General features: G+C 40.0%; 7 protein-coding genes, 1 long non-coding RNA gene and 10 other non-coding genes across 21 annotated transcripts; 9 read left to right on the top strand and 9 right to left on the bottom strand.

The window, feature by feature from the left end:
* Positions 1–18605: 18605 nt before the first annotated feature.
* On the bottom strand, positions 18606–20504 carry LOC100485994 (olfactory receptor 5V1-like). The gene is made up of 2 exons (XM_002938494.1): positions 20469–20504; positions 18606–19553 (listed from the first exon to the last, which is right to left on the bottom strand). Exons 1-2 carry the CDS (start codon positions 20502–20504, stop codon positions 18606–18608), a joined length of 984 nt encoding a protein of 327 aa, XP_002938540.1.
* Positions 20505–37202: 16698 nt separating this feature from the next.
* LOC116412334 lies at positions 37203–39320 on the top strand. The gene is made up of 4 exons (XR_004223679.1): positions 37203–37557; positions 37842–37876; positions 38370–38439; positions 39230–39320. It is a non-coding gene; the product is annotated as an uncharacterized LOC116412334 (long non-coding RNA).
* A 9500-nt stretch (positions 39321–48820) lies between these two features.
* On the top strand, positions 48821–57929 carry LOC100486140 (olfactory receptor 8H1-like). Its single transcript, XM_002938495.4, has 3 exons — positions 48821–48942; positions 49117–49222; positions 56976–57929. The coding sequence occupies exons 1-3, from the start codon at positions 48821–48823 to the stop codon at positions 57927–57929; spliced, it is 1182 nt and encodes a 393-aa protein (XP_002938541.2).
* A 6819-nt stretch (positions 57930–64748) lies between these two features.
* LOC116412368 (olfactory receptor 5V1-like) lies at positions 64749–65486 on the top strand. The gene has a single exon (XM_031906520.1). It carries the CDS (start codon positions 64749–64751, stop codon positions 65478–65480), a length of 732 nt encoding a protein of 243 aa, XP_031762380.1. The 3' UTR covers positions 65481–65486.
* A 7457-nt stretch (positions 65487–72943) lies between these two features.
* LOC100485872 (olfactory receptor 5V1-like) lies at positions 72944–73879 on the top strand. Its single transcript, XM_031906519.1, has one exon. It carries the CDS (start codon positions 72944–72946, stop codon positions 73877–73879), a length of 936 nt encoding a protein of 311 aa, XP_031762379.1.
* A 4714-nt stretch (positions 73880–78593) lies between these two features.
* On the top strand, positions 78594–81094 carry LOC100486431 (olfactory receptor 5V1-like). The gene has a single exon (XM_031906728.1). The coding sequence runs from the start codon at positions 79967–79969 to the stop codon at positions 80900–80902; it is 936 nt and encodes a 311-aa protein (XP_031762588.1). The 5' UTR covers positions 78594–79966; the 3' UTR covers positions 80903–81094.
* A 2303-nt stretch (positions 81095–83397) lies between these two features.
* Positions 83398–105505, bottom strand: LOC100485124 (zinc finger protein 569). 3 transcript variants are annotated; one of them, XM_002938489.5, is made up of 11 exons: positions 105312–105505; positions 103408–103502; positions 101759–101898; positions 99747–99867; positions 98492–98605; positions 96828–96941; positions 94760–94867; positions 93237–93338; positions 92543–92659; positions 90293–90400; positions 83398–88750 (listed from the first exon to the last, which is right to left on the bottom strand). In XM_002938489.5, the coding sequence occupies exons 3-11, from the start codon at positions 101780–101782 to the stop codon at positions 87969–87971; spliced, it is 1590 nt and encodes a 529-aa protein (XP_002938535.1). In that variant the 5' UTR covers positions 101783–101898; positions 103408–103502; positions 105312–105505; the 3' UTR covers positions 83398–87968. The 3 variants fall into 3 exon arrangements, with proteins under 3 accessions (XP_002938535.1, XP_004916258.1, XP_012822838.1); XM_004916201.4 differs by lacking the exon at positions 105312–105505 and adding an exon at positions 104588–105300; XM_012967384.3 differs by lacking the exon at positions 103408–103502.
* A 2566-nt stretch (positions 105506–108071) lies between these two features.
* Positions 108072–108144, bottom strand: trnaf-gaa. Its single transcript has one exon. It is a non-coding gene; the product is annotated as a tRNA-Phe (tRNA).
* A 1093-nt stretch (positions 108145–109237) lies between these two features.
* trnal-cag lies at positions 109238–109320 on the bottom strand. The gene has a single exon. It is a non-coding gene; the product is annotated as a tRNA-Leu (tRNA).
* A 334-nt stretch (positions 109321–109654) lies between these two features.
* Positions 109655–109727, top strand: trnar-ccu. The gene has a single exon. It is a non-coding gene; the product is annotated as a tRNA-Arg (tRNA).
* A 1015-nt stretch (positions 109728–110742) lies between these two features.
* Positions 110743–110815, top strand: trnar-ccu. Its single transcript has one exon. It is a non-coding gene; the product is annotated as a tRNA-Arg (tRNA).
* A 2076-nt stretch (positions 110816–112891) lies between these two features.
* trnal-cag lies at positions 112892–112974 on the bottom strand. The gene has a single exon. It is a non-coding gene; the product is annotated as a tRNA-Leu (tRNA).
* A 297-nt stretch (positions 112975–113271) lies between these two features.
* Positions 113272–113344, bottom strand: trnaf-gaa. Its single transcript has one exon. It is a non-coding gene; the product is annotated as a tRNA-Phe (tRNA).
* Positions 113345–116282: 2938 nt separating this feature from the next.
* Positions 116283–116365, bottom strand: trnal-cag. The gene has a single exon. It is a non-coding gene; the product is annotated as a tRNA-Leu (tRNA).
* A 1053-nt stretch (positions 116366–117418) lies between these two features.
* Positions 117419–117491, bottom strand: trnaf-gaa. Its single transcript has one exon. It is a non-coding gene; the product is annotated as a tRNA-Phe (tRNA).
* A 2835-nt stretch (positions 117492–120326) lies between these two features.
* On the bottom strand, positions 120327–120399 carry trnaf-gaa. Its single transcript has one exon. It is a non-coding gene; the product is annotated as a tRNA-Phe (tRNA).
* A 1043-nt stretch (positions 120400–121442) lies between these two features.
* Positions 121443–121515, top strand: trnar-ccu. The gene has a single exon. It is a non-coding gene; the product is annotated as a tRNA-Arg (tRNA).
* A 12127-nt stretch (positions 121516–133642) lies between these two features.
* On the top strand, positions 133643–135163 carry LOC105947908 (olfactory receptor 1-like). Of its 2 annotated transcripts, XM_031905990.1 has the most exons (2): positions 133643–133651; positions 134102–135163. In XM_031905990.1, the coding sequence occupies exons 1-2, from the start codon at positions 133643–133645 to the stop codon at positions 135023–135025; spliced, it is 933 nt and encodes a 310-aa protein (XP_031761850.1). In that variant the 3' UTR covers positions 135026–135163. The 2 variants fall into 2 exon arrangements, with proteins under 2 accessions (XP_031761850.1, XP_012822836.2); XM_012967382.2 differs by lacking the exon at positions 133643–133651 and having other exon boundaries at positions 134096–135163.
* The last annotated feature ends 407 nt before the right edge of the window (positions 135164–135570 follow it).

Below are 135570 nucleotides of genomic sequence, written 5' to 3'. Positions count from 1 at the left end.
GTTACAATGGAGTCCATATGAGATGACCTATTGTAATTTGGAGGTTCTGAATAATTGGTTTCCAGACAACTGGTCCCAGACCTGTTTTTATAAATTGCTTTATAAATTCTCGCAGCACTGTACAATAAATAGGTGTATACATTAACCTTTCAGTTTCTGATTTTGCCCTGTTTAGTTCAAGAACTAAAACCATAGATATTTCTTAAAGCAATAGGCAAAAAGTATGCTCGGCATAAGCCCTATTGATAATGTTGGAAAGGGCCTCACCAATTGTGTTGATTTTAAGATTTTTTTTTTGTATGTCAGAGATGCAAACAGCCCAGTAAATTGTCCTTAGTGCACAAGCTCAGCACCAGTGACATCTGCTCCATATCTTTATAGACTGAGCCAGTGACAGCCAAACACACTTAGGGGCAGATTCATTATGCAGTGTAAAAACGGCAATAATGTTAAACGTGTTTTTCCAACAGTGAATTTTGTTTTACACAGCAAAATAAATAGGCCTGCCTATAGTGCCAAATGCCAGAAAATCCCCTGCCATAGAAAATACTGAGAAATGCCTCTGCTAAAACACATGTAGAGACAATTATCAGTAAATGATCAGCATTGTCTGTGTCAGTAGCCACAACAAGTAGCTGCTACTAGTAGCTCTGTGTGTCTTCACCCTAATTTCTTATATCGGTGCAGTCCCTTTGAATTTATTATCTGGTCGAGGGGTGGTTATGTTATATCCCTCGTCTGTGACTGACCAGTTCCATGCATACATATGGACATGAGTGGATTTTAACAATGGACAGCAGAAGGAAAACCATACTTAAAATGTTACTATTAAAAATGTTTACAAGAACAAGCTCCTAAATCATTAAAACCAGCATTTTTGGTGACATTCAGAGCTATGTTTGCCTTTTTAATCCTGTCTTGTGTGTGCTTTCTCTGTTTTTTTTTTTTTTTTCACAGAGTAGATACGTGTAACCTGCTGTGAAATAAATGTCTTGTTTTCCTAATGACTGAGAATCCATGTCTCATTTCGCTCTTTTTAGGTGCGTTGTATTCAGAATGGAATTGGTTGTTTATGGGTCACATGACCTTAACATTAAGCAGGGAAAACTGTGGGTAGCATGAATGACATGATATGGTGGCAAAGGGGCAGTGAATAGAGGATGAAAAGGGAGTAGAAGAGACACATGGATGTACAGGGTGAGACAGACATTTGATTGGGGATTATGTGAGTGAAAGAGACCCACTGAGCAAGAACATAGAGACTCTGAGTGAGAGTGATTCCATGCTACAGAGACCCACCCTCAAAGAGAGAGAATATCTTATGCAACAAGTGTTCTATCAGGGGAGAACAGGCAGCGGGAGATAAGGCAGTTACAAAAGCTTCTTAAAGAAACAATCCATAGAAACTTTGTAAGTAAATTATATACTGTATGCTTAGTTAAATAATCATATACAGTATTGTACAGGTATGGGATCCTAAGGGCTCTGGCCCGCGACAAATCTCCCTTGTCATGAGCGACTAATCTCCTCGAACTACCATCCCACCGGCGAAAATGTTAGTCGCCGGTGGTAAGGCACACCCTGTGCAGGCGATTTCGGCAAATCGCCTGCGCAGCGTGTGCAATCCCACCGGCGACTTACATTTTCGCCGGTGGGATGGTAGTTTGGGGAGATTAGTCGCCTGTGAGAAGGGAGATTTGTTGCGGACGACTAATCTCCCAGTGTGCCAGAGCAGTAAGGGTAAAGACACACAGAGCTACTTAGTAGCAGCTATTGTCACAGCTACTAAGGGTGAAGATACACAGAGCTACTTAGTAGCAGCTACTTGTAATGGCTACTAAACTCCAGAACATACCCTGCCGTAGACAATAATGAGAAAATCCTCTGCTAAAACACACGTAGACACAATTATCAATGATCAGCATTGTCTATTTCTGTAGCTGTGACACGTCCATATGTCTTCACCCTTAATCTAGAAGCCCATTATCCAGAAAGCTCAGAATTACAGGAAGCCCTTCTCTTTCTGATTTTAATCCGATATTTTACATTGTTTGCTCTTTCTTTCTCTGTAATAATAAAACAGAACCTTGTACTTGATCCCAACTAAGATATAATTACCCCTTATTGGAGGTAAAACAGTCCTATAGCATCGCTTATATTCCCAAAAGCCGCTCTTTATATTTTGGAATAATAATTTTGTTGTATTTAATAGATTTATTGTATTGTGCCACTGGCACTGGAAATCTAGGTAGGAAAGGTATGGAGGTACTCCAACCTTTAACAAAAAAAAAAATGCACGCAACTGTGATCTGACCATTGATCTTACCATTACTTGTCAACAAAGAAGGAAAAAAACACCTCCTGTCCTCAAATGTCTTTCAGACCATTAAAGCTTCGGGACTGTTAGATGCCTGTGGGCAAAACACTGTTTAGTAAAGTAGAGGAAAGTTATGTAAATACACAGAGCAGCTGCTCCAGTATAAACAGCCTAAAGCCTAATGTGACTGCTCATTGTTCTCCTGTCCTTCTGGAAACAAGTGAGATTTATTTGTAAAGAGACTTACACTTCACATTTTTCGCCAAACAGAAGGGAATCTCAGCAATAACAAGATTTAAAAGTATACGGGTGGCATCTATGTGATTGAGAAGGACCACCTAAGCTTGTGGCATGAGTTGTAAAGCTAGAAAGGTTTCACTAGTATTATTGGATTTTCCCAGTAGTAATAAAATAGTAGTAGTAAAATCATGTAGTCACAATACAGAATGAGCCCAGTCAGGGAATGGAATTTTTCACAAAAGCACAGCTGAAAAGAGCAACTTGAACCAAGTCTAGGCTAGGGCAAGAGTACACAAGAGTTTGGCCCATATTTGATGGCAGTTTCCTAGTCCTAATTAGGCTCATTTTCATCTGCAAGTGAATTGGGCAACTTACGGATGTCTCAGCAGAGTTGTGCTTGAAACCACTATAATTAAAAGTAGTTGCGTTAAAATGCACAATTTGCACTTCCGTATAGTTGTGCTCCGTGCTACTTAGGCCTTCCTGCCTTCTGTTCCTAATCAGGCTTTACTGCACATATTGATCCAGGGGTACCCTGGTACTACCACCACCTTCTGGCAGTAGCTCAAGGGTTCCCTCAGTGCCCTGTGTCAATAGGTGCAGCACACTTGCACCGAAAGAATGGGGCGCACACATCAATTGCATGCTGAACACAAATGACATCAGACACAATTATAATATACTCGCAACTGTGCCCAATTTGTGATGAATGGGGAAGCAAATATGGTTGGCACGGCACAATTGTGCCAAGAGAATCACCTGTTTGCGTCCAAAATGTAGCTGGAATTGTGGGGAAAAAAGGTGCATTGTAGGGAAAAAAACATGGCACTGGGTGTTGTACACTGCAACGAGATAATGTGGCCTTTAGTGTTTTTGTCCCATCTTCAAATAGTTTGCTCTAAAAAGCCCTAAGCTATGTAGCTGCATAGTTTATTAGTACAGTACATTAAAGACGACGTAAGGGTTCAATCACAAATGTTCGGGAACCCCCAGTGATTGGAATCACTCACCTGATACCTCCTGTTAGCAGAACAGGCCAGAGGTATCTGTGACCAAGCGATGCTCTTCTTCCTTTCTTCGTTCCAGCGCACGTGCAATATAATGGCTTTTTTGTTAAAGTTCAGCCTTCCACTCTCCTGCGCAGCTGGTACATAGAAAGAAGCAGAAAGAGGATTGCTCTGTACCCCGGGCTGGTGTATCAGGTAAGTGATAACAATCACTGGGGGCCTAACGTTTGGCACCCCCCAATGAATGCAACTGTCCCTCTTCATAAATATTTTTTTGGCTTTTTTAGATTCCCTTTAAGGTGTTGATAAAGTGAATATAATGTCATTGGTCTAAGCTCTCACCATCTGCTCTCTCTGTAAGGTATTTGCCAGACCAAGACTTGGTAGGCTGCCAAAATAAGAAAAAGTTGAACACTGAACTGGTTGTGCCTATGCCTTTCCTCTCCTGCTTTATGCAAATTGTTGATACCATTAGTAATCAGATCAATGTAATTCAAAGGAAGCAGGAGAGGGAAGGCATGCACAGTAACCAGTTCAGTTCCAACTTCCTGTTTGGACATAACGCAAGCTGGTGTTGGCAATCCTTTGCGAAGTGAGAGAGCAGAGGAGAGAGAGTTTTAGCAGCGCTGATCCTGGTTTTTAACTTCAAAATGAAGCATGCTTTCAGAGTTCAGAAATCCACAAGAAATAGTAAGACGAAGGCAAGATCTTTTGGTTATGAGGTATGTATTTATAGCAGATGCATGCATAACAGTCATAGGCCATAACAGCCAGTAAGAAACTCTCTGACTGCCCAAACAAAATGAAGAAAAAAAAGCTGAGGGAAGCAACGATAATATGATATTAGCTGCCTGTTCAGCAAAAGATTTGCCAGCATGCTGGGAACAATCACAGTGGTGTAACACATGTCTATAAATGCTAGATGCCCCATATGTACATAGGTGTATGTAAAGGTTAAAATCCAAATGTATGATGGGCACAATAATAGAATTTCCAAGCATGGTAAGAAGGTAGATAGCAAGAATGGGGAAGAATAACAGCAAAACTGTACTTGTGGGGAGCTGGTTCATTCTTGAAGCAGAAAATACTCTGCAGTCGATTCACTGTCACTGGCCATATTTACTTGTTTGTTTTGGTTTCCAGTCTGGAAAAAAAGGAGTAATATAAGTTACTACTCTTGTTCCCTAAATGCTGGCCTTGATGTGGCTCTTACATGAAGCTCTTTTTTTATTTATTAATGTTCCATTAATAAGAAAACATATTTATACCTTAAAAATAATATGGAGATGCTTCTATAATAGGAAACCCTCTCTTTCTCCCAGGAAGTCAAACCCATCAGTGTCACACAACGTATGACGTATGAGCCGCTAGCACAATCAGGGAAATACCACACGTTCCACAGGGGTTGTTTCACAGGGGTTTATTACAACCAAACGTAGATAAACAGGGAAAGGGCAATACGCATGGAAGGTCCACAAGTCCCAATCACATCAATCCTCCTACAGGGAGTCTTCAGGGCAACCCCCCTCTGCACAGTCTCCAGGGAACAAAGGCCGAGTCTCCCAGCCCAACCCCCAATACACAAAGGTGTCCCACCCAGACAGTCACAATTACCTGGGTAGCCTCCCCAGGCAGTTCCAATGGGAATAAACAAAGTTCCTTTTTGGGTAGTTCCACAGAAACACACTACCTTGGTTCCAGGGGCAAACAGTCCTTCCACAGGGGTTAGGGTAATCCAGTTGGAGGGAATCTTCCTGCCTGAGCTAGGATGGATCCCAAGGAACCTCAGGGGAGGGTGTCCTGCCGTAGCGAGGTTACACCCAGATCAACAAAAAGCTCCCTCTCCACCCACAACCTCTGGGTTTTCTACCCTGCTGCTGGTACCTCCCCTCTTTTCCACACCCCCTAGGATTGATTGGTTAGGAGGCTGACCCTGCTTCTGCTTAACCCAACCCTAGCAGCTCCAATTGGCAGGGTCCCCTGCAGCATCATTAGGGGAGGGGTTTAACCTAGGAAGGACATGCCCAGCTCCTCTGGAGGGGACTTCTGGGAGCTTCTTTGTTTAAAACCCTTTCGGCGGGAAAACAGAACAATGGGCTGCCACCATCTTGGCTAGATCATGCACTGGCTAAACATGGGGCCAGTATAAGGGTTTTTTGGTCACAATCAGTTTACATTGGTATCTGATAAATAACTTAAAAGTAAAATTCTTACTTACACCATGTTTACATGTGGTGTGCCTTCAGTTCATTTGATTCTGCTCCCACGTATATAACTGAATTTTCTCTGTACAGGTATAGGACCCATTATCCAGAATGCTCGGGACCAAGGGTATTCCGGATAAGGGGTCTTTCCGTAATTTGGATCTCAATACCTTAAGTCTACTAAAAAATCAATAAAACATTAATTAAACCCAATAGGATTGTTTTACATCCAATAAGGATTAATTATATCTTAGTTGGAATCAATTACAAGGTACTGCTTTATTTCTACATAGAAAAAGGAAATCCGTTATAAAATTCAGAATTATTTGATTAAAATGGAGTCTATGGGAGACGGGCATTCCGTAATTCGGAGCTTTCTGGATAACGGGTTTCCGGATAAGGGGTCCGATGTATAAATCTGAAGAGAGAACTGTATGTTGCTATAATAAATTCTATATTCTTAGCAGCACATCAACCATCTATAATTCCTATTTACAGATATTTTTCAGCCACAAAAACGCCTATTTTCCATGCCTACCAACAAAGATATATGTATGAACATTGTTTGTTTGCACTCCTTTAGGCAGACAAAAACCCTGACTTTAAGAAGCGTTTGCCTGAAGACTGTAAGAGATATAAACACTTCTGCCCATCGCTGTCATTTATAAACCCCTCATGCCCTGGTGGGTATGCAGACTAGTTTGTATGTATGCAGAATGTGTGCTTTTTTATATTAAGAACATGCATTACAAGGATAGTCTCTTTGGCAGGGTCTTGCTGCAGCCAGAGATGGAAGAAAAGAATGATGTGTTTCTTGATGGGTATTGAGTGTCCAACACTGGAAACCCAAGACACATACCCATATATATTCTTGACACTATGAAAATATAGGCAAGTGTTCTGCATTTCTACATGTCACAATGATTTAGGTGATTTCATTTCCAGATTTGAACATCTAAAATAGAAAGTAATGAGCTGCCAGTAGCTAGGATTACATCCATACATAGCTAAACAATTAATGGAACAGAATATTCCCTTTAGAGATTCTTTACTGAACACCATAGCATAATCCATGAGGGGAAGTTCAGAAAGTGATCTTTTACATGGATGTTCTTCACATGCAACTTTTCAGGCCCTATTTTAATTCACAGGGAGAGCACCAACTACAATTGTTGAGTTACGCTCCTGGATATCACATCTGTATCAGTAAGCACAGAGCGTTTCTTCATTGCCTGCCTTATACTATATTCAGATTCACCTGCCTGAAGGTAGTTCTATCACACATTTCCTAGGATTTACCAATGAGATCTTTTCCCTGGTCCCACTGGTACCTCAAAGCGGCTCTGACTGGAACTTTTCCTTTTGAGTTTCCTTTTTCTTGTCCTTTTAATTAATCCAGTAATCAAAGTTAATATAGACACTAAGCTATTGTTTCATGGGGTAAGAACTGGCCTTTATGTTCTATATTTAACAAGGAAGTAAGATAAGATATGTTGTACAAGGTCTTTTATAATCCTTCTCATGGTCACAGTCCTTTGTATGAAATGTAAATGAAATGAACAAATAAGAAGAAATAAAATAAAGATATAAAGCACAAGGGTATAATACATGACACTGTATTTCATGAATATTAACTTACTGCCTGCAGCTGTGACTTGGCAAACAGAGCTATGAAGGTATCTCACTGAATATCTTTAGGATCCGTAACAGAATATGATATAAAGAGAAATATAAGTGCATTGTCATTTTTATACTTGCTTTATTTGATGATTAAATTGCATGATCCCATAAGAATAACTCAAGGGACTTGAACAGATGCTTAATGTCTCTTAGGAATCCCCCTAGGCTTCTTTATGTGTTCTGGAAAGTTATTAAAATGCATCCCATGCCTGACACACTTGTGCCCCCTCTGTCCCCCTCTCTCTCTCACTATAATAGTATATACAAAGTACAGGTATGGGACGCTTATCCAGAATGCTCTGGACCTGGGGTTTTCCGGATAAGGGGTCTTTGGATAATTTGAATCTTCTACCTTAAGTCTGCTTAAAAAAATTAATTAAACCCAATAGGATTGTTTTGGCTCCAATAAGGATTAATTATATTTTCAGTACAAGGTACTGTTTTATTATTACAGAGAAAAAGGAAACCAATTTTAAAAATGTGAATTATTTGATTAAAATGGGAGATGGCCTTTCCGTAATTTGGAACTTTCTGGATAATGGGTTTCTGGATAAGGGGTCTGATACCTGTATCATGGTTAGCTTCTATACAGATATCTTTCTGAGAAGGTGCCTAATAAAAAATATTTATCCTTGTCTTTTCCAACAAAATCTTCTGCTAAAAAAAGTCCAAACGGATTATGTCTAAAAAATATTTATATGCATAATACAGGTATGGGACCTGTTATCCAAAATGCTTGGGACCTGGAATTTTTTGGATAAGAGGTCTTTCTGTAATTTGGATCTCCATACTTTAAGTCTGCAAAAAATCAATTAAGCATTAAATAAATTAAATTAGTTTGGATCAAGTACAAGGTACTGTTTTATTATTACAGGGAACATTTTGAATTATTTGATTTAAATGGAGGTGATGGGAGATGGCCTTCCTATAATTCTGAACTGAACAGGCTTCCAGATAACAGATCCCATACCTCTGTATGATAACTGGTGATGTTTATTGTTACTGATAATATCATATTCAGCTGTCTCAGACATATGACTCAATATTTATGCTACCAAAATTTTAGCAAAAAAATAAACAGCAAAAAAGGCAATAATAAACCTGCCCAAGGAATAAATATATTTATAAAACTGGTTTAAACACAGCACATTAATAAACACTACATTTTACCCAGCACGTCACAGTATAAAATCCAGCAAAGAGAAGCGAGAAGTGACTGTGAAGATCTTAGTAGGAATCTTGGTTAAAAATGTCACATCCGTAAACACAGAAACTAGCATAGCTAGTAGAATTGTGTGAGATTTCAAATATTTATATGTTCTTACACAATTTTAGAATTATACTGGCTTTATGATTAGTGCTCATAGTGGCCACAGGTTGGCTCAGTGGGGGAATTCTGGGGGAGGCGCTGGTAAGTGTGTGCAAATCACTCTCTATCACTGTGGGAGCCCTGACTGCATCCAACTATGGCTGCTTCTGGGGCAGAGTATCTGACATTCCAGTGTATCTTCTGCCCCAGTCTACTCACTTATGGACTTGAGTGGTGACTTATTATTACAGTGACTGCCACAGACACATTGGTAGAACACTAATGCAAATCAAATGCAATTGTCCTGAACATTCCACATGATGTCCAGTGTCCAGGGTGTCACTTTCAGCACTTGGATTCAAAGGTTTTGTTCTCTGAATTCTTTATACACTAATTTGTTAAGTCAGTTAAGGAAGGCCACTCTAAGAAACCTGGTGCTTCCACCACCTTTTCAGGTGCACTTTTTTCTTTTTGGATGCACAAAATTTGTAGCGGGTAGTGGGACAAACAGTGCTGAGCGCAAGTATAGATAAGTGTGTGCATATATCTGTGCATTCAGGTAATCATAGATCCCCCTTGCACATCCCCGTGTCCAACTTAAATATGCTCCGTACAAGCCTCGTCCATTGCACTCATGTTGAACAGACAGGTATACTGCCCATTTACCTGATCACTGCATTTAATTGTATGAAGAATATAACTTTTCAATGGAATGAAAAAATTCAAGTACTCTACAGCCAAAACTACTGTTCCAGTTTTGTGCCACTAAACATATTTTCTCATATACCATAGGGCTAACTTTCCCTATGGCTTGGAAATCCATAAGAGCTTGGCCTAATTTGCAGTTGGGAAGGGGAATTGTTTCCCTTTCCAGGGTAAAGTGTTCCCCCTTGTAGTTTTGGTGTTATTATTATTTTCTTAGTTTTTATAAAGGGGTGCACCTAATGTTCTTCCTCTTTGGTTTCCATTAGTTAAGGATGGTGAATATCTAATGTAGGGCTTGGGCAGCAAGGCCCCTGTAAAGAAAGGCCCTAAGGGAGATGAGCCCTTATAAATATTTATCTTATATTTATATAATATTATATAATATTTATATTTATCTTCTTATGTAGATAGTGATAAGTAAGCTCCTGTCATGGTACTTTAGAAGTGTACGGTACTGTAGACAGGACAGCTAGAAATAGCAGTTCTAAGTTCCAACATAGGAGTGATAGATTGAAGGTATCTCTCCCAGGTAATATTGCCTGTTAGTGTCACCATGGGGATCATAGTGGATAGGGAATCAGATTAGATCATTTCCCTGGAGGTTCCAGTGGATGTGATCCAGATCCACTAAAGGGTGTCACAAAGGTGAAGTGGGATCCTGCCTGTGTTCATTGTGTGATTTGCTATGTACATTGTTGTGACCACTTTACCTCAGCTCTATCAGGGGTACGACATGAGTATTTTATTTTGTGTGCTAAAAACATATTTGTTAATAGTTTAAGAGCTCTTAGACAGCAACTGAGAGGTATAGTTCTGCAACACCTCTCCCTTCCATCACACTGTATTGCGAGGGCCCAGATAAGACTGAGGGTCTAATGTAACGGTGCTGTATATCAGTTAAATGGGAGCTAGTCTTGGGTTAAAAAATAAGGGTTACGTTACTTATATTTCTTAAGGGTAAAAAAGAAGGTTTCCTTGTGTTAGTGTCACATACAGGACCCTCCATCTTATCGGAGGCTCAAAAGATGGCTTACATCTATATTGCCAATTAAATAAATGCTGGTAAATGTTGTTGATTTTAAAACAATTAATGATGGATGATGACCATCCGCTTTACCACTGGGCACTTATTGAGAATAACCCATAGCTCTAAGTAATTGTAGATTTCCTCTCCCTCTCGGATCATTAGAAGCATCATCCCAGAGAACAGAAAATCATTATATATTTGGCAAACTGTCCTTAACTAGATTTATACTGATTATGTTATTGATTTCTGATGCAGAATTCAAACCTATTAAATTGTGCACAATCGGCCATATCCCAGAGTTAAATTTGATGGATATCTTTCATATGCCATGCTTCCAAATGTTTCCACCCCAGTTGTGAGATATTGCTATAACACACTGATGAAAATCAGCATGGTTATTGTGGTGTCCCACAATGCAGGTATAGTATTAACTGTTAAATTATTTAGGAGGCATAATTAACAAAATTCAAATTTGTGTTTTTTTCTACAAACAAAACAACTCGAAATTTAAAAAAACTTGACTGCTTATTTAATGAAGAATGTATATATTAAAAAACGTGATCAAATTAAAATTGTAAAAATTGAATAAAATTATTACAGTTGTAGAATAACAATTTCGAAAAACTATAGTCTGGTCTGGTATCCCCTGTCTCCTGGGTCTGCTTCCTCTATAGTTACATACTTTACATAGGACCAGCATTAAAAGCTCTGTGGGGGCAGTTACTGGGTCACACCATTCTACCCATATGCTGGATTTTGGTAAAATGATCTCTTGTACAATAAAGCCATCAGTATTAATGTACACTTGTAGAATATAGAACAAGACATTACAGAACATATTTTTACAGAACCTGTAAAACCTGTAAAAAGGGGTGACAACAACAAAGGCATGTGGGCATATGGGGGGAGTGATTCTAGGGTTGCCACCTCTGCCAGCTTCAGAAACAAGAATTTTAGACGGAGCACTGGGAACGTTACTTCGTTTTTAAAATATCACTTTTATTAATAAAATTAAAAGCATAACAGTCCTATATAGCTCGCTTGACGCGTTTCGTGGCCTCGTGCCACTTCATCAGAAGCTTCCTTAGCAGGCAGGAAACGGGGTGATGTCACGGGGGGCATGAGGAGGCGGGGCCATGATGGTGCGGGATGGGGAGAAGGCGGGGCCATGACACATCGATCAGCAATTGATCGATTGCCAAGTCAATGTTACTGAGTCCTGCTCGGTTTTTCCTAATTTGGGAAACCGGGCAGGAGGTTTTGACCCAGGCAGCCCTTCCAAAAACCAGACTGTCCAGGTCAAAACCGGACAGGTGGTTCCCTTCTTAAAACTCTCTCCTTGTAAGTAGTTACAGTAAATGGGAAGTACTTTTCATACATCTAATAAATTAGGCCTCATTAAAATAAATAAATACAAAAGTGTTTGATTTACTAAGCAAGCCCCAAGCCAAAAGGTTATTTTATAATATAAAGCCACAATGCAGTACATGATGGGCTACTGGATGAGCTGTGTTAAATGGGAGTCTGAGGTGGGAACTGTTTTGCACAAGAAGTGGAAAGGAGCCGAGCTGGCCCCTGCAAAGCTGTCCCTACATATGGGAGTCTGTGGTGGAAACTCTTTTGAACAAGAAGTGGGAAGGAGCCTATTACCAATGTTCTTACATGTTGTACATGATACCACTATATGTTCTTTATTTGGCATAAATACAAATATATGTACAAGATCATTACTGAAAAGGGAAACCATATGCATATGTTATGGGCACATGTTGATTCTGTACAATATTGGACAGGGGTACTTGATGTACTAGATAATATAAATGAAGTATAAGAAACCATAATCTCTTAAACATTATATATTCTGGCCAACAGTTCTCTGAACCAGTAGCAGATTTTGTTCATACAAAAGGCCCTTTGGGTTGGCTAAAAGCAACATCAGCCATAACTGCCATAACTAGAAATATGTGCACTGTCCACACATCCAGACTGCACCTAGGTGGAGAAAGGTGATGACTAAAACACATGGTCTGGGATAATCTAATATATATATATATATATATCAAAAGGCCCAAAATTAAACCTTTTTGGCTTGACTTTCAACCCATGTAAAGTGAACGATGCAATACTTTTGATAAGTTTCCTTCTGTAATCTTTATTATATTACTTGTGGGTTAAAGTCAGGGGCTCTGCTTCCATGAGGCGAGATTAGAAACTCATATCAAGCGGCAGCGCCCTTGGAGTTACTGGTATGGCAAAAAGCTGCTCCTGGTAACTTCAAGAGCTGGAATTCTGATTTTTAGATTGGAGAGCAGCAAAAGTAATGCTGGTGAAGCAGCCCCCCCTTTGCCCCTTCTAATGCAAGAGGAAAGGTGAGGGGGTGGCACCCCAGGACCGCATTAGTGCAGCACTAGGTGCCAAAACACCCCTGGTAAAAGTCAAGGTTAGCCTATATAATTTTTTTAAAATATAAAGTGTGAGGTGAACTAAATGTATATAAATACCACACTTTGCTACCTAATTAACAAAACCTAAAATATGTTCTTTATTTATCTATAATCATTGCTAGAAAGTGCTGTTTGGCAGGGCTTACAAATGATATCAGCAGATCTATTTCTGGATATTGCTCCAACAGTTAATATTTTTTGCATCATTTATTTGTAATTAACCTCTGAGCAGCACCATTGTACAGTAATTATATTTAATTAATGAAATGTTTACATGAGACTGAATCCCAGCAGTCTGTGCTAACAAGGGAGCAAAAGTCAAGTGGAAAAAAAGTATGTCCTTGTTAAGAAAAATATATTTATCGTATTTATATTAATGAATCCCATGTGTTACACGGAGTAAACAACTCTAATAAGCAAAGTTACTGGTTCCTTGAACAAAATGAATTTGTACAATACACAGTGAAGTTTATGACCGGCTATGATTTTAGCCTTCACTGGCCAATCTAAAAATATTTTTTTTCACTGTTGATGAATGAATCATTCTGAAGTTTATAATCTTGCAGTTTCTCTAGATACACACATTAGGGATAGTGTCATACAGGTAAAAATAAATAATAATAAAGATAGCACTCTGAAGAAAAGCAGCATCAAGGGGAGCACAAGCCCCAATCAGGGCCACAAAGTGATATCTATGTCTTTGCTTTTAACATCATGGAATAGGCTCAATATAATGGATGAGGATAATACAGCATTATTTTTCCAGACTTCTCAAGTTAAAGGGGAACTGTCACCCACATATAAAAAGCTGTACAGGTATGGGATCCCTTATCCGGAAACCCATTATCCAGAAAGCTCCGAATTACGGAAAGCCCATCTCCCATTGACTCCATTTTAATCAAATAATTCAGAATTTTAAAACTGATTTCCTTTTTCTCTGTAGTAATAAAACAGAACCTTGTAATTGGTCCCAACTAAGATAAAAATAATCCTTATTGGATGCAAAACAATACTATTGGGTTTAATTAATGTTTTATTGATTTTTTAGTAGACTTAAGGTATGGAGATCCAAATTACGGAAAGACCCCTTATCCGGAATACCCTTGGTCCCGAGCATTCTGGATAAGGGGTCCTATACCTGTATAAAAAAAAGTCCTCTGCAAATTAAACTCTCTGTGATTAGAAATCTGAACTGTCAATCATATTTGCCTGCCCTGCTTCTATGCCTCAGACATATAGCCAGGGAAGGCATTAACTTTCACTTTTCATTCAGTACTTTGTAGATGTCATTGCATTGATGTATCATGTACACAGCATGGGCATCAGGTGCCAGATCGTGGAGCATAAACAAGAATTTGGGATGACACAAAGCTTGTCTTAATAACAGTGTCTACAAAATGGCAGCTGCCTGCTTGCTGTGATTGTGTACTTGCAAGACTGAGGGGAACAATATTTAAATAATTTATATTATCTATGTAAAGTTTATTTTGTTCAAGTAATATGATAAAAAGGATCTGGAATTATTTCATAAGATGACAGGTCCTCTTTAATATCCCAATTTTTATAGGATCAGGCCTTCCCTAGTTAATCTGACATTAATATTACTTTCACATTCTCACCTCTCCCCACTTTGGGGGGAATACTGCTGCTAGAAGAAAAAACATTACTGACCTTAGTTTTCTTTATTATGGAGCCTTTTAAACTAAATCTTTAACTTCCAAAGCCCTCTCCTCCACCCTGAGTCTTTTGTCTTGCTGCTCCCTACCTCTGGAGTCCCATGTTATTAGCCACTGCCCAAACCATTGTGAATGGCTGCAGTTATCACCTTCCTATTTGTGAGTTTCCCACTCACTTGGCCGTGTCACTGAACATATATATTCATTTAGTTCTTACACTGTCTGCAAGTCTTTTTTTTTCTTTTTGCTCTTTACCTCTGGAATCCCATCTTTGAGTTGCTTATCTTCTTCAAACACAAAAAAGCCCTAGGTCTTGAAGCACTCTTGTGTAATAGTAATATGTTATAAAAATGTAGAATATTATGCGTCAGATGTTTCAAGATCACATAAACAAAAACTCACATTTTATTTTTTTTGTTTTTACTGACTTGTACAGAAACTCATTGGCTTTTACTAGCCAAGTACAGGTATTTCTTGACAGTTTTTGGTAATTTTTATTTAATAAATCTCCAGTTTTTAAATCTATATTTGTGTTCCTGTTTTCTCTCTTTGTTTTTTTCCAAATTTCAAAGTATACTAGTAGCACTACATGTATACATACATGCACACATATAAAAACAGCACTGTATAATTTTCTCATTTTAAGTTACAGGACTTTACAGAACGGCAACAAAACCCACAACTATTCAATAACATGTAACATGTAACAGGCAAATAGCATCAAGGCATTACCATTTACATGAAGGGACTGAACTCCCCCTTATTCCAAAGCACAAGGCAGATTTGGAGGAACTCTGTAGTAGCAAATGCCCAGTTAAGGGATGAGAGGATGGGGAAATTGAACTCCCCCAGTTCTAAAGTACAAGGTGGCACTTCCCTACCGACCCTATTTTCACTTCAGATTGGCTATTAGAGTTCAAGACAACTTATTGTGAGACATTTTCCACTCCTCTTGTTCAGTAGGAGGTTTATTGGTGCTTAATTGACGCTGCAACAAAGGAAAAACAACACTGTTATAAGTAGTTTATTTACCCATTTAGGCCTATGTCACTCAAGGTGATTTTTCTGAATTTTGCTAATTTTTTCCCTTAATTCAATAGCCTCAAATCATCTATATATCTTTCCATTGGCTTCAATTAGAATAAAATGAAAGTGCCATCATCAAGTGCAAAAAAATACAAGGGATGTGCTGATTCCATAACCTTTGGATTCTGGCAAATACCAAATCATCCGCAAAAGATCTGGCTGAATATTGAACAAAATCCAAGCTCTACTTAATGTAAATGAACAGAATGCAAGAAGATCAAAATAAACATCTGTCATCTTCAGGGGATGACTTGGACTGTGTGTTAAAGCCTTGTGTTATCGATGTATTTGGATTTGATTCAACTGAACGCTGACGTGATTGCAGTGATTGCAGTGATTGGAGAAAATTGGAGAAAATTGCAGCAAAAGAAGCAAACTATCAAGTTTTTGAAACTCAAATTTTTTAAATTTAGCGGCCCACTTGGCGTGTTAGCAGGGGCTAAGCCCCACTTGCATTACACTCGTGCCAGTCAACTATTTTTTGCATCTCCCTCACACTCCATTTTAATGAAATTCAAATTTGTAAAGCATATATCCTTTTACTCTGTGATAATAAAATAGTACCTTGTACTTGATCCCAACTGAGATATAACATAACAATCCTATTCTGTTTAATGTTTAAATTATTTTTAGTAGTCTTAAGGTATGGAGATCCAAATGATGGAAAGACCTTTTATCTGGAAAACTCCAGGGCCTGAGAATTCTGGAAAACAGGTCCCATAACTGTGCAATATAGTTAGTCTGCCCGGTTAGGGCTTATATAATAAAGATGTATAGACCTTTTTATGGAAAATGTCTTTGCACCCCCTCGCCTTCTGTCACCAACATGTCTTATTTCATTGTGTCCATTGGCAAACTGAAATTAATTTGTGGGCACTTACATTTTGCAGTAAGGCCATAGATGTACAAATAACAGTTGTATAACAGTGGGGAGAACCCAGTTTTATGCTGTTTATCAGGCACAAATATCATCTTGGGGTCAGTTTTGGCCTCTTGGGTCACTGCTGATCTTTACAAACTGAAATTTCATCTGCTGACACAACTATATACCTTCTGCTGTTTTTGATGGGAAGGTAGTAGATTCTGCCTGCCACAGCGTATAAGAGTTGATGAGTAGATGAGAGTAGATGAAAATGAAAATATGACATATTGTTTCAAGGCAAAAGTTGAACTTTATGTTTTAAAGGACACGTAAACCCCCCACAAAAAAATGAATCACTTGGGATTCCCTTTCCTCCTCTAACCCACTCTGCCCCCTCCCTTAGGAACTGGCTTTGGCTTTTGGCTAATTGAGCATGCTCAGTTCTTCTAAACTTAGGTTATTAAACACACCCTCCAGCCTAACAGCAAATGAAGAGATGGTACTGCTGGTTTCCATAGAAGCTCTGCTCTAGCTGTGCACTCTGCTGGAGAAACATGTTTTTTTTCCTAACCTCCTCTCCTGAGCTCAGTTTAACCATTATAGTGCTCAGTCCAAGCAGGACTTATTATCAAAGTAAGTTCTGCCTGTGTAAGCTTGCATTCTTCATTCCATGACCTTTACAGGGCACATGTGCTGTTTGCAAATGTAAATGTCCCTGATGATGTCAGAGGGAAAATGGCTGCCAGATTAAAGCTACTATTTGTTTCAGAAAGACGTGATGGTGCTGGTGAACAGAAGGAATATATGCAGTACAAATGGTAGGAAAATGTAAGGGTTTACATGTAAGATTTGGAAAGTCAGACTATGGGGCCCATATCTCAAAATCCGAATTTCGGACATTTAAAAGTACGATAGCAAAAATTCAGATTAAATCTGATAATTTTAGATGTGCATTAAAAGCGCGGAAATTTTGCATCGTGGTCATATGAAAATATTGTGGTACAATCCAAAAGTTCCAAAATTTTCGTATCCGAACAATTGTAAACAGCGCAAAAAACTTTCTGACTTTGATTCTTCAGTGCATGATTTTGGAAGCCTCCCATAGGACTCAATGGCACTCTGCAGCTCCAACCCGGCCCAAGGAAAGTCTCCCATAGGGCTCAATGGCACTCTGCAGCTCCAACCTGGCCCAAGGAAAGTCTCCCATAGGGCTCAATGGCACTCTGCAGCTCCAACCCGGCCCAAGGAAAGTCTCCCATAGGGCCCAATGGCACTCTGCAGCTCCAACCCGGCCCAAGGAAAGTCTCCCATAGGAATCAATGGCACTCTGCAGCTCCAACCTGGCCCAAGGAAAGTCTCCCATAGGGCTCAATGGCACTCTGCAGCTCCAACCTGGCCCAAGGAAAGTCTCCCATAGGGCTCAATGGCACTCTGCAGCTCCAACCTGGCCCAAGGAAAGTCTCCCATAGGGCCCAATGGCACTCTGCAGCTCCAACCCGGCCCAAGGAAAGTCTCCCATAGGACTCAATGGCACTCTGCAGCTCCAACCCGGCCCAAGGAAAGTCTCCCATAGGGCTCAATGGCACTCTGCAGCTCCAACCTGGCCCAAGGAAAGTCTCCCATAGGGCTCAATGGCACTCTGCAGCTCCAACCTGGCCCAAGGAAAGTCTCCCATAGGGCTCAATGGCACTCTGCAGCTCCAACCTGGCCCAAGGAAAGTCTCCCATAGGGCTCAATGGCACTCTGCAGCTCCAACCTGGCCTAACGAAAGTCACGATACTGATGCTTGAATGAATCCGACACTTTCATACTCGTTGCGACAAATACGATTTTGTAGCACAAATTGTCACAAAGCAATGAAAAAGTTGCGGAAATTAACGAAAAAAATCGCAGAAAATACGCACAGTTCTAAAACTTAGAAAAAATACAAATTTTTCCCATTCGGACCCAATCATACTTTGATAAATTTGCCCCTTTGTGTTGGTTATTAAACAGAATTCATTGTTTAGTTTATTGATTTTATTTTTTGTGGGTTTGTATGTGAGATCTTAATAATACAAAGCTTTTCTAAATGTTTTCTTTAGGGCCCCTTTAACATCTTTATTCCTCAGGCAGTAGATGACAGGATTTAAAAGTGGAGTTGAGATGCTGTATAACAGGGAAAACATTCTCTCTAAGTGTAACGGGTAGCCAGAGGTAGGGCCTACGTAATTGAGGTTGGCTGTTCCATAGAACATTGTTACCACAATGAGGTGGGATGAGCATGTTGAGAAGGCTTTTTGCCTCCCTTCTGAAGACTTTATTTTCACGATGGTGGAGATGATATGTACATAGGAAATTACAATAAAAAGAAAAGGAGTGAACCCCAAGAAGACACTGACAACATACAATAATGTTTTACTGGTATTGGTGGAATTACAAGCAGCTTTTATAAGAGGGGGGATATCACAGATAAAATGGTCGATGCTCTGCTCAGCCTGGCAGAATGAGAGTATAGATGTCATGACTGTATGAAGTATAGCGTTTAGGAAACCACTGGCCCATGACGCAGCCGCTAGGCCTGCACAGAGCGTCCCACTCATTACTTTGGCATAATGTAGTGGGTTGCATATGGCAACAAATCGGTCATAGGCCATAACAGCCAAAAGAATACACTCTGCTCCCCCTAAAGAGACAAAGAAATACAGCTGCACAATACATTTGATGAAAGACACCCTTGTGTTCCCGGAAATGCAGTTTATCAGCATGAAGGGGAGCGAGACGGATGAGTAACAGATGTCGAGTAGTGAAAGATTGCTAAGAAAAAAATACATTGGGGTGTGAAGACTTGAACTAAAGCGAATGATACCAAAAATGCAGCAATTACCTATCAGAATGGTGAGGTAAATGCAAAGAAACAAGATGGCAACCAGAAGCCAGCCCTCTGAAAAATCAAGCAAGCGAAAATACTCAACTGTTGTACGGTTCTCATATTTAAATTCTTCAGAGACTGACATCTGAAATAAATCAAAAATGTTTCTTATGCCTTTGTGATGGATAGGAAACAGTTACAGCATAACAGTGATAAAAAGAACTCGGCTGTTGGTTTCTAAATGTTTTAAATAAATTCCCTGTAAAAAGATAAATAATATTTCTAAAATTGAGTGAATTTAGAAGCACCCCCCCCTAAATTTCACTGTTACAGTGTTTTGGGTCCCGCTAATAAGGACAGCCACACAGTCTGGAAACCCCCCTGCCTCAAAGGTTAAAATTAATGCAAATCTAGTGTACTTACTGTAAGCAAATAATTACAAAAATATTGATTTGGCTTATTTACCTACAATTTGCTCCAATTCAGTAAACCATAGCATGCAATCAACCAATGATATGCTTTGATCAGACTACAGTTAGGGAAGCAATGAAGGCAAATTTCTGATTGGGTGCTATGGGATAAGTCCCTTCTTTGGGCAGCAGTGCTTCTCGGTTTACCAGGAGCGGCAAAAAGCAGAAATACTGATTTTTACATCAGAATTTGTCTCTTTTAGTGTTATAGCACTATTGCATTTTCTGCACTAGCAATGTGCCCCCCCCCCTCAACCCACTGGGGGAAGGGCATTAGCTTTGCTGCCTCAGGGGGGGCACTTGGTGCTGAATCGGCCCTGTCTTCTGCAGCTTTGCTAGTGTTAGTGAATGAACCCCATTTTGTTTCTTTTATGTAGGACACAGATAGCGAATATCTGATGTATGCATCTACAAACAAATCCTTAGAAACAAAGTCTAGACAGTAAGATGGGGTGAAAAGTGTAAAAATGGGGTTTAAAAGCACAGAGACCTGCAGCCGGCCCCATGAATACAGCACAATGTTTTGTATCATTGACATGAGCAAGTTAGGGTGTGGTGGCAGATACAGGATCTAGCTCTTTAGCACTTACCTTTCGATTTGCCTTGTTTATAGGGATAACTAACATGTTCTATTGATATTGGATAGAACTGACCTTTCCTATTTCATCTTAAGTGATATCCATCGCTAAAGGTCACCAAGCGAGCGGATCTTCTCCTGATATCCCCACCTACAGGTTGGCGATATCGGGTGAATTTAGGCTAATTTGATCGAATTAGAACGCCAGTAAATGGCGCAGTCAGTTCGGGGACCGCATCAATGAGCCGATGTGGTCCACAATCCAACTACATTTTTTAACCTGCCCGATTTCAGGCCAGATGTCGGGCAGGCCCGTCGTTTGTGCCCCTACAGTCCGATGCAGTCCGGACACTCTATAGTTAAAAACAGATGTTAATAACCAGGTAAAGAACGACTTATTTCATACATAAGTGTCAGATGACACTGTATACAGTATAACACTTGGCAAACATAAAAATATTCTAAACATATGAATTTGTATATATTGACTGCAACTGACATGGGTTTTAGCACTATGGCACAACAACTGGGCTCTTTCAGATAAGTGAGAAGTAACACATGCACAACAAAATATTCATTTATTTTCTTAGCTTATTTAAAGGAACAGTAACTTAAAAAAATTAAAGTGTTTTAAAGTAATTAAAATATAATGTGCTGTTGCTCTGCAACAAACTGGTGTTTTTGCTACAGAAAAGCTACTATAAAAATAAGCTGCTGTGTAGCCGCGGGGGCAGCCATTGAAGCTGGAAAAAAGGAGAAAAGGCACAGGTTACATAGCAGATAACTAGTAGATAAGCCCCATATAATGGGGGTTTGTCTGTTATCTGCTAAGTAACCTGTGCCTTTTCTCCTTTGAATGGCTGCCCCCATGGCTACACAGCAGCTTACTTATATAAACTATAGTAGTCTTTCTGAGCAGGCCCGGATTTGTGGCGAGGCCACAAAGGCCCGGGCCTAGGGCGGCATAAACATAGGGGCGGCATGCCGCCCCGCCACACGCAAATTTTTAAAATTTTGCTCCCATACGGAGCAATGGGGACCTCTCCCCACTGCTCCGTATGGGAGTTTTAACTTTGGCGCATGCGCATGCGCGTTAGCGCGGCGGCAGGGAAGGAGGAGGTGGTTTGCGCATGCGCGCTCGCACGGCGGGTGGGGGCGCCGAATTGGGGCGGCCTCGGGGCGCGTCATTTAGAAATCCGGCGCTGTTTCTGAGGCAAACACACCAGTTGTACCAGTGCAGGGCAACAGTACATTATATTGTTATTACTTTAATACACTTTCATTTTTTGGTGTTACTGTCCCTTTAAGGTAAAGGATCTGTTATCCGGAAACCCATTATCCAGAAAGTTGTGAATTACAGAAAGGCCATCTTTCATAGACTCCATTATAAGCAAATAATTACCATTTTTTACTGATTTCCTTTTCCTCTGTAATAATAAAACAGTACCTTGTACTTGATCCCAACTAAGATAAAATGGATCCTTATTGGAGGCAAAACAATCCTATTGGGTTTGTTTCATGTTTAAATGATTTTTTAGCAGACTTAAGGTATGGAGATCCAAATTATGAAAAGATCCCTTATCCAGAAAGCCCCATTTAGTTCTACAGGTTGGGCAAATATTGACTCGAAAGTTTGGGACCTTGAATTTTATGCCCTAAACTGAAATGTTGTTGTATACTGGCTTAAGGGGGTAGTTAACTGTTAGTATGTTATAGAATGTACTATTTTTTAAAGTTTTTTAATGTTCCTTTTCTGCCTCTTTCCATCTTTCAAATGGAGGTCACTGACCCCAGCATCCCAAAAAACTACTCTGTGAGACTACAAATTCATTGTTATTGCTACTTGTTCTTACTTATCTTCCTGTTCAGCCCCTCTCCTATTCATATTCCAGTCCCTCATTTAATCCAGTGCCTGGTTGCTAGGGTCACTACTGAAATACCAAACTGGGGTGCTGCTAAACAAAAAGCCAGATAACTAAAAAAAAAACACACAAAAAATAAAAAATGAAGACTAATTGCAAATTGTATCAGAATATTAATTTCCACATAATACTATAAATTTATTTAAAAGTGAACTACCTCTTTAATACAGAACACACTGTTTGGCATTCATGGTAAATGTTTTTCTGGTCCTTACTACTAACTATTCTGCCAAATACATGACCAAGGACCCAGCTGTACTTTACATGGTGCCTGGGCCTAACTGGGCACATTGTGTGTGTGGGGCAGAATTCTGTTTTCGCATTGTGGAGTGGCCACATTTTGCAGTCAAAATCTCTCCCCTAGTATTAGTAACTATAAATATTATGGTTTGTGTTATGTGTGTTCAGTGTCGGACTGGAACCCCGGGGGCCCACCAGAAAACCTTAGGGCCCACTCTCCAAAATATTTTTCCTCCTTTCCTCACTCAAAATCTTTATTCTCCTATTATTTTTACTTACATGCCAGTATCTAGCCTTCCATCTATTTTTCCTCTTTGTTCCCATTGAGAAATAGGAAATGACCATGAAGCAGGCCAAATGGTCAGGAGCAGAAGGGCCCACTGGCACCTGGGCCCACCGGGAGTTTTCCTGGTATCCTGATAGGCCAGTCCGACACTGTGTGTGTTTTTCAAGTCTGTTACCATGACCCTCCTGGAAAGTCTTATGCTCTATTACAAAGGATTTATTATCTTATTATTATTATTTGTATTCTTTTGTTGCTAAACGTGCAACAAATGTGTATTGAAAAAACCCAAAACAAAACAGTTACAAATCCAGGCAATAAGAAATGGATGTGGAATCCAGTAATAACCAGCAGGAGGATGAGTAAATGCCAGACTCACGTAAAGAAACATGATCAGGTTTATTGACATTATTTAAAATCATAGCTCTTAAGCAGTCCTATTTCCTCGTAGAGAATTTTCTTTTTCTTAAAGTGCTCTTCTCCATATGCTGCATATACTTACCGGGAACATGACTTTCAGTGAAAACAAAATGTATGTTTTATGGAATTCCTCTAAACATAATCATTGGCTATGGAGAACTCAGGTATGAATGAATACTACTGGTTACTGCTAGGCTAGGAAAAATCAGAATTACATTCTAACAGACTAAACAGGCAACTTGCCTGCTCCTAAGGCCTATAGTAGGATTCCTGCTGAGATTCTGCACTATTTATCCCACTCGGAGGTGCCCCTGGGACATCCAGAGTGTTACTGTATAATTAATACAATAATTAGGCAATAAGCAGTAATAAGCACTTTTCCCCATGTGTATATCAAACACTCAATGTTAATAACCAATAAATGAAAACAAATCTCAATTAATAAATTCATCAGAATTGTTTTCCTTTCATCGGAATTATTAGCACACAAGAATCTAGTTAAATAAACAAACAATAGGCATGTGCCCAATTCACTGAATACCCTGATACCGGGCCTTACGTAACTATTCACCCCCTTGGATTATTCCATATTTTGCTGTTTTACATCCTGGAAATAAATGGATTCATTTTGTATTTGATTTACATATACACAGTTAACACTTTGAATGTACAAAATATGTTGTATATTAAAAAATGTTTTATATACAGTATTGTACAAAATACTGTATATATACATATATATGTAACCTGGTTATGGACTAAATGAGGCTCTGGAAAAGCTGGAGCTTAAACTAGAAAAGTTCAACAACCGCTGCTTTACATAAAGAGTGTCAGCCTACTACATTCATTTGATTTTAAAGTGCCGGGCAACTGAACATGACAATGTTTTGTTTGCACTTAATACAATTATTTTAATTTGATTTAGGATTCAGACAGGTCTGTTGTGAATTATAACGACGGGCAAAGGAAAAATCGGTCCGGGGATCCCATCGCTCGTTGATGCGGTCCCCAGACCGACTTTTACTATGCCCATCATTTTAACGATCAAATTATCCTGGATTCTCCCAATATCGCCCACCCGTAGATTTTCTAACCTGCACGATCGAGATCTGGTCGATTTCAGGCCAGATATCAGTCGGGCAGGCCCGTCGGTAGTGCCCATACATGGGCCGATTAGCTGCCGAATCGGTCTAAGGGACCGATATCAGCGGCTAGAATCGGCCCGTGTATGGGAACCTTTATTCAGGCAATTTCAAAAATAATCAATTCAAAGCATCCTAAGTTTAAAGGGGTGATTCACCATTAAGTTAACTTTTAGGATGTTATAGAATTCTTTGCAACTTTTCAATTGGTCTGAATATTGCTTTTATCTGTAAGCTTTCTATTCAGGCCTCTCCTATTCATCTCCCAGTCTCTCATTTACACCACTGCCTGGTTGTTATGGTAATTTGGACCCTAGCAACCAGAAACTGTTGATTTTTCATACTCCAGGAGCTTCTGAACAAAAACAAAAAATAATACAAAATTAAGACCAACTGCAAAATGTCTTAAAATGTAACTCTCTACACTCTAAAAGCTTGTTTTAAAGTGAACAACCCCTATGCACCTTTCCACTGATTATTCAAATGCCCTGTCAAGGGACCACTAATGGCAGTTTCTTTCTATCTCTCTATTTCTTGCAGAACCTGTTTGCAACGGAAAAGTCAGCACATAATTCAGACTAACATCTCTTTGTCTTTGGTCCTGACGAACTGATGTACAGGACACACTAAAATAAGATTGTATAAACCAGTGGTGGGCAAACTTATGAGCCAAACTGAGCCAAATATCCACAAAACAGCGATTGAAATTTCTTTTGAGAGCCAAATTTGTTGCAGACTGTCTCTGGCTCACTTGTTGATGAAACGAGTGAGCCTCCCCTGCACTGCGTATCCCACCCCCCACCTGCACCGCGTCTCCCGTAGCCCAAAGACCACCCCCTCCTGCTGATTTTTGCTACAGGCAATGAAAATGCGATCGCACTATACATGTGACCCACACCTGGAAGAGCCAAATTCAAGGGCCTAAAGAGCCGCAGTTTGCCCACCACTGGTATAAACCAAAGGGTTCAGAAAAATTTTGATTGACCTGTCTCTATTTTCTATTTCCCCTATTAAAGGGGAGGTTCACTTTTGAGTTAACTTTTGGTTTGTTATATAATGTCTAATTGTAAGCAATTGTTCAGTTGGCCTTCTTTTATTTCCTTTTTTTTATAGTTTTTAAATGATTTGCATTCTTTTTTTTCCCTCTTTCCAGCTTTCCATCTGGCCCCATTTAAAAAAACAAATGCTCTGTAAAACTACAAATTTGTTGTTTTGCTAATTTTCTTTAATCATCTTTCTATTCAGGTGCCCCCCCATTTATATTCCAGTGTATCATCCAAATCAATGCATAGTTGCTAGGGTAAATTGGACCCTAGCAACCAGATTGTTGAAATTGCAAATTGGAAAGCCTTTGAATAAAAAGCTAAATAACTCAAAAACCACAAATAATAAAAAATATAAATTGTCTGTTGTTGGCTCCTCCCACTTTGGGTCATCAATTTAGGGAGTGCAGCTGTAAGAGTGGCAGCTGTTTGAAAATCTTCCCTGTCAAAGTCATTTGGAAAATTGGGGTGTTCGGTGTGGCGCACACAAAAAAAGGGGGGGCGGGATCACTTAGAAAAGCACAAGCAACCTGCTCTGCTATAGGGCGAGTCTGGGTGTTGTACCCCTAAAACTGTAGGAGGAGTAGCGTTTAGAAAATGGGGGGTGCTATGAAGAAGAAGTGGAAGAATAAGCTGAGTTGGGTTGAAACAACATAATTAAAAATAACTGCAAAAGAACAATATTGTTTATAGAGAACTAGGCGCCACTGTATGCTGGGCCCTCTACTTTAGCAGGTCCCGCTGGGGGTGGCCATGCTGGGACATATACATGTGCACACTGAGCCTTGGGTCACTCCATATGTGCACGCGCTGCTGTAGTGCAGGCTTTATTAGCTCACACATGGGGGGGGGGGAACAGATATTCTGTGATTTTAAAAAGACATCCATCTGTTACCAATTCTATATGCTTGGCACACAGTCGGTTTGTTCAATAACAATAGTTGAGGTGACATGGACACGGATCTTTTAACCACCAGAGTTTGCCTTTGGGGCCAATCACCCCATGTTCCCTAGGCCTTACTGTGGCGTTACATGTGCTGACAAGCAGGCTAGAACAGTGCTATTGAACTTATTAGTTATATTCCCCAATGCATCTGTGGATCTGAACTTGAAAGCTGTGTTTCTTATTAAAGGGGATGTAAACCCAAACAAAAATTTTATTTTTGATGAAAGCAAATTAATTTCTAAGCAGCGTTTCAAAATACTGATATAAGATCTATTATGAGCAAACTGATTATTGAGAAAGTTCAATACATTATTTACAAATTGTCATTTTGAATGAATGATGCCAGCAGGCAGTGTATAGCAAGGGATAGACTGGTATTGCTTTCTGTACCAGTGACACAAACAGCTTGATGTGAAGATGTGCATATGCAATTCACTTAGGAAGAGGCTCACAGAGGCTGCAGGCTACTCCCACTCCCTGGCACTGAGAGAGTTTCTATGTGATGTAGATATAATTGTTATTGTTATCTCAGGGTGCAACTAATCCACTAAATATATTTGAGTAAAGATTTATAGCAAGAAACATATATTTATGGGGACAGAGGGAGTCGCCAAATAAGGGTTCCCTGTGTTATGAAGGTTTCTGTAGCATGTCTGGCATATTTGTAGATTGTAAGCTCTTTTGGGCAGGGCTCTCTTCCCCTTTTGTATCAGTTATTGATTGCTTTATATGTTACTCTGTATGTCCAATGTATGAAACCCACTTATTGTACAGCGCTGCAGAATATGTTGGCGCTTTATAAATAAATGTTAATAATAATAATAATTGTGGTACTGACATGAGGGTCACTTCCTGATTCCCAAGATGCAATAGTTTCTACTTAGAGAATAGTTTAAGGCCAACAGCCAAGCTGCTTTATCACTGCCAGAGTAATGAATAATTCCTGTTGATGCCCCCAACCATCTGCCCCCAATACCTAATTTGTATATACCATTTCACCTACTAAGGATAAAGCCTTCTTATTGTTGAGGCTCCCATCTCTACCCACTATTCAGGCTAAGGAAGGGACACCCTATAAGTTAAGGCCCCCTGGTTACACAGCCCTAGCAACAGCAACGAATTAAACCATGGCTGATGAATGAGGGAATCTTTCCAACACATATGGCAGCACAGTAATTCACTAATTCAATAGGCCACACATACAAAGCAATGCTCTGTGTACATAATAGGCTATGTATGAACTGCCCATCAAAGGGGAAATAAATGCCATATACAATGTATAAAACTCACTTATTGTACAGTGCTGCGGAATATGTTGGCGCTTTATAAATAAATATAATAATAATATACACCTTGCTTGAAAACAGAGTAAACTTCCCCTTTAAGTGCAGCACTTGTCATATGATGAGAGGTGACTTCACACCCAGGGATGTGGCAGTTGGTTCAGTCCGTTGGTTGGCATAGTGGTGAGAGGTAAGGATCAGTCTCATCTGATAGATTTGTTTTATTTTTGTTAAAAAAGAGGGGAAATGGTTGGGTGACCCCCCCCCCAGACTAGTGGATGTTGCTTGTCTCACTGATTTTAGTGAATTTGGAGACTTTTCCCCTAAAGTTGGCTTTGGAGATGCCTTTAATCTTAGCACTGGTTGGGAGACACAGACCCAAGATTGGACGTTATGCAGGGCTGCCAGCAAATAAACACTATTTTCACTCGGGCCCCCATAAAAATAAAACATTTGGGGACCCCTGTGCCACATGATAAAATATTTTAATTTTGTTTCCCCTACTAAGGATAAAACCTTATAGTTGAGGCTCCCATCTCTACCCACTATTCACGCTAAGGAAGGGACACCCTATAAGTTAAGGCCCCCTGGTTATACACCCTTAGCAACAGCAGTGACTAAAACCATGGCTGATGAATGAGGGGATCTTTCCAACACATATGGCAGCACAGTAACTGCACTGACTCAATAATCCACTCATACACAGCAATGCTCTGTGTACATAATAGGTTATGTATGTACTGCCCATCTAAGGTCAGATAAATGCCATATGCACCTTACTCATCAACAGGTTAAACTTAGCCTTTATGTGTAGCACTTGTCATTATTATTATTATTATTAACATTTATTGTCATGTGATGAGAGCTGACTTCACATCCAGGGATTTGGCAGTTGGTTTAGTCCGTTGGTTTGCATTGTGGTGAGAGGTAAGGATCAATCTCCTCTGATAGATTTGTTTTGCTAAAGAACCTTTATTTTTGTTAAAAAAAAGAGGGGAAATAGTTGGGTGACCCCCCCCCAGACTAGCGGATGTCGCTTGTGTCACTGATTTTAGTGAATTTGGAGTATTTCCCCCTAAAGTTGGCTTCACACCCAGGGATTTGGCAGTTGGTTTAGTCCGTTGGTTTGCATTGTGGTGAGAGGTAAGAATCCATCTCCTCTGATAGATTTGTTTTGCTAAAGAACCTTTATTTTTGTTAAAAAAAAGAGGGGAAATAGTTGGGTGACCCCCCCCCAGACTAGCGGATGTCGCTTGTGTCACTGATTTTAGTGAATTTGGAGTATTTCCCCCTAAAGTTGGCTTCACACCCAGGGATTTGGCAGTTGGTTTTAGTCCGTTGGTTTGCATTGTGGTGAGAGGTAAGAATCCATCTCCTCTGATAGATTTGTTTTGCTAAAGAACCTTTATTTTTGTTAAAAAAAAGAGGGGAAATAGTTGGGTGACCCCACCCCCAGACTAGTGGATGTTGCTTGTGTCACTGATTTTAGTGAATTTGGAGAATTTCCCCCTAAAGTTGGCTTTGGAGATGCCTTTAATCTTAGCACTGGTTGGGAGACACAGACCCAAGATGACGTTATGCAGGGCTGCAAGCAAATAAACACTTTTTTCACTCGGGCCCCCATAAAAATAAAACATTTGGGGACCCCGTGCCACATGATAAAATATTTTATTGTTACATAGTTACATAGTTACATAGTTACATAGGGTTGAAAAAAGACCTGTGTCCATCAAGTTCAACCCATCCAAGTAAACCCAGCACACCTAACCCACACCTACCAATCTATACACTCACATACATAAACTATAAATACAACCACTAGTACTAACTGTAGATATTAGTATCACAATAGCCTTGGATATTCTGATTGATCAAGAACTCATCCAGGCCCCTCTTAAAGGCATTAACAGAATCTGCCATTACCACATCACTAGGAAGGGCATTCCATAACCTCACTGCCCTCACCGTGAAAAACCACCTACGCTGCTTCAAATGGAAACTCCTTTCCTCTAATCTAAAGGGGTGGCCTCTGGTGCGTTGATTGTTTTTATGGGAAAAAAGAACATCCCCCAACTGCCTATAATCCCCTCTAATGTACTTGTACAGAGTAATCATGTCCCCTCACAAGCGCCTCTTTTCCAGAGAAAACAACCCCAACCTCGACAGTCTCACCTCATAGTTTAAATCTTCCATCCCCTTAACCAGTTTAGTTGCACGTCTCTGCACACTCTCCAGCTCATTAATATCCCTCTTAAGGACTGGAGCCCAAAACTGCACTGCATACTCAAGGTGAGGCCTTACCAGGGACCTATAAAGGGGCAAAATTATGTTCTCATCCCTTGAGTCAATGCCCTTTTTTATACAAGACAGCACTTTATTTGCTGTAGTAGCCACAGAATGACACTGCCTGGAATTAGACAACTTGTTATCAACAAAAACCCCTAGATCCTTCTCCATTAAGGATACCCCCAACACACTACCATTCAGTAGATAGTTTGCGTTTATATTATTTCTACCAAAGTGCATAACTTTGCACTTATCAAGTTTCAGTATTGTCAGATTAATTAGAGTTTTGCCCCTTTGCCCCTGGGTATCTGCCCTGCTCTTATGTTTAACTGAATAAATACCAATACTTTTTCATTGTACAGAATAACATTTATTAGCAAGTTGCCTGCACTTTACCTTAAAATTCCCTGGCTGTGGGGCAACAGGGAAAAATGGCAGGGGCATTATTGAATAAAATAATATTTAATTACCGCTCCTTAGTTACCCATTAATATATGGTACTTTGGCCATGTTGGCCCTTGAGCACTTACTGCCACATTGTTTGTGCTGCCAACCCCCTAATTAATCTCACTTTGGGTTTGGGCTGGTTATTTACCTCCCTGCCCTGCTTTAAATGATGTTTATGGCAGGGGGCATTTCTGAACACTGGGTAAAGCGCCACTGGGGCAGTAATCCATGGCAGCCATTCGAATGCTTGCGTTTTTTGGTTCTGTTGATAAATGAGTCCAACAGAAACGTTTTGCTTAGTTTAGTCACAGGGCCTGATTTAGTTCATGGTGATGCCCCCATAGATGACTAACTGCTGATTGGTTGCTACTGGCAACCGCACTTTTGTATTTAAGCACCTAAATTGGTAAATTAGCCCTTGCATCTATTTAATCTCCTAGGTAACCCCTGAATTATTGTTGTCGGTTTCTATTTTTATGTCAATTATTAAATTATTTTTATTTTGCCTACTTTTCGAGGTAAAAATAACATACCAACTGCTTGCTAGGGTCAGTAGCCCTGGCAACTGGAAACCAAGGCAATGGATGGGTAATATTGTGGCTTAGTATTCTTTAATGCTTAAATTCCTGTTTAAACCATCTTGTGTTTATACACCATTCTGACACAGAATGGCCTTGTTGCTATGGTCATGGAGCTTAGCAACCAGATATGAAATGTTGTTATTTATTACAAAGTAAAAACATTCAATTGAAATTATGGATTTGGTGTTTTCCTGATATAAGAAGTGTAATGTGTAACTGCAAATGTTACACATGGAGATCTAACAAATTAATGGACCTTTCCAAGTGTCATTACCCATAGCAACCAAACAGAAATTTACTATCATTATTATATTGGGTTGAAAAACCAAAGTGGGCGGGGCCAACAACAGCCAATCAAATTTCACACATTGACTTTAATTAGGTAAACAGCTTTGAGGGTACACTCACCAAACTTGAATCACATAGTCATGGGGTCAGCCTGAATGAAAATATGATGATTGTTGGATGCCCAAAAGTGGGCGGAGCTGTAAACAGCCAATCAGATGTTACCTATTGACTTTCAATGGGGAAATCCAACCTGCTGCCATTCTCACAGTGTTAATCACAGGGTCCCCAAACTTTTCACAGTTGGTCACTAGGTGACTGCAGTTTAGTTTTTAAAAGTGGGTGGAGCCACCAACAGCCAATCAGATTTTACCTATTGAATTTTATTGGTTTGATGCCAGGGTTCCCAAACTTTACACAGTCAGTCACTGGGTGACTACGTACACAAGGTTAGAAAAAGTGGGCGGGGCCACCAAAAGCCAATCACATTTCTTTGATTGTTTTTAGTGGGAAAATTTTAACTGCTGCCATTGTCACATGTTTAATGTCAGTGTCCCCAAACTTTGCACAGTTTATCACTAGGTGACTACACTCCAAGTTTAGAAAAGTGGGCGGGGCCAACAATAGCCGATCATATTTCACCTATAGACTACATACGTTTAAATTTAAACTGCGGCCATTCTTTAAATATTAATAATAAGGTCACCAAACTTTGCAGAGCTAGTCACCAGGTAACTGCGGTTAAAAAAGTGGGTGGGGCCACCAACAGCCAATCAGATTTTAACTATTGATTTTCAATGAGGAAATTCAACCTGCTGCCATTCTCACAGTAGTAACACCAGGGTCGCTAGGGGACTGCAATTTTAGGTTTTAAAATGTGGGTGGATCTGCCAACAGCCAATCATATTTTACCTATTGATTTTTTTTTTGTTTAAATTTAAAATGCTGTCATTCTCACACTATTTATGCCAGGGTTCCCAAACTTTGCACAGTCAGTCACTGGCTGACTTCATATTCCATAACCAACTCTCAACTTTTGCTGCAGATTTTATCCCACTCCCACGGGTACTATACACAGGTAATATACACAGGTACTATACACAGGTACTATACACAGGTAATATACACGGGTACTATACCCAGGTACTATACACAGGTAATATACACAGGTAATATACACGGGTACAATACACGGGTACTATACACAGGTAATATACACAGGTACTATACACAGGTAATATACACAGGTACTATACACAGGTAATATACACGGGTACTATACACGGGTACTATACACGGGTAATATACACGGGTAATATACACGGGTAATATACACGGGTACTATACACGGGTACTATACACGGGTAATATACACGGGTAATATACACGGGTACTATACACGGGTACTATACACGGGTAATATACACGGGTAATATACACGGGTACTATACACGGGTACTATACACGGGTACTATACACGGGTAATATACACGGGTACTATACACGGGTACTATACACGGGTAATATACACGGGTAATATACACGGGTACTATACACGGGTACTATACACAGCTACTATACACGGGTACTATACACGGGTACTATACACGGGTACTATACACGGGTAATATACACGGGTAATATACACGGGTACTATACACGGGTACTATACACGGGTACTATACACGGGTACTATACACAGCTACTATACACGGGTACTATACACGGGTACTATACACGGGTAATATACATGGGTACTATGCGCGGGTACTATACGCGGGTACTATACGCGGGTACTATACACGGGTACTATACGCGGGTACTATACGCGGGTACTATACGCGGGTACTATACGCGGGTACTATACACGGGTAATATACATGAGTAATATACACGGGTACTATACGCGGGTACTATACACAGGTAATATACACGGGTACTATACACGAGTAATATACGCGGGTACTATACGCGGGTACTATACGCGGGTACTATACACGGGTAATATACACGGGTACTATACACGGGTACTATACAGGGGTACTATACACGGGTACTATACACGGGTAATATACACGGGTAATATACATGAGTAATATACACAGGTACTATACGCGGGTACTATACACGGGTACTATACACGGGTACTATACACGGGTACTATACGCGGGTACTATACGCGGGTACTATACGCGGGTACTATTCACGGGTAATATACACGGGTAATATACACGGGTACTATACGCGGGTACTATACACAGGTAATATACACGGGTACTATACACGAGTACTATACGCGGGTACTATACGCGGGTACTATACACGGGTACTATACGCGGGTACTATACACGGGTACTATACACGGGTAATATACGCGGGTACTATACGCGGGTACTATACACGGGTACTATACGCGGCTACTATACACAGGTACTATACACGGGTACTATACACAGGTAATATACACAGGTACTATACACAGGTAATATACACAGGTACTATACACGGGTACTATACACAGGTACAATACACAGGTACTATACACAGGTAATATACACAGGTACTATACACAGGTACTATACACAGGTAATATACACAGGTACAATACACAGGTACTATACACAGGTACAATACACAGGTACTATACACAGGTACTATACACAGGTACTATACACAGGTACTATACACAGGTACAATACACAGGTACTATACACAGGTACTATACACAGGTAATATACACGGGTACAATACACGGGTACTATACGCAGGTACTATATGCAGGTACTATACACAGATAATATACACAGGTACTATACACAGGTACTATACACAGGTACAATACACAGGTACAATACACGGGTACTATACGCAGGTACTATACACAGGTAATATACACAGGTAATATACACAGGTACAATACACGGGTACTATACGCAGGTACTATACACAGGTACTATACACAGGTACTATACACGGGTACAATACACGGGTACTATACGCAGGTACTATACGCAGGTACTATACACAGGTACAATACACGGGTACTATACGCAGGTACTATACGCAGGTACTATACACAGGTAATATACACAGGTACTATACACAGGTAATATACACAGGTACTATACACAGGTAATATATACAGGTACAATACACAGGTACTATACACAGGTAATATACACGGGTACTATACGCAGGTAATATACACGGGTACTATACACGGGTACTATACAAGGGTACTATACACATGTACTATACACAGGTAATATACACAGGTACTATACACAGGTACTATACACAGGTACAATACACAGGTACTATACACAGGTAATATACACAGGTACCATACACAGGTACCATACACAGGTACTATACACAGGTAATATACACAGGTACTATACGCAGGTAATATACACGGGTACTATACACGGGTACTATACAAGGGTACTATACACATGTACTATACACAGGTAATATACACAGGTACTATACACAGGTACTATACACAGGTACTATACACAGGTACCATACACAGGTACTATACACAGGTACTATACACAGGTAATATACACAGGTACTATACACAGGTAATATACACAGGTACTATACACAGGTAATATACACAGGTACTATACACAGGTAATATACACAGGTACTATACACAGGTACTATACACAGGTAATATACGCAGGTACTATACACAGGTGATATACACAGGTACTATACACAGGTACTATACACAGGTAATATACACAGGTACTATACACAGGTACTATACACAGGTAATATACACAGGTACCATACACAGGTACTATACACAGGTAATATACGCAGGTACTATACACAGGTAATATACGCAGGTACTATACACAGGTAATATACGCAGGTACTATACACAGGTACTATACACAGGTAATATACGCAGGTACTATACACAGGTAATATACACAGGTACTATACACAGGTACTACACACAGGTAATATACACAGGTACTACACACAGGTACAATACACAGGTACTATACACAGGTACTATACACAGGTACTATACACAGGTAATACACACAGGTACTACACACAGGTACTATACACAGGTAATATACACAGGTACAATACACAGGTACTACACACAGGTACAATACACAGGTACTATACACAGGTACTATACACAGGTAATATACACAGGTACTATACACAGGTACTATACACAGGTACTATACACAGGTAATATACACAGGTACTACACACAGGTACTATACACAGGTACTATACACAGGTAATATACACAGGTACTACACACAGGTACTACACACAGGTACTATACACAGGTACTATACACAGGTACTATACACAGGTACTATACACAGGTAATATACACAGGTACTATACACAGGTACTATACACAGGTACTATACACAGGTACTATACACAGGTACTATACACAGGTAATATACACAGGTACTACACACAGGTACTATACACAGGTACTATACACAGGTACTATACACAGGTAATATACACAGGTACTATACACAGGTACTACACACAGGTACTACACACAGGTACTATACACAGGTAATATACACAGGTACTATACACAGGTAATATACACAGGTACTATACACAGGTACTATACACAGGTACTATACACAGGTACTATACACAGGTAATATACACAGGTACTATACACAGGTAATATACACAGGTACTACACACAGGTAATATACACAGGTACTATACACAGGTAATATACACAGGTACTACACACAGGTACTATACATAGGTACTATACACAGGTACTATACACAGGTAATATACACAGGTACTATACACAGGTACTATACACAGGTAATATACACAGGTACTATACACAGGTAATATACACAGGTATTATACACAGGTACAATACAGTTCTAAAGGCTGAATCACTAGTTAAAATTAAATTGTTTTTTGCCTGACCTGACATTTATAAAATCCCTATCCCCTACCCTGAATGATGGATGGTAAGTTAACTCTTTCCCTCTGAAAAAGCTCATTGTGCTTTTATATATTTGTTGTTTTTTTGCACTTACTATTTTGTCTTTTACTTTTGTCATTGTTTTGTTCATTTCTAGTTAGTTACAGTGGGGTCAAATATTGTGTATCAGTGCCAGTGTTAGAGTGCCAGGGCCTGAATATCTGCCATCAGTACCCACTGCTTCTAACTGTATATAATGTGCTGGTTTTGTAAATACAGACTGCGTCTCACTGTATATAATGTGCTGGTTTTGTAAATACAGACTGCGTCTCACTCTATATAATGTGCTGATTTTGTAAATACAGACTGCATCTCACTGCATATAATGTGCTGGTTTTGAATATACAGACTGCATCTCACTGTATATAATGTATACATACTATGTGGTTGCTAGGATAAATAAGACCCTAGCAACCAGATAGCTGCTGAAATACCAAATGGAGAGCTGCTGAACAAAAAGCTAAATAACTGAAAAACTATTAAAACTAAAAGAGGACCAATTGCAAATTGTCTCAATATTCTCCAATATTGTCTCAATGTCTCCATTATATTAAAAGTTAATTTAAAGGTGACCTACCCCTTTAAGTTAACTAATCCCAAGCACAAATGGATGGAAAACCCCTCACAGAAGTGCACATATGAATACTTTTACATCCTAAGCATTTTAGGGTAAAAAAGCTCTCCCACCCGCACTTTTGCCCAGTATCCCTGGGAGTCAGTGGGAACCACAAGAGGTAGTTGGGAGGTTCATTTTTTACACCAGCAGCGAATCCACTAAGTCTCACATTAGCTTTAGGTCAGTCTCTCTATGGCCCATCTTTAGCCTCCCCAAACAAAAAAGTCACCCTCCGCCTATGGCCTTCCTCTGTATTTTATAGGAAAAGTTTTGTGACAAATGCTGACTTTTTATCCTTTTTATTCTTTTATCCCATACAGTGTTGTGCGACCTTCAGAGCTATTTTTTCGTCAGTGCTTCAGTGCGATCTTTCTTCCACAGGATTTTTCTGGCTATTCCACAGTTCAGTTTTTTCCATTCTTTTCTGAACTAGTGTATTGAATAGCCAGCTTCGACTGAGGGAGAGACCCCCTTGGGGTACCCCGGCCTTGTGCCGGGCCCCTCGACTTCAGCCAGAAGCCAGAGTCATCTTAGGCTTCTGGTTCTGATCATCTGGACATCAGACTTCATCGGGACAGCAGATATCATCTGGTAATCTTGCAAATCCAGTTGTTACAGAAACCTGTTGCCCATTTTTAGGAGAATTGTCTTCTTTGGGGGTTGACAAATCTCTTCATGTGCTATTGCCCTTAGAGCAGTCTGCCCTAAATAAACTGGGGGTGCCACTTTGTTAGATCTCTTTCCTGGGCCTGCGCTCCTTTCTTCAATAATTACCCTGACCAGGGGAATGTACTGCAGGCAGCCATGTCACAGTAGTGAATCCTTCCCTATTGCTGTTAACATAAGGCTCATTTGTACACCTCTTTTGCCTTTAGGTTGCTGTAGCGCAAGGAAGATGCCGGCGCTTCGGGTAATGTATCTGTTTCTTTTCTAGTTCCAAAAAAAGAGAAACACACTCTCCTTTTTACACATGTAATGGAAAATATAGCCTCCTCTTATGCATCTCGCTGTCTGTTTGCACAACTCCTACTTCTGTGCCTGTTCCACAAATAGGTGGGGGCTGCCATACAGTTTGCCTTTGTGCAGCAATCCATTAAAGAACAAAGAAAGGCTAATTCACTTAGTGCTCAATGTTTTCCACTGTCGCCAGTTCTACTAACAAATTTGTACCCCCCCCCCCCAGTGAGCCTGGCTTTTTTCCTTAAAAGTCTGAAAAAACAACAGGCACCTAAAGCAAGCAGTATGGCAGTTCTCACTAATATTAAGAGAGGTGACAGATGGAGTGGGGGTGGCTAATGACAAACAAAATGCCATAACCCTTATGCCTGACATGCCGTCACTATTCTCCTTAAAGCCAGATGCGTTTCAAATTGTGTCACTAAAGCTCTTTCTTTCATTTACAGATGCTACTCCGTGCCCTGGAGGATTTCAGGGCAGAAAATACCAATTTTGAAGAAATTCTTTCCTATTACGGTAAAATCCTATATTAGTCATAAATTCTTTAAGTCATTGTGCTTGTCAGTAGGCCAACAGCTTTTCCCTGGGATTAGAAAGTGTCACTCCCAGCATTCCCATGTACATCAGCAGCTTTATTTTGCTTAAACTTGATTCACCCAAGCTACTATCTTGGTACCTGTACAAACTGGGTATGCATCAATGACTGTGCTGAATCCTTTGAGATGGGTGCATATGCAGTCCAAAAAGCCCTTGCCAGGGGCAAATAGATATAGCACTGCCTTTTTTTCTGCAGCAATTTGTTTCTGCTTTATGGTATCTGACTGCCCTTGTACCCAGCTTGGATCAGTTGAAGTGATACCTGGGAATAGGGGAAAAATGGGGTTGTAGCACTCTGTAGGGAAGTACCCTGGGCTTTGCTAGTTAGTCCTCCAGATGGGAGAAAATGATTTTGGTCTCTAGTGTATGGCTATAAAACTATCACCAGTGCTCTAGACTTTATTGGGGTTATGTAATATTTAATATTTACTGGTCACCTGCTTAAAAGCAAACATTTCATTGTTGGCTAATGGGTTACTGCACTTGGGCAAACTTAGCGGCTTTTATTACATATGGGGGTAAGTCTTCTGAAAGGTCCAGTACATGCTATTAAATGGGAAGTAGTCTATAAAACAAGACACTTTAGTCCAAAATATAAAAGATCGGAAAAATAACAACACTGGCCAAGGTTTCAGCATTAGGTGATTATATGTTAATTAATTTCCCTCCTTTAGCTCAGTGCTTAATAAAAATGTATTTTTCTCTGCAGAACTTTTTTACAGGCAGCAGTTTGGAAAGATGGAAGACCTGTAAGTAAAACAAAAATGCTCTTTTTATGTGTTCAGTATTGTTTGCCATTGCCCCAGGGAAAGTCCAAGGCCAATAAGGGTAGAAAATGGCATACCTTGAGGCCCATGCCCTTTGTGATTGGTCTGCAGGCTATGCTCTGTGCCTTGTGCCAGATTTAGAATCTGCTGCAAAGTAAGTAAAGGGCTCTCCTGCACCTTGTGGCACCTGAAGTTCTCTACTTTGTGTATCTTTGTGAAAGCTGGGGGTGTTCCAGGGGACAGTCACATACCCCCAACCACTTGCCCTCTCTAAATGTAGCACTGTCACATGCAGCCAGTGTCACATTCAGAGACAGGTGCAGTCCTTTGCACAAAATGGTGCCATGTGTGCAGTGCAAAAACCAGGTGCAAATCCTCTTACCCCATGCATGGTAAATGTGTACCCTTATGTTTCTACCTTTAGAATGGATAAACTTATTTTTCCTTTTATTAATTCTCGTTGGGATTTCTTTTTTAGAGAACATTTTCTTAGATCTTACGCCGCCAGCCACAAAACCATTCATAAGAAGAACATCGCCAACTACTTGACGATGATCCAGTATCAGGTAAGAAAGAAATCAAAAAATATATGTTTAAATAAATAGTGAATAAATGACATTAAATAGATCACAAACCCTTGTCCTTGCATGTTTCATAGCTGGATCTGGACTCCACATGGTGAGATGGCACAAGGCTAAGGCAATCCATATTGGACTGGTGTGTCTGGGGCCCACCAGGAATACCATCCCAGGGGCCTCCACCCAGATTGTAAAGTCCGCTAGGCTTGCCCGTACCCCCCCAGTACAGCACTGCATCACATTTCATTTGACATTAGGGGTGGAGCATTGTAACTGGGTCAGGCAGGGGCTAGTTCTGCGGGGCCTGCTGGGTTTTTTCCAAGTGTCCCATGGTCCAGTCCAACGCACATGTGCATCCTTTTCGATCACATACGGAGCACTGGGGACAGGATGTATGTGAGCAAATTTTACTTGCAGCTGGGCAGAATGCCACCCTAGGCACGGGCCTTTGTGGTATCACCACAATTCCGGTCCTGTGTACACGAGCCCCTAGGAGTCAGTCAGGGAGTCATAAATATAATGAGGATATAGAAAAACTACTTGCAGAACTTACTGTGGGATCCAGCCTTTCCCTTATAGGTCTGATCACAAGAGGAATAGCACCGATTCATAGATTCCATTCTCACACTGCTACTTTTTTTTATTTTACAGGAACATCTGAAAGTGCTGGAGAGGGCATATTTCCGCCTCTATAAAGTCCTGTATCTGTCTCCTGTAAGTATTATTATTGTTATAACAGAGAAATGTATTATTCACTGGGTGCATCTATCATTTTTGGGGGGTGGGCTTGTAAGGTCACCCACTAAGTGCCATTTTCACCAGCAACAAAACTCTTAAAAATGGTACAATGCAGTATGGGGTTATTAACTGACACTGCATAGACCTGTGTTACAAGGGACCCCATGGGTGCAGTAGTAACAATGGTACAAAGTATTGCTTCATATTGTGTCTCTTCTCCCACAGAATGTCCATGAAGGAAGAACAACCATTATGAGACAGTACTTCGAGTACAAAGCACTCCGTAGAGTAAGTTGATCATTGCTCACTGTCCCTCATGCTTTTTTGAATATTTATTGCCAAATTGCTATAGGATAAACTAAGGGGCTGATTTATTTCTTAAATGTCACTATAATGCTAGAATCGTTCTTACAAGAATCGAAAAAAACTCAACAAATTCGAATTTAAAAGGACATTTGTTTCCATGAATCCTCTTTATTTTTTCTAAACAGGATTTTTTTTGGAGCATTGGCACTCATTCATTGGAAAACAATAATGTGTTTAAGTTTCACTTGAAACCTGGTAACTTAAAGAGCCGAAATTCCAATTTTCAAATCAGAATTTCATCTCTTCTAGGGGCTGATTTACTTACCCACGAACGGGTCAAATGAACTTTTTACGCAACTTTCGTAATGGATACTCGCGTTTTTACGCAAAAATCGTATTGGATCCGAAAAATTCGTACAGAATCCGAAAAAATCGCAAAACATACGAAAAAGTCGCAAAATATTCGTTTTCAAGTCGGAACTTTTCCAATTCGGGTCGGATTCGTGGGTTAGTAAATCAGCCCCCTAGTGTAGAGAGTGCTATTGTTATAGCCCCCCCCTCGCCCCCTCTGATGTGAAAAACTAAATACAGGGGGAGCGAGAGGGTGGCATCAGCTTGGCCACCTCAAGGTGGCTAGGACCCCTATATACTAAACTAAGACTAAGGGGTATATTTATCATGCTGTGTAAAAAGTGGAGTGCAAAAATTACTGGTGATGTTGCTCATAAGTATTTTTTTCTCTTCCCTTTGCTCCTATCCTTGTTTCTTCCCCTGCACTCACAGACTGTAAGAAGAAATCTGAGGGGCATCCGGAAGAAGATATTGGAGAAGGAAAAGGAGTTAGAAGAAGTTGCTGGGTATGTTTTCAGCAAATGGCACTTTTCATTCCAGTTACTGACACACATGAGCAATGTTTTTTTAAAAAATGATGTCTTAAGTGGAGAGTATGCGCCTAAACACTCTTTAACACAATAAAAAGGACTTGGTTACAGGCCCCTCAAGAGATCTAGAAGGTTAATGGTTTGGGGAAATACAGGAACATAACCATCACATATATCTCACTTATTGCCCTGATCACAAAATATGCCTCCATGTGCCTGCATTAAAAACTATGGCACGCAGAGCGGATCGGATGTTGGCCTGAAATACGCAGTAGCGGACATTTTCCAGGCCAACCTCTGATTTGTTCCGCTCTGTGTGCCCACACTCTGGTGGTTGTCGTATGTGTTTAATGCGGGCACACGGAGGAGTGTAGGCAAGTGGATCTGCTTCTCTCAGCCTGGCCGCAAAATGCAGGGCTGAGAGAAGCCGATATATGCACCGTGTTCCTTTGTCCTAATACTTAGGTAAAGGCAATTGGGGTATATCATTCCTCCAGTTATAATAACTGTAGTTTAAACGCTTGGGAAATGAATAACAATACTAACTGATTTTAATATTTTTTTTTATGTTCAGGACCAGTAAACTTCAAGAAGAGCCTCTTGCCCCAGAGAAGAACAAAGGGCAGGAGCCTCCTGTTTCAAGGGAGGAGGAGGAAGTGCCGCCTGCCGAAGAAAATCAAACCCTGAGAAGACGGTTCCAGAGAATATGGGTAATATATTTATATTATTATATTTATGTTCCAGTTATTTAGACTGTGTTTCCAAGCAATTGGAGCAATAGAAAGGCAGCCATAGTGAGTATAAACCTCATACACTCTATGCCCCTTCAGCCTGCAGGCTGATAAGCCAGAGGCCAAAATTGCTTGGCGGGTCTATGGCCCCTTTAGGTTGCACTAGGGACTTAGATATCTCCTTTGAAAATGTTTTTTTCTACTGGCAACTAGACTGGCGCTGGTCATCAATATAAGAATTAAAGGTGCTATTTCAGTTAGCTGATATGTGGTAGGCATAGACTAAGCCTCTTATATCCTAAAAGCAAGCATTTATCTGTAATATTATTACATTATTATTTTTAGTTCAATAATCCCTTTTCTTCTTTTTTCAGATTTCCACCAGAAGATTCATGAGGCAGGCTTGCTGTCTCCATCCTCCCCCAGCTCCCTGATTCCCTTCAAAAGCACCCGGCCCTACAAAAGTACCCACCCACCCCTAAAAATCGCCCACCCGCCCCTACAAAATCGCCCACCCGCCCCTACAAAATCTCCCCTACAAAATCGCCCACCCGCCCCTACAAAAGTACCCACCCGCCCCTACAAAATCGTCCACACGCCCCTACAAAATCGCCCACCCACCCCTACAAAATCGCCCACCCGCCCCTACTAAATCGCCCACCAGCCCCTACAAAATCACCCACCAGCCCTTACAAAATCGCCCACCCGCCCCTACAAAATCGCCCAAGTGCCCACCTGCCCCTACAAAATCGCCCACCAGCCCCTACAAAATCGCCCACCCGCCCCTACAAAATCGCCCAACTGCCCACCTGCCCCTACAAAATTGCCCAACTGCCCCTACAAAATCGCCCAACTGCCCACCTGCCCCTACAAAATTGCCCACTAGCCCCTACAAAATCGTCCACCCGTCCCCCACCCCCCCTCCCCAATAAAATCACCCGCCCCCCCTCCCCAATAAAATCACCCGCCCGACCCTTCAAAATCGCCCGTTACCCCAGTCGTAAGCAGAGTACATGATCCAGGGTGTAAAAACCGACTGCCGTTTCTAAGAGTCAGGAAGGAATTTTTACCCTCAGTGCAGATTGGCCTGAGCATTGGGGTTTTTTTGCCTTTCTTTGGATCATCATCTGCATCCATGAAACCAGCTGTGGCCCCTGGGATCACTTTGGCTCCGTGCAGACCTAGCCAGAAGGTAACATCACACCCCTAGGGCAGGGCTAGGTCCATTTTTGCACAAAGAAGGGCAAGGAGAGGGAGCTGGTTCGTTACGCTTGGGTGCTTCCCAATTGCCCTGCTTTTGAGCCTGCAAGGTGTTTTAGGAGCCACAGCTTGTTTCAGGGAAAGCCCAACCACCTTTTGACTTATTAATAAATCCTGTTACCCAACAGATTTTCCCATAAACATGTCTCTGTGTTTTTGTGAATCACTATGGTAAATATTGAGGAGAGGGAAGGGGCTCCTATGCCTGATTCTACTAAGGTGACTGACCAATTGTGTGTTGGAGTAAGTAATACCTGTGGGGGCTGCTCAAAATGGGCTGGGCAGGGTGGGGTAAAAGTAAGTGATATTGCTGGTAGAGAGGTTTAGTTGAAGAACTGAATGGGTTAATATCTCTGCGGGGGGTTGCTAGAATTGTGCTGTGGAACTAAATTGGTTAATATTTACACAATGAGACTAATACATACAGGGAGGATATCCCACATACTATATTATTTTAAATACTCAACATTAATTGTTGAAGGATATTGCTTTGCTCCATAGACTGCATGGACTCTAAATGACAAGGGCCCTACTATGTTGGTGCATAAACAATGTGATAGGGGCCTTAGCTAAGAAGCTGCCCTGGGGCAGGGAATAATGTGAATAATTTATGTGTATATGAGTATATATGTATGGGTACTATATAAAGGCTAACAATAACAACAATAATATTAGTCATAGAAGTCCTTGGTTACTACTGATATCCTAAGAAAAAACAATACCCATGAACTTGCAAAGCATTCCTAATCAACTTTGCTTAGTGATGTCTTCAGTTCTAAACAGTGGTTAGTGATGTAGCTTGTGTTTCATGATATTATATGCCATTGTGTGCAGTTGGATTCCATGGCACCCACACCCATGGGCCAACCTGCCCACATAAGTTCTCAATGTATTTGCTGGGGGTGGCTGGGTAGATGTACAAAGGTTGCTACTGGGCCCCTCTCTGAACCCACCACTGATTAGACATGCCCACAGGGTTTCATGACCCCTATGTACAAGATCACATGGCAAAACATACAGTAGAGATAATTCTCTTCCTCAGATAATTATGCTCCATGCACAGGGAGACATGTAGAATGGGCACATACATTTTTCATGCATGTTTTTACATGAACCGACCAATAGAGAACTGTGCAAGTCTATTTTTGCAGACCCATTTCCAACCTGTAATGGATTCCCCCCAACACACACTGTGCGCAACACACCTCAATATTTGTATTGCCTTTATTTCATCCTCTGTGCAGTCTCTACTACCAATGTCTTAAATCCCTTATTATATTGATAATGAATGAGGGCAGAGGCTTTCTTGTCTTTGTTACTACTACCAAAGCTAATGTAACCTACCTCTTGGCACATCATGCATTTCTGTTTGATTTCTCATGCATATGTAGAAAGGAAAGGAGAAGGAAAGTCATTTTGGCATTTTACTGCCAATATATTCGCCACATTAGTACCACCTATAACACTATATTTATTCTGCAGAAAACTTTACCATTACTGAGTAAAGAGCCCTAGAAGCCTTCGCTGTTTGCAGCTGCCATCTTAGCTTGGTGTTCCTAGCTTCCTCTACCTGTACTATTAAGGTTCCTCTGTCTTCTTTTTCCACCTTTTCCTACTGTATTTGTTTACTTAATATGGTAAATGGATAAACAATTGGTTGCATTGTTGGTAGCTCCACCCACTTTTTCTAACCTTGAACCGCAGTTACCTGGTGCCTAACTCTACAAAGTTTGGGGACTCTGGTGCTATTACTGTGAGAATGGTAGCAGGTTGGATTTCCTCCACTGAAAGTCAAAAGGTAAAATTTAATTGGCTGTTTGCAGCTCCACCCACTTGTGGGCATCCAAAAAATATCATATTTTCATTCAGGCTGACCCCATGACTATGTGATTCAAGTGTAGTGAGTGTAGCCTCAAAGCTGTAAGATTGGCAGCAGTTCCAATTTCCCCATTAAAGTCAATTGGTAAAATTTGATTGGCAGTTGTTGGCTACTCACACTTTGGGTCATCCAGCAAATGTCACTGTTTCATTTGGGGTGACCCCCTAATTATGTTATTCAAGTTTGGGGGCTGTAGCTTCAAAGCTGTAAGAGTGGCAGCAGTTTGAAAACCTTCCCTGTCAAAGTCAATGGGAAAATTCAGGGGTTCGGAGCGGCGCCACAAAAAGACGGGGGTTCAGATCGCTTAGAAAAGCACAAGCAACCTGCTCCGCTATAGGGTGAAAAAGTGTGGAGTTTGGGTGTTGTACCCCTAAAACTGTAGGAGGAGTAGAGTTTAGAAAATGGGGGGCGCTATGAAGAAGAAGAGGAAAAAGTGGAAGAATAAGCTGAAGGGGAAGGACAGAAGGGCGGGTTTTGCAACCCAACATAATAAGTTAGTGAAAGTTCAACCTTTGATAAATATGCATTTAAAAATACCATAGAAATGAATGGAGAGTGGCGGAATTTGACTTAAGCAGACTGTGATGAGTTCGAACTTCACTTTTTGATAAATATACCTCTAGGATTGAAAGATAGACAGTCTGTTATCCTGACATGAAGTGAGTATTTCAGGGTAGAGGCGACTGTGTGCCAGGCAGGGAATTGAGAGAGTTAGGTGTGGGTAGCGGAGAATCTACGGGTGAAGCAAGGGCACGGTATGTGAGGGCACCGCTGAGAATTAGGGGGAAAGGTGGAGAGGGGGCCCCTGTACGGCTAATGGCACTCTGTCTGTGCGTTCCTACATGACTGGGGTCCTACAGGCTTCAGGGGAGGAACAGTGAGTGAGTGTGAGAAGTTGAGAGAGAGAATCTGCTGAAGCATTACTATGTAACTAAGCTGCCTTTAATCAAATGTGCTTTGCTCATTGCATCATTCTGTAATATGACTTTTTTTTTACGCTAATTCTCAAACAAATTCGCCAATGGCAAAATGTGAATTTTACAGGTACACATCTGTACCTGGTGAAAAATTTCTCTCATCACTAGCCCTCAGAACAAGATCAGTTACTGACAAGACTTTAGGAAAATGACCACAAATGACCATAAAAATAGTGCTCATTTGTCTGGGTCCAACTCAGCCCTCTGTGCTCACAGGCCCCTAGGAGTTGCAGGATCAGCTTCTCCTATTTCTATATCACTGATGTAAATCAGCCTTCAGTATGATCTTACATATTCTTTGTAGTTCTGCGTATTTCCTTTTGGTGCACCCTGGAGTATAGTTTAAATAATACCCTCCCACCGGTTCTAATAGAACCAAAGGAAACTGAGGAGGTTAAAATGCAGCATATACAAAACTAAATCAGACTTCCCCTTCCTGTTAGAGAGAGACACCATGGCCAGAGAGAGACACCATGGCCAGAGAGAGAGTAACAGCCGCCCGGGCCCTTTGTATGAGGGATATCTGCTCACAGGTACAGGCACTTTCAGTTTATCTGCATGCAAGCTCTGAAATATATTGGGAAAAATTTACCCCCTACTGTAAAATGTAAGCATCTTAGAAATCATTTGAATATAAATAGAGGGAGAATTTACTAGATATATATCCAAATGTCACAATAGTCCCATGGTTTTGTTTACTTAGCAATAAGGACGCCTCCTGTTGCGCTAGTAGAAGTGGAACCTGAAGCGCTAATAGAATATAAAAGGTAGGCTTATCTTTATCTTTTAAGCAGGAATATAACATTAGGCCCTGCACATAGAGTGGCTGCTGGAGGGTCCACAATTAAAAGAGGCCTCATTAGGGTCCATACGATTGTGCTGTAGGGACATCTAGATATACCACCGCTTTAAAGTACCACACAAAGCTCCTCATTCCTTATTTCACCAGAGCCTCTCATCATGTCGGAGAGGAATATTATTGGAGCCATGTTATGAGTTCATTTTACTACAGGAAGATGTCAAGGCCAATGGCACACAAAGTGTGGCGCAGGAAAAAAAGCCAAAAATCGACCCAGTTCCTTGGATAGAGTTAAATAGCAGTTGTCTAAAGATAATATCACAGTTTCTGCAGTTCCAGTGTCAGTCATCTTTCCACCACTAACAATTTTATTCCCATTGCAGCATCCCTTCAGTGGGGTAAGTGCACAAATAATGGAGGGGGCTGCCAGTGAATTTAGTGATCCCCTTCTTTTTTGTGTGTACTCAAAATAGTTTAGCCTTTAGTACCATTGTACATTTATAACTGTAGGACAGCTTTTTAGAACAAATAGAAAGTTAAAGATACTTTTGCTTCCATTGTGTTGTTAGGTTTAAAGGTGAACTAAAGCCTGGGCAATAACTGAGCCCCCCTACAGAGTCCTCCCATCCCCCTCCTGAACTGCACCACTGGGTGCAAGGAAGCCCTGTACTTGCCACTGACAATAAGCAGGTGCTTATTAATGTCTTATGTACCTATAAAGGTACATAAGGCGACTAATCTCCCCAATATACCATCCCATCAGATCACCGGTAGGATGGCATATGCGGCGCCGCAATTTCCCGAAATCGCAGAAGTTGCCTTGAGAGAGGCAAGGGACAAGGGAGATTTGTTGCAGGTGACTAATCTCACCGTGTGCCACAGCCCTAAAGGGCACCTATCACTGCCATACATTTTTTTTTTAAACTGCCAGAGCTGGGCTACCCAAACCAGAAGGGAGCCCCCAGTGAGGGCAGCCATGTTGAGGCAGATATGCACATAATGAGCGAGTGCCGTTATGCGCATGTGTGTGACGTAGGAGGGTGATTTACATTCATCACTCTTTCTAAACAAACTATTGCTTTCCCCAACTGGAGTGGTGCTCTAATAACCCACACCTCTGGTGGGGGAAACAATATAGGGGTGATAGGTGTCCTTTCAATTGATATCAGACAAATACAAAGGGAAACATGTATAATATAGGGGCCATGTTGTGGGTAAAAATAACCAATGTAAAAATCAGCAGTGGGTCATTTTCAATACATAGAATATTATAGTTACAGTAGCACACATACAGTATTCATGGAGGCATAGGTTACAGCCAGGGACTTCCTGAGCAACTAGGAGAATTAACCTCATGGGCCCCTACAGAAGAAACCACCTCAACATGATATTAATCCCCAGGCTGCTGGCACAGAAAATGCCACTTTATTCATTTGTGAAAGTACTGGAGCTATTCTCTGCTGTTCATGTAACCAGAACACCACCAAACTTTTCCAGGGACAGGAAGTAATGACAACGAGAGCCAATAGCACCAATTTTGAAAGTTGTTAAACACAGATGTTTTTTAACGTGGCAATTTAAAGGCTATATGTCCTTGTTAACATGATTTTTTTGTCATACAATGTAATATCTCTTTAATTGTAAAATAATTATTGTATATATTTTCTCTCTTTTCATTAGGTTGATTCTGATGGACCATTGGTTTGTAATGGAGAACTCTATGGAGTGGTCTCATGGGGACAGGGCTGTGCCGAACGCAATGCTCCAGGAGTGTACGCTAAAGTCTGTAAGTCCGACTCCTATAAGACCTTGAAGTGATTGTATCGTACCATGTATAACATGCAACGACTCATTTACTGCTAATGAATTACAGTTCCCAGAATCCACTGCCAATTATATCATATATTCTGTAATTTCAATATTATACTGTATAGGCAACAGCCAACAGTGATTTAATATGTTGTTCTATGTGATAAAAGTCCACAACCATGAATAAAACAACCAAAAGCATCAGTTCATAAGGCTTATTACCGTAATAATCAATTTATCAAATATTGGCATGTATTGCAATGTTGTGCAATATGGCTGAAAAAACACAGCTACAAAGTGGTATCCTGAGGGTAGACCACTGCTGAAGACAGCCAAAACAGAGGTCAGGTCGAGTTAGAATATAAAGTGGGTGCTTGTAGTTCACTTTTTTAAGGCTTTAAAAAAAAATACAGAAAATACAACCCTAAACCTGGATTTTATTCTTGTCCAATAAGTTATTCAGACTCCTAAAAGCATTAATGTTGGGTATAAGAAGAATAGAGTCTACCTTCAAATATTAGACTGATGTAGAAGTGGAAAGCATATGAAAATGAATTATATATATGATATCCTTAAAATCTATGTCTGATGAAGGGGTGTGTGCCCAAAATGCCACACTTAGAATATACACACAAGGTAATCCTGCTTGTACCAAGACCTGTTGTGCCAGTGATTTTCTTTAAAAGCCTTAAAATCTACACAAAAAATCATTCTCTGTAAGCTATAAAGCATAACATTATAAATGAATATATTTATGTTTGTAGAGAAAATATATCCTTATATTTGTGTAAGCTTTAGTGTAAATTAGATCCTGCTGTTTACCATAAACCACACCATATATCCCCCAGTATGAGACTGTGTGAGCCCTCGTTTGAATTGGAGACCAGGTTGTTTGTGACTATAACTCTCTAAAAAATGGGCGCAAGTGGTTCTTAAAGTTGAACAAGAATGGTTTATTTACATAGCCACATTGGAGTAATAACAGGTACAACGTATAGGTACTTAGTATCTCACAGGTCAGGCAATACTCACGACAATTGGTGACAATGAATCTCTCCCCGCAGGGCACAATGGGTTACCCCCAGCTTACAGGTTATACTCTCCCAGTGGAACTTTGGAGATCAACTATCTAGCCCTAGGTCTGTACACTGGTAACCCTACTCTGGGCAGCACTACACCTGGAATAATAATCCCTCTATAATCCTTGTCGGAGACAGAAGCTGCTCACTAGCTAGCACTAACTGTATGTCACACCTAGGGGCACATTTACTAATGCACGAATGCTTTGAATGCGTCCAAATGCGTTTTTTGGGAATTAAGCATTAAGTACATAGAGCATCAAACAGCCCTCCACTAAATAGTGACTGTCTATGGCATCTTACCCTAGCCCCTTTGGCATTTGCCAGAATCCACAGATTGCCAGTCTGGGCCTGGTTGGAGCCACCTTTGACTACAATTACAGCTTCAAGTGTCTTCCACTTTAAGATCTTCCAATTTTTGCCCAGTGTTCTAGCAAATATTTTTCAAGCAGTGTTAGTTGTCAGGGTCATTGCCCTGTTAGAAGGAGAACCTCTACCTTAGTCTTAGGTTTCTTGCAGACTGAAAAAGATTTCTTCTAGAGTTGCCCAATATTAGGTCCATCCTTGGTTCTAACCAGAGCAGTTGCCCAGTCCCTGCCAATGAAAAGCATCCCTACAGCATTTTAACAGTGACCCCTTCCCCCTTTCAGATCATCATTTGGTTACATTTTCTGTCTCACAATCTCTTCCCCCAGTGTCCTAATGCAGAAAACACGTGACATAGACCTCCCAGGTTTAGCTCACTATTTCAGGCCCAGTCTCTTCTTCTCTAGATTCTGATACCCTGGTTAATAAGTATAATCATTTACTATCCTCCACCGTTGACTCATTTGCACCCCTACATGCTAAGCGTACTCGTGCTCAAAACCCACGTCCCTGGCTGAATTAACAAACCAGATTCTCACGCTCCAGTACAAGGTCTGCAGAACGTATGTGGAGGAAATCCCATACACAATCAGACTTTATCCATATAAATTCCTGTTGGCCTGCCTCAACTCTGCCCTGTCAAAGGCCAAACAGGAGTACTACAGTACTCTTATAAACAATATCAAATCCAATCCATAACGGCTGTTTTCTATTTTCAGTTCCCTTCTGCATCCGTCATCAACAGAATCACTTAACCTTATGCACTCTCCTCAGGACTTTGCTGTTTTCTTTAAGAATAAAATAGGTTCTCACTTTCCCATTCGCAATCAGATTCCCTCCTCTACTAACACTAACCAGCTCCTCCACCCTAAGTCCCCTTCTGCATGCCTTAATACTTCCCATCCTGTAACAGCGTCCAAAGTCTCCTGGCTTCTCTTGTCATTCCCACTCACACCCTGCTCTCTTGACCCTCAAAAGCAAACAGTTTAATGGGTGTAGTTGTTTGCACCTGCTTCCCACATGGATTTATGCCAGGCTGCTCATTAAAGCAGAATGCCCCATGCTGGGTCACATGTTTGAACTATTTTTTTTGTTTGGCCTTTTCCCGATGAACTTAAAGTGTTGAACTGGACCTCCTAGGGTCCACAAGAGAACCTGATGTTCAGGGCCCATGCTAACAAAATATAATTGAAGACAGTGTTATAAGTGTTATATATGCCTATGGTGAGACTGAAAAATGATTACTTGTATTGTCATTGGCTGGGGCCCACTAGGTTCTAAATCCACTGGGTGATCCTCTAGTCAGTCAGTGACTGTCACGTTAGCACCATTATAGGTAACCACGTATGTGCCAAGAGGAAATACCAAGAAACAAAATTCAGTAGGTGACAGGCCACACAAACTCACAGAAAGGAACGGCCAAATACTGAAGTGTGTATTTTATAAAAATTGCATTTCCTCAATTGGCACACTAATTGCCATGATCATTATCATTACAAGGACTATTCATTGGCAGCGTAACAAGATTGATTTCCATAAGCTTTATACAATGTGTAAAGTCTCTGTCACTGGATGGAAACACATTCTCTGGAGTGATGAATTGTGCTTTACCATGACCAGGTCAAGACTGAGATTCAATATGACTGGCAATGGCATCTTAACTGCCATTGTAGCTATATTTATAAATATGCCCTGTGCCGGGGGTGGGCTGTAGTTGCATTACTGATGGATATTTGAATACTTTGTAGTAGAGATTACTTCCCTGTGGCAACAGTGCAACAGTTTGTGTGCTTACTAAAGTAAAATATATTTTATTTTCTTTAAAACATTGGTTTTACTGTTCCTTTAATACAGGAGTGCCTAAGAGGTAGATCAATGTCTACCAGTAGATCGCTTTAAAGTTTGTGGGGATGCCATCCCGTTACTTCTTTTTTTCCCCCAACATACTGGAGCGTGAGTGTGGATAGACTGCTATGTTAGCACTTGTATGATGTTATCTGGGCAATAAATGTGAATTTGGCACTGCATTTATATACTGCTATGTGTATTTGGGTATTACACATTAAGGGGCTGATTCACTAAAGGTCGATAATGCTTATCGCATGCTTTTTTGCGTTAAAAAGCACGCGATAAATAAGTACTGATTCATCAAAGTCATTTTGCATGCGTTAAAGACACATATTTCATGCGGAAAAAAACGCATCATCGCAAAGCGTTATTTATAATTCATTACGTTAATTAGTGAATAGAAATAGTACTAACGCATGATTCACAAACACATATAAAGTGTTAAACGCGCTAAATATTGCATTCGTCTGTGCGAATATTAACACCTGCTTGGGGCAGACAGTACTTAAAGAAAATTGTGGTTCGTGAGCTTTTGGCAACACAATAAGGACTTTGCAGTGGGATTTATTCAAGTCTGTGTTGGCCCTAGAGTGATGCAGCCTCCAGTTTGCAGGGAAGTGGGCATTTTCAGTACAGTAATTTTCAGAAAGTAACTGCTACCTGCGTAATAGTGTGCGCTAATATGGCGTGTGATTTTTCACACATGGCGGAAATTATCGTGCATATGTTAAAATATTGCGTAAAATCGGTCATCACGAGTTAAATAACACAAAGAACATTGCTTCTTAATTATGACACGTGTACTTTTAGTGAATCCAGCGTTAAGTCGCAAAAAATAATAATAACGCATGCTATAAATAGCACTCGTTTTATCGACCTTTAGTGAATCGGCCCCTAAAGGTGGTGATTTTCGAAAGATCGTTCCAATCCGCCACTAACGTTCAGGGCTGAAATGGCAGATATGGAGTTAGAAACAATAGGATTTCTACCTCCTTCTGCCGATTCAGCCCTGAAGACATATTTTGCTCAGACGCCTTCTATGGCGCCCGATCAAAATCTTTTAACCCGCCCAATTGGTGAGTCGACTGATATCAGCAGCCTCCTGCGATATCGGTCGCCTCGCCGACTTGCCATACACGCACCGAATATCGTATGAAACGAGGTTTTGTACAATATTATCGGTGCGTGTATGGCCAGCTTAAGGGTGATACTTGTGCCAAATGATAGACATCACTCTACTTTTATTAACATAGATCTCATGACGGAGGCCAGTTCTCCCTGCACTGAAAAGATAGAGTAGATCTCAATACAGACGTTCATTGTCTCCAGGGTGGATGAAGCAACTATCCCCAAGATCTTTAAGACGCTTTAAAAACAGCTTCACAAGCAAAAGTTGCCCAATTGTTTTTGCTGGCTACAAGCAGACACACAAGCTGAAAGGATTACAGAAAATCATTTTATTACTAATGAAAACTTCCATCACATTAATATTTATTCATACAATGTATTCATCAGAAAAAAGTCATCTTGTTTTATCTGTAACGCAAATATAAAGAGCTTCACCTTTAAGGATACTCTATTTTGTACATTGCATTACATAGTCAGTTAACCGGTGTGTTTCAGTTCTCTAAGAATATTGCTGCCAGTACTGGGACAGGTAAGGCTTAATACTCTACCTACAATTAATACAGTATTTGCAATATAATAACACATGCAATCCTATTGCATAACATTCATCAATGTTTTACATTTCCACACATACACATACATATAGAGACCAAGAGAATCAGATGGTCCTTACAATTCTAGATTTTTATATATTGCAGTGATGTTACCAGTGCTTTCTTTAGGACTGGACATTTTGGATTTTTTTTAGTTGATGATAATGATATGAAATGGAAAAAAAGAAAATATAAAATATAATAGATCTAAATAGTATTAGGGAAAACATGTTATTTATACCATTTTACTGTGTATGTACTTTTGACATAGTTTTGTGCTTTGCACTTGCTCTTACATTCACCAATAAGCCCTATAGAATAAGATTTATAGGGCACTGCGCATCAAAAATACACACCATAAATATTCCTTCATCAGTTCATAAGTTCCATGTGCTCTTATTAATCATATATCTATTAATAATCTAATATGATTTGTTGTTTGGAAAGCTCTGAAATAAGGCAATGTCACTTCCCACTGTGCCCCATTTAATAAAAATGTTTTTCATTTTTAGCTTTGTAGATTTTAGACAGGGCCTTTGTATTTAAATCTGTGTTGATGATACAACAACTGTATTGGGTTTTTATATGGTTTCAGTGGCCTTAAGGCATGGTGTCCTTATCCAGAACATGCTGAATCTTAAGAATTCCACATAATAAATTGGATAATTGTAACTTGATCTACAGTGCTATATCCAAGGCCTTGTACAGCTCACATGTACCAGTGCATCTGCAAAAACACATCGGCCACATCTGTTCTTCTGCTTATAGTTTTCTTTGTATTTCCTTTTCTCCCACTTTGCCTCCCTGATTCTTTACACTAATATTTCAGCAATTGAAGAGTCATAAGTGGATTTTCCTTAGGATGTTCTTTTTAATTCCTATTTAAAAGCACTAGTCATTGATTTATTGAATGCTATTGGCCCACTAGACAATGCCAAGTTTAGCCCATAGGCCCCATTATTAGTTTCTTTATTCTAATAGAAAATAAGATGCTTGGCTACATTGCAAATCACAATACTGTGAGTTTGTGCCAGCATGGTTTAATGTGTAACAGATCTTGCCAGACTAATTTAATTATTGCCTTTTATGAGGAGGTGAGTAGGAACTTTGACTCTGACTTGGCAGTGGATGTCATCTACTACAACTTTGCTAAAGCGTTTGATACAGTACCTCACAGAAGGTTAATGGTAAAATTATGGAATATTGGCCTAGAACATAATATTTGTAATTGCATAGAGAACTGGCTGAAGGATAGATTACAAAGAGTGGTGGTAAATGAAACAATTTATGATTGGACCAGTGTGGTTAGTGGAGTACCGCAGGGTATTTTTGTAGATAAGTTGTCTGATTCCAGGAGGTGTCAGTCTGTGTCTACTACAGCAAATAAATTACTGTATAAAAAGGGCACAAGCATAATTTTGCCATAAAAACATAACTTTTTATAGGTCTCTGTTAAGGCCTCACCTTGAATATATACAGTTTTGGCTCCAGTCCTTAAAAAGGATATGAATGAGCTGAAGAGAGAGTCCAAAGACGTGCAACTAAATTATGAAGGTAGACTGTTAAAGGGTAGTTCACCTTCAAATTAACTTTTAGTATTAAGAAAACAATGCAATGTTGAGACAATTTGCAAATTGTTTTTTTTATAATTTATATTTTTTGTGGTTTATCAGTTATTTAGCTTTTTGTTCAGCAGGTCTTCAGTTTAGAATTTCAGTTGCTATCTGGTTGCTAGGGTCTTGTTTACCTTAGTAACCAGGCAGTGGTTTGAATGAGGGACTACAATATGAACAGGAGAGGGGTCTGAATAGAAAGATTAGGAATAAAAAGTAACAATAATAATAAAATTGTGATTAATTAAAAAACTATAAAAAAAAAACAATAATGAAGACCAGTTGTTAGGAATAGGACATTCTATTACATATTAAAAGATAACTTGAACGTGAACTACCCCTTTATGGTTGGGGTTGTTTTCTCTGGAAAAAAAGGCGCTTGCTAGGAGACATGATAACTCTGTACAAGTACATTACACTTCAATATAGACAGATTGTGGGGGTTATTTCCCATACACAACCAATGCATTAGAGGCAATTGAAGCAGCGCTGGTGGTTTTTCATCGGGAGGGCTGTGAGGTTGGCGAATGGTGATGTTATGATTCTGTTAATGCCTATAAGAGGGGCTTGGAAGATTTCTTGAACAAGCTTAGTATCCAAGGCTACAATTAGTATAGATATTGGTGTATACAGTAGGTTGGTAAGAGAGTGTATATATGTGCACTGGGATTTATTTGGAGGGGTTTAATTTGATGGACTTTGGTCTTTTTTTATATGTACAGGGAGTCCTTTCCATTTACTGCTGAGTTGGCTCCTTAAATCAAAGTTCACTTACTTATAGGATGGTCCACCTTTAATTTAACTTTTAGTATGTTATAGAATGGACAATTCTTGGCAACTTTTCAATCGGTCTTGAGTTTTTATTTTGTATAGTTTTTCAATTATTTTCTTTCTTCTTCTGATACTTTCCAGTTTTGTTCTTTCTATTCAGACCCTCGGCTGTTCATATTCATTTCTCTTATTTATACCACTACCTGGTTGCTTGAGTAATTTGGACCCTAGCAGCCAGATAGCTGATTAAATTCCAGACTCAGAACTGCTGAACAAAAAGCTAAATAATTAATACAAAGATCTTTTTCTCCTGTTGAGATCTTTTTTCACAGGTCTCCTGTGCAGATGGGATGGCAATGAAAAATCAGACTTTTCTTGGTGATTTTATCCTCTTCGGATTCTCGGAGGATCATGTCTTGCTGTCTTTTCTCATGGCGGCGGTCTACACCATGATTCTGATGGGGAACGTTGCTATATTTAGTATTATCCACATTGACGGCAATCTTCAGGCCCCCATGTATTTTTTTCTTACCTACCTATCTATCCTAGATATTTGTTATTCCACTGTTACTCTCCCTTCTATGCTATTTAACTCCATCACAGGCAACAGAAGAATTTCCTTTCACAGGTGCTTCATACAGCTGTATTTTTTTGTCTCGTTTGGAGGGGCAGAGGGCCTTTTGCTTGCAGCCATGGCGTACGACAGATATGTGGCCATATGCAACCCCCTGCATTATCCCATCATCATGAACAGGAAGCTCTGCTTCCACCTTGTTGCTGGGTCATGGGTTTGTGGCTTTTTGAATTCTGTTCTTCACACTGTGATGACTTCACAACTTTATTTCTGTGAGATTAGGTACGTCAGCCATTTTTTCTGTGATGTACCTCCACTGCTAAAGGCATCTTGCACTGATACACACACAAGCAAAATTTTATTATACGTTGTCAATGTTTTTCTAGGAATGACTACCTTTGTATTTGTTATTATCTCTTACATACATATTATTTCCACTATTATAAAAATTCGCTCTGCTGCAGGAAGGAGGAAGGCTTTTTCCACATGCTCCTCCCACCTTATTGTTGTTACCATGTTTTATGTGTCAGGTAATTATAATTATATTGGCCCTACACCAGGAGACTCCTTTGACACTGAGCGACTGGCCTCTTTATTATATAGCATTCTAACGCCTTTACTCAATCCCTTTATATACTGCCTTAGAAATAAGGAGGTAAAGAGAGCTTTGTATAAAAAATTGTTACCTTATCAATTTTCAATAAAAATCTGATTTTCTCTTGGTGTTTATGCTCATCTATATACAGTTACCAATGTAGTACTCACCCCTAACACCATTTATATTTTCCTAGTTATACCTCTGTACAGTAAGGACTATTACTTACAGTATTAGACTTCATTCTCCTTTGCTGAGTGAGAGGGTGGATGATGGTTCTGATAATAATTAGCCCTAAACTACACTCTTTTAGCCCTTCCCTTAATTCAGATTTTTGCCCAATGTATTTTGTGCTGAAGCTAAGCTCTGCTACTCCTGCCAAAGACTGGGTGCTTGCCAGCAAAGCAAGTGAGAAATAAAAGTCCAGAACCAAAATCCCTCAAAATTTATAGTACTTTCAGATGAAATTGGTTAAAAGGGCATTGACTCAAGGGATGAGAACATATTTTTGCCTCTTTATAGGTCCCTGGTAAGCCTCACCTTGAGTATGCAGTGCAGTTTTGGGCTCCAGTCCTTAAGAAAGATATTAATGAGCTGGAGAGAGTGCAGAGACGTGCAACTAAACTGGTAACGGGGATGGAAGGGTTAAACTATGAGGTTAGACTGTCGAGGTTCGGGTTGTTTTCTATGGAAAAGAGGTGCTTGCGAGGGGACATGATTACTCTGTACAAGTACATTAGAGGGGATTATAGGCAGATGGGGGATGTTCTTTTTTCCCATAAAAACAATCAACGCACCAGAGGCCACCCCTTTAGATTAGAGGAAAGGAGCTTCCATTTGAAGCAGCGTAGGTGTTTTTTCACGGTGAGGGCAGTGAGGTTGTGGAACGCCCTTCCTAGTGATGTGGTAATGGCAGACTCTGTTAATGCCTTTAAGAGGGGCCTGGATGAGTTTTTGAACAAGCAGAATATCCAAGGCTATTGTGATACTAATATCTACAGTTAGTATTACTGGTTGTATATATAGTTTATGTATGTGAGTGTATAGATTGGTTAGTATAGGTTGTGTGCTGGGTTTACTCGGATGGGTTGAACTTGATGGACAATGGTCTTTTTTCAACCCTATGTAACTATGTAAGTCTGAAAGGTACTGTATGTCTGAGATTTACGTTAGTAAAGAACAATTGACAGGGGCAAATGGGGGCCTTTACTTGGAGATGCCAAGGAACCAATCCTGTGATTCTTTGCATAACCAAAGGAAATCGTTCAGTATTTTTTATAAAAGGGTAGTTTGATATAAAGTGTAGGCGGTGTATGTGCTCTGCTTCAAGGTTAATGCAATTAATGATTAGTATAGTCTTTTTCAGTAATATATGGTAGATGGTACTATTTGCAATAAACCCCCAGTCTAAGGTTTACTGAATATCGTTAAAAGAACAGCTTGAATGCAAAAGATCGTCAATAATTAAGGCAGTAGTGGTAAAATAAAGATTAAAAAGTAATTTATAAGGACAGAACAGCCTAACGCATTCCGTGCCTTATGGGGCACTTAATCATAGGCTAATGGTCACACGCCCATACAAACTATTTATAGGGGTGATGACAAATCAAAATGAGTCATACAGAAGACCAATCAAAAATGTGCTTACAATAAGTACAATAGAGTAAATAGGTAAAAAAAAAATCCTATAAAGACCTGTATAGAAAATACTAACTGTAATTATGGAGTATTGGGCTATTTTTAGTAGTGCATATATTAATCACAAATGCAGTTTAAAAAATGTTTATAAAGGAATTATTTCTATCCCAAAAAAGGAGGATTAAAATAGATATTATTGGGTCACAGTCCAACACTTTTTAAAATGCAGTTTTAAATCTACAAAGAATATTTTCATAGTGAGTCTGGGATAGGAATAGGTCAACCTACAGGAGGTCGTATCTCCTTATGTTTTGTCAGATCACACTGAAATTGGTTGTTAAGGAAAGAAACATGGCCAGCTTTATTTGAATTGAATGAATTTAGGTAATTCAGCACTTTTATAACCAATCACTGATCTCCTAGGTATTGATTTTACAATACCTCAGGCCCAGGATAGGGGGACGTACTTGGGGGACAGGTAAGGGTGTGCCTATGTGCCTGCCACCCATCATGAATATAGCATTGTGAATGTAGGTGCTACTATATTCAAAAGGGCAGCCACAGATCACTGTGTCCTGAGCCCAGAGACTTGCGGCAACTCAGCAGAAGGTATTGAACCTGGTTCTTTTGCACTTTTGCACACTGCCTCAGTAGCCATAAATGACCCCTTTAAAGTTCTACCTGCATTTGCTAATATAATTTAGATAATTTCTTTGTAATTTAGCATTAAATTTGATCACAAACTAGATGGATTTTTAAACAGATGTTAAATATATGAAGTTAGCCAGTGAATTGTAGATCTGTGCAACAATAGTTTTTTGCTCTTTTCTGTATACATCTATCAACAAATCTGTTGATAGATATATATCACAGATACTGTATATGCCAATATATGTTTTGTATTTCTCTTTTTTGGTTTTAGCAGGTTTAATTAGTGTATGCAACAAGCATTCCTTCCTAGAAGCTTTAATAAAAAATATATATTGGGGACAGACTCACCTCAGTGTATTAACTGTACTGATAACAATCACTTCTAAACTAAAGTTTTAGTTATAATTTGAATCCATTGAATAACTGCTACAAATAAGGCAGCCCATCATCTCGTTTGAATCTTTTGGCTGCAGTTATTCAGTTTCCTATTGCTGATGGTCATGGGGTAAGGAGAGCACAGCTAATCTAGACTCCTAGCCCAAAACTAGAAAGCAAAAAATCATAGGTGTAGTTGTTTGCACCTGTTTCCCACATGGACTTAAAGCAGGCTGCTAATTAAACTAGAATGTCCTGTGTATATGTTTTAAAGAATTATTCTTCCTGTTTGGCCTTCTCCTTCAGAACCTACTTGGATTGTTGGACTGAGCCTCCTCAATCCTCTGGGTCCATTCTCACAAAATATAAATGTAGACAGTGTTGTGGGAGTTATATAAGCCTGTGGTGGGAATAAGGAAGGGTTTGCTTGCAATTGTCCTTGGCTAGGGCCCACTAGGGTCAAAGTCTACTGGGAGATCCATTGAGACACAGACAGGCCAGCCTCAGCGTTACAGTAACTTTCAGAATGGCACCATCATAATCAGAAACATCTAGGAAGACTAATTCAGTAGGTGACAGGCCACAAAAACTCACAGAAAGGAACGGCCAAATACAGAAGCATGCATTTTATAAAAATGGCATTTCCTCAGTTGCCACACTAACTGCCACATTCCAAACGGTCTCTGAAAGCCATATCAGTACAAGAACTAATCATTACGAACTTAACAAGATGGATTTCCATGCACAAGTATATGAGCCTTGTGTAAGTAAGTAGCTGCCACTGGATGGAAACACATTCTCTGGAGTGATGAATCGTGCTTTACCATGATCAGATTTGGGCTGAGATTCAATATTGGCATTTGCATTTTAAGTACACATAGACCCAAACAACCTCACATAGGCCCAATAAATAGTGACCGTTTTGGGCATCTTATATCAGCTCATCTGGCATAATACACAGATATCCAGTCCAGACCTCACCATGATGGATGAGTATTGGTTGGTGGATGCCAGAAGAATGCTACCTGCCTGAGTGCATAATGTAGGATGTAAGGAATAGGAGGAATAATGATCTGTAGCACTTTTCATGGATTAGGCCAGGGCCTGGGTTCCATGAAACGCTGACCTTAACAATTGTGTGGTTCCTATTTGGTTGTAGGGCTAAATGCATAGATTGAATGCCTTCCTCTGTTTTCATACACAGTTTGTACAGGTGCACACTCCTTACCTAAGTACTTTAGATGTGGAACAGAACATGTGTTCGGCTGTTGCTTAACTGGTAGATACTTAAATACTTCATAGCAGAAATTACTTCCTTGTGACATGCTGTGGTATGGGTGTAAGTAGTGCAATAAACATGCTTCACATACAGATGAAGATACTAAAATGAAATGGTATCTATCTAAATATTCAGTTTTACTTTCAAAAGTTCTCACTGCACTGAATTGTATTGTATTGAATAGATCTAGATGTTCATTGTCTCCTGGGAAGGCAAAGCAACTATCCCCGAGGCTTTTAAGACACTTTAAATACACCTCCACAAGTTAACCATTTGTTCTAGTTGGCTACAAGCAAACACAAACTCAAGGATGGTACAAAATGATTTTTTTACTATTAGTAGAAAATCAAAACTTCCATCACATTCATATGTAATCATTCATTGTATTAATCAGAACAAAGTTATCTTGGTTTATCCCTAACAAATATGAAGAGAATCAACCTTGAAGGATAATCTGTTTGCTACATTCCATTCCATAGTCAGTCATTCTGTGTGTTTCTGTTCTCTAAGAATATTACTGGGAGTACTGGGACAGGTAAGCATTAATACTCTCTACCCCATATTCATACAGTATTTGCAGTTTTACATTTCTATACACCCCCACATACAGAGTTAGCTGGGCCTCACAAATACAGATTTGTATTTCAGCATTGCAGTTATGTTGCTAGTGCCAATGCTTTCTTTAAGACAAGTTGCCCAGGGGCAGGTATTCACATTACTTACATACAACACAGCCAATGATGGAAAAAGTTTTTTTCTTCTTCAGTCTTTAAAAGCAATATTTATTGTTCATCAATAAAACACAGCATTTGGCTGAATCATTAGAGACCCATTTATCAACATTATCATTTTTGTGGTTTTAGAGGTTTTTGAAACCACAAAAAAAGAATTTTCTCTAAAACCACAAGCAATCACAAACACCTGTGAAGCCAATTGTCCCAAACATTATGGTGCCCTGAAATAAGGGGGACTATGTTTAAAAAGTGTTGTCATCTCAAAATAGTGAGACAAAAAAGTATGCAAATAACTTTAAATTAAAGTCTGGAAAGTACACTTTAGTCACATCTGATTTGTTTGATTTTTTTACACGACATAAGATCAAGACCAAAGCGTGTTATATACCAGTGGGACAATACTTCTGCAATCAAGACCACAGGCTTAAGGGTATGAAGGTCTTAATTCTAAAAGGAAACTTTAAAACTGAATGAAAAATTAAGATCTATACATTCAAATGTATGGAGTTATTTAACACATTAGGAAAGAGCCTTAATTTGGTGTCAGGTTTCATGTCACACTATGTGACTTGACTGAATCTAGGACCCTGGACTAGGTACAACCCACCCTAATAAACAGTAGTTACTTTTATTACCTGCCCAAGTTATTTTTCTGCTCGTGAACACTTCTCTCTGATCTAACAGTATATATGTTGTGCCATTCCAGCTTTTATTTGTATTTGCCTGAAGAAGGGGCCTTAGAGCTCTGAACGTTTGCAATGTATTTTTATTGTTAGCCAATATAGGTATCATTTCTACAATACTTTTGTATTTGTGTTTTTTATTTATTATTTTTGCCCCTGGCTAACATGGTACCACAGTTTTTCTTTTGTGACGCCCTTCTGCCTTTGTCTATCCCCCCTTATCTGACACTTATGTGGACTGAGTTCAGTATAAGCCACTCAGGGTGCATGTTGCAAATGTTTAAATTAGGGTCCAGATCTATTTTTCTGGCCTACTCATTATTACTTTTCATATAAGACAATATAGGTGTGTGATATACATAGCAGTTAAATCACAGAAAGTATGTATGTATATCTTTATTTATAAAGCACTACTTATGTACGCAGCGCTGTACAGTAGAATACGTTACAACAGGTTGTTAAGATAATAGATAAATACAAAGTATAATAATAAATACAGATAAATACAGCAGCAATAAGTTAAGAGTCGAGGACACAAGAGGAAGGAGGTCCCTGCCCCGTAGAGCTTACAATCTATATGGGAGGGTAACTAACAGACACAAATAGGCAAATATAAGTGCTGTAGGTCACAGTGGGTGACACTACAATATAAGTGCCAGTTCCCAGATCAGGTGCTGGGCGAGTGCTCCAAAAGGTAGTCTTTAACCTTAGTTTTAAAAAGACTGGGGGAGGATTCTCTCCGGAGGAAATCAGGGAGGGCATTCCACATGTAGGGGGCAGCCAGGCAGAAAGGTTTAAGACGGGAAACCGCAGTAGTAGTGGGGGGCGCAACCAAACGATTGCTCTGCGAGGAACGAAGGAGTCGGCCGAGAACATATGGAGACACAAGGGACGAGATGTAGTGAGGAGCAGAGGAATGGAGGGCTTTAAAGGTTAGGAGAAGAAGTTTGTAAGATATTCTTTGTTTGATAGGAAGCCACGATATGGACTTTAGCAGGGGAAGGGCCTGAACTCTCCTGGATGAGAGGAGGAGAATTCTGGCAGCAGTGTTTAATATAGACTGTAGGGGGGAAAGATGGGAGTTAGGGAGGCTGGTTAATAGCAGGTTGCAGTAATCCAGTCGTGACAGGATGAGAGCATGCATGAGCAGCCTAGCTGTTACAGTAGAAAGAAAGGGACGGATTTTGGCAATATTGCGTAAGAAAAAGTGACAGGTTTTGACAGTGGAGTTAATGTGGTTAGAAAAGGAGAGACTGGAGTCAAAGATCACCCCCAAACAACGCGCCGAATCGACGGGGTTGATGAGGGTGCCATCAATAGAGATAGAAAAGGGGGGGGGGGTAGGACCAGGCTTTGGCGGAAAAATCATTAGTTCAGTTTTTGTTAGGTTGAGTTTGAGGTGGCGTTGGTTCATCCAGTTAGAGATGGCCAGGAGTGAACAAAGAAAAGAAAAGTGAACCAAACTACTGTTTTACCCTGAAGAATAGAACATTTTGTACATAATCTCTAACCATTGCTAGACTGTGCCCCTGCTTCCTCTTGAGATCTTTTTTCACAGGTCTCCTGTGCAGATGGGATGGCAATGAAAAATCAGACTTTTCTTGGTGATTTTATCCTCTTCGGATTCTCAGAGCACGGTGTCTTGCTGTCTTTTCTCATGGCGGTGGTTTACGCCATGATTCTGATGGGGAACGCTGCAATATTTAGTATTATCCACAATCTTCAGGCCCCCATGTATTTTTTCCTTAGTTACTTATCTATCCTAGATATTTGTTATTCAACTGTTACTCTCCCTTCTATGCTATTTAACTCCATCACAGGCAACAGAAGAATTTCCTTTCACAGGTGCTTCATACAGCTGTATTTTTTTGTCTCGTTTGGAGGGGCAGAGGGCCTTCTGCTTGCAGCCATGGCGTACGACAGATATGTGGCCATATGCAACCCCCTGCATTATCCCATCATCATGAACAGGAAACTCTGCTTCCACCTTGTTGCTGGGTCATGGGTTTGTGGCTTTTTGAATTCTGTTCTTCACACTGTGATGACTTCACACCTGTATTTCTGTGAAATTAGGTACGTCAGTCATTTTTTTTGCGATGTACCTCCACTGCTGAAGGCGTCTTGCACTGATACACACACAAGCCAGGTTTTATTATATGTTGTCAATGTTTTTCTAGGAATGACTCCATTTGTATTTATTATTATCTCTTACACACATATTATTTCCACTATTATAAAAATTCACTCTGCTGCAGGAAGGAGGAAGGCTTTTTCCACATGCTGTTACCATGTTCTATGTGACAGGTAATTATAATTATATTGGCCCTACACCAGGAGACTCCTTTGACATCGAACGATTGTCCTCTTTATTATATAGCATTCTAACTCCTTTATTTAACCCTATAATATACTGCTTTAGAAACAAGGTAGTAATAACGGCTTTGAAAAAAAAATTGATACCCAGGACTAACACCATCAAGGTGCTTGCTTGCCAGCAAATCAAGTAAGTGAGAACCTCTTCTGCCTACCCCTAGTCCACACTACCTTGTCATTGCCCCCTCCAGTTGTCATTACGCGGTGGGGGCAGGTGCAGGGGCGAGGTGGCCGACTGGGTTGCCTAGAGTACCCACCCCTGTCCAGAACCAAAATATATAGTAGTTCACACCTCAGATTCAGGCTGTAATCCCCCTGTATTGTTTAAACATGTAATCCCCGGTACTGTTCACACCTATGAATCTCTGCATTGTTCACCCACTGCATTGTTCACCTGTTCACACCTCAGACTGTAGGAGCAGTTCCAGCATTGTGTCACTGTATGTACTGCCTGTGCTATGTTGCCTGTGTGTATGGCACACACAGGCAGGGTAGGGCAGACAGAGTATGGCACACACAGGCAGCATAGGGCAAACAGGTCATGGCACACACAGGCAGCATAGGGCAGGCAGAGTATGGCACACACAGGCAGCATAGAGCAGACAGAGCATGGCACACGCAGGCAGCATGGGGTAGGCAGAGTATGGCACACACAGGTAGGGTAGGGCAGGCAGAGTATGGCACACACAGGCAGCATAGGGCAGACAGAGCATGGCACACACAGGCAGCTTAGGGCAGGCAGAGTATGGCCCACACAGGCAGCATAGGGCAGACACAGCATGACACACACAGACAGCATAGGGCAGACAGAGTATGGCACAAACAGGTAGGGTAGGGCAGGCAGAGTATGGCACACACAGACAACATAGGGCAGGCAGAGTATGGCACACAGGCAGCATAGAGCAGACAGAGAATGGCACACAGGTAGCATAGGGCAGGCAGAGTATGGCACACACAGGCAGCATAGGGCAGACAGAGAATGGCACACAGGTAGCATAGGGCAGGCAGAGTATGGCACACACAGGCAGCATAGGGCAGACAGAGTATGGCACACACAGACAGCATAGGGCAGGCAGAGTATGGCACACACAGACAGCATAGAGCAGGCAGAGTATGGCACACACAGGCAGCATAGGGCAGACAGAGAATGGCACACTGGTAGCATAGGGCAGACAGAGTATGGCACACACAGGCAGCATAGGGCAGACAGAGTATGGCACACACAGACAGCATAGGTCAGGCAGAGTATGGCACACACAGGCAGGGTAGGTCAGACAGAGCATGGCATACACAGGCAGCATAGGGCAGACAGAGCATGGCACACACAGGCAGCATAGGGCAGACAGAGCGTGGCACACACAGGCAGCATAGGGCAGGCAGAGTATGGCACACACAGGAAGCATAGGCCAGGCAAAGTATGGCACACACAGGCAGGGTAGGGCAGATAGAGTATGGCACACACAGGCAGGGTAGTGCAGACAGAGCATGGCACACACAGGCAGCATAGGGCAGGCAGAGTATGGCACAAACAGGCAGGTTAGGGCAGGCAGAGTATGGCACAAATAGGCAGCATAGGGCAGGCAGAGTATGGCACATACAGGCAGCATAGGATAGGCAGCGTATGGCACACACAGGCAGCATAGGGCAGAAAGAGTATGGCACACACAGGCAGCATAGGGCAGACAGAGCATGGCACACACAGACAGCTAAGGGCAGGCAGAGTACTGCCTGTGTGTGCCATACTCTGCCTACCCTATGCTGCCTGTTGGAGGTGAACCTGGCAGGGGATTGTTCTGGGAGTTTGTTAGCAGTTGGAAATAGCCAATAAATGGTCCCTAAGGTGTGTAATTATGTTCTGGGTGTTGCTGTGCTATCCACAGGGAAGGAGGAATTATATGGATTTAAGGGTGTGTCTTATTATGACATAATATAATTCTTTCACATATGAATGATGGTTGATATCCCCGCATTGAGGACCAAGCATTTGGGTTTTTGCTGCGCTATCACCATTGTGATAACAGAAGTTGAACATTGGTTGCTATCTGCACTGGAGCAATTTAGCTTTTATATTTGTAACATAGTAATTTAGATTAAAAAAAAAAAACACTTGTTAGTTGATCAAGGAGAAGTTTAAAACCCAATCTGAAGCCTCTTCAATTTGGGAAAAAAATTCCTTCCTGACTCTCACACTCTGACCAGTTCCTGGATCAACTTTGTTACAAGAGATCATTTCACTAACCCTGTATTCCCTCACTTGCTACAAAGCCATCCAACACTTTCTTGAAGCTATATAATGTATCAGCCAGTACGACTGGTTCAGGGAGAGAATTTCTCAATGTCACAGCTCTCATTGTAAAAATTTTAAGGACTGGAACCTCCTTTCATCTCAGTGGATGCCCTCATGTCTGACTGAAATGCCTACTGGTGAAGATAGAAGAGAGATTATTATATGATCCCCCTATATATTTATACATAGTTATCATATCTTCTCTTAAAGGATAATGAAAGGTTAATGTAAATTAAAAGTAAGTCTAAAGGCATTCTTTTTAAGTACTTACTGCATATCTAAATTCCCAGATCCCTGCTTGCTTCTCTGAGATATGGTGCTGGCAGCCTACAGCAGTGTGAAGCCTACAGTGACATCACTGAAATCTCTCTCCCCTTCCTGTAGGTGCCAGCGGCAGCCTTCCTATTCTCTGAGCATGTGTGTAACTTGATCCTGTCTCCTGTTCTGAGCTACACATGCACACCAGCCAATCAGAAGCGGATCTGGCAGAGGGGAGGGGGGGAGGGAATGAAACACATGTGCAGTATGAAGCAAGGAGGGAAAGGAAGGGAGAATACCTTTTTAGAGATGGCTGCCTGTTCTAGAAAATGTGAAGTAAGTGTGACTGAGTAAATATATGATTAGGTGAGCCAAAAGTGTGGTGTTTTTACTAAACAACAGGAGGACTGTTGGGCAGTATGCTTTTTACATTTTGACTTGCATTCTCCTTTAAGAGCCTTTTCTCCAGTGTAAACAACCCCAACTTCGCCAACCATCTTTTATAACCGAGATTTTTCATGCCCTTTACCAGCTTAGTTGCCCTTTGGACTATCTCCGATTCAATAATATCCCATTTGAGCACTAAGCACCTATTGCTAATATTACTTATATTGAGCATTCTAAAGCATTCTGTGATTTGTAAATGGGAAGAATAACCCTCACATTTATAACTCATTTAATACTGTTCAAAACCTTGTTGGCTCATTTAGCTACTGACTGGCATTGCTCACTACAGTCAAGTTTTTGTTAAGGTTTTCTTTTTATGCATTTTAACTTTGGAAGTATAAAAAACAAAAAAGGGAGTGATAGGAAAGTAGCTCAAACTGGTGCACCATAAGGGTGAAGACACACAGACCTACTTAATGCCAGAAAACACCCTGCTATAAACAATAATGATAACAGCCTCTGCTAAAACACACATAGAGACAATTGTCAGTAAATGATCAGCATTGTCTATTTTTGTAGCTGTGAGAAGTAGTTGCTACTAGTAGCAATGTGTGTCTTCACCCTTTACCATTTTATATTATATAGTAAGGCTTATAGATTCATATTGAGTTGTAAGTCATTTACCCCATATTGCCTCAAACGTATTTGGCCAGCCTCTCACCCAGTTTTCGGTTGGGGAGAATGCCATTGATTATCTTCTTTCAAAAAGATAGATATGGTGGAGTGGATAGGTTTTTTTGGAATAGAAGAGGAGCTGACGATAGCAAAGTTTAACGCATTGTAAAAGGATACAACACAAGACATAACTTTACAAATACAGACGAACATTTCACCAGAAAAGATGCACAGTTACAGTTGCACATTGTTAGGAGACAATAGGATGCAGGCCCAGCTCACGAGAGCTTCCTTTGTGCTCACTCAAAAAGCACTTGGGCCTGGATGTGCTCTGCTTGATTGAAAATATGACTCTAGAAGCAGGGCCCAACATTGGAGTGCATAAGATAGTCCATTCTGATTTTTCAAAAAGTGTTATGAGATCTTAAATGTGTCATCCCCTTGTTTAACTTTTTTGATGAAATTAGTAGACTGCTAAGGCATGGGGCCAAGGCTAGGATGGTGGAGGCCAAGAGAATGCTACCTGCCTGAATGCATAATGTTGTAATTGAAGAATTGTCAAGGTAAATTAATAGCTTGTGGCAGTTTTCATGGTTTGGGCTAAGGTTCCTGGTTCAAATGGAAAGCAGACAGAGTATGATGACATTCTTAACAATTCAGTGGTTTTAATTTGTTGTAAGACTATGTGCATATAAAGAGGGCCTTCCTTAGTATTCATACGCAGCTTGTACAAATGCACACACATAACTATGGAGCCTCAGTGCTTTAGCCATAGAGCAGAACATACACATAGATGAAGAAATTGTACACAGGCAAACAACACATACTGTATGGTCTGTCTTGGTACCCTTAATGGGACTGCACTAGGCAAATCCATAATGGAGAAGGACCTTGGAGTCCTTGTAGATAATAAACTGTAGCAAGCAGTGCCAGGCAGCAGCTGCAAGGGCAAACAAGGTTTTGAGCTGTATTAAAAGGGGTATAGATTCACGGGAGGAGGGGGTTATTCTTCCCCTTTACAGAGCACTGGTAAGGCCCCATCTAGAATATGCTGTTCAGTTTTGGTCTCCAGTGCTCAAACGGGACATTATTGAGTTAGAGAGGGCCCAGAGAAGGGCAACTAAGCTGGTAAAGGGTATGGAATATCTTGAAGAATATCTATGAAGAAAGACTGGCCAAGTTAGGTTTGTTTACACTGGAGGCGCTTAAGGGGTGATATGATAACTATGTATACATATATAAGGGGGTCATATAATAATCTATTTAATGCTTTATTTACCAGTAGGTCCTTCCAACATGAGGGCACCCACTCCGTTTAGAAGAAAGGAGGTTCTGTCTAAACATTCGGAAAGGATTTTTTACTGTGAGAGCTGTGAGGTTGTGGAATTCCCTCCCCGAATCAGTCGTGCTGGCTGATACATTATATAACTTTAAGAAGGGGCTGGATGGCTTCTTAGCAAGTGAGGGAATACAGGGTTATGGGAGATAGCTCTTAGTACAAGTTGATCCAGGGACTGGTCTGATTGCCATCTTGGAGTCAGGAAGGAATTTTTCCCCTCTGCAGCAAATTAGAGAGGCTTCAGATGGGGTTTTTTGCCTTCCTCTGGATCCACTAGCATATTATATATAGGCATTATGGTTGAACTTGATGTGCATCTTTTTTTAACCTAACTTACTATGTTACTTGAATGTGACTTAGCAGAGACTACGTCCTTGCTGCATGCTGTAGTATGGGTGTATGTAGTGCTATAAGTGCGTCAGTCACATATGAAGAGCTAAAATTCAAAGGTCCCTAGGCGGCAAAATATTCTGTGTGCTTACTAAAGTTTAACTTAATTAAAAGCTCTCACTGAACTCTCAACTGAATTGAATTGATCTAGATATAGGCATTCATTGTCTCCTGGGAAGACAAAGCAACTATCCCCAAGGCCTTTAACACACTTGAAATACAGCTCCACAAGCACAGGTTAGCCATTCCTTTTAGTTGACAACAAGCAAACACAAACTGCAAGTATTAGAGAAACGTATTTTATTACTACAAATAGAAAATCAACATTTCCATCACATTAATATTCATTCAATGTATTCATCAATACAAAGTATTCTTGTTTTATCCTCAGCACGATTATGAAGAGAATCACCTTTTTTGCACTTTATTTTGCTACATTACATTATATACTCAATCTGTGTGTTTCTGTTCTCTGAGAATATTGCTGGCAGTACTGGGGCAGATAAGGGGCAATTTGCAGTATTTCCAATATAATAAAGTACATGTATTCCCACTGCAAGATATCTGTACATGTCTTACATTTCTATACATACACACATATAGACACCAAGAGTAAATCAAGAGTTTTAGATTTTTATATACTGGTATTGCCAATTTTTCTAGATCATGTTGCCCAGGTGCAGGTATTCACATTGCTTGCATACAGCACAAGTTTTTTTCTTCTGTGGTCTGATAAGCATTACTTATTGAATCCGAAGTCATGTGATTTCAGCTCTGGACAACTAAAAGCAACCATTTTTGTTAACAGAAGATGCAATTTTTCATTGTTTTCAAATTATAATAAGTAGATTATGGTTTTGATGTTTTGATTTAGTTTACTAATTGGCCTTTTGTGGATGGCTCGGTATTCTACTGATTCCAAAGATTACGGTTTGGGGCCCAAATTGTATTTTAACATTAATTTTATCTTTGGGCATTTATGCTGATTTGCATTATTTTGTTCAGAACATCCATTTGGATTCAGTTGACTGATATCATAGAGGCCCATTTATCAACACTTTCATTTTTGTGGTTTTTCAAATCACAACAAATTTTCTCTAAAACCATGAATGCCGAGCGACTGGCCAATTGAAAAAGGACAGCTGCCACTGACTTCTACATGACTTCCACAGCTTTTAGGTGGCGGATTTTTACTTTTGAATTTGTTGCAATTTATTCGAATTTTAGTGCAAAACAATATGGATTGTGAACAATCTAAAATACAAATGTTATTAAACACCCCCATAATATTTAAGAGCATTCGCTGTAGTCATCGGGGTGCTGCCTGATATATCCACCATAAGTGGATTTTCCTTGGGATTTTCCTTTTTTCTCTATTTAAGAGCACTACCAACTGATCTATTGAAGGTTTATTTGCCATTAGAAGCTGTCCTGCCAAGATTAGCCCATTGCTCACATTATTAGTTTCTTTCTAACTAGTCTTGAGTTGGTTTACCCAAAACCCATGGGTCATGGGGACATGTTTTGTTGTAAACAAATCCTATATGTGTTGGTTATGCTGGGTGGACATTTCACAGTAAGGACCACTAGGAAAGTGACTTTGCTGTTAAGCTGGCCATACACGTGGCGATCTGACAATGTTTCGTGCGACTATCAGTGTTCTTCTTCAGGAACCATTGTGTCAGTCTGAGTGCAGGCACAGGCAGCGGATATCAGCGAAGTAACATGAGAATTTGCATTTTTAGAGCTGATACCCTCCCAGGCTGACACAATAATCCCGTGTGTAGTAAAGGTTCCTACGGAGGGGCAGCGTTTTTCGGCCGGCCAAGTATTAGCCCCGTGAAGCTTAGTTTTAACGTTTTTGTACCTCCCTGCCCCACCTTTCTGACATCATAGATTTAATTCTAAATAGAAAATATGGCTTCACACTGGAAGCCAGTCATGGTGCACATTATTTTAGCCTGCCAAGCAGCACATTTTGTACATAATCTCTATCCATTGCTAGACTGTGCCCATGTTACCTCTTGAGATCTTTTTTTCACAGGTCTCCTGTGCAGATGGGATGGAAATGAAAAATCAGACTTTTCTTGGTGATTTTATCCTCTTCGGATTCTCAGGGGAACATGTCTTGCTGTCTTTTCTCATGGCGGCGGTCTACACCATGATTCTGATGGGGAACGTTGCTATATTTAGTATTATCCACATTGACGCCAATCTGCAGGCCCCCATGTATTTTTTCCTTAGTTACTTATCTATCCTAGATATTTGTTATTCAACTGTTACTCTCCCTTCAATGCTATTTAACTCCATCACAGGCAACAGAAGAATTTCCTTTCACAGGTGCTTCATACAGCTGTATTTTTTTGTCTCGTTTGGAGGGGCAGAGTGCCTTCTGCTTGCAGCCATGGCGTACGACAGATATGTGGCCATATGCAACCCCCTGCATTATCCCATCATTATGAACAGGAAGCTCTGCTTTCACCTAGTTGCTGGGTCATGGGTTTGTGGCTTTTTGAATTCTGTTCTTCACACTGTGATGACTTCACAACTGTATTTCTGTGAAATTAGGTATGTCAGCCATTTTTTCTGTGATGTACTTCCACTGCTAAAGGCATCTTGCACTGATACACACACAAGCAAAATGTTATTATATGTTGTCAATGTTTTTCTAGGAATGACTCCCTTTGTATTTGTTATTATCTCTTACATACATATTATTTCCAATATTATAAAAATTCGCTCTGCTGCAGGAAGGAGGAAGGCTTTTTCCACATGCTCCTCCCACCTCATCGTTGTTACTGTGTTTTATGTGTCAGGTAATTATAATTATATTGGCCCTACACCAGGAGACTCCTTTGACACTGAGCGACTGGCCTCTTTATTATATAGCATTCTAACGCCTTTACTCAATCCCTTTATATACTGCCTTAGAAATAAGGAGGTAAAGAGAGCTTTGTATAAAAAATTGTTACCTAATCAATTTTCAATAAAAATCTGATTTTTTCTTGGTGTTTACGCTCATCTAGATACATTTACCAATGTGGTACTCACCCCTAACGCCATTTACATTTTCCTAGTTATACCTCTGTACAGTAAGGACTATTACTTACAGTATTAGACTTCATTCTCCTTTGCTGAGTGAGAGGGTGGATGATGGTTCTGATAATAATTAGCCCTAAACTACACTCTTTTAGCCCTTCCCTTAAATTCAGATTTTTGCCCAATGTATTTTGTGCTGAAGCTAAGCTCTGCTACTCCTGCCAAAGACTGGGTGCTTGCCAGCAAAGCAAGTAAGTGAGAAACAAAAGTCCAGAACCAAAACCCTCAAAATTTATAGTACTTTCAGATGAAACTGGTTAAGATACATGCACCTAATGACCAGGTTTCTTATTAGGATTGAATATGTCTAAAAGGCATGTCTGAGATGTACGTTAGTAAAGAACAATTGACAGGGGCAAATGGGGGCCTTTACTTGGAGATGCCTCATTCTGTGAGAGATTCTCTTGGTATGTTAACTTGTAACGCTCTGAGATGGAACCACTCTGAAAAGTCTGACTACATCTGCCTTCTGTATATACACCTACTGTGTATCTAAATGTTGATGCTCTAGCGGCATTGGATTAATGTTAGAGATATTGATGTTAGAGAGTGCCTTTCTTATACTGGCGAATATAAAGAACTTTGTATTACTACTCCACCTTCACAGTCACAGAAACATCATTACTGTATCTCTGGGATCTTCTTCACTACTGTTATTGTTGGCATGAATACAACCAGGAATACCCAATACAAACAGTAACTATAAAAATACTATAGTTATTTGTAGCATGTAAAATACCCAGGAAAGATCTTCCCAAAGGGAGAGACTAGGCATAGGGCTCACTATTAATATTAAAAGGATTCTGGGGTTTCTTATGTTCCTTTTATTGGGGAGTAAAAAAGTTTATTTCTATTAAAGGAGAAGGATAGGCAAAGTCACTTGGGGGTGCCTCAAGTGACTTTAATCGCTTAAAACAGCACCAGCCCGGGGTACCTGTAGCACTTCCTTCTGCCGCGTTTCTTCTGCGGCAAATTCCCTGAGCCGGCGCATGCGCATTAGAGTGAAATGCCGACTTTCTTGTTAAAGTTTGGCTTTTCACTCTACTGTGCATGCGCAGTGCGCCAACGCGGAAGACGGAGACGCTCGCAGCTACCCCGGGCTGGTGTGGTTTTCTCCTTACAGGGGCACCAGCCTCGGGTTACATGGTAAGCGATTTAAATCACTTGGGGGTGCCTAAAATTTTAGCACCGCCACGTGACTTAGGCTTTCCTTCTCCTTTAAAGTAGACAACACAATTAACAAATCTTGTACTTTAAAATCTGGTCTTTTTGGGTTCTTAGGAACCAATACTGTGATTCTTTGGTACAACCAAAGGAAATCGTTCAGTATTTTTTTTATAAAAGGGTAATTTGATATAAAGTGTAGATGGTGTATGTGCTCTGCTTCAAGGTTGGTGCAATTAATGATTAGTAAAGTCTTGTGGTAATATATGGTAGATGCTACTATTTGCAATAAACCCCCAGTCTAAGGTTTACTGAATATCGGTAATAGAACAGTTTGGATGCAAAAGATCATCAACAATTAAGGCAGTAGTGGTAAAATAAAGATTAAAAAGCCATTTATAAGGACAGAACAGCCTAACGCATTCCATGCCTTATGGGGCACTTACTCATAGGCTAATGGTCACACCCCCATACAAATTATTTATAGGGGTGATGACAAATCAAAATGAGTCATACAGAAGACCAATCAAAAATGTGCTTCCAATAAGTACAATAGTGTTATTAAATAAAAAAAAATCCTATAAAGACCTGTATAGAAGAAACTAACTCTAATTATGGAGTAGTGGGCTATTTTTAGTATAAGTAGTGCAAAGCAACTATCCCCAAGGCTTTTAAGACACTTATCTGTACAGCTCCACAAGTTAGCCATTTGTTCTAGTTGGCTACAAGCAAACATAAACTCAAGGATGGTACAAAATGATTTTGTTACTTTTAGTAGAAAATCAAAACTTCCATCACATTCATATGTAATCATTCATTGTATTAATCAGAACAAAGTTATCTTGGTTTATCCCTAACAAATATGAAGAGAATAAACCTTGAAGGATAATCTGTTTGCTACATTCCATTCCATAGTCAGTCATTCTGTGTGTTTCTGTTCTCTAAGGATATTACTGGCAGTACTGGGACAGGTAAGCATTAATACTCTCTACCCCATATTCATACAGTATTTGCAGTTTTACATTTTATACACCCCCACATACAGAGTTAGCTGGGCCTCACAAATACAGATTTGTATTTCAGCATTGCAGTTATGTTGCCAGTGCCAATGCTTTCTTTAAGACAAGTTGCCCTGGGGCAGGTATTCACATTACTTACATACAACTTACATACAACACAGCCAATGTATACATATATAAGGGGATCATATAATAATTTCTCTAATGCTTTATTTACCAGTAGGTCCTTCCAACATACATGAGGGCACCCACTCCATTTAGAAGAAGGGAGGTTCTGTCTAAATATTTGGAAATAATTTTTTACTGTGAAGTTGAAGGTGTGAAATTCACTCCCCGAATCAGTCATACTGGCTGATACATTATATAGCTTCAAGAAGGGATACAAGTTGATCCAGGGACTGGTCCGATTGCCATCTTGGAGTCAGGAAGGAATCTTTCCCCCTCTGCGGCAAATTAGAGAGGCTTCAGATGGGGTTTTTTGCCTTCCTCTGGGTCAACTAGCATATTATATATACACACTATGGTTGAACTCGATATGCATCTTTTTTTCAACTATGTTACTTGAATTTGTCGTAGCAAAGATTACTTCCTTGCTGCGTGCTGTAGTATGGGTGTATGTAGTGCTATAAGTGCAACAGTCACATATGAAGAGCTAAAATTCAATGGTCCATTAGGCGGCAAAATATTCTGTGTGCTTACTAAAGTTTTACTTAAAGTGGACCTGTCACCCAGACATAAAAAGTTGTATAATAAAAGTCCTTTTCAAATTAAACATGAAACCCAAAATAATTTTTTTATTACCACATCCATACCCATTATAAAAGCATTTTAAAATCCCAGCTGTCAATCATATAATGCCTGCCCCGCCTCTATGCCTTAGGCATAGAGGTGGGGCAGACAGTTACTTTCACTTTCAATTCAGAACTTCTTAGATGTCGCTGCCCTCCACACATTCCCCCTCCCTCCTCACCATGTAATTGTGTAACCAGTGCATGGACATGGGCATCAGGTCCCCCCATACTGGCACAGAAACAAGATATTGGCAGGATGCAATGCCTGCTTTGATAACAGTGTCCACAAAATGGCCCCTGCCTGCTTGCTGCAATTGCTGTGAATTCCAAGGATGAAGAAAATAAAATTAAAATAATTTATACAGTGTAAGTAAAGTTTATTTTGCTTGCCAAACACAACAGAAAACAATTTGAAATTATTTCTTAAGGTGACAGGTCCGCTTTAATTAAAAGCTCTCACTGAACTCTCAACTGAATTGAACAGATCTAGGCATTCATTGTCTCCTGGGAAGACAAAGCAACTATCCCCAAGGCCTTTAACACACTTGAAATACAGCTCCACAAGCACAAGTTAGCCATTCCTTTTAGTTGACAACAACTGCAAGTATTAGAGAAACGTATTTTATTACTACAAATAGAAAATCAACATTTCCATCACATTAATATTCATTCAATGTATTCATCAATACAAAGTATTCTTGTTTTATCCTCAGCACGATTATGAAGAGAATCACCTTTTTTGTACTTTATTTTGCTACATTACATTATATACTCAATCATTCTGTGTGTTTCAGTTCTCTGAGAATATTGCTGGCAGTACTGGGACAGGTAAGGGACAATTTGCAGTATTTGCAATATAATAACGTGCATGTATTCCCACTGCAAGATATGTCTTACATTTCTACACATACACACATATAGAGACCAAGAGTAAATCAAGAGTTATCACAATTTTAGATTTTTATATATTGCAGTGGTATTGCCAATGATTTTTCTAGATCAAGTTGCCCAGGTGCAGGTATTCACATTGCTTGCATACAGCACAGGCAGTGATGGAAAAAGGTTTTTTTTATTCTGTGGTCTGATAAGAATTATTTATTGCACACCCCTTGCCTAAGTACTTTACATGTGGAACAGAACATGTGTTCGGCTGTTGCTTAACTGGTAGATACTTAGATACTTCATAGCAGAAATTACTTCCTTGTGGCATGCTGTGGTATGGGTGTAAGTAGCGCAATAAACATGCTTCATGTACAGATGAAGAGACTAAAATGAAATGGTATCTAGGCAGCAAAGTATTCGGTTTTACTTTCAAAAGTTCTCACTGCACTGAATTGTATTGTATTAAATAGATCTAGCTGTTCATTGTCTCCTGGGAAGGCAAAGCAACTATCCCCAAGGCTTTTAAGACACTTATCTGTACAGCTCCACAAGTTAGCCATTTGTTCTAGTTGGCGACAAGCAAACACAAACTCAAGGATGGTAGAAAATGATTTTGTTACTATTAGTAGAAAATCAAAACTTCCATCACATTCATATGTAATCATTCATTTTATTAATCAGAACAAAGTTATCTTGGTTTATCCCTAACAAATATGAAGAGAATAAACCTTAAAGGGTAATCTGTTTTCTACATTCCATTCCATTCCATAGTCAGTCATTCTGTGTGCTTCTGTTCTCTAAGAATATTACTGGCAGTACTGGGACAGGTAAGCATTAATATTCTCTACCCCATATTCATACAGTATTTGCAGTTTTACATTTCTATACATCCCCACAATGTGATTTCAGCTCTGGACAACTAAAAGCGAAGATGCAATTTTTTATTGTTTTCAAATTATATTAAGTAGATTACGGTTTTGATTCAGTATGGTAATTGGCCTTTTGTGGAATGCTCGGTATTCTACTGATTCCAAAGATTACGGTTTGGGGCCCAAATTGTAAATTGTATATTAACATTAATTTTATCTTTGGGCATTTATGCTGATTTGCATTATATTGTTCAGAACATCCATTTGGATTCAGTTGACTGATATCATAGAGGCCCATTTATCAACACTCTCATTTTTGTGGTTTTAGAGGTTTTTGAAACCACAACAAATTTTCTCTAAAACCATGAATGCATGAATTGGCCAATTGAAAAAGGACAGCTGCCACTGACTTCTACATTACTTCCACAGCTTTTAGGTGGCGTATTTTTACTTTTGGATTTGTTGCAATTTAGACTAATAAACGGTGAAAAAATAACACCCCCATAATATTTAAGAGCATTCATGGTATTCATGGGGGTGCTGCCTTATATATCCATCATAAGTGGATTTTCCTTGGGATTTTCCATTTTCCTCTATTTAAGAGCACTACCAACTGATCTATTGAAAGTTTATTTGCCATTAGAAGCTGTCCTGCCAAGATAAGCCCATTGCTCACATTATTAGTTTCTTTCTAACTAGTCATGAGTTGGTTGACCCAAAACCCATGGGTCATGGGGACATGTTTTGTTGTAAGCAAATCCTCTAAGTGTTGGTTAAAGTGGATGTTGGGTGCACATTTCACAGTAAGGACCACTAGGAAAGTGACTTTGCTGTTAGGCTGATGCCATACAGAGCGAATTCTCTGCTAGTGTTCTTCTTCAGGAACCATTGTGTCAGTCTGAGTGCAGGCACAGGCAGCGGATATCAGCAAAGTAACACGAGAATTTGCATTTTTAGAGCTGATACCCTCCCAGGCTGACACAATAATTCCGTGTGTAGTAAAGGTTCCTACGGAGAGGCAGCGTTTTTCGGCCGGCCGAGTATTAGCCCCATGAAGCTTAGCTTTAACGTTTTTGTACATCCCTGTCCCACCTTTCTGACATCACAGATTGAATTCTAAATCGATAATATGGCTTCACACCGGAAGTCAGTCATGGTGCACATTATTTCAGCACATTTTGTACATAATCTCTAATAAATGCTAGACTGTGCCCCTGCTTCCTCTTGAGATCTTTTTTCACAGGTCTCCTGTGCAGATGGGATGGCAATGAAAAATCAGACTTTTCTTGGTGATTTTATCCTCTTCGGATTCTCGGAGGAACATGTCTTGCTGTCTTTTCTCATGGCGGCGGTCTACACCATGATTCTGATGGGGAACGTTGCTATATTTAGTATTATCCACATTGACGGCAATCTTCAGGCCCCCATGTATTTTTTCCTTAGTTACTTATCTATCCTAGATATTTGTTATTCAACTGTTACTCTCCCTTCTATGCTATTTAACTCCATCACAGGCAACAGAAGAATTTCCTTTTACAGGTGCTTCATACAGTTGTATTTTTTTGTCTCGCTTGGAGGGGCAGAGTGCCTTCTGCTTGCAGCCATGGCGTACGACAGATATGTGGCCATATGCAACCCCCTGCATTATCCCATCATTATGAACAGGAAGCTCTGCTTCCACCTTGTTGCTGGGTCATGGGTTTGTGGCTTTTTGAATTCTGTTCTTCACACTGTGATGACTTCACAACTGTATTTCTGTGAAATTAGGTACGTCAATCATTTTTTCTGCGATGTACCTCCACTGCTAAAGGCATCTTGCACTGATACACACACAAGCCAGCTATTATTATATATTGTCAGTGTTTTTCTAGGAATGACTCCCTTTGTATTTGTTATTATCTCTTACATACATATTATTTCCACTATTATAAAAATTCGCTCTGCTGCAGGAAGGAGGAAGGCCTTTTCCACATGCTCCTCCCACCTCATCGTTGTTACTGTGTTCTATGTGACAGCTAATTATAATTATATTGGCCCTACACCAGGAGACTCCTTTGACATTGAACGATTGTCCTCCTTATTATATAGCATTCTAACTCCTTTATTCAACCCTATAATATACTGCTTTAGAAACAAGGAAGTAAAGAGGGCTTTGAAAAAAAAATTGTTACCTAATCAATTTTCAATACAATTCTGATTTTCTCTTGGTGTTTATGCTCAGATACACTTTGCTAATGTGGTATATATGTCTGTACCCAAGAAATGATGACTTTCAGTATTAGATGTCATTCTACTTTGGTGATAGCCTTTGCTGAGTAAGAAGGTGAATGCTGGTGCATTGCGTGCCCTCAACAGTCGTACTTTCCCTAATCCCAGTCAAAATAATAATGTTAAGGCACTGTTCTAGAGCAGTTTATACCCTACACTACACTCTCCCAGCCTCACCCTTAAATTCACATAACCTTTGCACTGATGTTCACAACCAATCTCACAAGAAATACAGTTCCAAAAGAAAATGGTCTATCCACTTAATGACCTAAGTCCTAACTAGAATTGAATCTACTACAAAACTAAAATTACTATACTGGTTGCTATTGACATCTGCACTGGAGCAATTTAATATTTATATTGGGAACATTGTAATTTAGATTGAAAAAAGACACACATCCATGAAGTTCCTTTTTGTCTAAATGAAACCTGCCAAACTGCTGAAGTCTCTTTAATTTGTCTGAGAGGGAGAGAAAAAAATCCTTCCTGCTCCAAGATCGAACCAGTCTCTTCATCAACTTTGAACCCTGAAGTTATTCTTACCAGCCCACCTGATTCAGGGAGAGAAGTCTACAACTTTACAGCTCTCAATGTAAAGAATTCCAAATATTAAGATGAAACAACCTTTCTTTTAATTGCACTAGATTCCCTTGTCTGCAAGGGCTTCTGGGGAATAAAGCATCAGGAAGGTTATTATACTGTCTGATCTCTCTCGTTGCCCTTTAGGGCAGAGGAGACCAAAACTGAAAGGCATAATCTCAGGGCCACCATCAGAAACTCTGGGGCCCCCCATCAATACAAGTATGCAGAACCCCTTTCCACCTACCTGCCCCTGCTCTGCGGTGTAATTGCTTGATATGGAAGTTACATACATTTTCACATTAGTTACGTGAACTGCGTAAGTTTAGGGGCCCCAATGATTTTGCTGTGTGGCCCAATAAATAGTCGTCATTAGTAGTTCATAAAAATTGTAACAATAGTTAATGTCAGTATTTTAAATAAGGGGTCAGTTGTGTTTATAAGTAAGTTATGTAAGTTTCTTTGAAAGTAGTGCAAGTTGTGTAAGCGTAGGGGCCCAATGATGTTGCTGTTGGGCCCAATAACTAGTCATTCCCCTGCTGGAAAGATCATGTAGAAGATGCTGATATAATTCAATAAATAGATCCCCAAATAAACAGTTGATGTTACTCTATAATAAGCAGTTCATATAGTTTAAATTAACAATTAATAAGTTAATAAGTCAGTCAGTTCATTGGGGGCAGTGGGATTTACCTTTAGTTGTTTAACTTATTGGTGGTGAGTGGAGTTTGCCCCTGTCTGCCCCTTCTCTGCATTGTCCTTTGCTTGTATGCAAGTTACCTAAGTTTCTAGGCAAGTTAAGTCAGTTTCTTAGGATTATAGGCAACTTATACAAAAGTTACGTAAATTTTAACGTAACCTTACGCATAACTTACGCAGTTTACACATCTTTCGCGACGAGCCCGTGGCCCCCTTCCGAAAAAGATTTTCACGAAGCCCTGCACAACAGTACCCCCTCTCCCCCCTGATGGCAGCCCTGCATATTCTACATGGGGCCAGTGATTTGTAAATGAGAAGAATTGCCCTCTTTTCCTGCAAATCTATAGTCCTTTTAGTACGGCTCAAAAGCTTTTTGGCTCTTGCAGCTGCTGACTGACATTGCTCAGTAACATGGAGGCAGACTTGCAGAGAGAGGACATTTTGAAAGAAGTCCAATTTAATAATTCTGTCCAGAATTGTTGGGCGAGTAACACATGACACAACACACAAAACACATGAAACAAGGAACCCATCTCCCAGCAAAACTTTAGGCATGCATCTTTTTGGATACAACTTGGACAATCTATTGGGGCCAAGATTTAGATACTTAGTTTGTATATACATATCTCTTGTGCAGATATCAATATCTGGCACTTGTTTTAAGAGCATTCACTCATGTTTCATCCTCAAGCTCTGGGTCAGAACAAACCTGTCACAGAATAGTGTTGTGACCAAGACTGGGGTTTGCCAAGATCTTTCCTGTGCAGCACGGTTTTAGTTGCCTCCCATCTACTAATTTCTGGAAGTACATGAAAGTGGTGTCCATTCCGACCAGGCTGGTCCCTGGACACATTTGAAAGGTTTTTGAGAGGCCTACACAAAAATCAGCATCAAAGTAGTAATATTGTAGTATGGGGTCACAAACGTTTAGCTAGTGCCTCAAGAGAGACCCTCACTTTTAAGTGGAGTTCTGTTGGAAGGCTCATTTTGGAGTTACTTTATAGTCCATTGTGGTTTGCGTTAGTCGGGAATATGATCCTTCACAAAAATACTTGAGTCCTTAACCTAATTCAAATGATGATGCAAATCAAGAGTTTACTCATAAAACATAAAGCAGACCTCATAGAACAGAATGAAAACCTGATGCAATTGATAACAAAACTGTTTATTGGAAGATATTACAGCACTTCTGACACGTTAATCATAAAGATTCTAGTAAGCACTCTTTCTAAATGGGAAGTTTATAGAACAGCAAACAAGCTCCTTCTAAAGTACCTTGAATTCTATTAATTTCACACAAAGAAGACACTTAACATGCGTTAAATGTGTGTGTGTGTTTGTGCTGGAAAGAAGAATGACAATGTTACAGACAAATAAATGGATAGCAGTAAAAACAGTAAAATAATTTAAAAGAGAAACAAGAAACAGAGATGCTTTGCATATATATATATATATATTATATATATATTATTTTGGTTTTGTGTGTTTGAGAAAAGGGGCATGGGAAAAAAAAGATTTAAGCAAAGAAATTAAATCAAAAGTGGGGAAAAGGCCCCAAATTGTTGCAATTTAAATCCCACCCAAAGTTTGGAAGAGTACAAAGAATGAAATGTGGGAGACTAAATAATACGTTGCAACTGAGCTGCCCAGGATTCTATGCAGTGGGTTTATTCTGGACCCAAGTAAATTGATGAAGCCATTCCTAAGGAGGCCTGGATTCACTTTCTGACCTCCAGCAATGGAAGTTTAAAATCAATGTAGCCCACTATTAAGCAGATTATGTGCATCTCTCTTACTATCATTTATCACCGGCTTTAACTTTGTGGTGATGTATAATGTGCTCAAAGGAAAACTATACCCCAAATAATGTAGGACTCTCTATACTGAATAAAACTGTTTATATGTAAAACCTTTCTTCAAAAATTTTGACGAAAATGTACTTTTTCAGGGGGTGTGTGTCATTGGGTTATACTAAATGGAAAATTAGGATCACCCCCAGGGATCATACAATTCACAGGGCACACAAACACATACATGTTAGGTTACATCAGTCAATTAATGGACAAAGTGCTGTGTTCTACACTCACACTACTTCCCGTTAGAGCTGCATTATTTCCTGTCAGGTGATCTCTGAGGGAGCACACAGCCCATCACTAAATGGTGACTCAAGGTAAAGGATGTAAAAGGGCAATATTTACTGATATATATATATTCCAGTTTGGCGAGATTCTTTATTATGGCACTTAATATAATTTAAACTGTTTATTAAATTATTCATCTTGGTGGTATAGTTTTCCTTTAAAAATGTGAATGTACACCTTTTTCTAATCCAACATTCCCTATCTCCCTGTATAGCACTACTTTTGGGTTGTATTCCCCTAACCATCCCCAGCCACCATTTTGAGGTAGCCAACTCAAGGGATCTCTCCATAGCAAGGACATCTCTCTACCTTTTCTTACAACCTGTAGGGACATACCATAAATCTGTGTCAGCACATGTACTGCCCAACACTGCAGTGCTATGTCAGGGTATAGATCAGCTGCTTAATAGCAACTCTATACTGGGTTAGCTGGGCATCATAAATATGGTAAGGAATCGAATATTTCCATGACTGAGAAATACTGTAACATTTCCAGTGCAAATGGCAGAAAGAAGTTCAAAAGCAAAGTAACAAGGTGCAGTGTAGTCAAGCAAAAGGTAACAAAAATCAAAACCAAAAAGCACTATCCCTTTTCACATCTTAAACTAATCCCAGTTTGAACAATTTAATACCGGCTCTTTATTCAAGCATTGACAACATATTCCAAACATGAACAACCATAACTGTTTGCATATAAGACAAATCAGCAGTTTTTATGCCGTCCTTTCAATACAATCCCATATATCCACAGGTAGCTGCATTTAACAGAAGCTCCAAATGCAGGTTCCAAGGCCTGACCCAGCATACATTGCTATTAGAGCTCTGTTGAAGCTATACATGAAAGCAAATGGCCGCGGTTGACTGCATGTACGGATGAAATGGTAGAGAATCTGCAGTAAGGTATTCTGTGCATAATGATTTGAGAGAAAAAGTAACAAAGACGTTGAACAAATGCACATTTATGTTCATACCATTCTTCATTTATATTACAACAATGTAAAACCTGGAATCATTTACAGTTAGAACCCAGCAATTTAACAGTATGGGAGGAACCCACTGTCAATAGTGCAGTAGCATCCGACATCCAGATCACTAGGAGAATGTGGAATCATTTCAACAACCTAAAGGCCGTTGCCAGCAGTGTTAGATATCCTGTGGCTCTTCTGGTGCCGCTTACAACTGTTAGGAGATGAACAATGGAGCACTGCAACAACTGTTGAGCCTTAAGTTGGCTTTCCCTGATTTATAGCCAAGAGCTATACCCTAACAATCATGACAATAAAAGGTAGGCAGAGGAGTAGAGACAACATGGGCACCCAGCAGAAGATCTGCAGGCAGTCACTTCATTCAATATGATAAAAGAACAGATTCTGCTTTAAACTGCCAATAATTGAGGTTGGTGAAGCCAAAATGATTTTCCCTGATATTCTGGATACTAGTATTTGGCTTTGCACTCTGTCCGTTTACAAGTATGGTGGCAGTGAATTTTCCGATTTATAGAAGGGCTACTAAAAGTTCTTTCTTTGGCCCCATTAAATCTTTCAAAGGAAAACAAAGGTGGCTATGGCTGCTTTACCAAGATACATGAAGGGTTCATATTCAGATAAAGAGGCACTGTGCAGAGGAACATTCTCATATGTGTCATCGAACAGAAACAAGAACAAAATCTAAATGAAATCTGCTTAGAATAGCGTACCACTGAAAAGCAGAAGGACTTGTCTTGAATCATTCATTGGAACAGTAGAACTCCAAAAACTTTATATATATATTTATCATATATATCACTTTAATGTGATGTGTAAATAAAATGACTGCATTAAAATAACCATTGGGTCTTTGGCAGGAAGACATGCACACCTTATAGGCTATTTCAGAGGTAACATGCCCTACTCATATGTGCTCAGTGTCCGCATAGCTGAAGTAATGTCTTTCACAACTAACTTAGTGTTTCCTTAATAATATAGCCGCGTCAGATAATCTTAGTATGTATTTTTAAAATAAGCCACTGCAAACACTGGTTGTACATTCACTACGACCCAATCATGGTCGAAGGAGGTCTGTTAAGACATCTCTCATTGCTTAGTAAGCTAGACCAAGGAAAATGTTTGCAGTACAGCTTTTTCCTGGCTGATAGCTGCCAGCATTAACCACAGCTGATAGCTTCTAGCTTGTTTGGCATTATCCACAACATCAGCTCAGCAGAATTACATATTCACATTGCTTTCAAATATTCGGACAGCCAATTGCCCCACCCCCCCAGGTCTTTAGTCCAGTGACCATGACCTTAGCAGACCAATCGAAATGAACACACCATTAAAACATGGAGATTTTTTTTTTTGTAGCTTCACCTACTATTAGGACTACTACTGCACTATCAACTTGATTCCACAGGGGACTAAAACTCCCAAAGTCCTGAACACCCAACTTAAAATGTCTAACACACAATAAATAGTTTTCCCATGTCTACAAGTTCCAAGGCATTTCTCTAAAACAAAAGTAGAGGTTTCTCTAGGTTTTTAACAATATGATGATATTCGGTTTGTTTCAAGGATATCAGAAACATCATCTTATATATAGATATATACACAAACTGGAAATATATTCTGTAACTGTAAGGCTAGAAAACATTGGAGAGAATGAGTCATATTTTAGAATGTTCTAAAATACTTTCATTTCTGAGGTACTTTCTTCCTTATGCATCGTTGCTTTGTAAAAAGGGAAAGTATTACTGGGAATTTATTTGAACTTTTTTGTTACTTGGGGGGTTGGGAAAGGTTTGTGTACAAAGACAACTGTGTACAGAAGTGTCAGTAATAACACTGGCAGGGCTCTGTTGCAGCATTTGCACATGTCGTCATGTGTTCTGCTGCTGATCTTTCTGGAGTGTGTGAGGTGCATGCCCAAGATTTCTAGAAACAGCAGAAAAGACCTTGGCATGCACAAACTTAACAGTATATCCTTTTCCACATCTGTGGAAGCAGCCTTGCCTATTTCTGCTGGGGGGACATAATTTGCACAGGATAAAAAAAAATCCGAATCAAGATGATAAATATCTCATATATTCCATTCAAAGGTGACCCAAGAGACTATAATATCTCAAAGAAAGTCTTTTCCAAGACTGCAAAGAAAACAGAGCATGCTGTATAGGAGGGGAACAGATGGGTAGCTGTATGCAAGTACGATAGAAGAAATGACTAATGTTTTTATTCACTCGCAAAAAAAAAAAAAAAGGAAACGGGTAAAATGCAAGACAAGTGCTTGTTTCATTTCCTCCTATGGAAGGAGTGAGGTATATGGCCTTTTTGACATATTATAAGGATATCTGGGGACACCTATGCAGGCAGTTTTGAGCAACTTCCCAGTGATACCTACCCTTTTAAAGTAGCACCTGTCAATACTAGTCCTAAACTAGACCAACAGTAAAATTAGCCATCGCAGGAACCATGTAGGTTTTATTCAAAAAATAAGTAGACTTTGTGTGAAATGGAGCAACCACTTTCCAGGCACTTTATGGTTATCACAGCTGAAAATGTCTCTTCTGTTTATTGAATCAGCCAGATCCTGAAGCAATGTCGATCAATTGATCATGATGTGTTTGCCATCGACTTTCTTTTTTTTCTTTGCGTGCGTTTGCTCGTGTGTTAGCAGGTTAATCTTCTGTGCAAAGCCCTTCCCACAAGTAATACATACAAAGGGCCGTTCGCCAGTGTGAAGCCTTTGGTGAGTTGTAAGGTTGGCTTTCTGGCTGAAGCTTTTGCCGCATTCTGGGCATTCAAAGGGTTTCTCACCTGTGTGAATTCTTTCATGCCCAATAAGGTTACTGTTGTTTTGAAACCGTTTTCCACAGAATTTACATACAAACCGTCTCTCTCTTACAAGTGTTTTTTGATGCGGCACAACATGGGTGTTGGGGCTGACATTCTTACCATAAACAGCACACGTTAATGACTTGGCCCCAGATATGTTTTTGGGTGAACCTGTATTTGAATTTTTCTGCTCAATGGACAGCCGCTGACTTGCCTGTACATTCTGATGGCTTTTTAGTTGAATAACACAACCGTTTAATTGTTTGATTTTTATTCTATGGCTTCCCTGATGAAGCCTAAGGTCAGATAATTTTAAGAATCTCTTTCCACATTCGGTGCAGTTAAAGCTTCTTTCGGGCTCTTTAGAAACTTGAGCTCCAGCTAAATATCGCTTTTGTGTCACTTCTTCCTTTTGAGTGATTGACCATCTCAACATTCTTTGGCAGTACCCGCTACTTTTCAAATTGTATTGAACTTTTCCTTTGTTTTTCAAAGGTATATTTCCTAAGTTGAGTTTCTGAGTGACTTGTCTCTCACTGATGGTTTCATCTACTGTTAAAATAAAGAAACAGTTTTTTTATATATCATCTTTTTTTAAAATAACTGGAAAATGTGTGACATTTCAGGAAACACCAATTTTTTTTTTCTTTGTAGCTTATAATATTTATTGAGTTTTGTAAAGAAAGAGGGGGGGGGGAGAAAAATAAAAAAGGGGGAGGTTAATACAAGTAAAATATACAAAGCATACAAAAAGTTAAGATGTGGGATACAATCACTGCATTATTGTGGTGGAGGATTTTCTGTATGATGTAATTTATCTGTTGGAGTTTCTGGATAGCGGTCAACGGAGCTTACTCTCATATCTTGGGGAGAAAGGAGGTACGTAGAATAGTTGAAGGATATCTCAGGAGTAGGCGACATATGGTCCCATATGGACCATATGTGTAAATTTTTGCTATTGGAACACTGCAATCACAGGCAGATCCTTTCATTGCACTGAAACCAGCACTGAGTCATGTTGTTTAAATTAAAAAGGGTGTAGGAAACACCAATATTGAAAACAGGATAGAACTTGGCTAAACCATATTATGCATCATGAAATGAATATGTTCATTTGGGCACATTCACACACACCATAAAGAAGTTTGTCGGAAAGGGTAGAGAACTAGTAAGATGAGCACAAGGATGCGAATGCAAGTGTAAAAAGTAAAGCATTGTCTTCCAGACATTACATAATATCACACATGGATATCAGGTAAAGAAAAAAAAAAAAAAAAGCTTTACTATTCTACATACACTAAAGGCACTACTGGATTTCAGATATAAATCTAATTTTATAGGCTGTCTTGCAAGAACCAAACATAGAGTAGCTTCAGTGTCCCTGTTTGCCATGTTTAGATCAAGAAATAACAAAAAGCTGTACCGTATGTTCAGCACAAGCCTATTCATCACGGTCTGGTTAAATGAGGGGTATACTGTCCCTTTAAGCTTTAAACAAAGCCCTGTCAACCATCTGTGCATGTGTTTATTTATGCTAGGGGATATTAATCTATATGGTAAAATGAATTAATGAATGGTAAACCTAAAATGAAATGTGATTTTCAAAAGTGCTCAGAAAAACACTAAGTTTACATCAGTTAATTTTTTGGTTTTAGATGCCTTTTAATTTTTTCTAATAATTTTCCAAATAATATTAAACAAAAACAAAATCACCAGGCCAATTCTGAGACATGATATGGTAAACTCTTCAGCTTATGATGCTACCATTTAATCAGGAACACTTACAATAAAGGCAAATTGCTAAGTCTTAAATAAAATCAGTGTAGCCCCTTGAGCCTGATTTTTCTACAAGGAGGGTATTGTCAACAATGACTTCAATACCCAAACTATTCTGGAGGTGAACCTGAAAGCTTTTGTTTTAATCTGTGTCACTTAAGCTCTTATTGTGCCACCACTTCTTTACAGGAACCTACATGCATTTAAAATAAATTGGCTTTAAAACCCCTTCTAAAACCATCTGCTAAATCAGCATAATGTCAGTCAGCTTGTGCCTTTAGATAATGTATACACGTAGAGTTTAATAAGTTTACTTACCATTTATATAGTTAACCATTTTTCTTCCTTCCAAGCTAACATTTTCAGTGTTAGATGGTAGTTCTTTTGATTTAACTTTTAAAGTTAGAGGTTCAATTTTTGGGTATGCTACAAAGGGAGAGAAAAATTATTGTTAAACAGCAATTCAGTACATATCTGGTTTAATAAGCACTAGCACGGGGCAACAAATCCTTAGTAACACAAACCTATATTCACTGAATTCTCATCACATGCTAATGTGCTGTCAGTTAAATCTGAGAATGCTCAGGAGAATTACAGGCAAAAGGTTTTTTTGCTTTATATGAGTTGGTAATTTGTCTGAACTGTAGAATTATCAGTTCAGGGTGATTAAGGGAAAGGTTTATATTATGCAAAGTAGGGATGCACCGAATCCAGGATTCGGCCCGGTATGAGGCCTTTTCAGCAGAATATGGATATGGCCGAATTCACATGCCTGGCTGAACCAAATCCCTAAAATCAGGTGACTTTTTTGGTCACAAACACAGAAGTGTAAAAGTTTTCACAGCGCAGCTCTCTTTAACCTCTCCATGGCTTAATTTCCATATGTAAATTAGGATTGGTTCCATATTCGGCCAAATCTTTCACAAAGGATTCAGAGTTCGACTGGATCCCAAAATAGTGGATTCAGTTAATCCCTAATGCAAAGCCAAAGTGTTTATACATTCTTTAATCATTATGGACAAGCTATAAAAATGCTATGGCTGATTAGGCACGGCATGGCCAGTCACATGCAGATTCCACTGAGCACTGACAGGATTTATACAGTGATCCACTGCTTGAAGTAGAATTTACAGGGTTCAAGCTGCTCCCTGTGGAGTTTCCAGAATGGCCACAGGTGTTAGAACAGTTGCAATATGCCAAGAAATCATTTTCGCGAACCTTCCAAATACATTGCAAGCTTAGCCTACACCACTCAGTGCTGCTGATTCACAACCAGCAGCCCCTAGATAGCAAGTTAGCTCACTTTGCCTCTGAACAAAAACCAACAGCATAAAAACAGCAGCAGAACAAATGCTGGGAAACATGCAAGTGTGGATTTAGTGAAGCTGAGACACAAGCACACAAATACATATGCACTCTCTTTTACAACCTAACAGTAAAACCTATACATTTTTAGAGATAAAAGTTTTAAAAGGTTCCAGAACTGGACAGACGGCCTTTTATTGGTAGATGGTTTAGGGTTTCTTAATTTACTTATTGCCAAAACACATAAAATGAGTATAAACCCTAGCCACTCCTGCCTGTGCCTGACGCATTATACTGTAATAAAAGCCACACTCCTGAGCTTGCTTTCTTTGATTTACATGCAGGTGAGTTCATGCTGTGCCAACAAACTCTCACCGTGTTCTTAAATAGGTTCCCTGTGCCAAAAACTTTTGTGCACACAATGCTTTCTTTACTTAACAAAACCCTAGGGAGGAGGGTATTGTGGCCCATCAACAATGACTACAGTACCCAAACTATTGCTTTGGAGGGGGGAACCTGGAAGCTGTTGTCTTAAAGGGGACCTTTCACCCTAGGAAATAATTCAAAATTCTTTTGTATTGTGTTTGTCAAGCCAAATAAAACTTTACTTACACTAAATAAATTACTTAAATCCTGTGTCCTTCAGCTTTAGAATTCCCAATCACAGCAAGCAGGCAGACGCCATTTTGTGGGCACAGTTATTAAGGCAAGCTTAATGCGAGAGCTGATGCCCATGCCCTGGCTACCCAATTAGATGGTGAGGAGGGAGAGGGAAAGTTACTGCTCAGTTGAAAGTGAAAGTAATTCCATGCCTAAGGCAGCTGGGATATTTAAATGCCTTTATAATGGGATTTGGAATGTGGGTTTCATGTTTAATTTTAAAATGACTTCAGCTCATGACTACAGCTTTTTATGTCTGTCTGACGGGTACCCTTTAATCGGTGTCAATTAAGCTCTTATTGCGCCACCATTTTTTTATAGTGATATTTTATGCATTCTACATTTAGGGGCATATTTATTATGCTGTGTAAAAAACAGCAGGCTTCGCCGTGTAAAAACGGCGTATTTTTTTTTTTACGCGTTTTTTCTTCCACCGGAACTTATGGAAATTAATAGCGTAATATCCGGCGTTCAGACGGCGATCCTTTCCATTTATTTTACACAGCTTTTTACTCCATTTTTTCGGCGAATTAGTTTTACACAGCATAATAAATACGCCCCTTAATGTGTTTATGTATATATGTGTTGTATGTGTGTACATACCTTTTACATTGAAGTTCTTGTCGCACATATTGTATGGCTTCTTGATAATGAACTTTCCTGGTACTGCAACAGCGTTTGGCTTGCTTAAACCAGAGGTAGATGCTCTGTTTCCCTGCACTGGAGCAATAAAATGTAATAACCAATGTTATTTATTAATTGTAGCTCCCCTGTATATTTTAAAAGGCAATTTTTACCTTTCCATCTTCTTGGGTTTATTCATTGATACAACTGGCTATGCAGTTTGTCAAAGACAGATTTTCACAAATACAACACAGTTGTATTTATCAAATGGCAAATTTGCTACTAAATTTACAATTTAATAGCCCTGGTGTGAGTTTCACCAGTTATCCAGAAAACATTAAATAGCAGCTGCATAGGGTTTTACTCAAACAATACATTTAGGCTCAGACTTGGATTCAAAATAAGCCCTGGCCTTTAAGTACACAGAGGCCCAAACAGCCTCCCCCAAGCCCACTAAATAAGGACCGTCTACGGCATCTTAGAGCAGCCCCTCTGGCATTTGCCAGAACCCAAAGATTTCCAGTCTGGGACTGTGTGATATGACTGCTGCATTCTACATGATGTCAACTATAATAGCTGAAATCCAAGTTAAGAACTTTGTCTCTTACAAGACTATTAGGCATATAAGTGATGGACAAAAGCCACAGACTAAGCAGTATCGGTTTGAACTCACCAGTAGAATATCTGATCCCACGTTTCAGTTCCAAATGCAAGCTATTGGATGGTTGTTCCTGAATACTGACCCTTCGCAATACTGGTTCATTACAAGGATAACCTGTAGCAAATAAAATCTTTACAGTGTGCTTCTGAGAAATCTTGGAAAAGCAATAAACAATAAAAAGGAGGTGTAATACCAATGGCTTATTTATAAAGGTGTATATTTCTCTTTACCTAAGTTTAACAAGAGAGGTATGGTTGTGGTTATAAAAAAAAATCACTCAGCACAGTAAGTGGGAACACAAAAAAACATTACTATGTTCTTTTCCAGCTCACAATTAAAATGGCACAGTGTTTGAAACAATATTTTCATTGTTTCTGTTTTAATCTGTATTCCTGCAGTCCCCACAATGTTCTGTGAGCCATACATGATAAAGCATTATTTGAACAGCACTTCTTTAAAGTAAAATACAACCTGTTTATATAATTAAGAGGATTCTGCTAGACTGGCATTTAATTGTTCTTTTAGGTGGCAACATTACAAATATTCAACACAATTTGTCTACACTGCGATTAAAATATTGCTTTATTTGTGAATGCATTGCTGTCACCCAAGCCTCTACCATTAGCAAGTGCCACTCCCTCTGCAGCAGCAAATCAGATGTCTGTAGCTTGACATGGGAGGGTTAATGGTCTTTGAAAAAAAAAAAAAAAAAAAAAAAAAAAAAAAAAAAAAATTTGCCAGGACAGTTATACTGGGTAATACTCAGAGATCATTCCAGTAAATGATTGCAGATGACTTGGGAGGACTGGTATGGGACGGCATATGCAGAACCCTCAGGGGTTTAATTACATTTTAGTGTAGTGCTGGCCAATGGAGAGCAACTTTTATAGTTAACGCTCCTTTTCTCCTCCATCAGTTCCACAGTACAGGGCAGTAGTAAAACGCAACCACACTGCTGGAGTTAGAGGTGATTTTGTCATCATATATGGCCACCAATAGTAAGTTTATCAGTGTTTGTAAGTGGCACTGTATTAGACAAGAAAGGAAAAGAGGGTAAAAATAAATAAAATATAAGCAATATTGTTGTTACTCATGGAAGGTTAGCTCTTGGCTGGTGGTTGCAAGTCTCTTTGCTGGGGCAACTAACTCCCCAAAAAGCCTTTAACAATAAAGGGGATTGCTGGTGGAAAGGCCTACGCATCCCTTCAGCTTTCTGAAGTGGTGCAAAGTTTGCTCCTGCAGGCAACTTTGCACAACTCTGGAAAGCCGAATTGATGTGTTTCGCAGTAGCGGGGATATGTCAGGGGTGACTAATCTCCCCTTGAAACATTACCCTTACGGTGATACATACTGAATTACACGACTAAATCAATGAGATGCTAATTACGAGTGACAATGAATTTGGTCCTATAAGTGTGTGCTAAAACCTCTACTCTGCATAGGATAAGGCAATGAACATGGCCAGTACATGTGTTAAGTTGGCTAAATTTATACTATTTAAGAAAAAAAAAAAAAATAACTGCAATATAACTTACGTTTTTTTGGGCTATTCAGTGGTTTTACATTGGGAATACTTGTATAATCTGCTAGATGGGCTTCCTGCTTGACAGCAGTATATTCACCAAACTTGTCAATGAACTTGCCTGTTAACATTAAAACACTTTCATGTTAGAGAAGTTAATATAACACACTGAAAGCAAATTCACAGTATGCTTAGGAAAAAAATAATTCCCTTTATTATTGAGAAAGTAAACAGAAAAGAATGTAAATTGATATTCCTATTACACAGATTTCCCTTCCCACGTGGTCAAGGCAGGTGTTGGGTATATGGAACCCCTGTGCCAGGGTGTACTACACCTTGCACCTAGTGCACTAGAATAAGAAGATATGCTTAATTGGAGTCTTGTTAAGCCATTTTGCCTTACGAGGCACATGTTATCTAAGGGAATATGAGCCATCGGAGTGAGGACCGCATCGATGAGGCCTTGCAGTCCTTGATCAGACAGAAAATATCAAACCTATCCAATCAACGTCTGCCCGATTTTAGGGCAGAAATCAGTCAGGTATGCCTGTCAGAGGGCCCGGGCACAGGTAGATAATCTGCTGGGCCCTAATCAGCAGCATAAATCTGTCAATGTATGGCCACCTTAAGAAATGTGGCCCGATCCAGTATAATAGTATTTTTAGCTTATCTTGGAGTGCAACAGAAATGGTCATATCAATAATCATATAATCATCAGTGAGAGAATGTAAGTTATGCTCCTTCTTACTGATCAATCATTCAAAAAAATTGCAGCGTGAGCCCAGCTTTCCAAACACCAGATGCAAAAGAACAATCTACAATGAAATGAGCTAAAGATGATCTTAAAAAGCAGAAGTGAACAGACCTATCAAGCTTGGCATTTATACATTGGTAAGAGACCAACCTAGGACTGTCAATAGAATGGCAGCATTCAAAGAGTCAGGATATGATCTAACTCCAATTTAGTGGGGCCAAACGATCGAACTATATTGGCGGCAAGGGGCAGTCGGTTCGGGGACCGCATCGGCTGAATTTTCTAACCTGGCCGATCGATATCTGGCCAATTTCAGGCCAGATATCGGTCGGCCAGGCCCCTCGTTTCTGCCCCTACACGGGCAGATAAGCTGCCGAATCGGTCCAAGGGACCGATATCAGCAGCTACAATCTGCCCGTGTATGGGGAACTTAAGGAATAAGCTTAGAGATAAGCTTTTTTGTGACAATTGTACGAGTCACAAAATTAACTTTCTATTGGAGACAAATCTAATTGTGTTTGAAACTGCATTCTCTGTTTATTATTTCAACATAGGGAGTGGCAGAACAAGCAGGCTTAGAGTGAAAAGCCACCCTTTCACTGCCAAACTCAAGGCAGCACTTATTACCTATAACTCTTTATGCACACTGTCACACTAGCCCACCTTAAACCTCTGATTTTTAAATGAGAAACAAGAACTGGCTCTTTCAAGAAGAGGATAAAAGGATAGTCAGGTATCACAAGTCTCAAACCACCAATAAGCATCAGAAAACAGAGAAGGGCACACAGACCTCTTATTCCTATACCTGTTTTTGCGGTTTGAAAATAATGTGAAAGGTAGCTGTCAAGTCACCAAAGGAGTAAGTGTGCATGGTTTTTACATATGGTATTCCCTTATCTATAGTCTTGCATGGGTCTGATAGGGCAGACCTGTGCCCAACCCAGACGCCCTGACTCACAACCTGAAGGGGGCGCTGACCTGCTTGCTACACCACCTTTTAACCAGCCCCAGAAAACCTGTGAAAATCAGAAATAAATTCACCAATGGCAGGAAGTGATGTCACTCTGGAAGGTGAATCAACCAGGTCAGGGGGAGAAATAAATTTAAACCCGGGTAGGTACAGGGTATTTGAGCTTGCAATCAACCCAGACAGGGTACTTGTGGAGCACCCACTTGGTCAGGGAATGAGGGCATTAAACTCTGACTGCTTTGCAGGTATTCGGAGGGTACCCTCGGGTCTTTACCATCATCCTTCCCACTCTTACAAAACAATACATATATATACACACATATATATCATTTGACAACTGTAATGTATTGAGCTTACTTGTGCTAGGCAATGACACATTTCTTCCTCCATTCTCTTCATAAGTATCTGCAACATGCTGCTTTTCACCAAGCTGGACAGTTAATAAAATATCAGGATTCACCAAACCACAGTCTGGGTATAACAATAATAAAAATAATCATAAACAATAGTTCCACCAATTCCTCTGAATGGAAATCAAATTAACGAAATTCTGAAAATGTCTTTACATTTACAGATTAAAACTGTTTATATTTAAAGTACATTGTTCTCAATGTTCCCTGTCTGAATTTATTAACAGCTTTTGAAAGGCACACTTAACAAGAACCAAAGATAGGCAATTCCACTTGAGCTTGCTCATAACTAACAGAGCTGATTCCACTGCATGCATTCCTCTTTGCTGGGGAAGTAAAAATTAAGTAACCACTGTTTTTTCCCTAAAAATGTATGTTGCAGCAACTTTGGTCAGCAACAAGCATCGGCCCTTTTTGGGTATTAAAAGCTCTGTTACTTACAGCACCTATATGACTGATAGAAATCTTTTCTATAGCTCAAAAACAACTGGTTTTTGATGAGTGAATTTTTTTGACAGGCGTGGATTTGCAGCGAGTTTCTAATTTTCACCACTGGCAAATTGTTTTGTGAAAATGGCCATGAAAATTGGTGACAGCGTCACAAAGAATTTAAGGCTTTGCTAATTTTTCCATAGTTTCACGATTTTTTCAGCTAAGTAAAATGGGACAGATTCACTCATTACTAAAACTGGTGCATTGACTATTTACTTATGCTGCACAGAAAACAGGAGATTTTAAAAATGCAATCACTTATGAATTAATCATATGCTAACTGGCCCCCCGATATAATCAACTAGCAGAGCAAAAGCATATAACGTTTCACTATAAAGGGCATAATTCTCCTGTAAGGGACAAGTGACAATGACTGATCTAGTCAGTCAACCTACAAAGGTCTGAAAGTTCTTTATTATAAGCACTTTTTTCCCTCAAAAAAACTACAGTGCCCTTGTTCAACTTGCAGCAGTTATCAAAACTTGATATAAAAAAATTAAACTCAAATTTAGCTAAACAATGGGAAGTTAAGTAGTAAATCTTGTGATCTTTGCTTTACACTACAGTAGGAGGGATATATATGAACACATTTAAAAGACTATTAAACGAGAACAAAATCACTTTACACCTCCTTTACAACTCTTCAACCACACCGACTAATAGGGAAAATGGGTTTCATTCTCCTTAAGATATTATAAACATTTTAGAAATTGTTCAGTCCCCACTTTAAAAAAAGCCTTCAATGATTAATTAAAGTAGTAAAAAAACCTTTAAAACTTTAAGGCACCCTATATGGTGCTAAAAGCTTTGTACCATAGGCCTGGGGGTTGAGAGGAGCAATGGAGTGGAAAATGTAATCAGTCTGAGGTAAATTACTTAACCAGCATCCATAAAAGCAAAGCAGACATATTTATTAGGGTGAGCGACACCCTATCAGATTGAGAAGGTATCATTCTGACTTGCTGAATGCAAATGAAACACAGAATCTGTATGACTCAGTACGATTCAATACAGTGTCGAGAAATGAGTTCCATTAATTCACCATCTTTATTACACAGCAGTAATAGTAAGAATAAATCTCGCAGAAAGCAATCAAGTTCCATTCAAGAGCTCACTCACCAGGCTCTGTGATATTTATGCTTTCATTTCTTTCCAACACATTACGACTTTTCAGACATGGTTCATCTTCTGGCTGAATCCTTAAGAAGTTGTTTGGATTAAGAATAATAAATCCTTTGGGGGGGGGAGAAAAAAGACAGAAATGGCAAGATAAGGACAAGAGGATTCATTTATTTCACTATAACCTTTCAAGCAGCTTTCTCATCTACCGGGAAAGCATTTAGTATCCCGATCATGTCACTGACCCCCCCCAGATGACAGTAGGGCAGCTTTTAAACAGTCGGAGGATCCTACGTTTTTAATATCATTTGCACTCTATCAATGGAGGCAAATCTATTAAAGGCACAGTAAACATTTCAATCTATCGTCTATATGCAAAGGATGGCTTTTACTAAGTGAAAATTACATGATGACATAAATTTGGGCTAGGACATCTTGAGAAAATGACAGTAAAACAAATTTTTCGTTCCCAGAAACATGGGCAGCACTTCATTAATTGACAAACACCTTAAAGTGGACCTGTCACCCAGACATGAAAATCTGTATAATAAAAGTCCTGTTCAAATTAAACATGAAACCCAAATTCATTTTTCTATTAACACATCCAAACCCATTATAAAGGCATTTAAAAATCACAGCTGTCAATCATATATTGCTTGCCCCGCCTCTATGCCTTAGGCATAGAGGCGGGTCAGACAATAACTTTAGCTTTCCATTCAGCACTTCCTAGATGTCACTGCACATCTCACTTTCCCCCCATCTCATCTAATTGTGTAGCCAGTGCATGGGTCAGGGCATCTGGCCCCCCATTCTGGCACATAAACAAGATTTTGGCATGATACAAAGCTTGCCTTAATAACAGTGCCCACAAAATGGTGCCTGCCTGCTTGCTTTGATTGAGTAATTCCGAGACGGAAGGAAACAAGATTTATATTATTTATATAGAGTAAGTAAAGTTTATTTTGCTCAACTAACAATATAGAAAAAAATTTGGACTTATTTCTTAGGGTGACAGGTCCGCTTTAATGATAACATTGTGGTTGGGCCCAAACTGAATTTTTGTCAAATAGACAGGGGCAGCTGTAAGATGCCATAGACAGTCACTATTTACTGGGCTGGTGGGGGCTGTTTGGGCCTCTGTTTACCCGAAATGACAGGGCCTAATTTAAATCCCAGTCCAGACCCAATTATAAGATACTCCACAATACTTTGGGGCATTGCAATAAATGCGATTTGTGAATAAAGTTTACTATACCGAGGGATATGAGAATTCCATGAATTTCTTTTATCACGCCAGTGTAAAGGTCTCGCTGCCATCCTTCAAGGAGATCCCACTCCTTTTCTGAGAAATAAACAGCAACATCTCGAAATATTACCTAAAGGAATAAAAAGAGGGACATAGGGCACAAGTTAAGCGCCTGATTTACTGAACTCGAAGCTTCAGAGTAAGACCTTATATATGCAGCTACACATGACTGGTAAGATAGCTCAAAATTTCAATAACATGATTGATTATGTTTATTTTTGTTCTTTCCCTTTCCACTTATGATCCAGTAGGGCATAAAACAGCTGCCTGGTTTGCAAGAGTAACTGGCCTTGGCTGCAGAAAAAAACATAAACACCAGTAGTTAAAAAAGCATAGACAGCTAAAAGAATTTATTGAGATTTCTGAAATCCATGTGGAGTTCCATGCTGTTCATAAAAATGTTTTGACCTACAAGCAAAAAAACAAATTCCCGTAAAGTTATATTTAGTGAACCAAATGTAAAAAAAAAAAAAACAAAAAAAAAACACCCCCAAAAAACTAGCGTGGCTTGCTTATGTTCACTACTGTGTCACAGTACTGCTTTGAGTCTTGGAACATGAGCATGGACAAATCCATAACACACTGCAATTTAACTACTTCCATGTATTGGGCCAATCAGTTTGCACTGCACTTGTACGCAGGTTAGATAATTGTACAATAATGATTTGATGCAGAGAGCTACTGAGAAACTATGTAAAATGACCGTAAATGTGTAACAACTGTTGAGCAAAACAGCATGACTGATAAACTGTCTTCATCATAGGAAATTATATGTATAATATCTATGTCATTGCTGTTGCACTGATCCAGCCAAACTGAATTGCCATTACTGATACAATCCTCCTCATCTTGCATACTGATACAGGCAATGTATCAGTATGCAAGGTGAGGAGGACTAGTATACAAATGCACTGAAACTAAACCGCTAATGGCCGCAAAGATTACAGCTCAATGCACACTTTAAAACAGGGTGAGCCAATGCATCTTTTTAAGCTGTTTAGTGTTAGTTGCCCAGACAAGAAAAACTGGTTTCCAACAGGAGCAAGTAATCCACTAATAAATAAATACAAGCTTATAGCCAGGGCAATAAAAGTACTCCATCAACAAAAATGACCCTGGCTCTGGTAAACATAGTGAGGCCTGGGGTGGGCAAATACATAGCACTGATAATATGACTGGAAGGCTTAGAATGATTGGTTGCAACTGGCGGATGTATGTCAAGGTTCCATTCTCTTTCCTAAAGCCCCTGCATCTGGGAAGATGGACATACCTCAAAATGCTTATTTAGCTCAGGGGCATATTTATTAGTGTGTAAGCAAATATCACTGGTCATTTTGCCCATAGCAACCAATCAAAAATGAGATTTGAACAGTCACCTATAAATTAGAAAACAAAAGCAAAAATCTGATTTGTTGCTATGGGCAACACCACCAGTAATACAATATATTTATATAATAAATATGCCCCTCAATGTTGTCTAAGCAAGAAGGACTGCTACTGCTGATTGGTAACAGTTGCCCCGCAGCATCCCGATGACACTTGCTGGCATGGCTGCTACTATGCAGCCCTATTCAGCATTTCTGGTGCCATTTACATTCTATTGAGTGCTGATCTCTCAGAAGCAGTTCTATATATCAGGAATGGCAGCCTGGAATTTACAAATGTAAAGAAAACATAAGATGAATTCCAGTTTATTAGTGAACATCAAATGCCTAAAAATAAAACCTCCTACTGTCAGCTTGCCATCACATCAGGCATAAGTGTTAGGGAAATGTCACTAACGTGCTAAGCTTATCAACTGCTTGTGCTGTGCAGGAATAGAGTTTTGCCAGGTCTGAAAAGGACAAGAGTTGTGCATGACAGTTTGTCTGTAGAAAAGTATTTTGCTCACATTCTCAAGAAAAAAAAAAAAATACTGAAACAAAGATGTATATAGTTATATAGCAAAGTCTTTGTCTTACCTTTGGAGAAACATGGCCTGCCATAATTTCACTTGCTACTTATAACAAATCTTCTTTGAAGTCAAAAGCTGCAGTCAGTTGAGTGATCAGCGAATAAAAAAAAAAAAACTGCAACAAGTAACATATACGCTCAGTGAAGCCTAGGGGAAAAAAACAAATTTTTGATAAGATGCGCTGACAGATTAGCAATGAAAAAGAATGAATAATATTAGATTACACAAAAATACATGTTATTGCATTTAAGCATTTTAAAATAAAAACCTTGATTATTATATCCTTATTTAAAGGGGATGAAAAGTCATTCAATTAAGTTAATGAAGTTATTAATCCCTTCTCCAGAAACCCATTATCCAGAAAGCTATTGAAGAATTATGGCTCCTCATGAGCAAGGGGAATACCCAACCAATGAGCCACATTAAAATGTGTAAATTAGGAAGCAACACAAGCATGGAAAAAAACTCACTGGAAGTGCCAGGCTGTGATTGGCTACTTGGTAGCACATGCAAACTGGCAATTTGCAGAAGGCTCTATTTGTAGTGCACAGTTTTAATGCCTCAAAACCTTGCCCCCGAGCTAGAAATTCAAGAACAAGCACCTGCCTTAACGCACCTGGGAGAAACATGAAATGGGTCAGTAAGCCTGCGGGGCACTGGTTGGATAATTACTTATGAGCATCACTCATCCCCAGGTCATGTTGCAGAACTGAAAGCAGTCAATGGCTGCACTGTGCAAGGTGAACCAATCCAAAGGGTAGTGTGATGCCTTAAGCACTACATTACATGAGAGAGAGAGAGACCACTTTAATCCCTCTAGCGTGAACTGCGCTGACCTACAACTACCAACATGTGCTCTGTGGTTGAATTAAAGTTTTACAACAATGTCTAGAGGACCTCCAGTTGACCATTCCTATGCTAGAGTTGGCTCTTAAAAATGCACCCTGGGCAGCCTCGCCAAACCAGTGCCTCTCTGTACAACAAGACCACAGGCAAAATAACAGGATGGAGAAATGGGGAATGAGCCGCGCCATGCAAATTTACCTGTGATTTTACATACAGACACAATATAACAGTCTTTGATAATTAAAGATAATTCCAAGTTAAGGAAAAGTTCAAATGACAACAGTTTCTCCCAACATGCTATCAATTAGCAATCCAGTTGCCCAAATGTGTATTATTACAGAACATTTCACACCTATGTGAAATATACTCACTCAGTGTTAGTTACATACTGATTTACGCCAGCGATTACACGAGTTGGTGCCTCAATGTGCAACTTATATATTTTGCTAAATACTATGGTTCTAAGGAGATAATAATGTCATATGGCTAAGCCATCTGTTACTGTGAGTCAAAACAGACTATATTTAATCCATGTTACAATCTATTTATGCGACACAACGAAAGAGTTAATGTTCTGGCCCATTATTAGGTGGGAGGCGGAAGAGAGTGAACAATACAGGTTATGAAGCCAAACTCAATTACAATTCCCTGATGCGAACGATCATTTTCTAAAATTCTGCCCTAGAAACAGGTGTTAAAATGACATGATACTAAAACAGACTTGGTATAAAGCTGAGAGCACGAGTTAAGGAATAAAAATGAATCTGGATTAATACAATCATTGCCTAAATTAGTAAATGCATGGCATACCCTGTCTTATATTTTTTACAGCAATCCTGATGCTGCCATCTGAGCTTCACTCCATGCCTGACCTCCCTTCCCAGCTGCATCAATAGATCTGAGGCCTAGGGAGAAAAATGGCATTAGCATACACACAGCAGAACGACTCAATGGAAGCAAGGGGAAGGCAGCAAACATATATGTCCCAGTTGGGAAACTGGTGTAAGGTGATTTCATCACAAGACTAACCTGCCTACCCTTTGGCTACCAACAATGTCGGCAAAGAAAGTGACAGCCTGTTCTATATAATTCCCTATTTTTAGCATTTTTTCCATTGGTATTCTTTTTCAAGTTTTTGAACTATTTCATTTACCTTTCTATCCAAGCCCTCATCTATCCACCTTCCATTTGATCAACTGAATCACTGCATGGTTGCTAAGGTAAACCTGCCCTAGCAACCAGATAGCTGTTAAAATCCCAAATCACAACGCTGCTGTTCAAAAAGCTAGTTGAATCAAAAAGCTTAGAAAATAAAAACCAACTGCAAATTACGGTCTACATTATGCTAAAAATATAAGGTGAACTACCCCTTATGTATTTGATGATTTTCCCAGTAACATGGGACCAATGTTCCTTATGCCAACATTCCCCAGCAGCACAAACCAGAAATGTGCAACCTTCTAGACTGCAACTGTAGCTTATACACAACTCTGTACCCACTGCCACAAATGCTATTAAATATTTTAATAATAGCCAAAAAGCTGCAGATCTTTGGCCCAGAAAACTTCAGGGATACCTATGATTAACAAATGGCATCCATAAAGACGCATGCTGGAGTGTTAAAGGGTTAGTTAACTTTTAAGTTAAAATTTAGTATGACAGAGACAAAGATAGATTACTGCTGAACAAAAAAAAGCTATTTGTGAATTTCAGCAGTTATATAGTTGCTAGGGTCCAATTTATCCTAGCTACCAGGCAGCAGTTTAGATGAGACACTGAAAGACATAGGAAAGAGCCTGAACATAATTAAGTAATACAATTGAAGCTTCCCCTGGCAATAGTTCTTTGGCTATCAGGGCTAATGAAGAAAAAAACAGGAGGCATATAAATAAAAAAGGATAATAATTAATAAAAATAACTTAAGACCAACTGAAACATTCTAAGAATAGGGAATCCTATAACGTAAAGGTGAATAAGCCATTTAACCTACTTATTCCATTAGGGCAATACCACAGAAGACTAGCCAGATATGGGGCCCCAATGCAAGCAACAGTTATGCTGTGAATGGATAAGGAAAACATTCATGGAAAAAAGGCTGAAGAAGCTACATGGACTAGCCTGAAGCAAAAGGTAGAAGTAAGGTAATGGGGGTGCATGCCCAAATAACATGGCCACGCCTCCTCTTTAATGCCAGGGTCAGGGAGCACTATATATATATGACGGTGCTGGGCAGGACTAGAAGCTAACTGCATTCATTCCCCACCACAAGGTGTCCCACGTTAATAAAGGCCTAAACCCCCCACCTTAGGGCTTCTATGGGTGCTGCTGGTAACACTAGAAGTGCAGAAGAGTTGGGAAGTCAGAATCTCCCTGAGCTGGAAGAGATGTTATAAAAAGGGCATGAACAGAGCGGAACCCCCGTCCCAATATAAACTGCACCCCCCTGTGTGGCACAGGCCTTTCTCTGCAGCGCGAAGGGCCAGGGATGGGGGCGGGACCTGCGCTGCCTGACACACACAGAACTGAGACTCCAAGAGAGCAAGAATAGGAGGAGGAGTGCTGCTGCCGGGGGAGGCGTGAGGGCTGGAGAGAAGGAGAACGCTGCCAAGGATGGGGAGGGCGAAGTAAAGCGCAGCAAGGCAGCAATGGGCCGTGGAGCGCCGGAACCAAGACTAGGAAGCGAATGTATGGCGCAAACAGTACGATATACTCACACTGTTACCACAGAGTAAGAGACTGATCACGGAACCTGCAACTGGCAGCCGCAGCACATTCCCATCTGCATCCTTCACCAACTCCGGATCTTCATTCTAGGAATTGGAATCCTTCCGCCTAATGAAAAAACTCGCTGGAAGCTTTTGCAACGCGGCCGACGCTGGCCGTCATTAGTTTATACGTTACGTCATCACGTTAAGATTTTGTACAACTTTCACCTTACAAAGTAGTCCGTAACAGCGAGAGTGACCGATGTAGTTGAGCTAGTGAGACTTGAGTGGTGTTGGGATGCAGAATGCAGCCTCGTTGCGCTGTGCGAATGGAGCCTAATGTTTGCTTGATCACTGCTGCTTTTTAGAAAGCCACAGGTAGCTCTACTTAGTAGTAGGTTTTGATTGACAATAAATACGAAAGAAAGCTTTGAGACAATTTCGAAGAACATTAAACTATTGTAAAATATTTTTTTATACATATAGCTAAAGATATTGGGCATGTAAGATATAGGGTTGCCCCCTTTTCTGGAAAAAATTACCTGCCCTTCTATATTTTTATCATTTTTCCCTAATAATAACATTGGCATGAAGCCTCATTTTTACCAGTCAAGCCAGTAAAATACCTGCCAGGTGGCAACCGTAGTGGGCAGGGGTGGGCCAAGCCAACCGGGCGCCCTAGGCAACCCGGTCGGCCATCTCCGCCCACCTCCCCGCCCCCCCCCGAACGGCGCATGCGCGCCAAAGTACAGGAGGAGGTGCAGGGGGGGGGTGGTGCAATTACATCGGTCATTGCCTCCGCCGCTGATGACAAGCGGCGGAGGCAATGACAAAGTAGCACTAGGGGTAGGCAGGAGTGGCTCCTGCCTGGCGCCCCTCAATCGTTGCGCCCTAGGCAGCTGCCTCTTCTGCCTACCCCTAGTTCCGGCCCTGGTAGTGGGAGATGTGTGCAACTCCCACAATACTGCCAACAACCCAAGTTCATAAGGGGTGGGTGTGGTGGGAGTTGTAGTACAACAGCTAGAGAGGGCTTCATGTTGGACTTCTTTTATTTAACCCCATGCTTATTGTGGCCCTGTAACAGTGGTTCTCAACCTGTGGGTCGGGACCCCTTTGGGGGTTGAATGACCCTTTCACAGTGGTAGCTTAATTGTATTAAAGGGTCGCGGCATTAGGAAGGTTGAGAACCACTGCCCTATAAGAAACCACAACCCCTCAGCTGTCCCCATCCTGTGTTTTCCATTGAGGGTGCCATCAGTTATCATACCTGATCTGGACTAGGCTTCAAAATAGGCCCTGGCATTTTACGTACACAGAGGCCCAAGCAGCATTTCTAGTGTTGGTGCAAGGGCTGTAGGCATAGAGAAAAGCATACAGTATGAGACTTGGGTAGCTGGGGCCCACTGGAGAAACTGTCCAAGGCCTATCACTAAGGTTGCCACTGGCCAGTAAAAATGATGCCTGATGGCAATGATATTAGTAGGACAAAAATAAAAATAAATAAAAATATAGAAAGGCTGGTATGTTTCTCAGAAAAGCTGGAAACCGTACCTACCACCCGCTGCTGCAGCAAGTAAATTTAGTCCTGTTCCAACTTTGTTCCTTTAGGCAAAATATTGCCTGGGAGAGCTACTTCCTGTCTGTCACTCCACATTGAAGCTAAGTACTGCTCTTTCTAAGCCATTCTGACTATCTTACACCTCTGAGATGTACTATGTCAGCAACTTCATTGTCATTATCTAATACCTCTTTAATGGGGCCCTGCTCCCTAACTTCAGTGAAGGGTTGGTTTCCTTAGGGCACAGTTTGTTTACTAGTCTTCTGCCTCAGGTTCTTCCTATTATATTCACTGCAGACAGGAATTGGCCTATCATCCCAGGGAAAATTCCCTCCCAAAGGGCATAGGTAACCGGGACTTCCTCAGTAGTGGAATTAAGCACCCTTGTTAGTAAATTAGCCCCAGATCCTTTAATTTAGTAAACTACTGCATTAAATATATAGTTTTTATGGATGATATTCCCTTGTTAGTCAGAATTTTTGCTTTCATAAACAATTTGCTTCAGATTATTGTCACATTGTATTTATTTATATAACACCACACATACATAGTGCTTTACAAGTCATAAAAACAAGCAGTGTACAGTTACTATAAATTAAACAGTGATAATAAATAGGACCTTTTTAATGAGGAAGTGGAATATAAAAAAAAAAAAGGCTTTGCATGTCAAGTAGCAGTAACCCATGGCAACCAATACAGTGTGTATTGCTAAAAAAAGCTACTTGACTAATTGCTATAGGTGACTACACACCTCTGAATAACTCTATATGAGATTAGAGTCTGATTAATTAACCCTAACTGCATGTAGTTCAGTGTATCATTGCTCTTAATGTTTGCTCTCTGCTGCCATCGACTGGAGATCATTCGTCATGTTTCCCATCACTTCGCAACACGTGCTTTATTTATTAACCACGAGTAACCGAGATTTACTGGCAGAATTCTTTGCATAGTGAGTCTGGCTGTTAAAAGCTAAATTTATTTGTGTGCAAAATCTGGAACCAGTTTGCTTGTATTTTGTAAAAAAAAAAATATATCTACTTGGCTAATTGTATTTCCCAGTATACTAAGCATTTCTTCTAGTGTCATAAAAGTAATGAATGTTTTACCTTTTAAATGATAAACGTTATCTTACAGTACACATGCTACCTGTAAAACATGTATGATAATATAAAATTCAGTTGTATTTGCACACAGTCTTATTATAAAATTCCTGCCGAAACCCGGGATCGAACCAGGGACCTTTAGATCTTCAGTCTAACGCTCTCCCAACTGAGCTATTTCGGCCACTAGGTGATCTATGGTGCACTAAATAACCAATATACCCTAAATATATTATACCTGTAAAATATGTCCAAAAATAAAATGTTCTAGAGTGTTCTGTTCAGCCAAAAATGACATAAGGGATTATAATAAAACATAATAAAATAGAATACCTTCATAAATAAGACCATACCCACATTAATGGCGGTAGCAGCAAAAACCCAAATGGTTGTAGCTCACTGCAGGGATATCAACCATCACTCATTTGTAAAAGAAGTTTATTATGTTATATTAAGCCACAGCCTTCAATCTATATGTCTCCTCCTCCTCTGAGGGTAGCACAAACCCCCCAGCACATAATTAAACACCTTAGGGACCATATAATGACTATTTCCAAATGCTAAAAAACTCCCAGAACAAACCCCTGCCAGGTTCACCTCCCAAAGGCAGCATAGGGCAGGCAGAGTATGGCGCACACACAGGCAGCATAGGGCAGGCAGAGTATGGCACACACAGGCAGCATAGGGCAGGCAGAGTATGGCACACACAGGCAGCATAGGGGAGGCAGAGTTTGGCACACAGACAGAATAGGGCAGGCAGAGTATGGCACACACAGGCAGCATAGGGCAGGCAGAGTATGGCACACACAGGCAGCGTAGGGCAGGCAGAGTATGACACACAGGCAGCATAGGGCAGGCAGAGTATGGCCCACTAAGGCAGCATAGGGCAGGCAGAGTGTGGCAGACACAGGCAGCATAGGGCAAGCAGAGTATGGCGCACACAGGCAGCATAGGGAAGGCAGTGACACAATGCTAGCACTGCTCCTACACATTGTCTAAGGTGTGAACAAGTGAACAATGTTGACGCTTACAGTCTGAGCCTGAGTTGAACAATGCAGGGACTAAAAGGTGTGAACAATACAGGGTCTTAAATGTGTGAAAAATAAAGGGGATTATAGGTATAAACAATGCAATCTGAAAATTGTCAGTACTGATACCGTTTAAAGGGGGGCATGGGCTGCCAGTTGGACACCACTGCTCTAAATGATTCACCTTGTTTTGCAGGCATTTCTATCACAGGTTCTACTGAAAGTAACCAACTTTACAGAAAACAAAGCTGTCAGAAGTGGGATTTGAACCCACGCCTCCAGAGGAGACTGCGACCTGAACGCAGCGCCTTAGACCGCTCGGCCATCCTGACACCTATTTGGTAAAAGTAGCATCAGTCTTGTCAATTTGTAGCTGTTAAATCAGTGCACTTTGGGTAATATTTATTTACAATGCAGACAAACATCACTGGTGAGTATGTCCGATAGTGACTTGTTCAAAGATATACTATTAATTTTAATAGACTTCACAGTTAACTGTTTTTTCTAAAAATGTTCCTGTAACCTAAACTATGTTACTTCTGTAAAACTGAGTATGTCTTTTAACCAGTTTAAGGGATGAAAATAAATAAGCTTTATCCTGGCATACAGTTAGAATATTGTCCCCATGGTTAGAGCAGGAGGTGGTACATTCCTCAGTATATGTTTGCCCCAGTGGCCTAATGGATAAGGCACTGGCCTCCTAAGCCAGGGATTGTGGGTTCGAGTCCCATCTGGGGTGTGCTGCAATAACAGTTTGTGATTGTTGCTTTTTTTATTATATACACCAGAGGATTTAATGCAACAATTAAAATTACAGTCACAAACTCATAAACTGGTCATGCATATCCAGAGTTGATAGAATACTCTGGACAATTTTAAGCATGCTTTTTTAAAAAAACATTTACAAATATTACATATTTGAACAAGAGAGAATTGTTTGATTTCTGCAATCTTTCTTGGTAACACAACCCATAACGAGCCAAAAGAACTCAGCTAGGAGAGCGTTATGCTGGCCACACATGTAAACAGAGCTGCCAATATAAACCGCTAAAATGTCTGGAATGCAGTGTGTTGCTTATGTGATATCATCATACATGCACAGTGACGTAACAAAATTCCCACTGTGCATTAAAAACAGAACCGGGGGATCAACTTAAATGTCAGGAGGAAAATTCAGGAGCCTTCCAAAAAATTGGCACACAAATCCCATACTGACTGGCTTAAGGCTAATTAATGCCACACGTAGCGTATGGAGCATATACTCGGTAAACCGAAAAACGATTGCCGAAAAAAATGCTCCATACGCCCTACCTGTGCCTGCACCCAAAAGAATTGAATATGCCCGGGTGCAGGCACATGTAGCTGATATATGCTGAAAATGCGAAGTCTTGCGTTTTTTGGCGGATGTCGGCTACATGTGCCTGCACCCGAGCGTATTCCATTCATTCAGGTGCAGACACAAGGTAGTTGAGTGTATTCTCGGCAAGAGTTTTTCGGCTTGCCAAGAATACGCCTTGTGTGGCATTAACCTAAACCCTGAGCCAGCATTCTTAGATCAGAAAACAAATTGACACCACCCAGTGATTATACCTTTCCTTCTCCTTTAAAGTGACAGTCCCCAATTTGTTCAGCCCCCAAATCGAGGGCCAATATTTGCATAGGGCTCATCTTAGATCATAAACGAACAGATACCAACATACAGTAATGAGAATATCCGTATGTGCTTGTAACAAAAAAAAGTATACTGTCTGCCTGCCCCAGTGGCCTAATGGATAAGGCACTGGCCTCCTAAGCCAGGGATTGTGGGTTCAAGTCCCATCTGGGGTGTACCGCTGCCTTTAGCATTTTTGCTTACTATATATTCTTATACACCAGTGGATTTAGTACAAAATAAAATCAAAGTCATAAACTGGCCATGCATAGATAAAATACTCTGTAAAATTTTAAGCACGCTTAAAATGTTTAGAGTATAGAGTTTAGATGTATAGAGTCTACACAAACATTTTTTCTAGCTTTAAAACAATTTACAATTACAAAGTAATGGCTGATTATTGAAGCAGCCTCCCAACCCCACCCCCCCAGGGGGCCAGTCCCCCTCCTGCAATTTACACATGCAGATACAAATCTTACTTCAATAGCCAGAAACAGATATAACAAAAGATTGTATAAAAGAGACTTTCTCCATACCAGTGACATTAACACATCAATTGCAGCAATATAACAGACCTGTGTACAGGCACATAGATTCCTGTATGTTGGATTTACGGACACCTCTCTATGTCTCTCAGTCAGAGCTCTCCTGTAGACTTACTAGCCAGGTTTTCAGGGTTCTTGATTGGCCAGCTGAGTCTAATCAGGCCCAACTGGTCAGTCTGTAGCATTTACTCTGCTATAGCCAATCCATGTAGTAATAGCTATGTATTCTGTTATCGACTAGCTTGCACACATATAGAGAGAGAACACAATATTATTGCACAAACAGTAACACAAGTTACTGTTCCTACAATATTTATGTATAAGTTATACAAAAGGCCAATTGTAGTTTTATGGGAATGTTTAAGTGTGCCCTAAAGTTATTGTTTAACTACAACTCCTGCATCACCTGCCAGCTCACTTGGTATGTTTGTTTCAGATTGCTGGGCCTTTGTACTGAATAACTTGATTGTTGCTGCTCAAAAAAGCAAGTGATATGTGGCTTCTTTCATGTTTTTCTCACATATAACAAAGAAATAAAGTTCTAGGTGTTTGTCAGTGAGTGAGATAGGTGTCAGACAATGTAAGGGGGATTTAGGTTGAATTTTAAGACCATCTTTAAAGGAAAAGTAACACTAAAAGTAAAAAATCTATTCTACCCTGGTCCAATAATTGCCCTATACTGCACATCGTTTATTATTTTGAATTAGAAAATACCTTCTAAAACTTTGCTTCCGGTCATTTCAAATACGGCGATACAGCAATCTTCCCTCTGCACAATCCACTATGCAACAATCCACATCTCCTCCTAGCCTTCCTTCTGTACAGACAAACAATTGACTTCCAGTTTTGGAGTTGGGCAAGGAGGAGATGTGGATCGTCGCATAGTGGATTGTGCAGAGGGAGGATCGCCGTAGAAGGTATTTTCTAATAAAGCATTCAAAATAATAAATGGTGTGCAGGATAGGGCAATTATTGGTGCAGGGTAAAATAGATTTTTTAAAAATTAGTGTTACTTTCCCAGGTTTTCTATCAGATAGGAAAGATGGGCAGGTGGGGGTTGAAGTTTAGTAGATGTCTATGCTCAGAGCACAATCTGTCCTAAACAGATTTCCATTCATGAGTTTGCCTTTAATCACAGAGACTATTACTAAGTAACTAACTTTAGAGAAAACAAAGCTGTCAGAAGTGGGATTCGAACCCACGCCCCCCAGACAGGTGGGGGGCCACACAGGAGGGTCGTGGGCCACATGCAGCCCGTGTGCCGCCAGTTGGACAGCACTGACCTAAAGTAATCAAATTTACAGATAAAAGTTCTAGGCATTTATCAGTGAGTGAGACAGGCATCAGACAATGTAAGGGGGAATTGGGTTGAATTTTTACACCGTCTTCAGGGCTGTGGCACACGGGGAGATTTGTCGCCCGCGACAAATCTCCCATGTCACTGGCGACTAATCTCCCCGACATGCCATACCACCGGCGAGAATGTAAATCGCCAGTGGGATGGCATACGTCGTGCCGCGATTTCCCCGAAATCGCGGAAGTTTCCTCGCAAGGCAGGTTTTCTGTCAGATAGTAAACAGGGGCAGGTGAGGTTTAGATGTCCCTGCTCAGAACTCAATCTGTCTGTCCTAAACAGATTCCCATTCATGAGTTTCCCTTTAATCACAGAGACTACTACTAAGTAACCAACTTTACAGAAAACAAAGCTGTCAGAAGTGGGATTCGAACCCACGCCTCCAGAGGAGACTGCGACCTGAACGCAGCGCCTTAGACCGCTCGGCCATCCTGACACATGCTAGTGCAACTTTTCCAATACAAAAATTTTCAGTTTAGTGTATCATTTTTCTACAATCCTATTATGTGGGGGATGAAAGCTCCAACCCACCAACTTTAGAGTTTTCTCTGTTACAAGGATTACCTGTAGCAGAGCATTTTGTAAATATAATTCTGGATGAAACAGATACAAATCTAAGGAGGGGGAGATTTAACATCCTACCCATAATAAGTAAACCTTACAGATAAATATACATAAATACATAAAATACCAAAATACTATATTAAAAATACAAACCCAAAACAAATAAATTTGCCGAAACCCGGGATCGAACCAGGGACCTTTAGATCTTCAGTCTAACGCTCTCCCAACTGAGCTATTTCGGCTAGGAAAGTGTTAACAAACTTGCTACATGCTTGGGGGTGGGGGTTTATGCTTTAACGCCAAAACTGGGTCTCAGTTATAAACATTGGAAAAATTTGCACTTGCAAGCACTGGGCGATGCCGCAAAGCAATAATTATACTTATTGGGAATAGTTATATTATTTATTGCACTTATATCTAGTAATTATGTACATGTATTATTATATTTTAGGTATGGGGTCCCTTATCTAGAAACCCATTATCCAGAAAGCAGCGATTAAAGGAAGGCCATCTCCCAGAGAGTTTAGAGATTTTAAGCAAATAATTGCAATTTTGAAAAATAATTTCCTTTTTCTCTGTAATAATAAAACAATGCATTGCACTTGATGGGAACTAAGCTGCATGAATTCACATTGGTGGAAAAATAATCCTACTGGGTTTATTTCATGTTGAAATGATTTTTAGTAGACAAAGTATGATGATCCAAATTACAGAAAGGGTTACAGATCCTATATTTCATATCACATTATATGTTAATATAGCATAGTTTTACAGTTTAGCAACTTACTTTAGTTGTATGATATTCAAATACAAACATTTAGATTTTTTAAAAAGGATATTAAAATGAGTATTTACCTCCATGAAACATAAGGCTAATGCCGAAAATCGCTTGCCGAAAATATTGCCATATGCCTCCTACCATTGCCTGCAGCCGAATGAATGAATACTCTCGGGTGCAGGCACATGTAGCCGATATCTGCCAAAAAACGCGAGATTTCATATCTTCATCAGAAATCGGCTACATGTGCCTGCACTTGAGCGTATATAATTCATTCGGGTGCATACACAGGTAGTGTGTATGGCACTATTTCCGGCAAGTGATTTTCAGGTTGACGAAAATATATGTTAAATGCCACGTCTGGCTTTAGCATAAGATTGATAATAATTATATTCATCTGTAACTTTATTTAACCATAGATAGATAATATTGAGGTCTACTCTCCCACACTTTCAAAAAAGATATTAACAGGTTTTGTTTCTTGTTCAACAAATTAGTATTTTTTCATTTTAAAAACACAGCACTCTTAACTGTTTTTACTAAAAATGTTCACGTAACTTTAAATATGTAACTATGTTGCTCCAGTAAAACAGAGTATGTTTTTTATTCAGTTTGAGGGATAAAAAGAAGCACAGGCCTTATTTTGGAATGTAGTGGATACCATAGGTTACCTGAAAGCAGTTCTAATGTGTAGTGCTGGCTCCTTTTGAAAGCTCCGACTCAGGCACATTGCACTGAGATGGCGCCTACACACCAATATTACAGCTAAAAAAATACATTTGTTGGTTCAAGAATAAAATTTCAAATGGTAGACTGAATTATTTGTATGTAAACAGTGTAATTCTTAAACACCATTTGAGCACGGAGCCTTTTGATAGAGATTCCTGCAATCATATTGAATTGCACTCATTTCATGGAAGCTCCCTTCCCCTGCTGCTTATAAGACTACAATTCAAAGTTTACGACACAATGAAATGATTGCCAAATTATAAAGGTTAGGATTTTCATGTATCTGTATCTGGCATTTCTATTGCAGAGACTACTGAAAGTAACAAACTGTACAGAAAACATAGCTGTCAGAAGTGGGATTCGAACTCACGCCTCCAGAGTAGACTGCAACCTGAACGCAGCGCCATAGACCGCTCGGTCACCCTGACACTTGTTAGGGCTTGCTTTCCAATAGAAAAATTCTCTGCTTAGTGTATCATTTTTATACTATCCTATTATGTGGGGTATAAAAACTCCAACCCACCCACTTTAGAGTTTTCTAAAGTAAGTAAGCTTTATCAGAAAGCCATAAGCACTTACTGAAACGCTGCACTGAGTTCTCTGTCAAAAGATACAGGATTTCTTGTCCGTTTGTTTTCCTCTGCCAGAGACATGCAGCTCTCTGCTCTCTCCCCTCTCCTGCTCCCCCCTCCCTGAAGAATGCTAAGAACTCACTCCCCCTCTTAGGAATGTGGATCTGAGCCAATCAGCAGGAAGCTGACTCATAGTCTAACTAATTGAGCATGTACTCCGATTTTGCTCTTGGTGCAGGAGTGAGGCATTACGGGAACTTTCTTTACAGAGCTCAGCGTTTTTTCTTCCTGTTTGGCTTCTGATCATCTGAACGGGAGAAATATGGGGAGACTTAAAGGAGAAGGAAAGGCTAGTAAAGAGTTAATCTCAAAATGCAGGCATACCTTCAGTTGTCTCAATAGTGCCCTTAAGTCTCCCCATATTTCTCCCGTTCAGAGGATCAGAAGCCAAACAGTAAGGAAAAACGCTGAGCTGGGTAGAGAAGATTCCCATAATGCATCGCCCCTCCCCAGACTCGGTGACTTAGACACAGGTGCTGGTAGGGGGAGAGGCAAGGGGGGACGCGAGCGGAGCGGGTGGCAACGGACACAGCTCCAGACAGGAGAGAGGCAGCTCCTGTGAAGGTAGAAATGTTGGGCAGGGATGTTGGGGACACATGCGCAGTAGAGACAGTGAGGCAAGTTGAGTGGGCATCCCTTGTTAAAGATGGCGGCGCCGTTCACTGAAACAAGTATGTAGAATGTAGCAGGTATATCTCTGTAAATCTTTCATTAGGCAAGCTAGAAATATAGCGTTTTTACACAGCAATAGTAGTACTATTTAATAGTGTGGTTAATAGATTTTGACTTTCCTTCTCCTTTAAGGGCCCTATTGAGACAACGGAAGGTATGCCTGCAGCTTGAGATTAACTCTTTATTAGCCTTTCCTTCTACTTTAAAGCCAGGTTTTCTATCAGATAGGAAAGAGGGACAAGTGGGGGTTGAAGTTTAGATGTCTCTGCTCAGAACACAATCTATCTGTTCTAAACAGATTCCCATTCATGAGTTTCCCTTTAATCACAGAGACAACAACAAAGTAACCAACTTTACAGAAAACAAAGCTGTCAGAAGTGGGATTCGAACCCACGCCTCCAGAGGAGACTGCGACCTGAACGCAGCGCCTTAGACCGCTCGGCCATCCTGACCCTTGTTAGAATGAATTTTCCAATACAAAAATTTTTAGCTTAGTGTATCATTTTTCTACTATCCTATTATGTGGGGGATGAAAACTCCAACCCACCCACTTTAGGGCTCTGGCACACGGGGAGATTAGTCGCCCGCGACAAATCTCCCTGTTCGCGGGCGACTAATCTCCCCGAGTTGCCATCCCACCGGTGAACATGTAAGTCGCCAGTGGGATGGCACACGCGGCAGCGAGATTTCGGCAAATCGCTGAAAATGCCTCGCGAGGCAACTTCGGCAATTTGCCGAAAATGCCTGCGCAGCGTGTACCATCCCACCGGCGACTTACATGTTCGCAGGTGGGATGGTAGTTCGGGGAGATTAGTCACCTTTGTTTGTCGCGGGCGACTAATCTCCCTGTGTGCCAGAGCCCTTAGAGTTTTCTCTGTTACAAGGATTACCTAAAGTAATCAATCTTACAGATAAAAACAGCCTGCCTGTTGCCAGATTGCCCTTTTTAAAGCTGTAGCAGAGCATTTTGTAAGTATAATTCTGGGTCAAAACAGATACAAATCTACCCATAATAAGTAAACCTTACAGATAAATGCAAGCTGAGCTTTGAGGTGTTAGTAAACCTTCCAGGGAAAGGTACCAAAGCAGAATTGTATGTGGCAGACAATAAATGTTGCAGAGATAAATGCACGCTGCCTGTTGTCAAATCTCCCTTTTTAAAAGTTGCTGCAGAGCATTTTGTATGAAGCAATTTCAGAGCATTTCAGAGCATTTCTGTGTGAAGCAATTAAAAATATTAGGGGGAGTTATATTTACCAATTATTAAAGCAGTTTATGGGTGGATTAAGCAATATAATATTTTTATGTTTTTCTTTAACAGAAAGAGCCTGAAGGTAACTTCTCTAAAGGAGGGCCTTTTGGACCTACATAAATACGATTGTAAGCTATCAAAAATGGTTTCTTGCCTCACCTCATGGTCAAAACACCTCTTGCATAAAAGTCTTAAATGCAAAAGTGTATACATAAAATATTTTTTTTATATTTAGTAAAAAAAACAAACTAAATGCCGAAACCCGGGATCGAACCAGGGACCTTTAGATCTTCAGTCTAACGCTCTCCCAACTGAGCTATTTCGGCTACTTAAAGCTTTATAAGCTTGCTATATACTTGGGGATTAGTCTTCCTCTTTAATGCCTTAAATCAGTGCTGTCCAACTGGCGGCCCCCCTCTGTGTGGCCCCCCACCTGTCTGGCTGTTTTGATGGCTTACTCTTGTGTAAGCTTTAAATGGTATCAGTACTGTGATTAACTGCACCCCCTGCATGGTTCTCACCTCAGATTCAGGCTATAATCAGGCTGTATTGTTTAAATATGTAATCCCCTGTGTTGTTCACACCTTTTAATCTCTGCATTGTTCACCCCCTGCAGTGTTCACACCTCAGGCTCAGGCTGTAATCATCCATATTGTTCCCCTGTTCACACCTCAGGAGCAGTAGAAACCCACAAATAATCCCTGCACACTACAAAAAGAACATATACTGAGGTGGTACTGCAATTAAAAAGTTTTTTAATATATAGTTATTGTGCAGACTGTAGGAGCAGTGCCAGCATTGTGTCACTGTAGGTTGCCTGTGTGTGCCATACACACAGGCATCATAGGGCAAGCAGAGTATGGCACACACAGGCAGGGTAGGGAAGGCAGAGTATGGCACACACAGGCAGGGTAGGGAAGGCAGAGTATGGCACACACAGGCAGAGTATGGCACACACAGGCCAAGTATGGCACAAACCAGCCAAGAATGGCAAACACAGTGAAAGTATGGCACACGCAGGCAGGGTAGGGAAGGCAGAGTATGGCACACACAGGCAGGGTAGGGCAGGCAGAGTATGGCACACACAGGCAGGGTAGGGCAGGCAGAGTATGGCACACACAGGCCAAGTATGGCACAAACCAGCCAAGTATGGCACACAGGCAGGGTAGGGAAGGCAGAGAATGGCACACACAGGCAGGGTAGGGAAGGTAGAGTATGGCACACACGGGCAGGGTAGGGAAGGCAGAGTATGGCACACAAAGGCAGGGTAGGGCAGGCAGAGTATGGCAGGTTTTTGCTGTACTACAACCATTAATATGGGTATGGTCATGTGATAACATGGGTGTGGTTTCAAGTGGGTGCGGTTTCAAAAAGGGGAGTGGTCAAAACTGGCTTCCATTATCGGCCCTCCACCACGTAGGTCGGAAAAATTCCGGCCCTCGGTACAACAGAAGTTGGACAGCACTGCCTTAAATGAAAAGTAACACTAAAAATTTTTTAGTAAAAAATCTATTCTACCCTGCTACAATAATTACCCTATCCTGCACACCATTTATTATTTTGAATGCTTTATTAGAAAATACCTTCTAAAACTTCCGGTCATTTGAAATAAGGCGATATGGCGATGCAGGGCAGAATCCACTATGCGACGATCGATCGATCAATCCTAGCCTTTCTTCTGTATAGGAAGGAGTCAGGCTAGGATTGCTCAATCGACTGTCGCATAGTAGATTCTTCCCTGCATCGCCGCATTGCCTTATTTTTAGTGTTACTTTTCCTTTAACTCCTCACTGGGAAAATCTGCATTTGCAAGCCATAATAACCAATCAAATGTCTTCTTTCATTGTTGGGACTGCGGCTGGCAAAAGAGAGGCCAATTACTGATTTGTTGCTTTGGTTACTGCCCATGTACAAATTTGCTCAGTGTTTATAAATGTGCACCACTGACTTGAGAGCTTAGTGTGCCTCCAGAGGAGACTGCGACTTGAACGCAGCGCCTTAAGGTCCCCATACACGGGCCAATTCTAGCTGCCGATATCGGTCCCTTAGACCGATTTGGCAGCTAATCAGCCTGTGTATGTGCATTACCGACGGGCCTGCCCGACCGATATCTGGCCTGAAATCGGCCAGATCTTGATCGGGCAGGTTAGAAAATCAAGTCGGATCAGGGACCACATCGGCTCGTTGATGCGGTCCCCGGACCGACTTTTCCTATACCCGTCATTCTCCCGATATTGCCCACACGTAGGTGTGACATCACCAAGCGGATCTTATAGTGTATGGGGACCTTTAGACCGCTCGGCCATCCTGACACTTGCTAAGCCTAGTTTTCCAATAAAAAAATTTTTCCTATTATGTTGGGGATGGAAATTCCAACCCACACACTTTAGGGCTCTGGCACACGGGTAGATTAGTCGGCCATCGCCGGTGGGATGGCACACGCTGCGCAGGCGATTTCGGCAAATCACCGAAGTTGCCTCGCAAGGCATTTTCGGCGATTTGCTGAAAACTCCCCGTGTGCCAGAGCACTTAGAGTTTTCTCTGTTACAAGGATTACCTAAAGTAATCAATCTTACAGATAAAAAAAGGCTGCCTGTTGCCAGATTGCCCTTTTTTAAAGCTGCAGCAGAGCATTTTGCAAGTATAATTCTGGGTGAAACAGATACAAATCTAAGGGGGGGTGATTTAACATCCTACTATAATAAGTAAACAGCAGGCTGAGCTTTGAGGTGTTAGTAAACCTTCCAGGGAAAGGTACCAAAGCAGAATTGTATGTGGCAGACAATAAATGTTGCAGAGATAAATGCACACTGCCTGTTGTCCAATCTCCCTTTTTAAAAGCTGCTGCAGAGCATTTTGTAAGTATATTTCTGTGTGAAGCAATTAAAAATATTAGGGGGAGTTAGATTTACCAATTATTAAGGCAGTTTATGGGTGGATTAAGTAATATAATATTTTTATGTTTTTCTTTAACTGAAAAGGCCTGAAGGTAACTTCCCTAAAGGAGGGCATTTTGGAACTATATAAATACAATTGTCAGCTATCAAAAATGGTTTCTTGCCTCACCTCATGGTCAAAACTCCTCCATAAAAGTCTTAAATGTAAAAGTGTATACATGAAATATTTTTTTTTTATTTAGAAAAAAAAACAAACAAACTAAATGCCGAAACCCGGGATCGAACCAGGGACCTTTAGATCTTCAGTCTAACGCTCTCCCAACTGAGCTATTTCGGCTACTTAAGAGTTAATAAGCTTGCTATATACTTGGGGATTAGTCTTCCTCTTTAATGCGTTAACTCCTCACTGGGAAAATCTGCATTTGCAAGCCATAATAACCAATCAAATGTCTTCTTTCATTGTTCATCCTGCGGCTGGCAAAAGAGAGGCCAATTAGTGATTGGTTGCTTTGGGTTACTGCCCATGTGCAAATTTGCTCAGTGTTTATAAATGAGCACCACTGATTTGAGAGCTTAGTGTGCCGTATATTAATTAAAAGTGGGATCTGTAAAATGTTGTTCTAATACAACCCTTGTAATCATACTGTTTTTTTATTACTGTATGGCTTTATGTACTCCAGTTTCTTGCCTTATTCTAAAACCATACAGTCTGGTTAACTGGACCCTCATAGTGACATAAGCTTTACAGCTGTCCGCGTGACTGTTGGGGCTACAAGCCCATGTTTCACCCTCCTAACGCCTGCACCAGTGCTGTCTGCACCCTCCCACATGCACCCATGCCATCCAATGTCCAAATCCCCTCTATAGCCTGGCCAAGGTCTATGCAAGCACAGGGGAAGGCATTCAAAATAAAGTAACGTAGATGGGCAAAACCAGCGTTACACTTGTGGACCCAGGTGAGAGTGAAGGACTAGGGCACTTCTTGGGCAGGGACTGAAAAATGTGTTATCTGATGTGATGAGTGATGAGACGCTATATAAAAAGAAATGCATATTTCCTGGTGTGGTGTGTTCAGGGCCTGGATGCAGAGCTGTCAACCCAGGGAGACTGTCTCTCAGGGGATTGTTGGGGTGTGTGCAGTGTGCCACCAATTAGGTGTGGGCATGTTTCATGTGACATCACACATGCGCATAATGCGTGTGATGCTTAATGTGCGTGCACAGTGAGCATTTGGGAGAACTTAAAAGCTATAGGGAGACCATGTGGGGGGAGGGATTTTCGTGAGGCTCCCGGTTAATCTGGGATGCTTGACAGTGCTACAGATGTAATATGATATACTCTACATAGCACAGATTCTTTATCCCCTAGTACAGACAGCTTGCCCCAGTGGCCTAATGGATAAGGCACTGGCCTCCTAAGCCAGGGATTGTGGGTTCGAGTCCCATCTGGGGTGTGTTAGTTTTAAAATTTGTATGAGGTAAATTGACAAAGAATGTGGTCTGTGCATGCTCTTGAACAGGGCTGTCCATATGGAGGCCCATGTGTTGGATGTGGCCCTCCAAAGGATTTTTATAGCCCCCAGTCTGCTCAAAGGCTCCAAGGACTTCACTCTATGACATCATCATTTTAACAGAATCCTCATAATTACATACAGTACATACACTCATAATCTTGTATTCTGAAATAATGTACAACCTACTATGAGATTCAAAGATATTATTAATCTGGGCAGCTATCAGGAAGGCACAGAGGTTGCAGAAGTCTTGAGCCCTATTATTCCTGTACCCCTAAATATCAATAATGGTGCTGCGGGTCCCCAAATGTCCTGTTTGCATAAAGCCACAACTAGTGAACTAAAGCCTGCATAGAACTCCATTCTCAAAGGTGATAAGTGTAATTAGAAACAAATTACAAATATGCATTTGAATAATTTTAAGAAATTGGACATATTGTGTAAACCAATAAGAATGTGCATTATACTCTCTTAAATATAGAAGGAATGTGCTTAAAAAAGTTGTGTTTCAAGCTGATTGAAATTTCTCCAAAAACCCTACTATTCCTGTTCATCTGTTTTACTTCCTGCTGGCTGCTTTCCCAGGCTGGGGAGCCTGGATAAGGAACTGTGATTGGCTTTCACCCTCATACTCTGCTGCTGGTAGGAACCACTAGGACACGCCCACCCCTCATTTAAAACACAGACAGGAACGGTAGCAGATCTATTGGGAGCTCCAATAAAGGGGCAATTTTTAAAGATAATGATAATTATAAACCCAGAGAAAGCCAGTACCTTATATTATCAATCTATTGCCTACAAGATTGGAGGGGTTTTCAGTTATGCTATATGTGTTTTTTAAACTTCAGTTCAAGGCAGCTGTGACATATATGTAAAACATACGGAATATATCTCTACTAACATAAATTTACTATACCTTCCAGTAATGGTTTTCCAGTTGTTTTCGAAACTGAAGCAGTGTGGTCATATTCACAGCCAAGCCGGTGTAGAGGATTCCTTTCCTAATCCCTTTTTAAATTGAAAATATATGAAATAATTCCTGCACAGCCTGAGATCAGATATTGTTACAGTTTAAAAATCGTCTTTAGATTAGTTTTTAACTGGCTGACACTTTGCAAAACCTTTTTTAGAAGTAGACACATTTTGCCACAAGTTGCCAAGTAAAGACAGAAGCAGCGGGAATGCTCCCTTTAATAATCCGGGTCCCTTAGCACAACTGTTGTCAACAACTGGCAACATTGTTTAGCACTTATTAAATTCAGCCAATTAATTTCCCAAGAGGAAAAAAGATGTGGGTGTGGTCAGGGCATATTACCATTTATGTTCTTTCAAACAATATAATATAGTGTATAGAAGCAGCTACAATCTGAAATACACCTAGAGCACAGTTTATTTTGTAATCTACTTTACACAGCACATATGGTACCTACAGGGGGTAGACACAGACAGCAGAGGGTCCGAAAATAAATAAGCAAAGTCAGTCCTTGGGCGCACCATGCATTTCAATTGGGAATAGGTCTGGCATTGTGTGCCAAAGAATGCTCCATCTGTGGCCATTCTTAAACACTAGGGACAACAGAGAGGAAAAATATATTTGAGATGCTCTGAGCATAAACAACATAGATTGTTGCAGCAAACAACCATAGACAAATTTCCCCTAACCCCCCCCCCACCATAACTTCTCCAACACTTACCTCTCCTTCCTCTCTCCTCTTTCCTTTCTCTCATTCTTTTTGTATGCCTAAAAAAATCAACAAAAATTTCAAGTTCAAAAAATGAAAACTATACCCCCAGAATGAATACTTAACCAACAGACAGTTTATATTATGTTATGTTACTTATTAAAGAATCTCACCAAACTGGAATATATATATATATATCAGTAGATATTGCCCCTTTACATCCTTTCCCTTGAGCCACCATTTAGTGATGGGCTGTGTGTTCCCTCAGAGATCACATGACCAGAAATAATTCAGCTCTAACTGTAACAGGAAGTAGTGTGGAAGCAAGGCAGAACTCTGTTCATTAATTGGCTGATGGGGCCTAGCATGTATGTGTGCCTTGGCTTGTTTGTGTGCGCTGTGAATCCTATGATCCCAGGAGGCGGGTCTTAATTCTTAAAATGGCAATTTTCTATTTAGACATACCCAATAGCACATACTAGTAAAAATGTATATTTACATGAAAATGGTTTACTTAGATGAAGCAGGTTTTACATATGAGCTTGTTTATGCAATGCAAAACCTACATTGTTTCAGGATATAGTCTTTCTTTAATAGTATTAAAGGAGAAGGAAACCTACTGAGGCATTTTATTGCCAATAGATTAGCTACAACAGTGCAAGTTAGAACACTATACATAATAAGAAATAAGAGCCGTTCTATAAAGATAGACAGGTCCGAATACAAACATTTTGTATTTTTTCTAAAGTTTCAAATTTTTGCGTATTTTCTGCGGTATTTTTGTACATTTGCGCAACTTTTTTGTACTTTGCAACAAAATGCACGACAATTTGTGCAACAAAATCGTATTGTTGCACTGAGTTTCAAAGTTTCGGATTCATTCAAGCTTCAGTATCGTGACTTTCCTTGGGCCAGGTTGGAGCTGCAGAGTGCCATTGAGCCCTATGGGAGACTTTCCTTGGGCCGGGTTGGAGCTGCAGAGTGCCATTGAGCCCTATGGGAGACTTTCCTTGGGCCAGGTTGGAGCTGCAGAGTGCCATTGAGCCCTATGGGAGACTTTCCTTGGGCCAGGTTGGAGCTGCAGAGCGCCATTGAGCCCTATGGGAGACTTTCCTTGGGCTGGGTTGGAGCTGCAGAGTGCCATTGAGCCCTATGGGAGACTTTCCTTGGGCCAGGTTGGAGCTGCGGAGTGCCATTGAGCCCTATGGGAAACTTTCCTTGGGCCAGGTTGGAGCTGCAGAGTGCCATTGAGTCCTATGGGAGGCTTCCAAAATCATGCACTGAAGGATCAAAGTCAGAAAGGTTTTCCCGCTGTTTACGATCGTCGGATACGAAAAATTTGTACTTTGCAGACATTACCACAATATTTTCGTACTTCAAAATACAAATTTTTCGTACTTTGAAAAGCATTGTACAAAAAAATCTTATTTAATAAATGTGCCCCTAGGTAAAGGAACACATATTGGGGAAATCTAACTGCTTATGTAGGAAGCTTAGCGCTGTCCAGAACTGTATCATCAAGCACTGGACTAAAAATCCTACTTGCACAATGCATTTGCCAAAGGCAACAGGGGTCCTTGGTACATTTTTGACATCCCGTGGTGAAGGCAAGAACACTGTGTTAAAACATTTGGTTTAGATGTAGATCTTCAGTAGATCTTAGTGCCTGAATATTTGAATAGTACACATTTAACTAAAGGAAGAGATCTATTAAGGCACTGTGACTAAAACTTGATGCAGATATTTGTCAATGATCTGTTAACTTCTCTGAGTTTCAGAACGCATGTACAGGGGCTCTTATCCTAATAGCCACTGGATAAAAGAAATGCACCCCCTGGCCTTGAATGGGATTAAAAACAGGCCTTAGTGTTTGAGGTACACAGAGGTTCAAAGAGTCCACCACCAGCCCACAAAATAGTGACTGTCTAAGGTATCATACAAAAGCCCCTCTGGCATTTACCAGAATCCAAAGATTGCAAGTCCAGGCATGGGCACCCCTGTATTGTTCCCCATGCCAGAGGAAACTGCTTACACAGTTGATTCTTACATTGGCCCTAGATCACCCCTTTCTCTAGGGCCAATGTACAAATATAGTTTTCTTACTAAAAGTCTTTAAGTTTACCTAAGAAAACGATATATAGTTTTCTTCATGACACCCTAAGCTTTCAAGTTATATAAGAATGTTTGTGTAATTTTACTTCTGTAACAAGATAAAGGCTTCTAAATGTCTAAAAATTTAAAAGAATTTCTGTAATATAAACATATATCAGAAACAAGTAATTTGGAAAGTCCAATTCCTCTTGAAAGCACCAAAACCAAATATGCATTGTTTTATAAAGATTTCTGACCATACAGGTCAAAAACTCCCAGAAATTATCTGGTAGTGCATTCAGCACAAAATTTAACCCTTTTTCTAAAACTCAAGTTTCCTGATTTATTAATGTTTTGGTGGAGTGATTAAAACCTGCTGAAGTTTTATGTTTCCCTTTACTCCACTTTCATATTTCCCTTAACTTTCCAATTGATCTTCTCCTTCCTCCCGGAATTGACTGATAGTAAAAACCCTCCTCATCACTTTTACATAATGAACTGTGATGGACATTTCTGCCACATTTTTATCCACTTTATCTCTATGATAATATAGGAAATTCTTTGTCTTTGGTAAGTGACATTCATATTTAAACTTCCATGGTGAATGTTTTCTAATAGCTCCTGATATAGACTTGAGAGCCTTGAGTATCCCTATATAAACGGCCATTGTTTTTACTTTGGTCAACCTTTTCTTTTTTTATTCTCTGTATGTCTTTGAATGAGTTCTTACTTGTTTTGTATATTCTGTCCAATCCTTCTGAAATTTCTTATTTTTGCAATATTCTATTTCTTTCTATTTTTTCAATTATATGTATTTAGCTTTTTTTCAATACTACTATTCATTTTCATACATTCCTTATTTTCCTATATTTGATACTTGATTTCATCAAGTTCATTGATTAATTTTCTTGTATATTGCCGCATTCCATGATGAATTCAATATCATCATTGGCAAAAATCCTATCTATTTTTAATCATTTTGGCATAAGTCCTTGTTTGATATAGTCCTTAAAAGATACCATGTACCAATGGTGAGACTTTGCCATAAATAGCTGTTCAAGCTCTCTTAAAGTAGTAATTGGATTAACAATATCCATATCCTCATTCAAGTCAAAGCTTAAAGAGTTTTTCCGTTCGGTTCTATAAGTATAATCACCAATCATAGTTTAAGTGGCAGCAGAAAGAGTGAGAAACAAGTCAAAACAAGGATTAATTCCTATTGGTCCCGCACTACTCCACCTATAAAATGTCCTTGCTGTCCCTTAAATGCAGTCCTCACTGGTGACTAGAAAAATCGTTGTAGAAATCTAGTAAGTTACCCCAGAAACCCATATATTTTTTATAAAGTACACATTCTGACATATCCAAAATGGGCCCCAGAATAAAAAAAAGACATATGATCTATCATTTCAGCTAGTGGACAGATTTACTACATTTTATGTGGGGCAAAGCCACAAAAAGTAGGTTCACCCAGTAAGCCATATATTTTTGGAAAATACACATTCTGACAGATCCATAATATGTGGCATGTAGGGAACCCAGAATGTAAAAACACATATGATCTACATAATCAACATATTTACTTCATTTTATGTGGGCAAAGCCACAAAAAAGTAGGTTCCCCCAGAAACATACATTTTTGAAAACAACACCTTCTCTTGAATCCAAAATGTAACAATGTCATTTCTACTCCAAAGTACCAAGCCGCAAAGCTTTCATAAAGTTGGTGATTTTGATCACATTTCCAAAAAATCACCTCAAAGCTTCCACTTTCCAGCATCTTATCTCCCACATATCATTAGATACCAAGATAAAACATCCTTAATATGAATGCTAGGGGTCCGCTCAACAGTATGATGCCCAATGTACATCAGTTTATTGAGGCACATGGCATGTAGAGATCCCTAAATATACCCTGTGCATACTAATTATATTTCAGTTTATTCAAAAACACTCTGCCTGTTTTAAGTAGGATAAATCTGCAAAAAGTATCAGTTACAATCGGTGCTCAGTAAAGTCACATAACTCACTAAAACTTGTGTTTAATAAATTATGGCCCCTTCTTGTAAAATATGAGGATATTAGAAGCCGCCTTGGAGTCCAGGCTGTGACTCCTCGGTGACTTATAATCCTTATAATTTACAGTAGGGGGTTACATTATTTCCTATATAAACAATCCAAATCACCGTGGAATTTTATGCCCTCTATATAGTTGTGAAATGTCTTAGTGACTTCTAGCAGCCTTTTATTTGCAACAAAAGGCATTATTCATTCTTTGTTGCAAGTACTGAGTTACCATGTGACAAGTAAGATATTATTCAGAATTGCTACATCTATATCACTGGACCTATAGGTTTTCATACAGTGGTCCATCTACCATACAGCAGACCACCGCTGCTATGGGGAGGGGGGCCCAGACCACAGTATGGTAGTTCCCTCTCCTCAGCCACTCCATTGCACAAGGAGCCAGGTTCTTGCATCAGGTGTACACACATATATATACATACTGAAGTCAGATAACATAGTAACATAGTAACATAGTAAGTTGGGTTGAAAAAAGACATACGTCCATCAAGTTCAACCATAATGCCTATATATAACCTGCCTAACTACTAGTTGATCCAGCAAAAAACCCCATCTGAAGCCTCTATAATTTGCCGCAGAGGGGAAAAAATTCCTTCCTGACTCCAAGATGGCAATCGGACCAGTCCCTGGATCAACTAGTACTAAGAGCTATCTCCCATAACCCTGTATTCCCTCACTTGCTAAGAATCCATCCAGCCCCTTCTTAAAGCTATATAATGTATCAGCCAGCACGACTGATTCGGGGAGGGAATTCCAGAACTTCACAGCTCTCACTGTAAAAAATCCTTTCCGAATGTTTAAATGGAACCTCCCTTCTTCTAAACGGAGTGGGTGCCCTCGTGTCCGTTGGAAGGACCTACTGGTAAATAAAACATTAGAAAGGTTATTATATGATCCATTTATATATTTATACATAGTTATCATGTCACCTCTTAAGCGCCTCTTCTCCAGTGTAAACAGACCCAACTTGGCCAGTCTTTCTTCATAACTGAGACTTTCCATACCCTTTACCAGCTTAGTTGCCCTTCTCTGGACCCTCTCTAACTCAATAATGTCCCGTTTGAGCACTGGAGACCAAAACTGAACAGCATATTCTAGATGGGGCCTTACCAGCGCTCTGTAAAGGGGAAGAATAACCCCCTCCTCCCGTGAATCTATACCCCTTTTAATACAGCTCAAAACCTTGTTTGCCCTTGCAGCTGCTGCCTGGCATTGCTTGCTACAGCCAAGTTTATTATCTACAAGGACTCCAAGGTCCTTCTCCATTATGGATTTGCCTAGTGCAGTCCCATTAAGGGTATACGGGGCTTGCATATTTTTACATCCCAGGTGCATGACCTTACATTTATCCACATTAAATCTCATCTGCCACTTAGCTGCCCAGATTGCCAGTTGGTCAAGATCCTGCTGCAGGGATGTCACATCCTGGATAGAATTGACTGGTCTGCAGAGTTTTGTGTCATCTGCAAACACTGATACATTACTCATAATACCCTCCCCTAAGTCATTTATGAACAAATTAAACAAAAGTGGACCCAGTACAGAACCCTGAGGGACCCCACTGAGAACCTTATTCCAAGTAGAGAATGTACCATTAACAACCACCCTCTGTACCCGATCCTGTAGCCAGTTTTCTATCCATGTGCAAACAACTTCACTAAGACCAATAGACCTTAGCTTAGAAAGCAGTCGTTTGTGGGGAACGGTATCAAATGCTTTGGCAAAATCCATATAGATTATATCTACTGCACCCCCACTGTCCAGCTTCTTACTTACCTCATCATAAAAAGCAATTAAATTGGTCTGACATGACCTGTCCTTCATAAAGCCATGCTGATTACTGCTCATAATGCCATTCTCCACTACATAATTTTGAATGTGATCCCTTAACAAGCCTTCAAATAACTTGCCCCCCACGGATGTCAAACTTACAGGCCTATAATTGCCAGGCTGAGATCTTACTCCCTTTTTAAATATGGGGAAAAATCCCTAGGTACCATACCTGATGAAAGAGAGTCTGAGAATATCAGAAACAAGGGCCACTGTAATTCTGCCCCTAGCTCTCTCAGTACCCGAGGGTGTATTCCATCTGGCCCAGGTGCCTTGTTTACATTTATCGTGTGTAACCCTTTAAGCACCATAGCCTGTGCCAACCAGATAAACATAATCTGAACAGGTTCAGGGAGTAGGAAAGCAGCAATTTGGCATGAAAAGTTTAATGGAAGTAACACTGTAACACGAGTATTCATACAAAGGACCTCATACAAATTATTATTATTATTATTTATATAGCGCCAACAATTTACACAGCGCTTTACAGAATAGAGGGGTACAAAAGACATAACAGTTAACATGTACATATAAACAATTCACAAAAATGGTTTACAGTTGCATTGGATGAGGATCGGAGGCACCAGGGGGAGGGCCCTGCTTGCAAAAGCTTACATTCTAAAAGGGTGGGGTGAGACATAAGGTCAGGGTAACTAGTATGGCGTTGGAGTTCATGTAGGTGTACAAAGGACTTCAACCCCTAATAAGAGTATTTGGAGCTCAATAGCTTCTTAAGACTACATGTTTTGACCTAATAAGTAAGTTGCGTATAGTTGCCTTTGCTACATACCATACACAAAGCAATATTGCTTGTCTAAGGCCCCTTTGAGTTAATTGGCCTGTGTCTAGGGCCTTCTAGATTGACAGATGTTGAGTGAGCTAGTTTAAAAATTGTGTTGGGCTTTGGTTCAATGAGGCTGCCCTTTCCCAATGGGACCATCACATGCACTGCCACCAACTGGGCCCAATCAGAACCCTTTCATTCAGCCTCTCTGTATTCAAGTATAATTATTTTATAAGTTAGAGTTAAGTAGCCAATATACTGACTATCCTGTATGGTGTGGTATCCTGCCAGTCAGCCTGCAGGCTAATTAGATGGATATTGTATTAGGGCCATACATAGCATGGCCACCTTTATATTGTTCTATTTGTTCAGGCACCCAGCCTGAACATTAAAGGAACAGTAACACCAAAAAATAAAAGAGCTTTAAAGTAATAAAAATATAATACACTGTTGCCCTGCACTGGTAAAATTGGTGTGTTTGCTACAGTAACACGACTATAATTTATATAAATAAGCTGCTGTGTAGCCGTGGGGGCAGCCATTCAAGCTGGAAAAAAGGAGAAAAGGCACAGGTTACATAGCAGATAACGGATAAGCTCTGTAGAATACAATAGTGTTTTATCTGTTATCTGCTATGTGCCTGTGCCTTTTCTCCTTTGAATGGCTGCCTCCATGGCTACACAGCAGCTTATTTATATAAATTATAGTAGACTTTCTGAAGTAAATACACAACTTTTACCAGTGCAGGGCAGCAGCACATTATATTTTAGTTACTTTTATACACTTTCATTTTTTGGTGTTACTGTTCCTTTAAGATCAACAGGAAGGAAAAGGGGCAAGGTTCAAAGTGCAAAAAAGGGCACAGTTTTGCAGCCCTTGCAGACTCCATTCATAAATACATAGCCATTCATTTTGGAATTGTACCGTTATCCATATTTTTCATTATAGTGATGGATTTCCAGAGCCTGTTACAATGCTCTTTCGTCATGTACATTTGGGAGCTTACCCCCAGCTGGCTAAAGCATACTGTATAAATACTCCAACTCTCATGGCATATCTGTGTGTGCCACACACAAATTTAATAATTGCATTTCCCTTTGTGTACTGCAGGAATACTCAGGCCATTACATTTCATACTGGGATTGTTAAACATTTTTGGAAGGTATGTGGAATAATGACTGTGGAAATGGTTTGTAAAAATATATTGTATTTCTTGGTATACATTATATAGAGTTCTGTGCAAAAATATATATATATAGTCATGGGGTATATTAAAGAACAAAATGTGAAATCCTTTAGATTTATACTAATGGTTTAAGCAGTGTATATTTTTTTTGTATCAGTTAATTAAGGAAATGATTGATCAATAAACTGTAAGTGTGTTTATATCCAGATGATATACCCTGTCTGGTTAAGATGGTTCTGTGTGATCAACATTAATCCAGTGTAGCTTCTTCCTACAGTAGACATAACTAATTCTAAGAATTCTCAGATTATGGGTGCTTGGAGGGTAGTTTAAGGGGTTATTCACTTTAAAATAAATTTTAGTATGATGTAGAGATTGATATTCTGAGACAATTTGCAGTTATTCTACACTTTTTCTTTTTTGTGGTTTTGAATTTAGCTTTTTGTTTAGCAGCTTTACAGTTTAAATTTCAGCAATTATGTGGTTGCTAGGGTTCAAATTACCCTAGCAACCTGGCAGCGGGTTGAATGAGAAACTGGAATATGAACAGGAGATGGACTAAATAGAATGATAAGTAATAAAAAGTAGCAATAAATAAATCTGTAGATTCACAGAGCATTAAACCTAAAGTACCAAATAATCTACTTAATATTAAGGTGCTCAGCCTGATCACAAAAACGTTTTTTCAGTGCCATGTGCTATGCCAGGGTTGTACAATATACATTTAGTCCAGAGAGCTGCACACTAATCTACTTAAAGCAAGTTAACATCTCCAAAATAAAGTAGACATCACAGTTTTCAGCCCTTTATTAGGCCAGGGGGTTCAGAAAAAGTTGCCATTTTGATCACTTCTTAAATCTGGAGACATAAAACATTTTAAGCTATTTGCTTGCTTGTTAAGTGTGCTGCAGTGCTTTGGTACATCAAACAATTTAAAAATGTCACCTAACTTCATGTCGGTAGTTGCATGGTGCACTAGAAAATAAGAAAGGGAAGAGGAGCCACATTTGGCCAGCGTATGAACACCTTTAAGGTGGCCATACACCTTACAATTATGGTCTTTCCTGCCACTGCCGTTCAGGATGGAATCTTCAGATATGGAGATAGAAACAATAGGAATTCTACCCCTATCTGACGATTCAGCCCTAAGCACAGTTTTTGCTGGGCGCCATCAAAATCTTTTGTCCTGCCCAATCCATCAGTATCCAAGATTTTTGCCGATATCGGTCGTCTCGCCAAGCCACCATACACGCGCCGAATATCGATGGACAGCTTAAGTTTGCAAAGGACCGTAGGTGGAGTGTGAGATTGGTCACATTAGCAGCCCTCCATTTCCAGCAGTTTTACTGTACATAATGCCTGTCATTTTCACATCAGTGATGCATCTATAAAGCTGTTGCCTTGTGATTTTTTCCCATTTATTCCTGCTCATTACTAAGCTTTCTATATTTTCTACAGTTTAATAGTTTGATGTTGACTACAGGCAGGGCAATTATTTTTATCCTCAATAACACACACAGACGCTGCACAAAATACCTTCTGCACTAAAATGTATAGCCAGCAGAATAAATACTTGGAAAATGGCATTTTGGGTAAAATTTATAATGTACACAAATTTGATTTGATAATCTACATATTTTAGCCCTTATCTGCTAGTTAGTGATTTTATACATTATGTCTAAGGCTCATTTGCATCTGCAAGAGCAGTTGCAGTTATGCAAAGACTGATGCAGTTGATGCTGCCCAAAGCTACTCCTTAAACTTCCGTATAGTTGTGCTTGGTGGCACTATGTCTGTCCCACCTCCTGTGCAAATTGTGTGAAAGTGTGCCTATTGATACTGGGGATTTCTGAAGCTACCGCTACCTTCAAGGTGGTGGTAGCTCCAGGGTTCCCACAGTGAGGTCTGTCAACAGACACCACATGCTTTGTCCTAAAAAATCATGCAGACTTCATTTTAATGTCAGCTGTTGAAATGCCATAATCCTGGCTTGTTGAGCAGTTGTATGTATGCCTGGACTAGCATACTCTGGATTCTGGCTAATGTTAGAGGGCATGCCATAGACAGTTACTATTTAGTGGGTTGGTGGGGGGCTGTTTGAGAATCTGTGTACTTGAAATGCCAGGGCCTGTTGTAAATCCCAGTCTGGGCCTTGTTGTGTGCATTTCAAAGATTGATGCATTCGATGCTGCCCAAAGCTACTCCTTAAACTTCCGTATAGTTGTGCTTGGTGGCACTATGTCTGTCCCACCTCCAGTTGCAAATTGTGTGAAAGTGTGCCTATTGATACTGGGGAATCCTGAAGCTACCGCTACCTTCAAGGTGGTGGTAGCTCCAGGGTTCCCACAGTGAGGTCTGTCAACAGACACCACATGCTTTGTCCTAAAAAATCATGCAGACTTCATTTTAATGTCAGCTGTTGAAATGCCATAATCCTGCTTGTTGAGCAGTTGTATGTATGCATGGACTAGCATACTCTGGATTCTGGCTAATGTTAGAGGGCATGCCATAGACAGGTACAATTTAGTGGGTTGGTGGGGGGCTGTTTGAGAATCTGTGTACTTGAAATGCCAGGGCCTGTTGTAAATCCCAGTCTGGGCCTTGTTGTGTGCGTTTCAACACACTGGACACAATGTCAGAGGCATTTTCTCCCTTGCATAGATGCTGCAATTTTGGGAAAAATGCTGCACTGTGGGTAAAAAACACAACTTGAGTCCGAGATTGCACTTTGCACACTGTACTTGCAGTTGTAAATGACTTTTGTACTTTGATCAGCAATGCAATAATGTATTTGATAACAGGCAAGAGATTATGTTACTGACTATGAATACAGTTTATAGTCTGTATTTCCCACAGGATACAATGAAGAATACCACCGGCGCTACAGAATTCCTTATGCTCGGACTTTCAGACGTTCCACACAGACAAATGTTGCTTTTTATGTCATTTTTAATTATGTATCTTTTGAATATTTTAGGGAACATGACTATCATTTTGCTGGTTAAACTTGACTCTCATTTTCACACACCAATGTACTTTTTTCTGGGCAATTTATCCTTTGTGGATATTTGTTACACATCCTCCATTGTACCAAAAATGTTAATTAACATTATGTCAAAGGAAAAGTCCATTTCTCTAACTGAATGCATTTTGCAGTTGTATTTTTTTCTGCTTTTCGCCTGCACAGAATGCTTTCTTCTAGCTGCGATGGCTTATGATCGATATGTTGCTATCTGCAACCCGCTGCATTACACCATGATCATCAGTAAAAAGCTCTGTATATTGCTTGTAATTGCCTCTTGGTTGGCTTCAGCCCTGCATTCACTGTTACACAGCCTCATGGTCTCTAGGTTAACATTTTGTGGAACCAACAAAATGAATCATTTCTTTTGTGACATGGCACCTCTTCTGAAGTTATCTTGTTCAGACACCTCCATCAACAAACTGTTGATCTACACAGAAGGTGGGTTACCGGTTTTAATTCCATTTGGTATTGTCTTGGTCTCTTATGTCCGCATCATCTCCTCCATTATGAAGATTCACTCTGCTGACGGACGATACAAAGCCTTCTCTACTTGCTCTTCTCACCTCACAGTTGTCATTTTGTTTTATGGGACTATTGCTTTTATGTATCTGCGACCGTCATCCAGTTATTCTCTAAACTACGACAGAGTAGTGAGTGTAGTATATACTGTGGTAGCTCCCATGCTTAACCCATTCATCTATAGCTTGAGGAACAATGAGGTAAAGGGGGCACTGAAGAAACTGTTCATTAAAAAAAAAATCCTCTAATCTTAAGAAAAACTGGGTGATTTCAATGGAAATATATATTTTACCTGGCCCAAAATATTTACCTGGTCCTGAAAATTCAAACAACCTGTTCAGAATCAGTTTTTTTCATTACACATAGACATATGAATACAGGTATGGGATCTATATACCTGACAGCCAGCAGGGATTTATATGCAACAATAAAGGAAGGGAGGCAAGGATTTATATGCGAGGGGGCTTTGTAGGGTTTGCTACTCTGTGCTGGACCCCTCTGCAGAGTAGTTACACCACTGATATAGGGGAACCCATGGCCACAGATAAATGGTAATTTAACCACAAACATACTTAGCTGTAATAAGATATGCAGGGGAAGAGATAATAAAGTTAATAAAGGGTGTGAGATTTTGAAACTGTTGTTGGTTAGAAACAAAAATCTAATTTATATTGCAGTGTGTTTAGCATGTGTCTTTTATCTCTTGCCTGTATATACATTCCCTACTCTATCATGGAATTTCATTTTATCAGTGGAATTTTGGACATTTTCATAAATGAAGCTAGAAATTTGT

Source organism: Xenopus tropicalis, chromosome 7 (assembly GCF_000004195.4).
Source record: "Xenopus tropicalis strain Nigerian chromosome 7, UCB_Xtro_10.0, whole genome shotgun sequence".
Classification (NCBI taxonomy): domain Eukaryota; kingdom Metazoa; phylum Chordata; class Amphibia; order Anura; family Pipidae; genus Xenopus; species Xenopus tropicalis.
The sequence above is the reverse complement of the archived record's forward strand: the minus strand, read 5'-3'. Positions and strand labels throughout refer to the sequence as shown.

What these genes read in the sequence shown, in the direction of transcription:
- LOC100485994 (XM_002938494.1), bottom strand. Translation starts at nt 20,504, where the DNA reads ATGTTAGTTATCCCTATAAACAAGGCAAATCGAAAG. An exon ending in TAAACAAGGCAAATCGAAAG is followed by an intron (nt 19,554 to 20,468) that starts GTAAGTGCTAAA and finishes GATTTATTTCAG; the next exon opens with ATGTCAGTCTCTGAAGAATT.
- LOC100486431 (XM_031906728.1), top strand. Translation starts at nt 79,967, where the DNA reads ATGGCAATGAAAAATCAGACTTTTCTTGGTGATTTTATCCTCTTCGGA.
- LOC100486140 (XM_002938495.4), top strand. Translation starts at nt 48,821, where the DNA reads ATGATATTAATCCCCAGGCTGCTGGCACAGAAAATGCCACTTTATTCA. An exon ending in AACTTTTCCAGGGACAGGAA is followed by an intron (nt 48,943 to 49,116) that starts GTAATGACAACG and finishes TCTTTTCATTAG; the next exon opens with GTTGATTCTGATGGACCATT. An exon ending in AGGAGTGTACGCTAAAGTCT is followed by an intron (nt 49,223 to 56,975) that starts GTAAGTCCGACT and finishes CTTTTTTCACAG; the next exon opens with GTCTCCTGTGCAGATGGGAT.
- LOC100485872 (XM_031906519.1), top strand. Translation starts at nt 72,944, where the DNA reads ATGGAAATGAAAAATCAGACTTTTCTTGGTGATTTTATCCTCTTCGGA.
- LOC100485124 (XM_002938489.5), bottom strand. Translation starts at nt 101,782, where the DNA reads ATGGCAGGCCATGTTTCTCCAAAG. An exon ending in TGGGATCAGATATTCTACTG is followed by an intron (nt 92,660 to 93,236) that starts GTGAGTTCAAAC and finishes TTATTGCTCCAG; the next exon opens with TGCAGGGAAACAGAGCATCT. An exon ending in AATGGTTAACTATATAAATG is followed by an intron (nt 88,751 to 90,292) that starts GTAAGTAAACTT and finishes TTATTTTAACAG; the next exon opens with TAGATGAAACCATCAGTGAG.
- LOC116412368 (XM_031906520.1), top strand. Translation starts at nt 64,749, where the DNA reads ATGGCAATGAAAAATCAGACTTTTCTTGGTGATTTTATCCTCTTCGGA.